Raw genomic sequence first — 109,326 nt, 5'->3', positions numbered from 1 at the left:
TGCAGTTTTGTAGTGTTTTTGCAATTAAATAACAATCAATCCAACTGTTCAAGCCTTACAGTGGCAGCTTGAGAATTTGAATGCAGCTTATCAAAAATCTCTAAACAAAGAGCTGCTATCAGTCATGTCTATTGGACTGTTGTAAAATTCTACCAATCGACAACCAAAAGAAAATGTACAATTTTTACCAAGCCTGGCCCCTGTGTTTTCTCCGGTCTTACAGCACTTTGCTTGACCCTTATGTGCTCTCTGCAGTGGCCAGCAAGCCATGCAGTTGTAATAAACCTCAGGTAACTGTAGGGTGTGATTCCTGCCAACGAGTAGAATCGGGGCTCATAAGTAATGCCTTGGGCACTTCTCTACAACATGGAACTAGAAGACCTGTAAAACCATCTGTCAGGTGAACAGTTTGGCGTCACTGGGTCTCTTATCTACTCCTGTTTCAGGCAATCCAGAGAAGATTCTAAAGTCAGGCATGGAGGAGCTGTTTTACTTGAAGAAACGTCACATAGATTGTGCCTGTACTTTATGAAATATAGAAGAATGAGAGTCAACCTTACTGAGCATAAAGGATGATTACAGGACTTGACAGAGTAGATACAGAAAGATTACTTCCCCTTGTGGTAGATTCCAGAACCACGTGTAATCTCAGAATGAGGGGTTGCATATTTAAGACAGAGATGAGGAGAAAATTTGTCTCAGATGGCTGTGAGCCAGAAATCTGTTGAGGTTAGGTCATTAAGTAAATTCAAGGCTGGGATAGACAGATTTTTAATCAGGCAGGGAATGAAGGGTAATAGGGAAAAGCAAGAAAGTAGAAGTGAAGATTATCAGATAAGTCATAATTTTATTGAATTTTGGAGCAGATTTATATGGGCTGAATGGCCTACTTCTGCTCCTATGTAGTATGGTTTTAAATGAGTTTATCTGATTTAAGTGCAAAAGTATAGAAAATAACTGACCTTTGATTTCAGGAGTTTACAAGTAGATGTAATTGTACCCACATCACTTTCTCAGGAAGTCAATTCTACATGCAAATTACTCTCTGTGTAAAAGATTTGCCTCTTATGTCTTTTTTAAATCTGTCTCCCCTCACCTTAAAAATGTTTGCAAGTCTTGAAATTCCCCACCCTGGGGTTTATTTCTTACAGCAAAATTTTTCTTCAGCCTTGCCTTTCCAGAGAAAGGTGCAGCCACCACCTTGCTCTCTGAGCAGACCTTCACCTGCTTGCTGGGTTTCCCTCGGATGGTGATGTCTATATCATAGAGGCTGAGTTCCCAAGGAATGATGGCAATGGCGGCATTGCCGTCTGTCACTAGTGGGACTGTCCGTATGGGCCCTGATGTCTGAGGTCCCGAACTTCATCCTGAGGGCTGTGATGGTGCCTGCTCGAGAATTCCTTTAACACGGAGAAACTATTGCACATTGGTCACCACACGGGCTTAGTAGTGCAAGGCCTTGTTCCAGTGGCAAGGGAGGTCCAATACAACTGGAGACCAGGAACTGCTGTCTGGCCTCAGATTGCTTGTGGAGTGCAGACAAACAGCTCAGCGCTGGGCAGCACCTCACACTGGGTTAGTGTGAGGTGAGCAAATGGGATGAAAGAGAGGAAACTAGAAGGACAGCGCAGCCTGTGCTGGTCATTCTCAGTTTGTGATTGTGATATCACTGGGCTGTGGGTGGGGGTTTGCAAGATCACTGGGGTGAAGTGTTGTAAAAATCATTGGGCTGGGATTCAGGGGAGTTTATATTAAAACAACATTAAATTGGGTTGGGGTATTTATAACATCACTGAAATGGTGGCCGAGTAGTTAATAAAATCACTGGGCTGGTAGGAGTTTAGATCAGCACTGATCTGGCAGGTTGTTATAAGATTATAGGGCCCGGGGCATTTATAAAAGCACAGACTGTGTGGGGGTGTTTTATAAAACACTGGGTTCTCAGGTATTGTTATTAAAAAAGGATCACTGGGCTGGGAGGTGTTATAAAGATGACAGAGGGGGTTTAAAAAATCACTGGACTGGGAGAGTCATATGAATGTTGGGCTGGGAGGGTGTTATGATTTTGCTGAAATGTGGGCTGTTATAAAATAACTGGTGGGGGGTTTATAAAAATTGCTGGGGGTTGTTATAAAATTACTGGGGGGGGGGGTTACAGAAGCATTGGGCTGGTGGGGTTTTTATAAAATTATTGGGGGTTATGAAGAAAACTCTGGGAAGATTTTTCCAAAAATTATTGGGGGCTATATAAATACTGGGCTGGGGAGAGGGGGGTAAGTGTTTCAAAAAATATGTTGCAGCAGCAGCAGCAGGAGCTCTGGCCAGCAGGTGGGCTGTTTGTAGGCTGTGCAACCGCTGCTAGGCCCCAGTACAGAGGCAGTAGAAAACAGGAGGAGTGTGCTCAGGTCTCAGTGCCTGGAACAGTATGAGCAGGAGAGGTCGAGTGAGGTATGAGAAGGTAAAATGAGGTCAGTGGGGAGGTGTGAGGGAGGGAGGAGAGGTAGGGAGTCACATGCTCAGGCAGTTGTGGGCCAGATTACTGCCACCATCTTGAAGATCAAAAACCAAAGTGGCTCCAAGCAGTCTCATCGGACTGCAGTAAACAGGCGACACTTATACAATCTTACAGGATGTACTCCTGACTATCGTCAACCCCTTTACAGACAAATATGAGAGCATGGGTCAAATTCTGAATGTCTGCAAGATGAAGATCTTCCATCAACCTAGCCTAGCATTGTGGAGCAAAACCCCGATCATCAAGGTCCATGGGGAGGCCTTAGAGAAAGTGAACCACTTCCAATACCTTGACCAAAGCAGCTATTGATGAAGAGATCCAGCATCGTTTCCAGAGTGCCAGCGCAGCCTTTGGCTGCCTGACGAAAAGGGTGTTCAGGAACAACATCAGATCCGCCACTGAGATCATGGTGGTTCCTGCCCTCCTATATGGCTCCAAGAGGTGGACTGTCTGGAGGAGACACCCAAGGTACTGGAGCAGTACTACTGATGCTGCCTGAACAAGATCCTGCAAATCCACTGGGAAGAAAGACGTACCAACACCAGAGTCTTTGATCAGCCCCAACATCCCCAGTATCGAGGGTGGGTAACCATGACGGGCTGGGTACGTCATCCACATGCCCGACGCGAGACTCCCCGGGTAGGTGCTCTACTCCCAGCTCCGAAATGGCAGGCAAGCTCCAAGTGGACATGGGAAGTACTTCAGTGACAGCCTCAAGGCCTCGCTGGTGAAGTGCGACATTACCACAGACACCTGGGAATCACTGGCCCAAGACCTGCCAAAGTAGAGGAGGAGCCATCGAGTACCTCAAGACTTGCCATTACGAAAAGTTTAAGCCAGGTGAAAATAGCCATGGGAGCACAGAGCCACACCAATGCTCCATGATCACCACCTGCTCCAGATTGTTCAGCCACCTACGGACTCATAGAAAGAGTGGAAGAGAGTTCTCCTTATCTGTGAGGGACCACCGATAATAATCATGATGATGCTGATGAGATTTGAAATGGCAACATTCTGCTGTCCATGGAAGAACATTTAGCACGAGATTATATGACGGCACAACTTATTTTCAAACCATAAGTGTCACCTAAACTAGGTCCTGTAGGTCCTTCAGATGATATCTGTCATTTCTTTTTAAAAAATAAATCTAATTTCCCTCTTTCTTTCAAAGTCAATAAAATTACTAAATCGTGAATAAGTTAGAAGCGTCATATCTAAGTGATCAGTTGCCTTCAGCTTTGACTGAGCTGCTTCTGAAGAGTGACCAGAAATGAGCTCCTAACCACACATCAATGCCGCTATTAAGATTTCCTATTTCCACTGCTACTTATATTGGACCATACTGCTGCTTCCTCAGGTCAGTACTGACAAGACCGTTTTATTATTTCTAGACTTGACAGTTTCGATGCATTGCTACCCACTGTAAACTTGAGACAATCCTACAGCCTACTGCACATTTCCTATCTCTTATCCAGGTATTTTTTGTTCACTTATCACTCTTTGCTAACTGACAAGCATTAATTAGCATAGAGTCATATAGCATGGAAACAGACTCTACAGCCCAATTCATCCATGCCAACCAGGTTTCCTAAACTAAACTAGTCCTATTCGCTGACATTTGGCCCATAACCCTCTAAACCTTGCCTGCAAATGTCTTTAAAATGTCATAACTGTATCTGTAGCCACCACTTCCTCTTGCTGCTGATTCCACATACCAACTAGCTCTGCATAGAAAGGTTGCCCCTTAGGTGCTGTTTAAATCTTTTTCCTCTCACCTTCAAGAAAACACGCCAATGCCTCTACTTCTTCAGAAGGCTAAGGTATTTCGGCATATTCACAATGACCCTTACCGGCTTTTATAGATGCACCATAGAAAGCATCCTATCTGGATGCATCACAGCTTGGTATGGCAACTGCTGTGCCCTACATCGCAAGAAATTACAGAGAGTTGTGTATGCAGCCCAGTCCATTACGCAAACCAAGCAACCTTCCAATGACTCCGTCTACTTCGCACTGCCTCGGGATAGCAGCCACCCTAATAAAAGACACCTCCCACCTTGGTTATAGACTTTTCCACTTTCTTCCATTGGGCAGAGGATACAAAAGTTTGAAAAAATGCATAAACAGATTTAAGAACGTTTTTTCCCTCACTGTTATCAGACTTATGAATGGACCTCTCATATTGTACAGCTGATCTTTCTCTGCACCTTCTCCATAGCTGTAACACTATATTTTGCATTCTGTTCTATTACGCTGCTGTACTTATGTAAAGCATGATTTGTCTGGTTTTCACACAAAATGACACATTTCACTGTATCTTGGTACATGTGACAATAATAAATCAAATCAAATCATTATGCCCTCTTGATTTGAACTCCCTTACTCTATGGAAAAGACTTTTGCTATTCATCTTATCTATGCGTGATTTTATAAATCGCTTTAAGGCAACACTTCAGCCTCCTCTGCTCCAGGGAAAATGATCCCAGCCTATCTAGTCTTACCTCATAACTTAAATTCACCAATCCCGGTAACATTGTGTAATTTTTTTCTGTACCCTCTCCAATTTAATAATATCCTTCCTATCGCAGGGTGACCAAAGCTGTACACAGTACTCTAAAAGTGGGCTCAGCAATGTTCTGTACAGCCACATTATGTTCTAACTCCTATTCTCAATGCTCTGGTCAATGAAGACAAGTGTGTTAAATAACTTTTTCATTATTCTGTCTACCTGTGACACCACTTTCAGGGAATTACATGTCTGAAACCTGAGGTATTGCTGTTCGACAACACTCTACAGGGCCCTACTATCAACTGTGCAAGTCCCACCCTTGTTCATCATACCAAAATGCACTAATTCACGTTTAACTAAATTAAGCTCAGTCTGCTACTCCTCACCCCACTGGCCTAGCTGATTAAGATCACATTGTATTCTTAGATAACCTTCTTCACTGTCCACTATACCACCAGTTTTGGTGTCATTGCAAATTTACTATCCATGCCTCCTATATTCTCATCCAATCATTTAGATAAATGAGAAACAACAGTGGACCCAACACTGATCCCGTCAGCAAACCACTGGTCACAGGTCTCCAGTTTGAAAAATGACTTTCCACCACCACCCTCTGCCTCCCACCATCAAGACAATTATGTATCCAGTTGACAAGCTCTCCCTGGATCCCACATGACCTAACTTTGCTAACCAGTCTACCATGCAGAGCCTTGTCAAAGGCCTTGCTCAAATCCATGCAGACAATGTTCTACAGCACTGCCCTCATCTATCTTCTTGGTCACATCCTCAGAAAAATCAATCAAGTTTGAGAGACACGACTTCCCATGCACAAAACCTTGCTGACTACCCCTAATCATTCTGCTCCTCTCCAAATGCACGTGAATCCAGTTTCTCAAAATCTCCCCGCCCAACACCTACCACCACTGATGTCAGACTCACCTGTCTATAGTTCCCAGGGTTCACCTTGCAGCCTTCCTTAAATAAAGGCACAGCATTAGTCACCCGCCTGTCTTCTGGCTACTGAAGATACAAATATATCTGCTGGGGTTCCACAATTTTTCCCTAACTTCCTATAATGTCCTGGGATATACTTGTTCAGGTCCTGGAGATTGATCCTCCTTTATGCTTTTTAAGACCTCAAGCACTTCCTCGTCTGTCATGTGGACTGCCTTCAAGATATCAGTATTTTGTTCCCTGAGTGCCCTAGCTTCCATTTCTTTCTCCACAGTAAAAAAATGACTCAAAATATTCATTTAGTACCTTTCCCATCTCCTGTGGTTACACATATAGATGATCTCGTTGACCTTTAAAGGACCCTATTCTCTGTGTAGTTGTGCTTTTGCTCTTAATGTACTTGTAGAATCTCTTTGAATTGTCCTTAATCTTATCTGCCAAGGCAATCTCATATCTCCTGTTACATAGCATTCAGAGTTACGCAAGAGTATGATTATTGAACTTCTCATTATATTTTTCTGCATGCTCTCTTACATTTCTCAATCACATGTTTTTTCTTAGTTTGCAAGGCAGATAGCTCCATCAGCAATGATTTTACAATTATTGGACAAGTTGATTTAATGTTTAGAGATTCAAAGTGTCAACTGAATTTTTTTGTCTGCTGGCTGCAGACTGCCTTGCCTACCTAGGTCAGTGACTGGTCCCATGCAAGAGGAAGCCTCACCTAAGCTACCTGTGAAGTAACACAGTTATTTGCTGTATCATAGAAACATAGAAAGTAGAAGCAGGAACAGGGTTTTTGGCCTTTCGAGCATACTGAACCTTTATTATGATCATGGCTGATCATCTAACTCAACAAATTGTTCCTGTTTTTCCGCTATATCTTTTGATCCATTTAGCCCTATACGAGATCCAAATCCTTCTTGAAATTGTGTGGTGTTATGACCTCAACTGCTTTCTATGGTAGAAACATTCTACACGCTAATCATTCTTTGGGTGAAGCAATTTCTCCCCATCTCAGTCTAAATGAATTATCCTATTTCGTTAGACAGTGACCCTTGGTTCTGGACTCTCCCATCACTGGGAATATCCTTAATACATCTACCTTGTTTGGTGCTATTAGAATTTTATAGGTTTCACTGAGATGCCCTCCTCATCCTTCTGAACACCAGCAAGTATAATCCTGACGGATTAACCTCTCCTCAAACAACAGTTCTGCCATCCCAGGAATCAATCTATTAAACATTTGCTGCATTCCTTCTATAGCAAAATCATCTTACTTCAGATAAAATGACCAAAACTGCCTTACAATACTTTAGATATGGTCTCACCGAGGCCCTCTCGAATTCCAATGAGATATCCCTGCTTTTGTACTCAAATTCTATCATTATGAAGGCTGACATACCATTTATCTTCTTGACCACCGTGCTTAGCTTCAGTGACTGGCATACAAGAACACCTAGGTCCCATTGCAAAATCCCCTCTCTCAATTTATATCATTCAGACAATAATCCGTCTTCCTGTTTTTGTCACACTGAAGCATCTCTGCATCCTCATGACAGCATACCCTCTCATCAAACTTTGCATCATTTGCAAATTTAGTTTACATTTAGTTCCATCATCTAAATCATGACAGATATTAGGAATAGCTAGGGTCCCAGTAGTGATTTGCCTTTCCAAAATGCAGTGCCTCACATTTATTTAAATTAAACTTCATCTGCTACTCCTCATCCCATTGGCCCATCTGGTCAAGATCCTGTTGTGCTCTGAAGTAACCTTCTTCGCTGTCCACTACACCTCCAATTTCGGTGTCATCTGCAAACTTACTAACCATACCTCCTATGTTCACATGCAAACAATTTATTATAACTGATGAAAAGCAGTGGACCCAAACCGTACCTTGTGGCACAGCACTGGTCACAGGCCTCCAGAATGAAAATTAACTCTCCAACATCATTGACAGGCCGACGAGGGGAGAGGCCATTCTAGGCTTGGTGCTCGGAAACAAGCCGGGGCAGGTATCAGATCTTGTGGTGGGAGAGCATTTTGGTGATAGTGACCATAACTGCCTCACATTCTACATAGCTATGGAGAAAGAGAGGATTAGGCAAAATGGGAGGATATTTAATTGGGGAAGAGGAAACTATGATGCGATTAGACATGAGTTAGGAACATGGACTGGGAGCAATTGTTCCATTGTAAGGTCACTATAGACATGTGGAGACTGTTTAAGGAACAGTTGTTGCGAGTGATGAGTAAATATGTCCCTCTGAGACAGGCAAGAAGGGGTAAGATAAAGGAACCTTGGATGACGAGAGCAGTGGAGCTTCTTGTGAAAAGGAAGAAGGTAGCTTACATAAGGTGGAGGAAGCTAGGGTCAAGTTCAGCTAGAGAGGATTACACGCAGGCAAGGAAGGAGCTCAAAAATGGTCTGAGGAGAGCCAGGAGGGGGCACGAGAAAGGCTTGGTAGAACGAATTAGGGAAAACACAAAGGCATTTTACACTTATGTGAGGAATAAGAGAATGGTCAAACAAAGAGTAGGGCCGATCAGGGATAGCATAGGGAACTTGTGTGTGGAGTCTGAGGAGGTAGGGGAAGCCCTAAATGTGTTTTTTGCTTCTGTCTTTACGAAAGAAACGAACTTTGTAGTGAATGAAACCTTTGAAGAGCAGGTGTGCATGCTGGAATGGATAGAGATAGAGGAAGCTGATGTGCTGAAAATTTTGTCAAACATTAAGATTGACAAGTCCCCAGGCCCGGGCTAGATTTGTCCTCGGCTGCTTTGGGAAGCGAGAAATGCAATTGCTTCGCCACTTGCGAGGATCTTTGCATCCTCGCTCTCCACTGGAGTCGTACCTGAGGACTGGAGAGAGGCAAATGTAATTCCTCTCTTCAAGAAAGGAAATAGGGAAATCCCCGGCAATTACAGACCAGTGAGTCTCACGTCTATCGTCTGCAAGGTGTTAGAAAGGATTCTGAGGGATAGGATTTATGGCCATCTGGAAGAGCATGGCTTGATCAAATGCAGTCAACATGGCTTTGTGAGGGGCAGGTCATGCCTCACAAACCATATCGAGTTCTTTGAGGATGTGACTAGAAAAGTTGATGAGGGTCGAGCTGTGGATGTGGTGTATATGGACTTCAGTAAGGCATTTGATAAGGTTCCCCATGGTAGGCTCATTCAGAATGTCAGGAGGAATGGGATACAGGGGAACTTAGCTGACTGGGTACAGAATTGGCTGGCCAACAGAAGGCAGTGAGTGGTAGTAGAAGGAAAATATTCTGCCTGGAAGTCAGTGGTGAGTGGTGTTCCACAGGGCTCTGTCCTTGGGCCTCTACTGTTTGTAATTTTTATTAATGACTTGGATGAGGGGATTGAAGGATGGGTCAGCAAGTTTGCAGACGACACAAAGGTTGGAGGTGTCATTGACAGTATAGAGGGCTGTTGTGGGCTGCTGCGGGACATTGACAGGATGCAGAGATGGGCTGAGAGGTGGCAGATGGAGTTCAACCTAGATAAATGCGAGGTGATGCATTTTGGAAGGTCGAATTTGAAAGCTGAGTACAGGATTAAGGATAGGACTCTTGGCAGTGTGGAGGAACAGAGGGAACTTGGTGTGCAGATACATAGATCCCTTAAAATGGCCACCCAAGTGGACAGGGTTGTTAAGAAAACATATGGTGTTTTGGCTTTCATTAAAAGGGGGATTGAGTTTAAGAATTGTGAGATCTTGTTGCAGCTCTATAAAACTTTGGTTAACCGCACTTGGAATATTGCGTCCAGTTCTGGGCGCCCTATTATAGGAAAGATGTGGATGCTTTGGAGAGGGTTCAGAGGAGGTTTACCAGGATGCTGCCTGGACTGGAGGACTTATCTTATGAAGAGAGGTTGACTGAGCTCGGACTTTTTTCGTTGGAGAATAGGAGGAGGAGAGGGGACCTAATTGAGGTATACAAAATAATGAGAGACATAGATAGAGTTGATAGCCAGAGAATATTTCCCAGGGCAGAAAAGGCTAATGAGGGGTCATAGTTTTAAGCTGGTTGGAGGAAAGTATAGAGGGGATGTCAGAGGCGGGTTCTTTACACAGAGAGTTGTGAGACCATGGAATGCGTTGCCAGCAGCAATTGTGGAAGCAAGGTCATTGGGGTCATTTAAGTGACTGCTGGACATGCATATGGTCACAGAAATTTGAGGGTGCATACATGAGGATCAATGGTCGGCTCAACATTGTGGGCTGAAGGGCCTGTTCTGTGCTGTACTGTTCTATATTCTATGTTCTATGTTCTATCATCCTCTGTTTTCTACCTTTGAGCCAGTTCTTTATCTAAATAGTTAGTTCTCTGTGTATTCCACGTGATCTAACCTTGATAACAGCCTACCAAGAGGAAACTTGTTGAACACCTTACTGAAGTCCATATAGATCACATCCACTGCTCTGCCTTCATCAATCCTCTTTGTTACTTCTTCAAAAAACTCAAGCTTGTGAGACACAATTTCCCACATACAAAGGCTTGTTGATTATCCCTAATCAGCCCTTGCCTTTCCAAATACTTGTTAACCCTCTCCCTCAGGATTCTGTCCAACAACTTGCCCAGCACTGATGTCAGCCTAAGATAACAAAGTATGGAGCTGGATGAACACAGCAGGCCAAGCAGCATCTTAGGAGCACAAAAGCTGACAATTCAGGCCTAGACCCTTCATCAGAAAAAAGCTTTTTTCTAAGGAAGGGTCTAGGCCCAAAACGTCAGCTCTTGTGCTCCTGAGATGCTGCTTGACCCGCTGTGTTCATCCAGCCCCACACTTTATTATCTCGGATTCTCCAGCATCTGCAGTTCCCATTATCTCTTATCACTGATATCAGGTTCACTGGCCTATAGTTCCCTGGCTTTTCATTACCACCTTTCTTAAATAGTGGCATCATGTTAGCCATCCTCCAGTCTTCCAGCTCCTATTGATGATACAAATTTATCAGTGAGGGGCCCAACAATCTCTTTGCTAGCTTCCCACAGAGTGCATCTGATCAGATTCCAGGAATTTATCCACCTTTATGCACTTTAAACCGTCCAACAGCTCCTCCGCTGCAATTATGGACATTTTGCAAGACGTCGCTAGTTGTTTCCCCATGTTCTATATCTTCCATATCCTTCACCACAATAAACACTGTTGCAAAATAGTGATTTAGTATCTCCCTCATCTCCTCTGGTTTCACACATAGGTTGCCTTGCTGATCTTTAACGGGCCTTAGTCTCTTCCCTAGACTCGACACCAGGTTATAATCCATCAGGTTTATTTGAAAACACAAGCTTTGAGAGCCTCAGTCCATACCTGAAGAAGGACTGAGGTACTGAAAGCTTGTGTTTTCAAATAAACCTGTTTGACTATAACCTGGTGTTGTGTGACTTCTGACCTTGTCCAACCCAGTCCAACACAGGCACCTCCACATCCTCGTTGAGGCTGTTAGTGAAGTCGGTGAGGGGATCCAGAGACAGATGCATAGGAGCTTTAGCAATTATTCCACAGATTTGAGGCTCTTCCAGCTTTAGGTTAAAGGCTGCAGGATTGATCAGCTAACCAGCCATGGCACCGTGGTAAAGGAAGCCATTCAACATGGGGCAGCCAGAAGGAAAGTAATTGTAGTAAAGAACTTGAGTTCAGCCAATTATGCTGTAGGCTCAGTACCAGGGCTTAGGATATCTGGTCTCATCTGGGGCAGAGAAGAACATGCAGTTGGGAGGGAAGGATCAAGTGGACATGGTCCATGTCTGTGCCAAAGATCTAGGTGGATCTAGGAAAAAGTTCATGAAGAAATATGATAAATTAGATGCTAATTTCAGAAGCAGAATATCTAAGGTTTGTACAAGGAACATGGACAAGAGGGCAAAGATGCAAAAGAAGCAAGGGTGATGTGAGCAACACTTTTTCACACTGTGAATAGTTAGGGTATGAAATGCACTGTCTGGAAATGTAGTGCAGGCAGGTTGAAGTGAGGTATTCAACAGAGCATCGGATGATTATTTGGAAAGAAATAGTGTGCAATGGTATGGGGAGAAAGCAGGAGCATCTCTGGGTAATGATGCTGGTTTGAAGAGCTGGTGCAGACACAATCACCTGAGTGGTCTCCTTCTGCACGGCAATAATTTTGTGATTTTGTGATTCATTCTGTAGTAATGAATCATTTTTATAATGAATTATCTGGTTTATGGTCTCAGCCATGTGTAAATTGGCGTAGGAAGAATAAGATTTCTGAGGTTAAAGTGTGGCTCAAAAAAACAGGTGTGGAAGAAGTTGATGCTGATTTGTGGCACTGGCATAAATATCGGAGAAAGTGAGATCTGTACTATTGGGATGACCTACACCTGAACAATGCTGGGACTAGTGTTCCTGCAAGCTGCACAACCAGAGAAGTAGGGATAACATGAATGGCCAAGATCTTTTTGTCAGGTATAGCGATCCAAAATTATAGGATGTAGGCTTAAGGTGAGAGGGGAAAGAGTGAATAGGGATCTGCCAGAGGAAGTGCTACAGGCAAATACAATTACAATATTAAAAGGCATTTGGACAGGTGCATGAATAGGAGAGGTTTAGAGGGATATGAGCTCAATGCAGGCAAATGGAATTAGTTTAGTTTAGAAAACCTAGTTGGCATGGATGAGTTGGGCTGAAGGGTCTGCCCAAAGAGCCTCTTTCCACTCTTATGAAGCTATGACTCTTTGTGAGACCGCATATCACTCAGCTGGAGGAAATGGCATTGAAGACGATAGACTCTGGGCTTCCTGTACATCTTGCAGATCTTGAGAGCTCTTCTGCTAACACCTCTTCACATGGGTGCTGTTTAGCACTTGCTGAAAGTTGCTGTTGGTCCTTGGCTCACTGACACACTTGTTGATCCTTAATTTGCACCTTTGTTGCACCACAGCAACAGTGACGATTATTCCTGCTGTACATAGATACGTTCTCCACGCTTCCAATATCTTATGTTAGGAAATATAAGAAACAACAGGTTTTTATTAATATAAGCAGTCAGCATTCACATCACTCATAAATGATGATACAGCGTAGTCCTCTATTAAATGGGATAGTGAAGTGCAATAAAATGCCCCAATATGGACCCAACATTATTCCAATGAATATAGTAGGTGATTGTATATGCTGAATGATGACTGGTAATGTTCCACATCACTCAAGAAAGGCAACATTACAAATAAAAGCACGTTTGAGAAAACTTGTGGTTCAAGATGACAGGAAATTAGTTCCGTTAGTGTCATGTAGCATATGAATCCCGTTATTGTGAATTGTGGCCCAAAGGTGAGACTTCTGAGGTCGGCCCACAATCACTTCTATTTCTCAGAGATGACTATCTTCAATCTGTAATGGTCAAGGTTACTAATAACCAGGATTTGTATTCCAAAACAGTTGGATATTGCACGCATTTCACATGGAGGATGATAATGATTACAGGTGGTTTTAAACTGAAATGTGAAAGGGCCCGATTAATGCAATAGCCCCTTGAAGGACCTCACTGCACTTACAATTATTGCTCTTAGACAGAAAGTAAAACTTACTCCATCCATTTGGTGACAGTGCAGCCACAGTTATTTTCCATTTCCAGTGCACATTTACAAGTTACATAAGAAGGGAAGGCAACACAGATCATGTTTGGCATGATCAGTTGTAGACTTGCCTTGGTCGTCGAGCTCCCATGCCGCAAACCTCCATTTTCCTTTCTTTCTGGCATAGCCTTTTGAATCCATCAGGACAGAGTTTTCAGATTTTACGCTCCCCACTCTAAATTAAGACTTAATCTCTCAGCATTACCTCCTGAGTCCGGTCCTACAGCATTGTCAAGCTGACCAATGTCAAAATCAATGTGGTCTTGACCATTGATGAATTCCCAATGCCACAGTAAGCCACTTCCTCCAATGCACTATTGTTTGTCCCTATGATATGTCTCCCTTCCTCACAAAGATTGCTCCCTCTGCATTCCAACATAATGCATCCAAAGATCAGAACTGGGAACCTCCACTTCCCTACCACAGCAGTGACCCCTGAATACCCCTTTTGATGTTTATTAAGCTGACTCTCAGGATTGACTGTGGCACATTTTCACTGACCAACTTTGACAGACAGCTCAAACATATTGTTTACTGGACCCAACTGATCTGTGTTCATCTGACTGAATTAACATAATCACTTGGACTGGGTGAATTGAGCCAATAAGACTGACACTGGCCCACATACTGCACTGTATTGATATGGACCCCCTGATCCTGACATCCCAAGTGTTTGACTGTTTCTATGCCTCTGACCCTATGGAGAATGCTGACTTATTGTGCCAGTAGCCTGAGATGTATCGTAGTGTAATCCATGAGTGAGGCAAAGTTCCTGAGAGCAGTGTTCCAATGAAAAGTGCTAGGGTGCTCCAAATTGCAGCTTTGAGATGCAGCACTGTATTGTAAGTAGATTGGAGATGTTGTTTGAGTATTCAGTGAGGTGAGTCCATTGCCAATAAATGGGGATGGAAAGTTGCAGGTGGTCACTGAGAGTGCCATGAGATGGTCGTGACTACCAACCAAGACAAAGGGTTAGTGGAACAAACAGTGAGTTGGAGATGCGAGATAACTCGTCCAACCTCCGTACCAGGAATTGGTACTGTCTAATTTCTATCCAGAAGTTGGCAGAATGGATGACTGCATTTAAAAGAGAGATTAATTTATAATGATACGTTAATTCATGCAAATGAAGGCAAATAGACATCTCACCACTTACAAGCAAGATTCTATCTTGCTGTTCAGTTATTTTAACAAGGCATTTGTTAAGGTTCCCCTTAGTAGGCTCATTCAGAAAGTAAGGAGGCATAGGATCCAGGGAAATATGGCTGTCTGGATGCAGAATTGGCTGCCCAATCGAAGACAGAAGGCGGTAGTAGATGGAAAGTATTCAGCTTGGAGCTCAGTGACTAGTACTGTTCCACAGGGGTGTGTTCTGTGACCTCAGCTCTTTATGATCTTTATAAATGGCTTGGATGAGGAAGTGGAAGGGCTAGTAATTCTGCCAATGACATGAAGGTTGGTGGAGTTGTGGATAGTGTGGAGGGCTCTTGTAGGTTGCAGCGGGACTTTGACAGGATGCAGAGCTGGGCCAAAAAGTGGTAGATGGAATTCAAAATGGAAAAGTGTGATGTAATTCATTTTGGAACGTCAAAATTGACTGCAGAATACAGGGTTAATGGCAGAATTCTTGGCATGGTGGAGGAACAGAGGGATTCTGGGGTCCACGTCCGTAGATCCCTCAAAGGTTGCCACCCAAGTTGATACGGTTGTAAAGAAGGCGTATGGTGTGTTGACTTTCATTGATGGGTTGATTGAGTTTAAGAGCCACGAGGTTATGCTGCAGCTCTATAAAACCCTGGTTAGACCATGCTTGGAATACGGTGTTCAGTTCTGGTTGCCTCATTATAGGAAGGATGTGGAAGCTTTAGAGAGGGTGCAGAGGGTATTTACCAGGATGCTACCTGGACTGGAGGACAGGTCTTATGAGGAAAGTTTGAGGGAGCTAGGGCTTTTCTAATTGGAGCGAGAAAGGATGAGAGGTGACTTGATAGAGGTGTACAAGATGATAACAGGCATAGATATAGTGGATAGCCAGAGACTTTTTCTCAGGGCAGAAATGACTATCACAAGGGTGCATAATTTTAAGGTGATTGGAGAAAGGTACAGGGGAGCTGTCAGATGTAGGTTCTTTACACAGAGAGTGGTGAGTTTGTGGAATGCCCTGCCGGCAGTGATGGTGGAGTCAGATACATTAGGGACATTTAAGCGACTCTTGGATAGACACATGGATGATAGTGCATGAAAGGTATCAAACATAGAAGATAGAACAGTACAGCACAGTATAGGGCCTTCAGCCCATGCTGTTGTACTGACCTATCATTCTAGTAAGATCAAATTACCCTGCATACCCTACATTGCAGGTTAGTTTAAACTTAGAGGAGGATAATAGGTCAGAGCAACATCATGGGCTGAAGGTCTTGTACTGTGCTGTACTGTTCTATGTTCTATGTTCTTAAACAATTTTCCCAAATGACTCACCAATGCACATGCAATTCAGGGGCTGGACAGATTCCACCCTTCAACACTCCACCAATGTTGCTTGTCCACTGAATGTTTATAGCACTTATTTTTGTTTTTATTTCAGTGTTCTATGATTTTCCGTACTTTCTTTGCCAAAATCAATCTGCCTTGTCTACAAAATCCATTCACGTATCTGAATTATACATATCAATTTTAATGTAATAGTTTTGAGAGCATGAATACAGAATACAGCATGTTATGAACTAATCATTGTTCTGTTATTCGTGCAGTACTTTCTGAGTTCACTATCTAGGGTGGATTAAAGATCACAGAGCACTGAAGAAAGCAAAATATAAAAAGCGCCCACACACACCTGTAACACACACACACCATCTAATCAAAGATTAGCCTTCAACTGTTTGAAGTTACAGCTCTGACTCATACATTGTGGTAGTGGAAAAAAGTTACTGAACGTTTTATGGTAATTTTTGTCATAGAGAGAAACTATGCTACAAATACATTTGCATGCATGCCCATCCAATATTAACAGTCAAGAAAATAACACGTTAGTAAACATCACACTACCAATAAGTAACTCTAAAAAGGTGGATTTTCTATTTTGAACAAGGAATTGAGAATCTGGGTATTTCCCACCTTGGTGTCCTTAACTTCTGAAATTCGGCCAATTTGCCTGGAATTTCCACCTTCAGATGTTAGTCAGGCTCAGTCAAACTGAGCACTCCCCTGTACTTCTCCAAGGTGAGGACAGAGACAGGCAAGCACTTTGGTTGGTAGGTTAGAAGGCTCACCTCCATTTACTAGGAAATCAGCCCATATTCTACATGATTGTTAGGCCCACTAGCACATGTCTGTCTAAATCCCACATATCCCTCATGCCTCCTCCATTCGCCTTCCATGCCACTTGCATGCCCTCATGCATCCTTGATGAGTTATATGATGACATGGGGAAATTTTTGAAACGCTAAGTTTTTTTAAACCAGCCAAACTCCCATTGAAAAAAAAGTCCCTCTAAGAAGCTGTACCTAGAAACTCATAAAATAATCAACCAAACAGTTATTGAAACTTGTGATCAGAGATAATGAGAACTGCAGATGCAGGAGAATCCAAGATAACAAAGTGTGGAGCTGGATGAACACAGCAGGCCAAGCAGCATCTTAGGAGCACAAAAGCTGACGTTTCGGGCCTAGACCCTTCATCAGAAAAGGGGGACAGGGAGATGATTCTGAAGTAAATAGGGAGAGAGGGGGAGGCGGACTGAAGATGTATAGAGGAGAAGATAGGTGGAGAGGAACATAGAACAGTACAGCACAGTACAGGCCCTTCGGTGCTTGATGTTGTGCCGACCTGTCATACCAATCTGAAGCCCATCTAACCTATACTATTCCATGTACATTCATATGCTTGTCCAATGATGACTTAAATGTACTTAAATTTGGCGAATCTACTACCGTTGCAGCCAAAGTGTTCCATTCCCTTACTACTCTCTGTATGTGTGGGGAGGTAGGGAGGGCATAGGTCAGTCCAGGGAGGATGGACAGGTCAATGGGGCGGGATGAGGTTAGTAGGTAGGAAATGGAGGTGCAGCTTGAGGTGGGAGGAGTGGATAGGTGAGAGGAAGAACATGTTAGGCAGGCGGGGATGAGCTGGGCTGGTTTTGGGATGCAGTGGGGGGAGGGGAGATTTTGAAACTTGTGAAATCCACATTGATACCATTGGGCTGCAGGGTTCCCAAGCGGAATATGAGTAGCTGTTCCTGCAACCTACGGGTGGCATCATTATGGCACTGCAGGAGGCCCAGGACGGACATGTCATCTAAGGAATGGGAGGGGGGATTGAAATGGATTGCAACTAGGAGGTGCAGTTGTTTACTGCAAAGTGAATGTAGGTGTTCTGTAAAGTGGTCCCCAAGCCTTCACTTGGTTTCCCCAATGTAGAGGAAGCCAACCCAGGTACCGTGGATACAGTATACCACATTGGCGGATCTGCAGGTGAACATTTGCTTGATGTGGAAAGTCATCTTGGGGCCTGGGATAGGGGTGAGGGAGGAGGTGTGAGGGCAGGTGTAGCACTTCCTGTGGTTACAGGGAAAGTGCCGGGTGTGGTGGGGTTGGAGGGGAGCGTGGAGCGGACAAGGTAGTCGCGGAGACAGTGGTCTCTCCGGAAGGCAGACAAGGGTGAGGTTGGAAAAATGTCTTTAGTGGTGGGGTCGGATTGTAGATGGCGGAAGTGTCGGAGGATGATGTGTTGTATCCAGAGGTTGATGGGGTGGTATGTGAGGATGAGGGGGATTCTCTTTGGGCGGTTATTGCGGGGGCGGGTTGTGAGGGATGAGGTGCGGGAAATACGGGAGACACGGTTGAGGACGTTCTCGACCACTGCGGGGGGTATGTTACGGACCTTGAAGAACGAGGACATTTGGGATGTTGGGGAGTGGAATGCCTCAGCCTGGGAGCAGATGCGGCAGAGGCAAAGGAGTTGGGAATAGGGGATGGAATTTTTGCAGGAAAGTGGGTGGGAGGAGGTGTATTCCAGGTAGGTGTGGGAGTCGGTGGGCTTGAAATGGATATCGGTTTGTAGGTGGTTGCCTGAGATGGAGACAGTGAGATCTAGGAAGGTGAGGGATGTTTTGGAGGTGGTCGAGGTGAACTGAAGGTTGGGGTGGAAGGTGTTCGTGAAATGGATGAACTGTTCAAGCTCCTCTTGGGAGCATGAGGCAGCGCCGATCAGCCATCAATGTTACGGAGAAAGAGATGGGGTTTAGGGCCAGTGTAGGTGCGAAAGAGGGACTGTTCCACATAACCTACAAAGAGGCAGGCATTGCTTGGGCCCATGCGGGTACCCATGGCCACCCCCATTGTCTGTTGGAAGTGGGAGGAATCGAAAGAGAAGTTGTTGAGGGTGAGGACGAGTTCAGCTAGGCGGATGAAGGTGTCGGTGGAGGGGGACTGGTCGTGTCTGCGGGACAGGAAGAAGCGGAGGGCCTGTAGGCCATCTGCATGGGGAATGCAGGTGTACAGGGACTGGACGTCCATGTTGAAAATGAGGTGTGGGTACCGGGGAATTGGAAGTTCTGGAGGAGGTGGAGGGCATGGGCGGTGTCACGGATGTAGGTAAGGAGTTCCTGGACCAAGGGGGAGAAACTCCATGTACCTGTCCAAATATATCTTAAAAGACGCTAACATATCTTCGTCTACGACCTCCGCTGGCAACGTGTTCCAGGCACCCACCACCCTCTGTGTAAAGAGCTTTCCATACATATCTCCCTTAAACTTTCCTCCTCTCACTTTGAACTCATGACCCCTAGTAATTGAGTCCCCCACTCCGGGAAAAAGCTTCTTGCTATCCACCCTGTCTATACCCCTCATGATTTTGTAGACCTCAATCAGGTCCTCCCTCAATCTCTGTCCTTCTAATGAAAATAATTTTAATCTACTCAACCCTTCTTCATAGCGAGCACCCTCCATACCAGGCAACATCCTGGTGAACCTCCTCTCCACCATCTCAAAAGCGTCCACATCCTTTTGCTAATGTGGCGACCAGAACTGCACACAGTACTCCAAATGTGGTTGAACCAAAGTCCTATACAACTGCAACATGACCTACCAACTCTTGTACTCAATACCCCGCCCAATGAAGGAAAGCATGCCATATGCCTTCTTGACCACCCTATTGACCTGCGTTGTCACCTTCAGGGAACAATGGACCTGAACACCCAGATCTCTCTGTTCATCAATTTTCCCTAGGACTTTTCCATTTACTGTACAGTTCGCCCTTGAATTTGATCTTACAAAATGCATCACCTCACATTTGCCCGGATTGAACTCCATCTGCCATTTATCTGCCCAACTCTCCAGGCTATCTATATTCTGCTGTAATCTCTGACAGTCCCCTTCACTATCTGCTACTCCACTAATCTTCGTGTCATCTGCAAACTTGCTGATCAGACCACCTATACCTTCCTCCAAATCATTTACGTTTATCACAGACAACAGTGGTCCCAGCACAGATCCCTGTCGAACACCACTAGTCACATGTCTCCAATTTGAGAAACTCCCTTCTACTACTACTCTCTGTCTCCTGTTGCTTAGCCAGTGTTTTTATCCATCTAGCTAGCACCCTGGACCCCATGTGACTTCACTTTCTCCATTGGCCTGACTTGGATTTTGGGAGGAGAGCGAGAGAGAGACAAAGAGTACCAGGTGGCTGCTGGGAAGGTAAGGTTTTTCCCACTCTAAAAAGCTTACTTCGAGCGGGAGCGGTCTTCATTTATTTGGGCAGCGGGGGAGGGTTTAAACTAATGTGGCAGGTGGATGGGAACCAAATATTGGACAGAAAAGAGGTAGTAACGAAAGCCTGTAGGGAACTAGATAATGGAGTCAGTGTGACTAAAGGGAATAGCAGTTGGGAAGCAGATGATGAACACAAAGGGACAGGTGGTCTGAGGTGCATTTGTTTAATGTGAGAAGTATAGTAGATAAGGCAGATGAGCTTAGGGCTTGGATCATTACCTGGAAGTATGATGTTATTGCTATTATTGAGAATTGGTTGAGGGAAGGGCATGATTGGCAGCTAGTTGTCCCAGGATATCGATGCTTCAGGCGGGATAGAGAGGGAGGTAAAAGGGGTGGAGGAGTTGCAGTACTGGTCAAAGACGATATCACAGCTATACTGAAGGAGGGTGCTATGGAGGACTCAAGCAGTGAGGCAATATGGGTAGAACTCAGAAATAGGAAGGATGCAGTAACAATGTTGGGGCTGTACTAAAGGCCTCCCAACAGTGAGCGTGAGATAGAGGTACAAATATGTAAACAGATAATGGAAAGGTGTAGGAGAAACAGGGTGGTGGTGATGGGAGATTTTAATTTTCCCAACATTGACTGGGATTCACTCAGTGTTAGGGGTCAAGACGGAGAAGAATTTGTAAGGTGTGTCCAGGAGGGTTTTCGAGAGCAGTATGTATGTAGTCCAACTCGGGAAAGGGCCATTCTGGACCTGGTGCTGGGGAATGAACCCGGCCAGGTGGTTGAAATTACAGTAATGGACTACTTTGGAAATAGCGACCACAATTCCATAAGTTTTACAATACTGATAGACAAGGATGGGAGTGGTCCTAAGGGAAGAGTTCTAAACTGGGGGAAGGCCAACTGTACCAAGATTCGGCAGGATCTGGGGAATGTAGATTGGGAGAAACTGTTTGAAGGTAAATCCACATTTAGTATGTGGGAGGCTTTTAAGGAGAGGTTCATTAACGTGCAGGAGAGACATGTTCCTGTGAAAATGAGGAATAGAAAAGGTAAGATTAGGGAACCCTGGATGACAGGTGAAATTGTGAGACTAGCCAAGAGGAAAAAGGAAGCATACATGAGGTCTAGGCAACTGAAGAGAGACAAAGCCTTGGAAGAATATGGGGAATGTAGACCAAATCTGAAACGAGGGATTAAGAGGGCTAAGAGAGGACATAAGATATTGCTGGCAAACATGGTTAAGGAAAATCTCAAAGCCTTTTATTCATATATAAAGAGCAAGAGGGTAACTAGAGAAAGGATTGGCCCACTTTAGGGCAAAGAAGGAAAGTTATGTGCTGAGTCAGAGAAAATGGGTGACATTCTTAACAAGTACTTTGCATCAGTATTCACCAAGGAGAGGGACATGACAGATATTGAGGTTAGGGATTGATGTTTGCTTAGTCTAGGTCAAGTTGACATAAGGAAGGAGGAAGTGTTGGATATCCTAAAAGACATTAAAGTGGACAAGTCCCCTGGTCCGGATGGGATCTATCCCAGGTTATTGAGGGAAGCAAGAGAGGAAATAGACGGGACCTTAACAGATATCTTTGCAGCATCCTTAGACACGGGTGAGGTCCCAGAGGACTGGAGACTTGCTAATGTTGTCCCCTTGTTTAAGAAGGATAGCAAGAATAATCCAGGTAATTATTGACCGGTGAGCCTGACGTCAGTGGTAGGGAAGCTACTGGAGAAGATACTGAGGGATAGGATCTATTCCCATTTGGAAGAAAATGGGCTTATCAACGATAGGCAGCATGGTTTGGTACAGGGAAGGTCATGTCTTACCAACTTAATAGAATTCTTTGAGGATGTGACAAAGTTGATTGATGAGGGAAAGGCTATAGACGTCATATACATGGACTTCGGTAAGGCGTTTGATGTGGCCTTGGTTGAAAATGGTCTTGGATTTAGAAGATGCTTCTTAGGATCTGTGGAGAATTTCTGCAGAGCACCTTGTAGAATGTACATGCTGTTGCTACTAACTGTCAGTGGTGGGGGGGAGTGGATGTTTGTGGTTGTGGTACCAATTCAGAAAGCTGCTTTGTCCTGGATGGTGTCAAGCATCTTGAGTGTTATTGGGCCTGTACTTATCTAGGCAAGTGGGAGTATTCCATCACTCTTGACTTCTGCCTTCCAGATGATGGGCAGGCTTTGGGAGGTTAGGAAGTGAGTTACTCAGTATAGTATTTATAGCCTCTGATCTGCTGTTGTCTTTATATGGTGAGCCCAGTTGAGTTTCTGGTCAATGATAACACTCCTAGATATTGGCTACACTATTGAATGTCAAGGAATGGTCGTTATATTGCCTCTTATTGGACATAGATCATTGCCCAATTTTTGCATGGTATAAATACTACTTGCCTTTTGTCAGCTCAAGCCTTGGTGGTGTCTAGGTCTTGCTACAGGATGGCTTCAGTATGATCATCGATGAAGGGAGCTGCAGATGGTTGGGTCCCTGAGGAACTCATGTAGTAATATCCTGGGGCTGAGAAGGTTGACCTCCAACAACTGCAATCATCTTACTTTATGCTATCTCTGACTCCAAGGGGCAGAAATTTATTCTCGATTCCCACTGACTCCAGATTTTCTTGTTCTCCTTGGGGCCTTAGTCAAATGCTGCCTTGATTTCAAAGGCAGTCACTTTCACATCACCACTGGAGTACAGTATTTTTATCCCTATCTGGACCAAGCTTTAATGAGGTGAAGAGCTAAGTAACTCTGGAAGAACCCAGAGCGCCAATGAGCAAATTATTCCTTCGCACATGCTGCTTGATTGACAGCACTGTTGACAACACCTTAAATTACTTTTCTGATGATGAAGAGTAGACTCATGGGTAGTAACTGGATGTGTTGGATTTATTTTGCTTTTTGTATACTGAACATACTGGTACAATTTTCCATTTTGTCATGCAGGAGCCAGTGTTATAACTGTATTGGAGGAGCTAAACTAAAGGTATGTCTAGTTCTGGAGCACAAGTCTTCCATTCTAATTTTAGAATGTTATTGGTGCCCATAGCCTTTGCAGCATTCAGTGTATTCAGTCGTTTCTTGCTATTACATAGAGTGAATGGAATTGATTGAAGACTAGCATTTGTGATGGTTGGGGCCTCAGGAGTCAGATGTTATCATTTACTCTGTACTTCAAATTGAAGATTAATGCAAAGGGCAAGTCTGAAACATTTGCAATCATGTGTTGAGCTTATTACATCAGTTGCCTGACTGTCAAATTCACAGCATTTGCAGCACCAATTTTAGTTGTCTGTTTTTGTCCAGCTTTTAAAATCCTGAATGGAAGTTCATAAGCTATTCGGTTAATGGTAAGATCTTGGGAACGTTGCTGAACAAAGAGATCCATGAGTGAAGGTTCACAGTTCCTTGAAAGTGAAGTTGTGGGTAGATAGAATAGTGAAGAAGCTATTTGATATGCTTCAGAGATAATGGGAACTGCAGTTGCTGGAGAATCCAAGATAATAAAATGTGAGGATGGATGAACACAGCAGGCCAAGCAGCATCTCAGGAGCACAAAAGCTGACGTTTCGGGCCTAGACCCTTCATCAGAGAGGGGAATGGGGAGAGGGAGCTGGAATAATAGGGAGAGAGGGGGAGGCAGACCGAAGATGGAGAGAAAAGAAGATAGGTGGAGAGGGTGTAGGTGGGGAGGTAGGGAGGGGATAGGTCAGTCCAGGGAAGACGGACAGGTCAAGGAGGTGGGATGAGGTTAGTAGGTAGGAGATGGAGGTGCGGCTTGGGGTGGGAGGAAGGGATGGCTGAGAGGAAGAACAGGTTAGGGAGGCAGAGACAGGTTGGACTGGTTTTGGGATGCAGTGGGTGGAGGGGAAGAGCTGGGCTGGTTGTGTGGTGCAGTGGGGGGAGGGGACAAACTGGGCTGGTTTTGGGATGTGGTGGGGGAAGGGGAGATTTTGAAGCTGGTGAAATCCACATTGATACCATTGGGCTGCAGGGTTCCCAAGCGGAATATGAGTTGCTGTTCCTGCAACCTTCGGGTGGCATCATTGTGGCACTGCAGGAGGCCCATGATGGACATGTCATCTAAAGAATGGGAGGGGGAGTGGAAATGGTTTGCGACTGGGAGGGGCAGTTGTTTATTGCGAACCGACCGGAGGTGTTCTGCAAAGTGGTCCCCAAGCCTCCGCTTGGTTTCCCCAATGTAGAGGAAGCCACACCGGATACAGTGGATACAGTATACCACATTGGCAGATGTGCAGGTGAACCTCTGCTTAATGTGGAAAGTCATCTTGGGGCCTGGGATAGGGGTGAGGGAGGAAGTGTGGGGGCAAGTGTAGCATTTCCTGCAGTTGCAGGGGAAGGTGCCGGGTGTGGTGGGGTTGGAGGGCAGTGTGGAGTGAACAAGGGAGTCACGGAGAGAGTGGTCTCTCCAGAAAGCAGATAGAGGTGGGGATGGAAAAATGTCTTGGGTGGTGGGGTCGGATTGTAGATGGCGGAAGTGTTGGAGGATGATGCGTTGTATCCGGAGGTTGGTGGGATGGTGTGTGAGAACGAGGGGGATCCTCTTTGGGCGGTTGTGGCGGGGGCGGGGTGTGAGGGATGTGTTGCGGGAAATACGGGAGACGCGGTCAAGGGCGTTCTCGATCACTGTGGGGGGGAAAGTTGCGGTCCTTGAAGAACTTGGACATCTGGGATGTGCAGGAGTGGAATGCCTCATCGTGGGAGCAGATGCGGCGGAGGCGGAGGAATTGGGAATAGGGGATGGAATTTTTGCAGGAGGGTGGGTGGGAGGAGGTGTCTGTTGTTGTGTTTCCTCTGCTGGTCCTTCACAAAGATAGCTCCTCTCCTTTGCACTGCCTCCTCCCCGACCCCAACCCTGGTCCAGAGCCTCCGGTGCCTGTCAGAGACTCATGGAACTGTCAGCCACTTCGCTGGCATGGAGTTATAGAGCTGCACAGCACAGAAACAGGCCCTTGGGTCCCATGCATCCATGCTGACCAGGCATCCCAATCGGACCTAGTCCCATTTGCCAGCATTTGGCCCATGTCCCTCTAAACCCTTCCTATTCAAGTCTGCACCCAGATGCCCTTTAAATGTTGTAATTGTACCGCCCCAACCACTTCCTCTGGCAGCTCATCCATACGCATCCCCCCAATGAAAAAGTTACCCCCCAGGTCCCTTTTTAAGTCTTTACCCTGCGCATTAAAACTATGCACCTCTAATTTTGGACTCCCCTAACCTGGGAAAAAAAAACTTGACTATTCACCATATCCGTGCCCCTCGTGATTTTATAAACCTCTGTAAGGACACCCCTGAGCCTCCGACTCTCCAGGGACAATAGCCCCAGCTTATTCCGCCTCTCCCTATAACCTAAATTCCCCAATCCCGGCAATATCCTTGTAAATCGTTTCTGTATCATCTCAAAATTAACAGCTAAGAAGGATGACCAGAATTGTACACAGCGTTCTAAAGTCCCCACTGTCCTGCAAAGGTACAACATCACCTCCCAGCTCCTGTATGCAATATTCTGACTAATGTAGGCAAGTGTGTCAGATGCTTTCTCGCCCCCTGTCTAACTGTGACTCTACTTTCAGGGGACTATGAGCCTATACACCTAGGTCTCTTTATTCGGCAACATTCCCCAGGGCCCTACCATGAAGTGTACGAGCCCTGCCCTGGTTTGCCTTTCCAAAATGTATCTAAATTAAACTCCATCAGCCACTCCTCAGCTCATTGGCCCATTTGACCAAGGTCCCATTGGACTCTGAGATAACTTCCTTCACAGTTCACGACACTTCATATTTCAGTGTCATTTTCAAACTTACTAACCAGACCTTCTGTATTCACAGATAATGGGAACTGCAGATGCTGGAGAATCCAAGATAATAAAATGTGAGGCTGGATGAACACAGCAGGCCAAGCAGCATCTCAGGAGCACAAAAGCTGACGTTTCGGGCCCAAACCTTTCATCAGAGAGGGGGATGGGCTGAGGGTTCTGGAATAAATAGGGAGAGAGGGGGAGGCGGACCGAAGATGGAGAGAAAAGAAGATAGGTGGAGAGAGTATAGGTGGGGAGGTAGGGAGGGGATAGGTCAGTCCAGGGAAGACGGACAGGTCAAGGAGGTGGGATGAGGTTAGTAGCCCACCACACCCGGCACCTTCCCCTGCAACCGCAGGAAATACTACACTTGCCCCCACACCTCCTCCCTCACCCCTATCCCAGGCCCCAAGATGACTTTCCACATTAAGCAGAGGTTCACCTGCACATCTGCCAATGTGGTATACTGTATCCATTGTACCCGGTGTGGCTTCCTCTACATTGGGGAAACCAAGCGGAGGCTTGGGGACCACTTTGCAGAACACCTCTGCTCGGTTCACAATAAACAACTGCACCTCCCAGTCGCAAAACATTTCCACTCCCCCTCCCATTCTTGAGATGATATGTCCATCATGGGCCTCCTGCAGTGCCACAATGATGCCACCCGAAGGTTGCAGGAACAGCAACTCATATTCCGCTTGGGAACCCTGCAGCCCAATGGTATCAATGTGGACTTCACCAGCTTCAAAATCTCCCCTTCCCCCACCGCATCCCCAAACCAGCCCAGTTCGTCCCCTCCCCCCACTGCACCACACAACCAGCCCAGCTCTTCTCGTCCAGCCACTGCATCCCAAAACCAGTCCAACCTGTCTCTGATAATAAAATGTGAGGCTGGATGAACACAGCAGGCCAAGCAGCATCTCAGGAGCACAAAAGCTGATGTTTCGGGCCTAGACCCTTCATCAGAGAGCTTTCAACCTGTCTCTGCCTCCCTAACCTGTTCTTCCTCTCACCCATCCCTTCCTCCCACCCCAAGCCGCACCTCCATCTCCTACCTACTAAACTCATCCCACCTCCTTGACCTGTCCGTCTTCCCTGGACTGACCTATCCCCTCCCTACCTTCCCACCTATCTTCTTTTCTCTCCATCTTCGGTCCGCCTCCCCCTCGCTCCCTATTTATTCCAGAACGCTCACCCCATCCCCCTCTCTGATGAAGGGTCTAGGCCCGAAACGTCAGCTTTTGTGCTCCTGAGATGCTGCTTGGCCTGCTGTGTTCATCCAGCCTCACATTTTATTATATTTGATATGCTTGCCTTTATTGCTCAGCACATTGAGTATAGAGTTGGGAGGTCATGTTGCAGCTGCACAGGTCATTGGCTTGTTCACTTTCGGAATACAGCATTCAATTCTGGCTTCCTTCCTACAGCATGTGAAACTTGAATGGGTTCAGAAAAGCTTTCCAAGGATGTCGCTAGGGTTGGAGTGTTATGGAGAGGCTGAATATACTGGAGTTATTTTCCTGATGGGTGACCTTATAGAGGCTTATAAAATCCTGAGGGCTTTGGATAGGACAAATAGGCAAGGTCTTTTCCCCAAGATGGGGAGTCCAAAACTAAAGGGCATACGCTTGCGGTGACAGGAGAAAGATATAAACGGGACCGAAGAGCAACTTTTCCACGCAGGGTGGTATGTGGATCGAATGAGCTGCCAAAGTAATGACAGCTGTTACAACTACATTTAAAAGGCATCTGGGTGGGTATATTAAAAGGAAGGGCTTAAGAGAGATATGGGCCAAATGCTGGCAAATGGGGCTGTACTTACACAGGATATCCAGTTGGCATGGATCAAAGGGTCTGTATCCATACTGTATATCTCTATGACGCTAATACAATAATGATTTTAATAGGGCATGACAATTTTCAACAGAGCTCAAGCCCAAGGTAAAATAATGGTAGCTGGAGAATGGAAAAGAAAGACAAGTGACAAAGTTGAGAGTAATAACAAGCAGTTGTTTCTCACACTGGTGGAAAGTACATAGTGAAAATTATAATTCGCCATGTGTCAGTTCCAGAATGTTGTACCAAGTGTGCACTTTCAATTAATTTACAACACAAACTGGAGAAAGGTTATAAGTAGTTTATTTAATAACTTAAAAAAGAATTAAAGTACAAACATCAGAAGCTTGTAGGCTATCCATCACAATACAGGATGAAGAATATGGCTGTGTGAGTTTTCACTGTCTTCTCAGAGTCGCCAACTCACGGTCATCCTTGTATGTGTTAGTTCTAGGTTCTTGCTCCAAAATGACTTTCAGTTAGGGTTTAAATTTGGTTTGCAAGACTCATTTCCCTTTGTTTTGCTCATCATACTAGTGCTGCTCCAACCAACCTTAATGTATTACTATGTCAGTGGTCTCTGTGTTAGCACAGACCAATGTTCCATTTCTGCTTGGGTCACACTTATTCCACAGAAGTCATGTTTTGTTGCGGCTTCCACTATGAGCACAGCTTTCCTTTGTTGCTCAGCATGCAGAAATGGCTTAATAATAGCCTGTGAGAGTTCATAGTTCAGTTCTTACGTCCACAAGAACCACTACTTTTACAGGCACTGAGATATACAGCACAGAAACAGACCCTAGGTCCAACTTGTCCATGCTGACCAAAATATCCTAAATAAATCTAGGCACATTTGCTAGCATTTAGCCCATAGCCCTCCAAATCCTTATTATTGAAATAACCATCCAGATGCCTTTTAAATGTTGTTATTGTACCAGCCTCCATCACTTCCTCTGACAGCTTGTTCCAGACACACACCACCCTCTGCATAAAATGGTTGCCCTCAGGTCCCTCTTAAATCTTTCCCCCTCTCACCTTAAACTATACCATCCAGTTTTGGACTCCCCCCATCCCAGGGAAAGACCTTATCTATTTATCCTATCTGTGCCCTTCATGATTTTATAAGCTTCTATAAGATCACCCCTCAGCCTCCAATGCTCTAGGGAAAATAACTCCAGCCTATTTAGCCTCTCTCTATAGCTTAAACCCTCCAACCCTCGCAACTTCTTTGTAAATCTTTTCTGAACCCTTTCAAGTTTCACAACATCCGTCCCATAGCGGGTAGGCTAGAATTACACAGTATTCCAATAGTGGCCTAATCAACGTCCACAATATGACCTCCCAATTCCTATACTCATTGCCCTGGCCAATAAATGCAAGCATACCAAACACCTTCTTCACTATCCTATCTACCTAAAACTCCACTCTCTTGGAACAATGAACCTGTACTCCAAGCTCTCTCTGTTCAGGGACTAATTTGCCTTTCCAAAATGCAGCACCTCACATTTATCTAAATTAAATTCCATTTGCCACTTCTCACCAATTGGCCCATCAAGATCCCATTGTACTCGGAAGTAACTTTCGTCGCTGTCCACTACACCTCCAATCTTGGAGTCACCTGCTACGTTCACATTCAAATCAATTGCATAAATTTTTGATCAATGCCCTGGACTTGGGTGTACAGGAAAATTTCAAACTTTTCATATGACAAAACCTGGAAGTTTGTGAATTGTGAGGAGTATAATGGTTGGCATTGATTTAGAGGACATAGACAGGCTGATGAAATGTGTGGGCAGATGAAAGGTGAAACTTGACAATCTGAAATAGATGATATTGGTGTAAAACATACAAGGGATTGCAATATAAAAAAAGGATACAATTCTAAAGGAAGTGCAGAAGTAGTGGGACCTATGGATACATATGTAGACAAATCATCGAGGGATGGCGGTTCTGGTTTAAAAAACATGTAAGAAGGCATCCACGGCCTTTGTATTATAAAAAAAGCTGCAAATACAAAAATCAAGGAGACAATGGTGAACTTATATAAAACAATGGCTTAGTCTCAACTGGAGCAATGCTTGAGGAAGAATACAAAAGCATTATGAAACCACAGACAAGATTTACAGGAATTGTTCAGGGAATGAGGCACCTCAGATACAAATATAGATTAGTGATGCTGATACTGGTCTCCTTTTGACAAAATTGACAAATTTATCAAAGGTGTTCAAAATGAAAGGTCTGGATGGACTAGTTTAAGAGGAAAGATTGTTCCTTTTGGCAGAAGGCCTGAGAACCACAGTACAATGATATAAGGTGACATCAGCAAAAACATTTCTACCCAGCAAGTGATTAGGATCTGGAATACAATGTCTGAGAATGTGGTGGAGATAGATTTAATCATTGCAGGAGTGTCAGCATTGATTTTTATGCTTAAGCACTGGAGTGGGAACTCTCCAGAACGTTATGATTCAAGAGCAAGTGTGTACCCACTGAGCCACAGCTGACAGCAGAATGAATAACATCTGAAGATATTCTGTGATACAACATTACACTGTTCATGACAGTATAACAAATGGTGTATGAATTCACATTTTGGAATGTGTAAAGCGACATTGGTTTGTCTATGGTAATTTGAATAGGAAACACGCAACAACAGACCATATATACTTCAGAAACTGCTCCCTGGGGCCACCTAATGGTAGATCGATCCACAGCTATGTCATGATATTGTGATCACTGAAACCTCTCTACCAACAGAAATCATTTTGGGAACAGGCAGTATATATGGCATGAACATTCAGGGCAGAGTATTTTATTATGTACCTTTGTCCAAAAACCAAAACAGAAAAACATACCTTATAGCTTCAAAAATACAAGTTCATCTTAAAACTAAGTTAAGTAAGGTAAGAGCCATGCTGTTCTAAAGATACCTGCAGTCTTTTGTCAGTCTCAGTTTGAAATACATTTTTTTTCTTTATTCATTCATGGGATGAGGGTATTACTGGCTAGGGCAGCATTTAATGCCCATCCCTAATTGCTCGGAGGACAATTCAGAGTCAATCATATTGCTGTGACTCTGGAGTCATGTGTAGGCCAGATCAGGTAAGGATGTTTCCTTCCCTAAAGGGCATTGGTGAAATAGGTGGTTTTTGCAACTATCAATAATACATTCACGGTCATCATTAGATTCTTAATTTCAGATATTTTTATTGAATTCAAATTCCATCATCTTCAGTGGCAGGATTCAAACCCAGGCCCTCAGAACAATATCCGGGTCTCTGGATTAACAGTCCAGCAATAATACCACTGGGCCATCGTCTCCTCCATAGAACGATTTAGGTAGAAGCGGACGGGAGCGTGCGAATCAGTGTGGACTTATGCAGGAATCGTTTCAGCATGTCAATCCTTTCTACTCGTCCTGCAATTGCAAGGGCTCCGAGATAATTTTAACACTACCACACTGAATAAAGTAACCTAGCTTAAATTAACAATAAAGGGTGAAAATTTGAAAAATTGCAAAAGGATTTTTAACTTTCCAAAATAAGTGTGGCTTCATTTTAAAATTTTGCTTGAAGTATTGCCAAATTGAATTGGTGTTACAGACTTTACAGCAGAATATTTCAGAGCTACAACAGGAAGAGACTATTGAGACAATTAAGCTTATTTCACCATTCAATGAGATCATAGTTGTGAAATAACTCCAGATACCTACCGTTGTTACTTAATATCTTTGGCTAAGAAAAGAAAACAAGTTGAGATTTAAAATTAACAGTTAACCTACAAATTGCTATTTGCTGCAATAGTTCCAAACTTCTATTTTTAATGTGTAAAAACATTTCCCAATTCCAAACCTGAAAGGTATGGCTAACCCTAAGACTGCCTCTAGACCTAGACTCCTGGTTGAGCAAATCTGGGCAATGTAATGGTTTTCTTCAAAATTATTTCGGAAGAATTTGCACTGACCCTCATTATACATAATCTGCATTGTTAAAGTCAAAATGAACAAACTAACTCCCCTTGCATTACTGACCAGTTGTGGAAGTTGTGAACTGCCGCAGCTCAAGGCAAATGGCTGTCATCATCATCACCTTTACACAATGAGAAACCCAGCAGTATCAGCATTGTTTGCAAAAGTATTAAGAAAAAATGCAGCTGAAGAACTGGAGTTGGCACAATTTTGAATGAATTACAGGCAATTTTTAACATGTGTCAACACTGAGTGTGAAATAGGAAAGTAAACCATGGAAAAAAAAATCAGCCAGCTGCAGAAAAAGTTCATAAAAGGGGATGTGCAATTGACACAATGCATTAGAAAGGATCAGGTAAGTTTGAGAGAACTTAAATTTTGTATCTTGCATGGATGACACAATGTCATCCAAAACTCTAATACTGTCTATGCATTTGTATAGGAAAGATTTAAAGCTGGACATAAAATATTGACAATCCATATCTACAGTATAAAACCAAGAGTTGAGAAATATTTTTAAAAAGCTTTGGAGTTTATAAGCATTTCAAACAATTAAATTAATGAATTGGAGTCAACTCATGATAATCCATAAATACAGGCACTGTAGTGATCTGGAGATTTGAGTTTCGGGCAACACTGAATCAATGTTCCTGCTGCAAAAGTCATCAGTTCTAGAACGAGCTATTCCAAGTTGACAGGTTCCATTTTGAACAGAAACAGGGGATTAAGAAAGGGGAAAACAATTTCTCTCACTGGAAGTCGTCATTAGAGAATAATGTGGGGATTTACAATAAGCGAACACTTCAAGGGCATTTGTTGTGGCCTGAAGACATTTAGTTTAGATTCTATAACAATAAAAAATGTTGGGGTTACAGCAAAAACTTGGAAGAGTTCAGAAATGAAATCTTGACACCAGGTAGACAATTGGGATCTTATGATGAAGGATAATTTCTATTTTCATGCACGTTAGCATACAACAGAGATGTCAAGAATGCAAAACTTTGACCGACAGGTAGGGCAGGGGACCCGATTGGATAGCCATGTTTCTGGATGTTGCTGATCTTGGCGGCTGGCAAACCATTTTCCCATACAGGTTAGGCACCACATGGGGCGACAATAACATTGTTGACACTCGCCCTCATTTGGCTCTTGGCAGACTTTGATGAGTTTAATGTTAGCAGCTGTCTGCATGCAGCCAATGCACGGCTCCAGTTCCTGTTTGAAAGGAACATTTTAAAATTAAAAAATGTCAATCTCAAGAACACAGGAATGAAAGATTTAACAGGGATTGTGCATTTTTAAAGTTTCAATTAAAGCACACAAAAAAATTTCTACTATTCTTTCGGTAAGAAATGTGATTTTTGTAAGCATCTACTTGAAGTCAATCATTGCCATGTATATGACTTCAATTTGTATTTTACCCTCGGGCTAATTAAAAACAAAAAAAAGAGATGTCAAATTCTAGCAGTAAGAAAGACTTTTGTGATCCCTGGAGTCTCAATGAGCTTCGCAGTCAATGAATAAATGCTTTGATGTGTAGTCACTGTTGTAATTAGTGAGAAATATTTCAGTCAACTTGTTCACTGCAAAGCCTCAGAATCAGCGAGTTATTAGATAAACTACTTTCAGGTGTTTTCAAAGACAAGGATTAAGCAGACAGCAGGTAGAATTCTCCTAATCTTTATCGAATAGTTCCATAGGATTTTTTTTCACATTTACGCAAGAGACTTAATATCTCAACAGGAAAACCGATGTTAGTTTCAACAATTTCTCCTTAAGGCTCAGATTTCTTTTCCTACTGCTCCATGGCTTGTTACGTTAAGCTAGCATTGCAGGTCCCGTGACCGTTCTTCAGAACCAACCGTCGCTGGGATGAGACCAGCTTCGGGGTGTGTGTGTGTTGGTAGTAAATGATATCTAGAGATGCAGTCAGAGAGAAAGAAAAGCAGTTAGGCGGACAAAGGAATGGGTAAAGGTCAGCATGGGAGAATGGGGACATTTAGTGGCTGACAATGGGTTGTTTGATGTAGCAGCTTATGTGAAGACATGGGGTTGGGCTAAGGACAAGGGAGAAGTGAAGACTACAAGGTTCCGAAGTGGAAAATGAGGTGCTGTTCTTCCAGCTAGCATTGCGGCAAGACAGAAACACAGATGTTGGCCAGGCAACACAATGGTGTGTTGAAGCTGGCAACCAGAAGCTCAGGCTCATTAATTAGATTACCTTGTGGTTTAACTTTGCCCTGCTAAAACTACTGTATTATTAATAACAAAAACAAAGTTGCTGAAAAAGCTCAGCAGGTCTGGCAGCATCTGTGAAGGAGGAAACAGAGCTAACGTTTTGGGTCCAGTGACCCTTCCTCAGAATTCACTAATTATTGCATTATTAATAAATTGTCAAAGAGAGTCATACAGCTTGGAGACAGACCTTCGGTCCAACCAGTCCACAATGACCATGTTCGCAAATTAAACTAGTCCCACTTGCCTGTACTTGGTCCATATCCCTCCAAACCTTTCCTTTTATGAACTTATCCAAATGTCTTTTAAATGTTTTAACTTTACCCACGTCTACCACTGTCTCTGGCAGTTCATTCTACACACGATCCACTCTGTAAGAAAAGTTTCCCCATATCACCTTTTTCAATCTTTCTCCTCTCACCTTAAAGATACGCCCCCTAGTTTTGAACTCCCCCACCCAAGGGAAAAGACTTTTGTCATTCACCTTATCCGAACCTCTCATGATTTTATAAAATCTCAATAAGGTCATCCTTCAACCTCCAACACTCTAGTGGAAAAACGTCCCAGTCTTTCCAGTTTTTTAAAATCTCAAACCTCCATTTCCAGCAGCATCCTGGTAAATATTTTCTGAACCCTCTGCAGTTTAATGATATTCTTCCTATATCAGAGTGACCAGAACTGCACACAGTACTCCAGAATCTTTTGTTTAGGTTACAAATGTGATGTCAGATACGGATTGCTCACAAAGTCTGGACTGGTTTCCAAAATATCTGGTTGGGAACAATTGGGGTCAATTTTGAGGAACTTTGAGGGTTTTACCTTTACCTAATGGAATACTGTTTTAAAGCAAGTACAATCTCTCTTTGAAGACTTTGCAAGTTCTGGATGTCAGCCTTATCTTTACCTGAAAGTACAGGGCAAGGTTGATGACAGGGAAGATAAAAACAGCACATTTTACTCTGCCAAGGTTTAGTCCCACAAAGAAAATGTACAGGGCAAAGAATATAATAAACTGATCCATGTGCTGCCATTCCTCTTCCTTTAGTGCTTTTATTAAGAACTATATTCATATTGAATTTGTGTCTTGGTGCAAGAAATACAATTTGTTTTGATTTCCTTATATCAATATGCCACTAAAAAGCCCCCTTCTCCAGTTGCCAAGCACTTCAACAAGTGTATTAAAAGAACTTCATTAATACTCGGGGGGACCGAAAAGCCACTATTCGTCCATGGACGATAAAATAAATTTTGCTGTATTGAGTTTAATTGGCATCTAATGAACCAGCACACTTGATAAATCAGCACAAATTATATACCTGTAATATCGTAAGTTACTACGTTACTATATGTGCGATCTCCACAATGTTTCAAGTAGTCAGTTGAGGGCGAGAATGAAAAGGCTCTCTACCGGTAAGTTATTGTTTAAGTGATTTATGCTGTAAATAAAGTAAGCAGTGATGTGCATACACCCCATTACATTTCTACTATTTAACATTTGTTCTTATATTGCTTATATGGACGTCTTGCTTAACTGGAATATTTGATCAACTGGTACACTCTTGGTCCCGTAGGTGCCAGTTAGTAAAAACTTTACTTCACACAGACAAACTGTTGATGCTAAAGAAACATTTCAGGGTCTAGCTCTCTTGCAACTGGAAATAAGGACCAGGGTGTTGAAAATAAACAAGATTGATGGCATATGGAAGTGAATTGATGGAAAACATTTATTTTCACTAACTCTGACTTATATTTATGTGTTCAAAAGACTAATTTTGTGGTCAAATGAGTAGGAAGGATCAGTAATGGTGATAAGAGTCATGATGCTTTTTATCCATAGCAAGTTCCATATCGTGAGCACCTCAAATAGCCTCTCCTAATCAAGCTCCTGCTGCCTGGCTTTCTCTGCTGAGCCTCGCTAAGAACTGTAGGCAGAGGTGTGAAGATATGTGTTGAATAACTCTCGACCACACAGCTCAGGGGTGGTTGGAGTGGTCAGCCTTAATTGGCAGACCAGGTAGGAGAAGGCAACATTGATTCCAAACCCCCAGCTATCAGTTAATTAGCCAGGTAATCATGGCTGACAGCATGGAATATCACAAACAGCGTCAATGTACTGGGATGGTGATATTAAGGGTAGACGAAGTTCTCTAATCTGCACAACAGCTCATCAAAAAAACCCCTCCAAAATCAAGAAACATTTGAAACGTTACATCCTTTCAGTGCTATATTTGTGGCACACATCGCACCAAAGTAGTGTTAACTGCCTTGGATGCAGAAATGGGAGAGGGTCTGCACAAACTCCAATCACATAATATACTCGAAGTACAGGTTCTTCAGTAAATCATTGATCAAAGTACCATACTGAAAACCGTTTTTTTAGTTGAACGTACATAGATAAGCTGCACAGCTGGGCTGAGAAGTGGCAAATGGAGTTTAATGCAGACAAGTGTGAGGTGATGCACTTTGGTAGGAGTAACCGGAAGGCAAAGTACTGGGCTAATGGTAAGATTCTTAGTAGTGTAGATGAGCAGAGAGATCTCGGTGTCCATGTACACAGATCCTTGAAAGTTGCCACCCAGGTTGACAGGGCTGTGAAGAAGACATACAGTGTTTTAGCTTTTATTAATAGAGGGATCGAGTTCTGGAACCAAGAGGTTATGGTGAAGCTGTACAAAACTCTGGTGTGGCCGCACTTGGAGTATTGTGTACAGTTCTGGTCACCGCATTATAAGAAGGATGTGGAAGCTTTGGAAAGGGTGCAGAGGAGATTTACTAGGATGTTCCCTGGTATGGAGGGAAGGTCTTATGAGGAAAGTCTGAGGGACTTGATGCTGTTTTCATTAGGGAGAAGAAGATTGAGAGGTGACTTAATTGAAACATATAAAATAATCAGAGGGTTAGATAGGGTGGATAGGGAGAGCCTTTTTCCTAGGATGGTGATGGTGAGCACGAGGGGGCATAGCTTTAAATTGAGGGGTGAAAGATATAGGACAGATGTCAGAGGTGGTTTCTTTACTCAGAGTATTAAGGGAATGGAACACTTTGCCTGCAACGGTAGTAGATTCGCCGACTTTAGGTACATTTAAGTCGTCATTGGATAAGCATATGGACGTACATGGAATAGTGTAGGTTAGATGGGCTTGAGATCGGCATGACAGGTCGGCACAACATCGAGGGCTGAAGGGCCTGTGCTGTGCTGTAATGTTCTATATCAAAACAATGAATGAATACATCATCTCAATTTATACTTATTAAAATGCTTTATAAAGCCTCTTTGAAAATTATCCAAAGTTTGCGTTGAACTATAGATATTTGTGCAGATGACCACCAGCTCAGTCAAAGACAGATTTTAAAGAGCAGCTTGAAAGAAGGCAAGCAAAGTGGAGAGGTTTAGGGAGGGTCCTCCAGAGTTTGATGCCTAATTATGTTAAAGTCACAGCTATCAATAACAGAATGAAGAAAATCAGGGATACTCAAAAGCTCAGAATTAGAATGGCATATAACTCAGAAGGATACAAGATGGAAGGAGGCTACAGAGACAGGCTGAGGGCATAAGGCCATAGAGAGATTTGAAAATTAGAGAAATAATTTTAAATTTAGGCATTAACGGATATGGAGCAATACAGGTCAGTGAGTACTGGGGTGATGGAGCCTGACAACAATTAGGATATGAGTAACAAATTTTAGATGAGCTCACGCTCAGAGGATGTATTACTAAATGATATAATGATAATGGACTGATCCACAGATTCAGAGGATACACTTCATATCTCATTTTCAGGTAATGCATCTAAGCCAAGCATTAACTCCACATGGCTCAGCTGTTATACAATATTATACAGGTAAAAATAAAACTTGATTTTGAACACAGATACCTGATTACTAGGTAGATGAAACCGTTGGTTCAATTCCACCTGGATCTTGAATGTGTCAAGAAACATGTCACTAAGAGACTGATGGATGACTACATTATGAGCATTTCGAACTGTTGTGTGGAGTTTCTCACGTAGTTCACCATACTCTGTCGAATTCAGTCTATAAATAAACAAAGACAATACAAACTGTACTACTTCAATGCTTAATGTGTAACAACATTACTTAGCTTCTTTCTGAAAACCCCACCCAATCCAAAACAATCTCCTTCTCACTTGGTGCAATTCAGTTTAGGGCAGTGGGGGAAAAAAAAGAGTGCTATGGAAAGAGTAAGGGACATAATGTTTGTGTTAAGGGGAGGGAATCAGTGAACAGGCCTGGAAGGCAAGGTGGCATGGTTTCAAGTCTTAATCAGGAGAACTAAATCCAGTTGTGATTGGACTGTATTACCCACCTAATGTTGAATGGCTTGACGTTCGGATTGATGCTGCACACTTGAATTGTGAGGAATTGTACAGGAGTATTCAGGTCAGGACACAGCTCATGCTGTCTTGATTCAGTCAATGTGAGGTGAATGTCCTGCTGCTGCGCTATATGAACACGGTATGTAGTCACCTTCATCACCCAGGTATCAGTGACAATAACACGGGCTCCTGGCGCTCCAGAAGCAAATTTATCAATCCTTCGGAACTCAGTATTAACAGAAGATGCCACAGCTCTCCAACCAGACTGTGGAAGGGCATAATGTGCAAGGCCTCTGGCTATTGGATGGTTGCCCCACTTATTTAAGGACCAGTACAACACCATGAGGCTAGCAAAAGCAGGGATGAGCACAGCAGTCACTAAGTAAATCAACCAACCCTCGCTTACTAGAAAGTAGAACTGCTTTTCACCAGAAGATGCAACACACATTCCTGCATAATAACCTGCAAGAAACAAAAGTGGTGAGAAGTGAGAAAAGTATATGGCACACATTTCAATACAGGGTAATTTAATACCTGTTCATACACTTACAACAAATGAAGATACCCTCAATCTTTTTACCTCAACTACAGCTTGATCACCTACCCTTCTTTTATCTCTGATAAAACTTTTTATATTCATGTAGCATCTTACCCTTTTGTTTTTGAAGTGCAGTGGCCAAATTGTTAGCAAATATGACAACATTGCTGTGCATAAGATGCATAATCAGTCAACTTACTTTCAGGTAAGATTGGCTGAGGGGTAAATATTATCCAAATCAGGAGAGACAATTAGTGAATGCAATCAACATTTATGTGGTCTGAAGTTGTTGGCTTGCTCACCTGGCTGGCTTTTTCTCGTTCAGACATTTTGTCACCGTGCTAGGTGACATCTTCAGTGGATCCTCCAATAAAGCTATGTTATTCTATTCCACTTGGAATTTATACTGTCTGGTCTGTTATGGTGAGTAGTGTCATTTCCAGTTTTGATCTGTGTGGATTTGTATATGGGGTCCAATTCTGTACGTTTGATGATTGCATTACCGGTAAAGAACCAACGGTTCTCACTGTAACAGACCAGACAGTATAAATTCCAAGCGAAGTTGAATAACATTACTTCATTGGAGGCTCCACTGATGATGTCACTTAGCATGGAGATGAAATGTCTGAACGAGAACAAGGCAGCTCCGCGAGCAAGTCAACAAACTCAATCACAACCTGAGCTACAGCTGTTTGTCCAAAAATGTATGTGCACTACGAAAATAGGGAGTTCTATGGCTTAATGGTTCATTTGGCAGGGGCATTGCTTCTGGCAATGAAACACTCTCCAATTACTGCACCTAACGCAAAGGAATGACTCAGCTTGGGTTAAAATGCCATGGTTTATACCTTAGTTTCTGATTCTCTCTGAATTACAAAAATAATCTTAACAGAAACACAATGCAAGTTGGTCACATTTGTGGGTAGTGCTAATTGGAGTCTAATGAATGAATCAAAGTTCTACTTAAACAGTTACTTAAAATTTACAATCAGTCAGTGACACTAAATTCTAAGTCAGGACCTGCAAGATATTGTACATGAGAAACAATAACTTATTCAATGAGTTTTGGTGGGCTGCATAGAAGACTGAAAGTGACACAAGACTTAATAAGCATGGCCAGTCATCGCCAAGCATAACAATACAATCAAATGTTCATGGTATCAATGTGGACTTCACCAGTTTCAAAATCTCCCCTTCCCCCACTGCATCCCTAAACCAGCCCAGTTCATCCCCTCCCCCCACTGCACCACACAACCAGCCCAGCTCTTCCCCCCCACCCACTGCATCCCAAAACCAGTCCAACCTGTCTCTGCCTCCCTAACCGGTTCTTCCTCTCACCCATCCCTTCCTCCCACCCCCAGCCGCACCCCCAGCTACCTACTAACCTCATCCCACCTCCTTGACCTGTCCGTCTTCCCTGGACTGACCTATCCCCTCCCCACCTACACCCTCTCCACCTATCTTCTTTGCTCTCCATCTTCGGTCCGCCTCCCCCTCTCTCCCTATTTATTCCAGTTCCCTCCCCCCATCCCCCTCTCTGATGAAGGGTCTAGGCCCGAAACGTCAGCTTTTGTGCTCCTGAGATGCTGCTTGGCCTGCTGTGTTCATCCAGCCTCACATTTTATTATCTTGGAATCTCCAGCATCTGCAGTTCCCATTATCTCTGTTCAATATATAGTGGCCAGTACAATGCAAATCAGATCAAAGATTGGAAATCAGTTCTTAAAAGTCACCAATATAAAGGCAAGGCACAGGTGACAAAATGTCTTGAATGCTGTGCTTTTTTGCCCTTTGCATGTATTTTTAAACCTACTACGACCACCGAGGCAAGAATTAGCTAAATTAGCACATAAGCAAACTGTAAGCCAGGCAGAGTGCAAGTCCAAACGAAATATTAATCGGCAGCTTGCATTTTCGGCTCCGGTCAATTCATTTGAATTCATAAAAGCCTGCTCGCTTGATTATCAGCACCGTCACAACCTAATACCATCCTGAAAACTGCTGCCTACAGAACAGAGCTTAGACACAATCTGAAGTTTATAAAGTTTATGTTGACAGTATTTCCAATAATTACAAACATTCAGGACTGGTGAAATCCTACGCAACTCCGAGGCTCACAATACACGAACAAACCAGGTTTGGAGATGGTAACAACTGCAGATGCTGGAGTCAGAGATGACACTACAAAAGGGGCCCGACCCGAAAGGACAACCTTCCGACTCCTCTGATGTTGCCTGACCTGCTGTGTTGCTCCAGCTCCAAACTGTTATCTCAGAATAGGTTTGGTCCACTCCCCTATCCAAACCGCATCCCCCAGCCCCGGCCGCTCTGCCCTGCCCTGCCCTGCCCTGACCTAGTGGTAGCAGCGAATGTACAATGACGGTGGCCGCTGTCCTGCGGATATGATAATGGGTGAAGGCCAGATCCTCGCTACCCAGCTGCTCGGACAGCAGATCCTGCACCGTCACCCCCGCCGAACGGAACTCAGTCGGAGTTAAAACAAAACAGAAAGAAAGGACGATGTAAAAGAGGCTGAACACCGCTTCAGGGCTGTCCATTCTCGGCTGGGCCTAATTGTCGCCCCTGGAGACAAGGATATCCGGTTCAAACCTCACCACAAGCCCCGCCCCTATCGTGAGTCCCTCCCTCATCTCCCCACAGTTCAGGCATGGGAATACAGTATCCATTGCTGAGGATGCACTTCCATGTGTAGGGAGTGAACCAGCCAAGGTCAGGAACTTGAAAACAGAAAATATATATTGGAGAATTTCTGAAGAAGGGTCTAGGCCCGAAACATCAGCCTTCCTGCTCCTCTGATGCTGCTTGGCGTGCTGTGTTCATTCAGCTATACACCTTATCTTGGAGAATGATGGGTCAATCAAACTTCACTGAACGCTGTTGAAATACCAAGGTCTGTGTGGAGGGAGATTAACCACAGTATAAATCACAGAGAACTGAAAGAACTGTGGATGCTGTAAATCAGAAACAAAAACAGTAATAGCTGGAATTGCTCAGCAGGTCTAGCAGCATCTGGATCATAGAATCCCTACAGTGTGGAAGCAGGCCTTTCAGCCCAACAAGTCCACACTGACCCTCAGAGCATCCCACCTAAACACATCCCTGAACACCATGGGCAATTGAGCATGGCCAATCCACCCAGCTTGCACATCTTTAGACTGTGGGAGGAAACCCAAGCACCCAGAAGAAATCCATGCAAACATGGGAAGAATGTGCAAACTCCGCACATCAGAAAGTTTTCTGATGAAGGGTCTGGGCCTGAAACGTCAGCTTTTGTGCTCCGAAGATGCTGCTTGGCCTGCCGTGTTTATCCAGCTCCACACTTTGTTATCTTGGATTCTCCAGCATCTGCAGTTCCCATTATGTCTAAACCTAACTAACTATTTTGCTTAATTTATTGGAGATTTTTTTCAAGAAGTACTAAACAAGGTGGATAAAGTGGAAGCTAGTCCAGTTTGTCCAACCCTGTCAGAATTTTATACATTTCAGCAAGATCCCCTCCCATTCTTCTAAACACCAGTGGATACAGGCCCAATTGACCCAATCCCTTCTCATATGTAAAACCTGCCATCCTACAAATCAGTCTGGTGAACCTTTGGAATGCTCCTTGTATAAATTATATCCTACCTTACGTGAGGAGACAAAAACTCCAATGTGGACTCACCAAGGCACTGTACAACGGCACTAAGTTTTCTTTTCTCCTGTATGCAAACCCATTAGCTTTCCTAACTGCCTGCTGCAAATGCATGTTTACTTTTAATGACTGGCATGCTAGGATATTAGCATTACGTAGTGTGTCATTATTTAAATATTTCGCCACTCTGTTTTTCCACTGAATTGGACAACTTCATACTTATCCACATACTGCATTTGTCAGCAGTAGGTTAGCTTAGATGGCTAGACAGGTGGTTTGCAATGCAAACAGCATAGGTTCAATTTCTACATCAGCTTATGATGTGGAAGTGCCAGTGTTGGACAGTGTTAGCACATCTGACTTTGTGCACAAGCTTAGGTTACCGTGAAGGACTCTCCTTAATCTCACCTGAGGTGTGGTGACTGTCAGGTAAAGCCTCCACCAGTACTGCCTCTCAAGTCCAATTGGTTTATTTGAAAACACTGGCTTTTGGAGTTCTGCTCCTTCCTCAGGTGTAGTGTGGAACAGGAGTTATACAATACAGAATTGCAAATCCCAGAATTTCTTTCAAGCCATTGCCCTGAGAAAATTAAAGGTTTTATTGGTCTATACAAGAGGTGACATCTCAGGACAGGACAATGCATTTTAGATGTGCGGCCTTGTTTTTAATCTATCTGTGTTTTAACCTGGAGTCAGGCTGGTTTTATTTTGCTGAACAAAACAGAATGTATCTGCCAATACATAAACATCTTGGATGAAATAATTCACCCTATAGGTTTATAGAGGGTGTGTGTGTGAGTAAGTGACAGAGAGAGAGAGAAAGAGTGTATGTATATGCACGTATGTGCTTGAGAGGGAGTATGTGAGTGTGAGGAAGTGTATGTGTCTGTGTGAAAGAGTGTGTTTGAGAGTATATAGTGTGGTGGGGTCACCTGTTGTGCAACATGAATTCAAGATCATGGTTGAGGCCATCCACATGGGTATGGAACTTGGCCATCAGACTCTGCTCATCAATTTTGTGCTGTTGTGTATCTTGGAGGATGCTTATTCTAAGATCAGACGATGCCCGCTAAAGTACTCCCCCACTGGGAGGGACCACCTCTGTTTGGCAATTGCTACACAGTGTCCATTCATCTGCTGCCATTCCGTATGCATGATCTTGCCAGTATACCATGCCTTGGGGCATCCTTGCCCGCAGCGTATGAGATAGACAAGGTTTACTGAGTCACATAAGTATCTGCCATGTATGTGGTGTTCCATAAGACATAGGAGTGGAAGTAAGGCCATTCGGCCCATCAGGTCCACTCTGCCATTTAATCATGGCTGATGGGCATTTCAACTCCACTTGCCTGCACTCTCCCCATAGCCCTTAAATCCTTGCAAGATCAACAATTTATCAATCTCTGCCTTGAAGACATTTAACGTCCCGTCCTCCACTGCACTCCATGGCAATGAATTCCACAGGCCCGCTAATCTCTGGCTAAAGAAATGTCTCATTTGTTCTCAATTGACTCCCTCTAATTCTAACGACGTGCCCACGGGTCCTAGTCTCCCCGCCTATCAGAAACAACTTGCCAGCGTCCACCCTTTCTAAGCTATGCATTATCTTGTAAGTTCCTATTAGATCTCCCTTCAACCTTCTAAACTCAAATGAATACAATCCCAGGATCCTGAGCCCTTCATCGTATGTTGGGCCTACCATTCCAGGGATCATCCGTGTGAATCTCCGTTCCAGTGCCAGTATGTCCTTCCGGAGGTGTGGGGCCCAAAATTGGACACAGTATTTTAAAAGGGGCCTAACTACAGCTTTATAATGTCTCAGAAGCACATCGCTGCTTTCATATTCCAACCCTCTTCAGATAAATATATTATTAAGATGGTGGTATCCATGTCAATGATCTGATATGTCTTGCATAGCTCAGTTGTATTGTGGTCCATGTTGTCCTGAAGGCTGGGTAGTTTCAGTTTAAGGTTTGGCGAATCAGCTTTGATTATATTGAATGGTGGAGGAAAGACTCGAGGACCAGAACTACTTACTCCTTGTTTATATTTCTCATATTTTTATGAGCAACGCAGCTTCTGCTCTTCGTAGATACTTTTAATCAAACTGCCCTTGACATCAGGGTGATCCGAATACGGACCAAGCCTTCGCCTGGCGGACCCGACGTCGTGCGGAGAAAAAAAAAGCCGACACCAGCAGAACGCATGCGCCCGGCCCTCTTGTGTAAACGGGTGAACGAGCAAGGGAGAGGAGGGCGCTGATTGGTCCCTTTGAATCCAGCTGAACTCTGAACCGAAGGCACTGCCGCTTCGAATTGGCCGCGGGAATAAACGGCCGGATTTTAAAATTTGCGCGAGGAGGACAATTCGAGTTCGATTCGCGGAGTCGGGGAAAGAAGGTACCAGCTGGCAGAAGGTAAGACTGGCCTAGGATGCCTGCGCAGATATCACCTGCGGTCTGGGGAGCCTGTACAGATATTGCTATCAGGTATTTAGAAGGCGTAGGGAACTTAGGAAGGCTAGATCATTTGTCCGGTAACCCCCTGCGGCTCGTTGTCCGGGCTTTTCTCCAGAGCAGTTTTTTGTTTAAATTAAAAAAGTAATGCATCTATTTTAGGTTTCCAGCATTCTCTGTTTTGTTTTAATACTTGCGAGCAACATTCCTTTTTTTTTCTATTTGGGTTTATTCGCGCAATATTGGAGATAGTTTTGAAATGCATCTCTTTCTCCGACATAAATTTGGGTAGGGTATACGCTGTGTAGCCATGGTGGGCTGCTGATCTCCTCCTTGACCTCTTATACCCCTCGATATTGTTTAAATTCTGCATACGTTTCCGAACCTTTTGCAGTGATGTAATATCATAGCGTACGGTGTTCCCATCTTTTAAAAAACAAAGGCGGGTGTTGCTGGCTGGACCAGCAAGTATTCACTTGTGGCCCATCCCTTGAGAAGGTAGACGTGAGCTGCTGCCATGAATCACGACAATTTGTTTGGTGTCGGCACGCCCACAATGTTGCTAGGGAGGGGAATGCCAGGATTTAGGCCCAATGATGATGGAGGAATGGCAATCAAATATCTAGGTCAGGCTATTAAGAGGATCGGAGATGAGCTTGGTGATATTTCCATGTGTCTGCTCTTGTCTTTCTGGATGGAAGTGGTGATGTCAAAGGAGCCTTGCTGAATTTCTACAGTGTATCATATAAGATGTACGCACTGTTGCTACTGAGTGTCATTGGAACAAAGCAGAAGTTTGTAGCAGGTCTGGCAGCATCTGTGAAGGGAAAAAGTGTTTTGGGTCCAGTGACCCTTCCTCAGAAGTGACTGGGAAAAGTCCGTTTATATGCAGAGAAGAGGGCGATGGAGTAAGGAGTAAATGATAGGATAGAGTCTAAAGAGAGAAGAACAGTTAGGCTGACAGAGTTGATAATGATCAGGCTGGGAGGGTGAACAGCTGTTAATGGGGACTATTAATAACAGGTACATTTCAGCAAGGTGTTTGATGAGGTTCCCCACAGTAGGCTATTGTACAAAATTTGGAGGAATGGGATTGTGGGAGATATAGCAGTTTGGATTGAAAATTTTCTTACTGAAAGAAGACAGGGTGGTAGTTGATGGGAAATGTTCATCCTGGAGCCCAGTTACTAGGGGTGTACTGCAAGGGTCGGTGTTGGGTCCACTGCTGTTTGTCATGTTTATAAATGACCTGGATGAGGGCGTAGAAGGATGGGTTAGTAAATTTGCAGACAACACTAAGGTCAGTGGAGTTGTGGATAGTGACGAAAGATGCTGTAGATTGCAGAGAGACATAGATAAGCTGCAGAGCTGGGCTGAGAGGTGGCAAATGGAGTTTAATGCAGACAAGTGTGAGGTGATGCACTTTGGTAGGAGTAACCAGAAGGCAAAGTACAGGGCGAATGGTAAGATTCTTGGTAGCGTGGATGAGCAGAGAGATCTCGGTGTCCATATACACAGATCCTTGAAAATTGCCATCCGGGTTGACAGGGCTGTTAAGAAGGCATAGTGTTTAAGCTTTTATTAATAGAGGGATGGAGTTCCAGAACCAAGAGGTTATGCTGCAGCTGTATAAAACTCTGGTGCGGCCGCACCTGTGGTATTGTGTACAGTTCAGGTCACTGCATTATAAGAAGGATGTGGAAGCTTTGGAAAGGGTGCAGAGGAGATTTACTAGGATGTTGCCTGGTATGGAGGGAAGGTCTTATGAGGAAAGGCCGAGGGACTTGATGGTGTTTTCATTCGAGAGAAGAAGGTTGAGAGGTGACTTAATTGAAACACATAAAATAATCAGAGGGTTAGATAGGGTGGATAGAGAACCTTTTTCCTAGGATGGTGACAGCAAGCATGAGGGGGCATAGCATTAAATTGAGGGATGAAAAATATAGGACAGATGTCAGAGGTAGTTTCCTTACTCAGTAGTAAGGGAATGGAACGCTTTGCCTGCAACGGTAGTAGATTTGCCAACTTCCGGTACATTTAAGTTGTCATTGGATAAGCATATGGACGTACATGGAATAGTGTAGGTCAGATGGGCTTCAGATCGGTATGACGGGTCAGCGCAACATTGAGGGCCGAAGGGCCTGTTCTGTGCTGTAACGTTCTATGTTCTAGGTGGTGTGCCATGGCAGGCTCTGTGGTAACAGGGCCTGGTGTGTGGGGTTGGGGGGCTGGGACATGGGAGAGTTTAGGCCCTAAAATTATTGAGCTCAATATTGAGCCTGGAGGGCTGCAGGGTCCTCAAGCAGAACATGAGGCGTGGGCAAGTGGGGAGTCATCTGTCATACTCATGATGATCCCCTGAATATGGTGTTACAGACTTTAGGAAGTTGGTGTTGATTGCTGCAAGATTCCTACCCTCTAACCTGCTCTTCTAGTTACTGTACTTATGTGGTGAGTCTGGCTGAGTTTTTGGTCAATGATAACTCCCAGGATTTTGATGGTAGGGGATTCAGTGATGGTAAAACCGTTGAATGTCAGGGATAACAAGGTGCAAAGCGGGATGAACACAGCAGGCCCAGCAGCATCAGAGGAGCAGGAAGGCTGACGTTTCGGGCCTTGACCCTTGTCTTGGTGATGGTCATTGCCTGGCATTTGTGTAGCATGCATGCTTTTCCCTAGTTGTCAGCTCAAGCCTGGATGTTGTCCAGACCTTGGCTTTGTGTGTGGGCTGCTTCAGAATCTAAGCAGTTGTGAATGATGCTTAATATTGCATAGGGATGTTTACTGATGAATGTGTGAATTTTATGATGGTGTGTGGGAGGGAAGATCACTAGTGAGGCAGCTGAGGATGTAATGACTAAGGACATGCCCCTGCAGGAGTTCTGCAGGGTAGTCCTGGAGCTGAGATGACGGACCTCCAAAAACTGCAACCATCTTTTGTTCCAGTTGTGATTCTAACCAGCAATGTGTTCCTGAATCCCACGACCATCTCTGGAGCTCTTTGATGTCACACTCTAGCTAAGTGTGGCCATGATATCAAGAGCAGTCATTCTTGCCTCACCATTAGAATTCAGCTCTTGTGTCCATATTTGGACGAAGTCTGTAGTGCAGTCAGGGATAGTGTGACCTGATGAAATACAAACTGAGTGTCAGTGTGTAGGCTATTTATGTTAAATGAGTGCTGTTTACTAGAACTGATAAATCTGTCCATCACTTTACTGTTGATTTGAGTTGACTGATGGGCTGAGAATTGACGGGTTGGATTTGATCTGTTTTTTTTTGTAGAGTACAATCTTGGGCAATTTTTCAGCATTGGGTAAATGCTAGAGTTGTAGCTGCATGGTGGGGACATGGTGTTTGCTGCTACTGATGTTTCCCTGTTGAAACCAGCTGAACTTTGACCTGCATGCACAGCCACTTTGATTTGGCTGCAGCACTAAATAGCTAGATTTTAAAACTTGTGCATGAAGGACAATCTGAGCCCATCATGAGATGGGGAAGAGGGCAGCAATGACAACTAAGTGGCATGTCAGCAAAGTGAGCTGGCTCAACCAGATATTGGAAGGGTGAAGGGAGTAGCAGAAGGACAGATAGTTGTTTGGGAATCTGCTGAGGCTTGGTGTGTGGTTTTTATTCCAGTGCATCTCTTCGTTCTTAATTTTTATTTTGAATTTCCAACATTCTGATTTTGCTGGAACACAGTTCAAGGATATTGCTAGTTCAAGAGCATATCTTGATTGCCAGAATATGGTTAGGTCCCACAGCTTTGGCAGTATGCCATGCATCCAACTGTTCCTTTTGTCACTGAATCAAAATGATAGCCACTAGAAGTGGCTGAGATAGGCTGCCCCCTTGGCACTATAGGCTGAAGATTGTTGTGAATGCCTCAGCCTTGTTTTTAACACTGTATTGGGCTACCCCATTAAGGCAGGGATGTTTGTGGGGTTGAGATGGCAAGAACTGCAGATGCTGGAGTCAGATAGTGTGGAGCTGCAGGAACACAGGTGAAGAAGGGTCCCAATCCGAAACGTCAGCTTTCCACTTCTGCCTGGCCTGCTGTATTCCTCCAATTCCACGCTTTGTTTGTTATTTATGTTAGTAGGGTTGCAGCTTCCAACAAACTGTTGATTGTCCACTGCGTTTACAAGCAGTGACAGGACTGCAGAACTTGGGCCTGATCCTTTGGTTGTGGAATTGCTTAGCACTCTGTTTCTTGCTGCTTATGTTGTTTGGCACATGAGTATTTACTCTGGAGAAAGACATTGGAGCTGGGGAAATGAGATGATGTCTTAATGAGTCCACATTATAAAAGAGGTACTGGAGGTCTTCAACGCATAAAGGTAGACAAATCCCTGGGACCTGATCCAAGGCCATTGTGGGAAGCTCAGGAAAAAAGTTGTGGTGCCCCTAGCAGAGATGTTTTTACCATTGATAGCTATGGGTGAAGTGCTGGAAGACTGGAGGTTGGCTGGTCTGCCATTATTTGAGGTTGCCAGGAGATGCCAGGGAACTGCAGACAAGTGAGTCTGATGTCAGTGATGGGTAGACTGCAGGGAATTCTGATATAAGATCTGCATATGTTTAAAACAAGGACTGATTTAAGGATAGTCAGTGTGTTTTAAGTGAGAAATTATTTCTCAAATTGAGTCTTTTCAAAGAGGTAGCCAAGAAGATTAAATGCCAACTGGTAGAAATTATTGAAGGACTTGCTAATGTCCATGTGGACACATTTTCACATGGCAGACTGGTTAGCAAGGTGTGAAGCTAGACAAACAGCAGGCCAAGCAGCATCAGAGGAGCAGGTAAGTTTGATGTTTTGCGTCGAGATCTTTCTTCAGAAAAATTGGGTAGCTAGGTTAGTAAGGTTAGATCACTTGGGATCCAAGGAGAGCTAGCCAATTAGATACAAAATTGGTTTGACAGTCAGAGATCAATGGTGGTGAAAGGGTTGTTGTTCATTCTGAAGGCCTGTGACCGGCAACATGTCAAAAACTTTGAGCTTTGTAGAGTCAACGAGAGGGAGTCAGTTTATGTAGTATATTTGGGCTTTCAGAAAGCATTTGACAATGTCGCACAAGAGCTTAATGCAAAAGATTAAAGCGCATGGGATTGGGAGAAGTGTTTTGATGTATAGGAAACTGGTTGGCAGAGAAGAAAACAAGATTAGGAATTTCTGAAGAAGAGTCTAGGCCCGAGGCGTTGGCCTTCCTGCTCCTCTGCTGCTTGGCCTGCTGTTCGTCCAGCTCTGCACCTTGTCTTAGGAATTAGTCAGTGTTTTTCAAATTGGCAGGCAGTAGCTAGCGGCATGGCACAGGGATTGGTGCTGGGATCTTAGCTAATCACTATTTATTAAGGATTTGGGTGGAGGAACAAAAGTTTGCAGATGATACCAAGTTAGGTGAGATAGTGAACTATGACAAGGATGAAGAGATCCTTCAGGCTGATCTGAATAGGTTGGGTGAGTGGGCAAATTAATGGCAGATGCAACATAATTTGAATAAATGTGAGGTTAATTACTTTGGAAGCCAAAACAAGAAAGTAGATTCTTCCCTGAATGGTTGTAAATTGGGAGAGGGGAGAATGCAATGGGGTCTGGACATCCTTGTGCAACATTTGAAGATAACGATGCAGGTACAGCAAATGGTATGTCGGCCTTCGTTGCAAGAGGTTGAGTATAGGAGCAGCAATGTGTTGTTGCAGTTGTACAAGGCCTTGGGGAGACCATATCTGAATTATTGTGTGCATTTTTGATTTGATCTCCTTTTTCTTGGGAACGATTCTCTTGCTGTTGAGGGAGTACAGCGAAGGTTTACCAGGCTACCTCTGGGGATGGCAGGTCTAATGTTTGAGCAGAGATTGGCTTGGGTTGGAAGTGTTTTTGCTAGAGTTCAGATGAATTGGGTGGGGGTGCTGGGGAAGAATCTGAGACTTCGTAAAATTCCAACGGGATTGGACACGGTAAATGCAAGGCAGATGTTCCTGATGATGGGCGTGTCCAAAACCAGGGATCACGGTATGAAGATTTGGGGTAGACAATTTAAGATGGAGAAGCGGAGTCATTTCTTCATCCAAAGAGTGGTGAGCCTATGGAATTCATCTTCGTAAGAAGTAGTTGATGCCTAAACATTGGATGTATTTGAGATGCAACTAGATATAGCAGGTAGGGTGAATGGGACCAAACATTATGGGGAGAAAACAGGATTAGGCTATTCAGTTGGACAATTAGCCATGATCATGAAGAATGGTAGAACAGGCTCCAAGGGCTGAATGGCCTCCTCCCGTTCCTAGGCATTTAGAGTCTAAAAGAAATTAAATTAAATCTGATGGCTTTGACAACCTAGGACCAATCCTATTGTAAGAAATTGGTACATCATACAGGGTAGAAAAGAGGGTATTTTAAAATTGGTGTGAGAGCAACTAGTGTCTATTAAAGTTAATAGCCAACAACCCTAAAAAGAAAATCATCGGCTGTCAGAATTTTCTCTAAGCTCTCAGAAAACCATCACCAGACTGAGGTCACAGCAGCACTCTTGATTAATATTCCTGATACAAGAATGTGGTGGAGAAAGGTGTCCCTGGCTGAAGAACAGCAGAGATGGCACAAAACATTCTGGAAGATGTATCCTGGCTGTAATTTAGAGAGACTAAGTTTTAAGGTTTTTATTATTAATTTGGTTTATATAACTGGTATTTGTATTTATTGGAACAGTTAGTAGTTACATTAGATTAGATTACATTAGATTTCCTACAGTGTGGAAACAGGCCCTTCGGCCCAACAAGTCCACACCGCTCCTTGAAGCGTCCCATCCAGACACATCCCCTGAACACTACGGGCAAGTTAGCATGGCCGATCCACCTAGCCTGCACATCTTTGGACTGTGGGAGGAAACCAGAGCACCCGGAGGAAACCCATTTGAAGGGGAATTGTTCGGTTTGTTAGTAGTTCTGTTAATTTGTTCACTGTTGGAGTTAGATGAATAAGTTTAAAAACCAAAAGAACTGGGGATGCTGTAAATCAGGAGCTAGAAAAGCTCAGCAGGTCTAGCAGCATCTGTGGAGGAGAAAACAGTTAACGTTTTAGGTTCTGAGGAAGGGTCACTTGTCCCGAAACATTAACTCTGTTTTCTCCTCCACAGATGCTGCCAGACCTGAGCTTTTCCAGCAACTTTGTTTTTGTAGATGAATAAGTTGCTACTTGCTGATTACAGATTCACTGTTAGGAGTTCATTTCATTTCAGGGTGAGAGGCAGGTTATGCCACTTTTCATACTACTTTTAACAGATTATAAGGAGGTGCTCCTCTGTTTTTGGTTTTGATCAGAAGGGAGTCAACCTCTGCTTTCATAACAGTACACTACTTGTTACCTTGCTATAAAAGAATGTTATTAAACTGAAGTGTGCAAAAAAGGTTTACAAGGATTTTGCTGAGACTGGAGCTTTGAGTTATAAGCAGAGGCTTGATAGGCTGGGATTTTTTTCTGGCATGTAGGAGGTTGAGGGCTGAAATTAAATGCTTATAAAATCAGGAGGGGCTTGGATAAAAGTAGATAATTAAGATCTCTTTTCCTGGGTTGGGGAGTTCAAAATTAGAAAGCATAGGCTTAAGGTGAGAAGAGAAAGATTTAAAGGAACCTGAGGGGCAACTTTTTGATGCATAATGGTGCATATGTGGAATGAGCTCCACAGGAAGTGGTAAAGGTGAGAACAATAACAACACTCAAGACACTTAGACAGGCACGTGAGTAGGAAGTGTTTAGAGGGATGTGGGTCACGTGTAGGCAAGTGGGACTAGTTCAGTTTAGGACACCTGATTTGGCATGGGGAGGTTGGGCAGAACGTGTCTGTTGGCATGTAGAACATAGAAGTGCATAGAACAATACAGCACAGAACAGGCCCCTCGGCCCTTGATGTTGCGCCGACCTGTGAACTAATCTAAGCCCCTCCCCCTCATCATTATCCATATGCTTATCAAAGGACCGTTTAAATGCCCCTAATGTGGCTGAGTTAACTACATTGGCAGACAGCGCGTTCCACACCCTTACCACTCTCTGAGTAAAGAACCTGCCTCTGACTTCAGTCTTAAATCTATCACCCCTCAATTTGTAGCTATGCCCCCTTGTACAAGCTGAAGTCATCATCCTCGGAAAAAGACTCTCACTGTCCACCTTATCTAATCCTCTGATCATCTTGTATGTCTCTATTAAAACCCCTCTGAGCCTCCTCCTCTCCAATGAGAACAGACCCAAGTTGCTCAGCCTTTCTTCACAGGGCCTGCGCTCCAGACCAGGCAACATCCTGGTAAATCTCCTCTGCGCCTTTTCCAATGGTTCCACATCCTTCCTGTAATGGGGCGATCAGAACTGCATGCAATATTGCAAATGAGGCCCCACTAGCGTTTTGTACAGTTGCAACATGACATCACGGCTCCGGAACTCAATCCCTCTACCAATAAAACCTAAAACACCATTAGCCTTCTTGACAGCACTATCAACCTGGGTGGCAACTTTCAGGGATCTATGTACATGGACACCAAGATCCCTCTGTACATCTACACTAGCAAGAATCTTTCCACTGACCCGGTATTCTGCCTTCCTATTATTCCTCCCAAAGTGAATCACCTCACAGTTATCCGTATTAAACTCCATTTGCCACTTTTCGGCCCAATTCTGCAGCACTATGCTGCATATTTTTAGCTTTGTGTGTCTCTGCATTATTTATGACTCTAGTTGGAATGAAAGTTAAGATTGAATGATCAAAAACATTTAAGTTATTTGTAAATCCCCAATTAATGGGGACCAACTGCTTCTTTCCAACACAGTGCCAAAGCAACACCTTTCTGACCTGGTTGTTTCAGAAACTCCGCCACCATAGTTTCTAGGCAGGTTATGTCTCATCAAAGAGCCATATTTAAGATATGACCCAATTTCCACATTAATAAACTGATACAGTATAGATCAGTCAGCTATACTCCTATGGAAACTTGAGCACTCTCTTGAATTAACATGGAAATTTAGTAAATTCTGAATTGGAGAACTAAAGACTCAGTTACTTTACAGTTAAGATTTAGAATTTTATTTCAAACGTCAAAAATCTATAAATTGGAATGCAATCTATAGAAACTTAATTGTAGTCAATCAGATAATTAGGCTTAGGCTTTCTGACTAGGGGAAGATTGAAAGGTGTGAGGAAAGACAGCTGCAGCGGGGCAAGGTTCTTCCCAATCATGAGACCCTCCCACAACTCCAGCTGCAATCCTGGTCCTACAAGGAAATGGATTCCTGATTTAAGTTAGCAAGTTTAAGCTGAGTGAAAATTTGATACTTAGGACAGGAAACGTACTATATAAATGCATTTTTTCTCCTTTATTCTCACCATTCCAATAGTCCTAGACTCCACCGGGCACCATTTCTTTGGATTTATGCAAGGTTGCCTAGTAACAGCTCAATGCAGATGTTCAGAGCTTGCAAATCTCACTCATAATTTTACTTTAAGTGACATGTCCCAAATAAATTTCACCACAGCATTTTTCTTGCTCCTGCATCATGGTGTGGACAAGGTGCTACAGAACAGGGCTAATTTAAAAGTTAAAATGCAAGGTATTAATGGAAATGGATTTACCATATTTCCATTCCACTAATGTTAAAGTCCTGAAAAGGTCTGGTCTATTATTTTTTGTATGCTCTCTGATTTAAACAATTTAGTTTTAGCTGCTGAAGTCTTCCCTGTTCAGACAAGTATTCCCTTTCCCACACAGTAGGTCAACTATGACGGTATGATCCTAGTCCTGTGTTCAAGCTTCCTCGGGTTGACGACTCAATGTTGAGTATGCCTGTTGCCCCATGGAATGTCTTCCTGCACTCTTTCTTTGATTTAGCACTTTGAATAAAGTGGTGGGTTTTAAAAATCACTATTTTTATCTTTCTATGCATTTGGCTTTGATCCAGATCCTTGTGTGCATTTGCAAACAAAACATTCTGCAGAGTTTGTAAAGAAAAAGATTGGGAAATGGTAGAAATATTCAGTAAGTGAGCAGAGGCTGGAGGGAAACAGTCAAATTTCAAATGCAAGTATTTGTGGGAAATAATGAGTTCTTTTGTGTATAGACCTCAATGTGCAACATTCACTATCAAAACTAGAAATCAATGATAGCAAGCTAATTGGCTAACTGGGTGGCATGTGGCTCAATGGCTAGCGCTGCTGCCTCAGCAACCGGGACTAGGTTTAATTCCAGCCTCAAGCAAGTGTCTGTGGATTTTGCTTTCTCTCCCCATGTCTGTGTTTCCTACGCAGTCCAAAGATGTGCACGTTAAGTGGAATGGCCATGTTAAATTGCCTGTGGTGTCTAGGATGGGAAATGTAAGGATAGGGTAGCGGTGGATCTGGTTGGGATGCTGTTCGGGTCAGTGTAAACTTGAAGGGCCAAATGGCCTCCTTCCACACTGCGGGGATTCCAGGGGATCTCTAGGTAGTTGCACTGCTTAGAGGGAAGATTGCCTGTCGGTCATGTTTTCTTATCTTCTGGGTCATGTATTCAATTTTGTTCAATCATTAGGAGATTACAGATCCCAACAGTATTCCCACAGAAAATGCTAAACTATCTAAATGACTCTTTGGAAAGTTCTGCTTAACGTCTTAACTTCTGGAGGCTTCTTAAGGTTGGGAGAGTTGTCCTATGGACTACTGTATCAAGAGAAAATGGTGGGGAAACTGAAGGTCTAATAACATTTGTGGAGAGAGGAACTGAGTTAACACTTTGATTCCGATTTCTAACTTTTGCTGTTTATAACATCTTGAAATAACCCCAGTCACTGTTCTTCAGAAAATGAAGGGCCTAGGTCTGAAACATCAGCTTTCCCGCCCCTAAGATGCTGCTTGGCCTGCTGTGTTCGTCCAGCTCCACACCTTGTTGTCTATAATAAAAGACATATTTTTTGGCCTGCTTAAAACCAAAAAAGTAGAAGGAATCTGAAATATGGCCTCCTGTTTCTCTGCACAAGATTTCCTTGTTCAATTTTCTATCACTTGACAAGTTTAAGCATTTACGAAAAGTCCATTTGTTCTGCCACGCAGATGGTAGTCTGTCTTCACCCCTTGTTTTCCCCTATATTCTGGCATCAGTCATGCATTTCCAACAGTAGTTGATTTTTAGAGCCATACATCATGGAAACAGGCCCTTCAAACCAAGTCATATGCTGATTAGGCTTCCTAAAGTGAACCAGTCCTATTTGCCTGTGTTTGGCTATTATCCCTCTACCTTTCCTATTCATATACATGTCCAGATGCCTTTTTAAGTTATAACTGTACCTATGTCTACCACTACAGCAGCTGGTTCCAAATACACGCCACCCTCTGAAAATGTTTCAGCCTATCCAGCCTCTTCGTAAACTCATTGAAATGTTCAAGTCTAATTAACAACCTTGCAAATCTTTTTTGCATCCTTTCCAGTTTAATAACATCCTCCCTAAAGCAGGGTGACCAGAATTGTATACACTAATTCAAATGTCTTGCACAGCTGTAACGTGATATCCCAACTCCTGTAAGAAACAAGAATTTCTGGTGAGAGATGTTATGGCCTTGATGTCAAAAAAATTCTCAATTGTGAGAGGCATTGAGCTTGATGGTGAAGCTGCCTTAGGTGTTGCTCAATTTGTTTGTTAATGGAGGAGAAGCAGGAAATCTTAAGGATACCTTTGCCATCTCTGGTTCCTGGTAGATTTTGGTCATTATGGTTAACTAATATAACTTGCACCTGTAATGTATTTTAATAATCTTAGTTTGTGTAAGATGAGTGCCCTGTCTTAACATTTGAGTGGTTTATCCTTTCCACTGTTCGTTAGGCACCTGGAACTGCACAGAGCGCATCACTCCTGTAGAAGATGACTTTGATTTGATTTTGAGCCATTTGTTATCATATAGTAAGTTTCTTTATTTGATTCTTTGCTTTTTGTTACAGTCCCCCAATAGGGGCCTTTGAGACTAATTTATGTTTGAGTTGAATGCATGATATTGGTAGCGCTCCACCCAAATCAGAGTAGCCTACTCAGAAGTCTATGGGAGTTTTGACAAAACTCTTTACTGCTAAGTGGCAATAACTTGAGCTGTGTGGTACAAAATTCGCAGAAAACAGCATTGCCATTTCCAAATCCTTTGCTGTTGACCAGAAACTTCAATTGAGTACAAGAGCAAGTCAAAGATGAGTATACTGCAGTATATTCACCAGAATGTTGCCTGGTATGGAGGGTGTTAACTATGAAGTAAGATTGAGTAGATTAGGATTATTTTCATTAGAAAAATGGAGATTGAGGCGGGGACCTGATTTAAGGTCTACAAAATCATGAGGGGTATTGATAGGGTGGACAGCAAGAAGCTCTTTCCCAGAATGGGGGATTCGATTACTCGGGGTCATGAGTTCAAAGTGAGGAGAGGAAAGCTTAAGAGATATACGTGTAAAGTTCTCTACGCAGACGGTGGTGGGTGCCTGGAACGCGTTGCCAGCAGAGGTGGTAGACGCAGATGCGCTAGTGTCCTTTAAGATCCATCTGGACAGGTACATGGATGGGCAGGAAGCAAAGGGATACAGACCGTTCGAAAATAGATGATGGGCTTAGACAGAGGACCTTGATTTGGTGAAGGCTTGGAGGGCTGAAGGGCCTGTTCCTCTGCTGTTATTTTCTTTGTTCTTTTATATCTCTGCCAGATCGCCAAGTTGCCTCTCAACTTGTAAGTATGAGCATAATTCTAAAAGCAGCTTTACTGATCCAGGGCAACTAAACTATTTTAATTTAAATTGGTTGATGGGATGATCTGACTGCAATCTGTATCACCAACATGCTGAGCAATTTCTTAAACTTTCAGCAGCAACTCTTAACCTCACCATCCTCATGCCTAAAGACGAGTATGGCAGATGGAACACTATTTACCAGTCATTACCTCCCTAATCTGAAAGTGTATTGCTATCCTTTCATCTCTGGGTAAAAACTGTAGCCCCTAACTGCACAATGGGAGAATGGTAGGGATTTTAGGGGATGAGTGGGGGTGGGGGAAGGGGGGGGGGGGGTGTGAGGTTTACGGTTTTAGTTACCTGAATAAATTAGGATCTTTTTGTTTATTTTTTGAAAGTTGTCAGTCCTCCAAAATGAAGCTGCTAGACAGATTTTTGAAGAAAATTGTGGCACTGAGTGATAGACTTAGAATTTCATCTGATTTCAGAAATAGTGGAATTAGATTCTGTTTGGATTTCAGAAGAAAATCAACTTGCAGAGCTGAATGCTGAAAGACAGGCAGCCAGCTGATACGTTTATTAATGGTGCTGTTATAGTGAATTTTTTTCTCCATTCTTGATAACTATATTGTTCATTCTTCCTATGGTGTTCACAATTCTTTTGGCTGTTTTTGATGTGTATCTAACTGTTCTAGCAATTAAGTGCCTGATCTTTTAAACTCCTTGAATTGATACAATGAGAAAATAAATCTGGCATAGGAGCATGAGTACCTGGAGTGTGAATAGATAACTCAGCCCTTCAAGCCCACTCTGCCATTTTAACGTGCTCGTGCGTGATCTATCCTGATCTCAACTCCACTTCCTGCCTGCTCCCATGTCCCTCTATCCCACATTTCATAAGGAATCTTTTTTTATAATTCTGCACTCTGGGGTAGTGACTTCTATAGCCCCACAACACTCTGAAGTTTCTCTAACTTTTGGGCCAATCTCCTCTGTGTTTATCTATGATCTCTTGTTCTATGTTTTCTCACAAGGGCAAGCATCTTTGCAATGTCCACCTTTGTCAATCCCTCTTAGCATTTTGTGTACTTCAATCCAATACCCCTCGTTCTTCTGACCTCGAGGGACCAACGCAAGTTATTCAACCGCTCCTTGTGTGACAGCCCTTTGCTTCCAGGGATTAATCTGGTGAACTTTCTCTGAAATGCTTCCAGTGTCACCACAACTGTCATCAATATAGGAGACCAAAAATGGACACAGTTGTGTAATTGTAATAACATTACTTTTATAATCCAGTCATTTGGCAATAAATGCCAAAATTCCATTTGCCTTATATGTTGCACCTGCATACTGATTTCCTACAAATCATGCACAAGGACACACAGACCCTTCTGTACTGATGCACTTTGAAACTGCTTCCTATTTAAATAACAATTTGCCTTATTTCACTGGCTAAAATGGATAATTTCACACTTACCACCTTAAACTTCACTTGCCAGGATCTGATCCATTCTCTCAGCCTATCAATATCCATCTGCAAACTCTAATCTCCATCCTACTTGCCCACCTATTTTAGTATCATCTGTGAATTTTGCTATGTTACACTGTCCCTACTTGTAGATCATTTGTATCGATTGTGAGTAGTTGATGTCTGACAACTGAATTCTGCAGCACTATAGTTTGCCATTTGGAGAAGGACCTCATTATCCCAACCCTCTTTGACAGACAGCTAATCCTCTATCCGCTGTATCTCTTAATGAATCTCTACTCCCCCACATCAATCTTTTGTGACGCTTTGTCAAATTCCTTCTGAATGTCTAGGTATACTACATCCTTTGCATCCCTATTATTCACCTTGCTGGTTACATCCTCAAGAACTTCTTCAGGTTTGTCAAGCATGACTTGCCCCTCATTAAACTGTGCTCTAGTGATTTGCCATTTGTTTTTTTCCCCAAGTGTTCCGTGATCTCCTTTTCTGATTGACTTCAGCAATTCCTCTTCTGTACTGCCCCCACCCCACAACTACAGCGGTCAAATTAACTGCCTTTAAGCAAAAAGTGAAATTTTTTTAAATAATGGTGTCCCCATCATGTGTTTCTAATTCACTGGTACCTTTCCAGAATCCAGGGAATTCTGGAATATCATAACTAATGCATCTCCTACCTTTGCCACCTTGTTTGAATACATTAGTGTGCAGGGCTGTCGGGCCCCAAGGACTTGTGGTATCTTGTGTAGAAATAGTTCTACTTTTTAAAAATCAGCATTTGATGGGAATGTAGATGGCTTCTCCTAGTGAGCATTGACATTTTCTCTTCATTTATAGAATGAATTTGGGTGAAAACGCTGTCGTAATGAATGAGCAATGTGAGTCGCTAACAGTGGAGGCTACAGGGAAGCCATCAATTCTTCGAATATCACAGAAGGAGAATTTCCCTCCCAAAGGGTCAATGAAACTGTCAAAGGTGGGCTATTCATCTAATTTTGTTCATGGGATGTGGGTATCACTGGTTAGCCCAGCTTTTGGTGAGAAGGTGGCAGCCAAGTAGATTGCTCCTGCCAGAGCTCCCCTGCTCTGCCTGCTTTTTTCCTTTTTTCATTTTTTCCTTTTGCTCCTCTCATCACCCCTCAGCACCAGAGGCAAGTGCCAGCAGCACGTCCCTGCAGCAGTGAGTCCTGGAGTGCAAGCCTGGAAATGAACCAGAAACTCTTCATGAGGCTATGAGCCTTGGAGTGCTGTGACTTACCTTGTTGCTGGTGAGGAATGGACAGGAGGCTGCTATGATGTGGTCCAGTTGTTTGGACTTGACCCTGAGCTGAGCTGCTGCTGTTTAGTACTTTTAGTGGACTGTAATGTAAATCCTTACCTTTCAATGCTCTCAAAACATCTTTTTTACTTTACGATTTGTACCTAGGTACTTGTACTTATGATGGTGCCATTATAAGGCAACCATTGTAAAAACTTCCAACTACTCCTGTACTGAGTAGAAGTGACAACAAAGGATATTCTGTACCTTATTTATTCTTTGTCCATTCCAAAGTGCCCTTTTTAGGTGATGCCTTGAACCACTAAACTCCATTGTTTTTGGCACCTATTATGTAGTTTCGGGATTTTGATCCAGCAATGGGGAAGGACTGGCAATGTAGTTCCAAGTCAGGTGATGAGTGGCTTGGAGAGGAGTTTTCATGTGACAGTGCTCCATCATTCATCTACCCTTCTAGATTATAGACATCATGGTTTTGGAAGATACTATTAAAGGAACCTTGAGTTGCTGCAGTTAATCCTGTGGATGTTTGTATACTGCCACTAAATGTCAATCATGAAGTAAGTACATGTTGAAAGTAGAACTTGAGCTTCAAAGCAGCTTGCTTTGTAGCTCATGGATGATATTGAGCTTATCTAGTTTTGATGCTTTCATAAGCATTCCATCACACTTCTAGATTGTACTGTGAGCAGTCTTTTGGGAGTTAATTTTTTAAGCCTCTTGTGGGACTTGAGTGTTGGCTATCTGGGCTAACATTGCTCATTCCAAGTTGCCCTTTGAGTGGCGTTGATCCACCATAGTGAATCACTGCAGTCCATGTGCTGTAAGTAGATTCACAATATTATCAGGGCTGGAATTCCAGGATTTTGACCTAATGAAACGGGAGGATGGCATTATAAGTCAGTCTGGCAAGTGGTTTGGAGGTGAATTTTCAGCTGGAGTTCCTCGCCTCTGACCTCTTGTTAAAGATGCAGTACTTGTATAGCTTGTCCAGGTCAAAGGCAACCCCAAGGATGTTAATGGTGGGACATTTGCCAAAGAGTGAGGGGAAGTGGTTAAATTTCTCACTTATTAGAGCTGGCTGTCAGCCTGCACTTTAGTGAATGTTGCTTCAATTATTTGCTGAAGCCTTGGTGCTGTATATGGGCATGAATGGCTTTAGTATTTGAGCAGCCATACACTGTGCTAAACACTACATTTTTCTAACAATAATTATTAGGTTCTTCATCACTTTACTGAATTTTGTAATTGAATAGTTGGTCGGCAAACCATAAATTTAAGTTTTGTATTGGCTTTGTCTTTCACCATGCGTCCAGTGTATTCCAGATGTGCTCCAATGTAGCAACCTCTCTTTTTGGTATTGTTTTGTACTGAAGTTATAAGCTAAATCTAAGTTTGAAACGTTTCAACATTGTTTTTAACCTTGCCTCTTCTTGGACAGTATCTGCGTATCATTAATTCAGAAGCCTCACCCTTTGTAATCCGTCCTTGTGTATACACATGACCCTTTTCAGTGCAAAACTTGACACAGGAGGTTTGGATGACACCCCACATTGATTTGGACTTGTAGCAATTTCTTCACTCTAATGTACTAGCAGCCCAGAGATGGAATTAAAATTTCATGTAGAGGTATTGGGAGAGCTCAACTTTTATTCAAATTGTGTTCAGTTTCAATGTAATTGGCATATCTTTCTGGCTCCTAATTTGAGCTTCAGACCTTTTCATCTCAATTCCCCATTCAGTCGCATCTTGTATATTCAAATAATGTAGTGATGAAGATACAAGGGAAAGAATGCTAAGCACGGCTCTTGATGTTTTCCTGAAGTGCTGGTGCTCTTTTGTTTTTGTATTTTCAGATTTAACTGCAGCATATGAGGTCTAATTTAAACTAAATGCACTGGTCACAAATGCATGTTGTAATGTTATTGGTATATTTTTGACACAGTTTTTAAAGCTGTCTTTTTTGTTTTAGGTGTCTTTTCAGACTCCTGTAAGAGATCCTGTTACACGCAAAGTTCTTGGTGCACAGCTGACTAATAGATGTGATGGGATTAATTCATTTGAAGCTGAAATAAATGTGAGGAACACAGAGTGCCGAGGAAATCCTGATCTGACTGAGGCAAAAGAGTAAGAAATACTGGATTATGTTAAAACTGCATTTAAGTTGTGCATCAAGATGTGATGAATTTTTAGATGTTTTGTGCATTTTGGCTGCTTTGAGTTGACTGTAATACCATAATTATCTTTGGGGTGCTTTCCATTTTTCTCATTGTCCTGCAGGCAAGCTTGCCTCAAGTTCTTGAGGCAAAATGACTGGCCCTATCTTGTTATAATCTGCTTCAAAATTTTGGCTGAATTTTAGCTGACAGCAATTAGATTATTGAGGTTATATCAATCTTGTGTTTTTTTTATTTTGCATATAATATTTCTTCCTCTGAATGCAAAGCCCTTCTCTATCCTTGCTTTCATGTCACATCTTACCTGGCTCCTCATAGTCTTTCTTTTTGACTCTGCAATTGGCGCGTCAACTTAGACTTTTTTGCTCCAGCTGGTAGAAAGCCTCAATTACTTGCTGCACGCTATCAGGTTTACTTCCCAAGAAACAACCCATTCCAAATTGAAACATATCTTCATCCCTTCGATGTCAGCTAGCTAACCAACAGCATTTTGTACCTTCACCAAATGAATTGTTTCAGTTCATGGGGAACATGCACTGGAGTCCATGTGTAATGAAAAAGAATTGATATGCAATTGCACAGACAGTTAAAGGTCAACATGCAAAAAGGCAGAAACAGCAAACAAAACTGGTTAGATTTAGAGATAATAAAATGTGAGGCTGGATGAACACAGCAGGCCAAGCAGCATCTCAGGAGATGCTGCTTGGCCTGCTGTGTTCATCCAGCCTCACATTTTATTATCTTGGAATCTCCAGCATCTGCAGTTCCCATTATCTCTGGTTAGATTTAGTCCCCTTTGTAGCCCTGGAAAAACAAATGGTGTTTCACAAACCTCATGGAGTTTTGAGAAGGTGACCAAGCATGTGGATAAGTGTAGGGCAGTTGACGTGGTGTACATGGACTTCAGTAAAGCTTTTGATAAAGTTCCACGTGGTAGGCTATTGGAGAAAATACGGAGGCACTGGATTGAGGGAGATTTAGCAGTTTGCATCAGAAAATGGCTTTCTGTAAGAAGGCAACTAGTGGTGGTTGATGGAAAATATTCAGCCTGGAGTCTGGTTACTAGTGGTGTGCCTCAAGAATCTGTTTTGGACCACTGCTGTTTGTCATTTTTATAAATGACTTGGATGCAGGCATAGGTGGATGGGTTAGTAAGTTTGCAGATGACGCTAAGGTGGGTGGAGTGGTGGACAGTGTGGAAGAATGTTGCAGGGAGACTTGGATAAACTGCAGAATTGGGCTGAAAGGTGGCAAATGGAGTTTAATATGGATAAATGTGAGGTGATTCACTTTGGGAGGAATAATAGGAAGGCAGAATACTGGGTCAATGGAAAGATTCTTGGTAGTAGTGTGGATGTGCAGAAGGATCTTGGTGTCTATGTACATAGATCCCTGAAAGTTGTCACCCAGGTTGATAGTGCTGTTAAAAAGACTCTTAGGTTTTATAGGTAGAGGGATTGAGTTCTGGAGCCGTGATGTCATGCTGCACCTGTACAAAACACTAGTGTGGCCTCATTGGAATATTGCGTGCAGTTCTGGTCGCCCCATTACGGGAAGGATGTGGAAGCATTGGAAAAGGTGCAGAGGAGCTTTACCAGGATGTTGCCTGGTCTGGAGCAAAGGTCTTATGAAGAAAGGCTGAGGGACTCTGGTCTGCTCTCATGGGAGAGAAGAAGGCTAAGAGGGAATTTGATAGAGACATACAAGGTGATCAGAGGATTAGATAGGGTGGACAGTGAGTCTTTCTCTTTCTTAGGATGATGACATTGGCTTGTACGAGGGGGCATAGTGGCAATTTGAGGGGTGATAGATTTTGGACAGATGTCAGAGGCAGGTTCTTTACTCAGTGGTACGGGTGTGGAATGTCCTGTCTGCCAATGTAGTGAATTCAGCCACATTAGGGGCATTTAAACAGTCCTTGGATAAGCATATGGATGATGGGATATTGTAGGGAGATGGGCTTAGATTAGTTCACAGGTCAGCGCAGCATCGAGGGCCAAAGGGCCTGTTCTGTACTGTATTGCTCTATGTAAAGGAGGCAAGGGGAAATGCCTTCAGAGATTTAATTCTGCCTTGTGTGTATGTGCCCATGTATGTTTTGCAAGCCCATTTGGGAGCAATGCATCCACTGGAGTCCATGAAAAAGAAAAGTAAAGCTTGTCCATTCAATTCTCAAGTATATTTAGAAGGGAAGAGTGGCCGAAGTCAATGTTGGTGCCACTGGAGGATGACTGGAAGTTGTTAATGGGGAAAACAGAAATTGTCACTGAAAAAAAATCAATATTTTACTTAAGTTTTCTGTGTCAATTATTTGAGACACTAGTACCACCCCAATAGTAACCAGTAATGCAGAGGTTATGGAAAAGGAAGAATGTGCAATGATAGTAATTACTAGAGACAATTACTGAGGGAGATTTTGAGCGAAGGCAGACAAGTTCTCTGCCTCATGACCAACATCCTAGCATTTTAAGAAGTGGCAGCTGAGATAGTGGATCCATTGTTTTCTTTAAAATATTCCTAAATTCCCAAGATGTGTGAAAGGTTCCTATGGATTGGGAAAAATTCCAATATAACTAACTACAGGCAGGCAATAAAAATGCTGGCCAGGCAGCAATGCCTATGACCTAAAGAGTAAGCAAAAACACCTTCCTCAAAAAGAGGGATGCAGTAAGCAAGAGACTGCAGACCATTAGTTTAACACGTGATGTTGGGAAATTATTAGTATCCATTATTAAGGAAGTAATAACAGTATTTAGGGTCAAAATAATCCATCAGAATCATGGTTTTTTTAATGAAGGGTAAATCATACCTGATTGATTTTGCACCTTTTGTTTAGATGTAAATGCTTGACACATCAGTTTATTGTGGAGGGCTTCCTCAATTACAATGGAGGGTTGTTTGACAAATTATTTGAGCTTGGAAAACCACTGTGTATTGTGGACTTGTTCTAATGTAATTTTGAGTACAACGGTGAGGTTGTTTCAAATAAGTATTCTTCAAAAACCTTACTTTTCAATTATCTGAGAAGTTGGACTTGGAAATACCATAGGAGCAGAAGTAGGCCATTCAGCCCATTTTGAGTCTCCTCTCCTGTTCAATGAGATCATGGCTGATCTCAGTTCCACTTTCCTATTTTTTTAAAATTTTTTCCCCCCCATAACCCTTAATGAGTTGAAAAATCTTAGTTTGTGCTCTGGATATAATTTTTGACCCAGCCTGGACAGCCTTCTATAAAGAGTTCCAGAGGTACTGCCCTCTAAGGGAAATTACTTCTGTCTTGAATGTGTCACCTCTTCTAAGATTATGCCCTCTTGTCCTTCACTGTCCTCAAAGGGCAAAAACCTTTTACACATCTACCCAGTCTTGTTTGTTTTAATAAGGTTCTCTCTGACCCTGTTTTTTTTCTAACAAAAAACAATAGAACCTCCTCAACCTATCCTAAGACTGTCCACCTGTACCTGATATCAGTCTAGTGAATCTTCTCGACGCTGACTCTAATGCCAGTATCACTTTCAGTATTCCAGTTGTCTGACTAGTGCCTTGGTTACTAAAACTTACCCACTTTTACACTCTATTTCCTGTGAAATAAAGATCAGCCATTCCACTTACCTTTCCTATTGTCTGCTGAACTTGGAGGCTTTTTTGATTCAAGACTATGCAGTTTTTTTTCCTGAGATTCCCATAATGTCAGGTAATGATCAGGCCCTGGTGATTTGACTAGTTTTGTTTTAAGACCTCCACCACCACCTGTTTTGTAATGTGTACTCCTTTTCAGGACATTACAGTTTATTTCCCCAAGCTTCTGAGTTTCTGTCTGTCTTCATGGTAAATATGGGCACCTTAAATATTTGTTTAGCATCTGTCTCCTGTGGCTCCAAACAGAGGACAACTTTGTTGATCTGTGTGAGGCCCTAGTTGCTCTTTACCCTTAATATATTTGTAGAGCCCATTTGAACTCTCCTTGCCTTTTCTGCCAAAGCTATCTTGTGTCCACTTTTTACCCTTTGGATTTCCCTCTTAAGCGTACACCTATACCCGCTAAAGTCCTCAAGGGATTCACTTGACCCCAGCTGCCAATATGACACGTATGCCTCCTCCCCCCACGCCCCCCCGCCAGATTCTTAATGTCTCTAATCATCCAATGTTCTCTACTTATACTAGACTTGCCCTTCTCGCTGATAGGAATATGCTGGCCCTGAACTCTTGTCTCTCTTTTTTGAAAGCCTCCACCCCCACGCTAGGTGTCTCCTTACCTATGAACAGCCTCCCCCAAAGTTCCTGTCTAATTGTTAAAATTGGCCTTGCCCCAATTTAGAGCTTAATTTATGGACCAAACATATCCATTTCCATAACTGTTAGTTTTAAAACTAACCAAATTATGGTTGCCGATCCCAAAGTGCTCTCCCACAAACCCTTCAGTCACTTGTCCTGCCTTATTTCCCAAGATGACGTCAAGTTTTGCCCATTCTCCAGTCAGGCCATCCACAAATTGATTTGAATGAGTTTTTTTTCCCCCCCTGAACACTTAACTAATTCACCCCTATCCAAGCCCTTAACCCTCTGGCAGTCTAAGACTGTTTGGAAAGTCAATCCCCTATATTATGACCCTATTATTATCCTTACAGCTATCTGTGATCTCCCTGTCTATTTGCTCCTCTATTTCCTGCTAACTGTTGGAGAGCCGATTGAACAATCTCATCAGTGTTCATCCCCTTCTTGGTTCCACCCACATAGCTTTTGCTGGATGATCCCTCAGGAATATCCTCTAAGATCTGCTAAGATGTTTTCCCCAGTCAAAAACACCATGCCTCATCTCTCTCATCTTCCTCTCTATCCTTCCAACAGTATCTATACTGTACAGCATGGAGTTGCCAGTCCTGTTCCTCCCTCAACTATGTTTCTGCAACAGCAGAGATCCCAATCCTATGCTTATATCTCTGCCCTGAGTGCATCTGCCTTACCTGTCAGACCTCTTAATTTGAAATAAATGCAGTTCAATTCATCAGTCTTCCCTCATTCCCTGCTGCGTGCTTGCCTGATTGATTTAACTTGCCTTTTTGTTTAAAAAGCTACTGTACTAGCCTCCACCACCTTTTTTGCCTCCATATAGTCCACGGTCCCACCCCACTGCCAGACTAGTTTAAACCCTCCCAAGTAACTCCAGCAAATCTGTTAGGGTGTTGGGTCCAACACTACCAGCACATTCCAATATCTCTGAAGCTACTTTCCTTTGATACCAAAGGATGTATTCCATCGGATCTGGAAACTTTTTAGTGTTTAAACCATAAGATATGGGGCAGAGTTAGGCCATTTGGCCCACCAAGTCTGCTCTGCCATTCAATCATGGCTGTGTTTCTCAACCTCATTCTCCTGCCTTTTTGCTCCATTATCTTTTGGACTCCTTACTAAGTGGAACATTGATTGCTCATTAATATGCCAATGACGTGGCCTCTACAGCCGCCTTCAGCAATGATTTGCACAGATTCACCACCTGTGGCTGAAGAAGCTCTGCATCTCCATTCTATCAGATTGTCCCTTCTGAGGTGATGTCAAACGCAGTGTCTTGTATGAACGGAAGCATCTTTTCTATCTACTCTCCAGGCCTCCATTTATTCTACGTATTTTTGTAATCAGACATCCACACTCTTTCTTCTCCCCCCACCCCACCCCTGCCTAGAAAGACAAGGGCATCAGACATATCGGAGCACCACCACCAAGTTCCCCATTAAGCTACTCACTGTCCTGACTTGGAAATATATTGTCATTCCTTCACTGCTGGACAAAATCCCGGAATTCCCTCCCTAATAGCATTGAGAGTCAACCCACAGCAGGAGGACTGCAGGAGTTCAAGAAGGTAGCTTACCACCACCTTCTCAAAGGTAACTAAGGATGGACAACACCCACATCCCACAAATGAATTTTTTAAAAAAAAAGCCTTTGTGCCTCAGATTTCTGAAATTTTTAAAAAAAAAATTTTATTTTAAAATGTCAATGTCTGTTGTCTTGCTACTAATTTGCATAACCTTACTTTCCCAAACTGTATTCTGTCTGTAACTTCTTTGCCCATGAGCCTGGAACCGTTCAAGTCCTTTTGTAGACCCTCTGCTTCCTGAACACCATCTGTCCCTGCACGTGTCTTTGTCATCTGCAACCTTGGCAACAATGATCTCTGTTCTTTTTGTCCAAATTGATGTGAATAGTTGTGGTCCCAACACAGTCTCTTGCAGAACAGCGCTAGTCATTGGCTGCTGTCCTGGAAAAAACCCTTTATCCCCATGCACTGCATTCTGTCAGTCAACCAATCTTCAATCAATGCCAATATCTTGCCCCTAACATCGTGGGCTCTCATTCAACAGCCTCCTATGCAGCATCTTGTGAAAAGCCTTCTGGAAATCCAAGTAGATCTCCTCCACTGGCTTGCTTTTTTGTCATACTTGCTTGTTACTTCCTCAAAGAATTCTTCCAATGGATTTTTCAGGTCTGATCATCCCCTTGACAAAGCTGTACTGATTCAACCCAATTTTAGCATGCACTTCCAAGTGTTCTGCAATCATATCCTTAATGGACTCAATCTTACCAATAATAGAAGCCAGACTAACCAGCTAATAGTTACCTGTCTTCTGCCTCCGTCCCTTCATAAACCGGGGTTTTGCATTAGTGGCCCCCTTCGGCTCCAGTGATTGTTGAACGATCGTCCCCAATGCCTTCACAATCTTCTCCGCTATCTCCTTCAGAACTCTGGGGTGTAGTCTATCTGGTTTAGTTAATTTATCTATCGTCAGACCTTTTGGCTTCCCCAGCACCTGATTGGTGATGGCCAGTACAGTCATCTCTGTCCCGCAACTCGAGTTTCTGTTGGCTGCTGGTGTCTTCTGCGAAAACTGATGCAAAGTATCCATTCAGTTTACCTGCCATTTCTTTGCTCCCTATTACTTCTGAAATAGTAGTATTACTTTTAAAGCCTTACTTTGCAGTAGTCCAATGTCCTCACCTGCTTTTTTAAATTTTCATTTATCTAAAAATGCTCTTGCAATTTTCTCTTTAATCTAATTAATGTGGAGATGTAGGTGTTGACTGGGGTGGACAAAATCAGAAGTCTGGTTATAGTCCCACAGATTTATTTAAAATCGTAAGCTTTAGACTGCTACCCCTTCATCTGGTGAAGTCTAATCCAATTAGTTGCCCTAGCACATTTTTCTCTTGTGATTGTTATTTGTATTTGTTTCATGTCCTTTAGCCCGTTTGAATATAATACAATCTCAAAATTCCTGAATAATTACTTTGACTCCAGAAGTTCTGTGAAACATTCTCTTCCAATTGCAGACGCATAGATTCTGGACGTACATCTGACTGTCTAGGGTCTGATCTGCAAGCTGAAAATACAGGTAAGCATACTCATTGACGTTGGTTAAATGACAGTTAAATCTAAATGTCTACCTGCACTGTACACCAGTTCTAACATTTATTGTGTTCAAATTTTGCAAGGAAAAATGATACTTAAAATGGGGCATTTACAAAGTGGAAACTAACTTTTTTTTGCACAGCAATTACTGACATAGTTTTGGTTGGGTAGATGTTGAAAGAAACAAATCAGTAGTTGCTCATGCTTAATTTTGTTAGAGCTCTGTTGTTGTTATAACGCCACCATATTTCTGTAATCCTGTTAATTACTATGGAGTCCAGTGCACAATGAGAAGCAATATTGAACAGATTTCTGTAAGTTCATCAATCCTCTTGTACCACTCCTCCAATCTAAGGAGGGTTGGAAGTTTTATGGCCTGTTCCTCCACACTTGAGTCTCCTTTCTGTCATCTGTATGCATCCTGTCTGGTTTTGGAGTCATCAAGTATTTTGTAAATCAACCTGTTCAGAATTGCTATGACCCACCTCTAGAGTAGGTGGAACTTGAACATTGGTCTCTTGGTTCAGGGATCATGACACTACCAGTGCACAACAAGGTTTTCTTTAAGTATAATCAACTTTTCAAACCTGGTTTTACCAAAATAGATCTCCTTGTTTTTAATGCTTATCCCCTTTCTTTTCTTTTGCACCATTTTCTTCCGAGGTTAAAATTTACGCAATGCTCATTTAGTATCATTCCTATCACTTGTGTGCGTAGATCCCTGTCAGTGTCTCTAATCTGGCTTACTTTTTGATTATCCTTCTATTTTTGCGTATATGGAAGAACTTTGTCATGTTCATGCCTGTTGTCATTCACTGTTTGACCACCTTTGCTTTGCATGTTCACTTCAACCTTGTTTGTCTGTTGTCATAAACCTGTCTTTTTTCCTTTCTTGATCCTCTGAGGATCTTTAACTTTAGTTGCCTTTTCTTCCACAAGAATGTATTTTCTACAGTACCTGATCTATGTGACTTGCTCTTGCACCCATGCATGCTATTTTTCGTGCACATGAGCACGCTCTGTCTGTCTGTCTCTCTAAGGCATCCTTTTTATTTTTTGCTCTGAATCCATTTTCTTGGGTTGTTTTACCATTTCCTGCACTGAACAGTTTCCTTATTTAGAAACTGCCTTTATATATTTGGGTGTTTAAGCAGAAAAAATAGATTTTGGCATATGGTTTATTTTTAAGACTTCACTTCTAGGTTTTTAATGTGAAATTTGTATGCAGTGTCATGGTGCCTGATTTTTAAGAATTTTTTTTTGTTTGCTAGTGTCAGAAGCCAAACAGACAACTGCTGATGTTGGCCTTGGCAATGAGGAGCATATTTCATCCAAAGGAACGTACACACTTGATTTTGATCAGCTTGATGTGGTGAACCCTTTTCAGGGTGTGTCAAAAGTCTTGAACTCCCCAGCACAGAAAATGGCTGGCACAGAACTGGACTGTCTGGAACAACATACTAAAATTTCAACAACTAATGATCAGATTCTACCTAAGAAAACTGAACAACTGTCAAAAGCCACTCCCAGCAACGACAATGGTAGAAATGAATTGGCAGATATTTCTTTGCAGCTGGAAAGCCAAAGCAGCAGCACAGAACAAAGTTGTGGGATGGTCATATCCCAAACCTTGTGTAAGCTTGAGGAGAATGGTCTTGAGAAGATCAGTCCCAGCATAAGTCAGATAAAAGAGCAAGTTTCACAACTTCCCTTAAAAGAGTTTCTCAATCTTGATAATGCTGACCCTATCAATCCAATCCAAGTGGGAGATCCAACTCTACCAAATACATCACTTGGGCAGAATCTGCTTTCTCTAAATAGAGTTGATATTGACCTGGAGCAACCAGTGCAGTTGGAGATTGAAGGCCAGAAGCCGCCTCCAAAAAAGTTAGAGAGATCAGATACAGCTAAAAAGGAGAGTGTTTGTAGCAAAGTTGAGAAGCCGTCTAAGGAGGCGACAAAGCTGACTGAGAAAAATGACCCTGACGATACCTTTGTCCCAAAGGTGGAGTACAATATTGAATGGGATAAATTGGACGACCCAAATTTTAATCCCTTTGGTGGAGGTTCCAAAATTGGTAATTCTCCCAGTCTGACTAAAGTGCCACTAGCTCATTCTGATTTACACCATCAAAAAAATCCAGTGGAGAATGTTGAGTTCATTGCAAAGGAAACAAATGAGGTTCTGAGGCCAAATGAAAGTTCTCCTAATTCACCTAAACTACCATTAGACAAATCTGATGGACCATCTACACTGGAGGATACAATAGAAAATGTAGAGCCTCTTACAAAAGAAATGGTGGCACTGAGGGCAATAAGCTTTGCTCAGACAATCAACAGTAATGAAGTTACTACTCTGCCACTCAAGCAATTGTCTAAAAAGTGAGTAGCTCAAAATCATTGCAGGCATTTTTAAATGTGCTTTCTTTCATTTTTCATCCCTCCCTTAGGTCTTGGGTCACCTTTTCTTCTAGGATCCAATCTAACTGACCATATGTTTCTGCTCTTTTTCAATGCATCAACTTGATGGTAAAAATGCAGTGAACTTGCACGTCAGCATTGTGTACTTGATGTACTTCATTACTTTTTAATTAGTAAGGTACCCACTTCTTCCTATCTTTCTGAAAAATGCCCACTCTTGTGTATTCCTCCTCAGCCATTTGCACTTTTCAGCCACGTCTCTGTAATGGTCATTACACTCCACAGCAACTTGAGTAAATTGAGACACTCTCTGCCAGAACATCAGCTAATTTCTTCCCCTGAGGAACATCAGTGAGCCAAATGATGTTTTATTGCTCAGTCTATACTTTAATTCCCGTGTGTTGAGTGATTACATTTTGATTTGATAAAACATTGATCTGCACCACTTGTTCTAAAACACAACAAATCTGCTTGTATCTGTAGAGAGGAAAGAGTTAACATTTTGTCTAATGACTTCCAATTATTGAACTTGATATTACTGTTTTTGGAGATGGTGTTGCTGGCTCAGCCAACATTTATTAGAACAAAGAAAATTACAGCACAGGCCCTTTGGCCCTCTAAGCCTGCACCGATCTAGATCCTCTGTCTAACCTGTCATCTATTTTCTAAGGGTCTGTGTCCATTTGGTCCCCGCCCGTCCCTGTGTCCACTTGGTACCTGTCCAAATATATTTCAAAAGATGCTAATGTGTCTGCGTCTACCACCTCCACTGGCAACACGTTCCAGGCACCCACCACCCTCTGTAAAGAACTTTCCACGCATATCTCCTTAAACTTTCCTCCTCTCACTTTGAACTCAGACCCCTAGTAATTGAGTCCCCCGCTCTTGGTTTGAGGTGGCGGGGGGAGGTGGGTGTTGGAAAGCTGTCTATACTCGTCATGATTTTGTAGACCTCAATCAGGTCCCCCCTCAATCTCTGTCTTTCGAATGAAAATAATCCTAATCTACTCAATCTCTTGATTACCCATTCCTAATTGCCCAGAGGGCATTTAAGGCAACCATATTGCTGTGGTTCTAGTGTCACATGTAGGCTAGGCCACGTAAGAATGGCAGTTTCCTTCCCTAAAGGGGTTTTTCCCCAACAATAGATAATGGGTTCATGGTTATCATTAGTTTCTTAATTTGAGATATTTATTAAATTCAAGTTGTACCATCTACTGTGCTGGGCTTTGAGCTCAGATCCCCAGACCATCACCATGGTCTTTGGATTAACAGTTGAGCAATAATACCACTAGGTCACTGTCTCCCCATATCTCTATGCTTTAGTTGTGAATTTGACAATTCAAGTGCTTCAAAGATCTTTAGAGTATTGATCCTGTAATATTATGGCTGTACAATTATTTTACATCTATTTGTATGTGCTGAAGACACTACTTGTATAGAGGCTTGGTCTCTTTGCCTGAACCTACTCTTAACTTTGTCTCTTCTGTGATTTAAGAGAGTCTGTCCCTAGACTGCATTATATTTACATACCACTGGAATTTTCCAAGTTTTTTAAAAAGGCCTTTTGATTTGGAATATGAAGGTCAGACTTGCATAACGGTGCTGGTTTATGCCATGGGCCTAGTTTACCAAATTTGGCCAATTTTTGGCTGCTCTTGGAAGTAGGTGTTGAATATCTTGATTTTTAAGACGACAGCTTTGGGTTGTGTATGTGCAAGAACAAACTTGACACAGGATCAGCAATTTAGTCATTGGGGAAAAAAATTCCTGAAGCTAGCTATCCAACAACTGTACAATCATCAGATCAGAAAAGCTCAGAAGGCACCACCTCTAACTTTTTTATCTGCCCTTGAAAAGGGATTCCAAGATACCCAGAGCCTGAGAATAAACTCTTACAATAGATCTCTTCTATTTTAATTTAATTATTTTATTTAATAAGAGTAAGGAAGATTTCAAATGAGTTGCAGAAACGATTGTATATTCCAAAATTAGAAACCCTTCCTTATTGCTGATTTACCAAACTTGAATTTAGCCTAAGCAAATGCATGGCCAGTTTAAACTATGGGGAAAGAATCCATGATCCTGATTTTTAAGATGATCACCATTTTGAGTAGCATATGGCTTTTATACATATAACTGCTCTTGCTGTCACCCCTGTCTTTCTTACTACCTGTTTACATATGTGAATGTTTTTGCCTTTTCGTAGGAGGGTGGCTCTTTTTCCTTTGGCATTTCAGGATGGTTTTTCAGCTTTTTAAGAGTCCTATTCACTGTCCCTCAGTTAAGTCATCAGAAACCGTTCTGCATCAGTGTAGATTTACAAATGGCTGTTATAGCTGTAGCCATGCTTTATGGGAGTACTTTTTAAATAGGGGGCCTTGTGTGTTCCTACTATTTGTTGCTTATGATTCATTCATGTTTTTGTAGTGTGAACTTAAAAACTATTATTTCCTTCTCCATTCTTTTCACCCTAAATGTGGAAGTTTGTCCGTTTCAAATCCCCTTTTGCATTGTCTATTTTTTTAGACTTTATGGATCTAAAATAATTGTACTGATCTTAATATTCACAGAAACACTTGTAAAGTTAAACCAATGATGGAGGTCTCAGCAATTCCTTTTCAACAGGTAGGTCTGAATTTCCAGGTATTTACTAGTCCAGTGTGACACCCAAATGCTTGAAGTTGCAATGCTTGTAAACAATCTAGTTTTGTTGATGGGGTTGACTAAATGAAGTTGGAGTTCTGTAAAACAATGTATGCTGAATAGGCAAAATGGCAGAAACAATGGACTGATTAGCTTCTTGTACTGTAACATCTGATTAAATGAAGTGTAATAAGGCTGGCATGAAGAACAGCAAGCAGATTATGTAAATACACACACTCCAATAGACTATACTGCAGAGGGATAGAGTGTGAAGCTGGATGAACACAGGCCAAGCAGCATCTCAGGAGCACAAAAGCTGACATTTCGGGCCTAGACCCTTCTTCAGAGAGGGGGATGGGGGTGAGGGTTCTGGAATAAATAGGGAGAGAGGGGGAGGCGGACTGAAGATGGAGAGAAAAGAAGATAGGTGGGGAGGGGATAGGTCAGTCCAGGGAAGACAGACAGGTCAAGGAGATGGTTTGAGGTTAGTAGGTAGGAGATGGAGGTGCGGCTTGGGGTGGGAGGAAGGGATGGGTGAGAGGAAGAAGTAGTTAGGGAGGCAGAGACAGGCTGGACTGGCTTTGGGATGCAGTGGGTGGAGGGGAAGAGCTGGGCTGGTTGTGTGGTGCAGTGGGGGGAGGGGACGAACTGGGCTGGTTTTGGGATGTGGTGGGGGAAGGGGAGATCTTGAAGCTGGTGAAGTCCACATTGATACCATTGGGCTGCAGATTTCCCAAGCGGAATATGAGTTGCTGTCCCTGCAACCTTTGGGTGGCATCATTGTGGCACTGCAGGAGGCCTATGATGGACATGTCATCTAATGAATGGGAGGGGGAGTGGAAATGGTTTGCGACTGGGAGGTGCAGTTGTTTATTGTGAACCGAGCGGAGGTGTTCTGCGAAGTGGTCCCCAAGCCTCTGCTTGGTTTCCCCAATGTAGAGGAAGCCACACCTGGTACAATGGATGCAGTATACCACATTGGCAGATGTGCAGGTGAACCTCTGCTTAATATGGAAAGTCATCTTGGGGCCTGGGATAGGGGTGAGGGAGGAGGTGTGGGGGCAAGTGTAGCATTTCCTGCGGTTGCAGAGGGATCTAGTTGTCCTTGTGCATACAAGTCAGCATGTAGATACTGCAAGTATTTAAAAGACACATGGAATTTATGCCTCATTACAAGGGAGTTGGAGAAAATGAAGGACCATTACTCCTTAACATTTGATGATATTACACTTGCTGAATTCCCACTTGTAATATCTTGAAGATGGTTGGGTGTTTCCATTAACCAGAAACTGAATTAGACTAGCCATATATGCCATCTCTACAAAACCAGGTCATAGGCTTGCAATCTTGCAGCAAGTGACAGTCTCCAAAGCCTGTCCACCATGTGCATAACATGTCAGGTGTGATGGAATAATCCTACTACCCTGGATGAGTGCAGCTCAGATGACAAGCTTGACATCACTTAGGTCACAATTTGCATGATGCAACTGTTGTTCCCTCTACTGCCTCAGCAGTGTACAATCTAGAGCATGCATTGTAGTAACGGGCTCACTTTTTAACAGTGACTTCCCACTTGTGACCTCCAGATAGACAAAGTCAGCAGATGTTTTGGAAAGCCACCACTTGCATGATCCTCCTCTAATTTTCCCCTTTGTGTGGCTCTGAACTGTAGCACTTCCATTCACTGCTGAGTCAAAATCCTGGAACTTCATAACAGTTTCAGATGTCCTTACACCCCTAAAGACTTGGGCTTTTCAAGAGGACAACAATGCAACTACAGATGAATAATAAATTTTGGTTTAGTCAACCATGTCGTCTTTTGAATCCTTTTAAATGCAATTGAGTGAAGTTCACTATGCTGACTTCAACACAAATGCTATCCCCCTCATTGGCAAACCCAATAGTAGACTGTGGTATTAACTATTTCCTATGACTTTTACCCTCGAGATAGTTATGGTTAAGATCTCTTTTAAAAGCCTTGATCAGTTTAAATAGCTTGGTTCTTGAATTTGGAAGTCACTAGTTGGACTACTGCAATGACCAGTGCCATATAACGTTTTGATTTTATTGCCATGTGTATTTTACAGTAATATGATGAAATACAGTGAAAAGCTTTTGTTGCCTCAATGGCATCCTTTTGAATAGCCTATTAAGTTGGGGATGGAAAAAGACAAGGATATAGCTTGGTGCATCAGTGCATCAGAAGCTGCATGTGGCTTCTGAAGATTTCCAACCATGACCTGACAAATTTATTCACTCTCTTAGGATTCTCTCTCTTCACCTGAAGCTGAAAATATTGATATGAGGCTGACCCCCAATTTTGAACGAATAATTGCTGATGGCAGAGTACCATCAACAATGACTGATGCAGAAATACTGGATGGTATTGACTTTGGCTTCTCTGTGCCAGGATCCTCTGCGTTTCGTAATGATATTATTGAAAGTGAAACTGAAGAATTCAGGCCTGCTGACCAAAGTAAGATTGCTACGTTGTCAGTCACGGAATAAATCAATCCTAGTTTTTTAAAAATATAGGCCTGAGTTTTGACTCCTGCTTAATTCTCCTAACTTCAATAATTGGGCATGTTAAATCTACAATCCAGCTGTTTAGTATTTACTTGTATTTTCTGCTGTTCATATCAGACTTGATTTTGAGCTTGATCAGTGGAAGGTTATTCTGACCAGAGATAGGAGCTCTGATTTTGTGCATAAAATATTGTCGTTCATTTAGAAAATGAACTTGTAAAATAAGGGAATTTGAATTCTTTGACTTCAAATCCTATCGTGCATTGTCTTAGTTTAGACTTCTAATATTGCACAGTTGATAGTTTTTTGCTTAGTCACATAATACCCGACTGCAAAGAAATAACCTTCCTTGGTTAAATATGACTTATTTTGCTTTTCAACACCATGCACGTATTTGAGATTTTTTTGCAAAAGCTGCTTTTTTAACTTAATTAGTATTAGCTTTATTATCACATACTCACCAGTACAATGACAAGTTTACAATTCACTTTTGGCACCATCTGAGGTACAAATTCTTGAGGGAAGAGAAATGAGCAAAATAAAGAAATAAAAATTTCAGCAATAATGAGTTTTGAGAAGATTGTAGCTCAGCAATAAATTCGGAAAATAAACAAGAATGAGTCTGTCAAACCCTGGTTAGACCACACTTTGAATATTGTGTTCAGTTCTGGTCACCTCATTGGAAGGATGTGGAAGCTTTAGAGAGGGTGCATAGGAGATTTATCAGGATGCTGCCTGGATTGGAGGACAGGTCTTATGAGGAAAGGTTGAGGGAGCTAGGGCTCTTTCACTGGAGTGAAGAAGGATGAGAGGTGACCTGATAGAGGTGGTCAAGACGATGAGAGGCATTGAGTGGATAGCCAGAGACTTTTTCCCAGGGCAGAAATGACTATTACGAGTGGGCATAATTTTAAGGTGATTGGAGGAAAGTATAGGGGAGACGTCAGAGATAGGCTCTTCACCCTGGTGGGTGTGTGTGGAATGCGCTGCCAGTCATGGTAGTGGAGTCTGATATTTTGGAGACGTTTAAGCAACTCATGGATAAGCACATGGGAATAGTAAAATGCATGCAGGTTAGATTGATCTTGGTAGGATAATAGGTAAACACAACATCATGGGTCGAAGGGCCTGTACTGTGCTATATTGTATGTTGTATGTATGTTCTAAACCAAACTGCATTGGGCTTCACTTTGAAGCTAGGAGTCCTGTGCTGGGAATTCAAGTCTATGCTGTTTTTCACCCTGGACATTGCTGATGCTGGCCAAGAATCAGATGGGAGGAGGTGATAAAGTATTGGGGAAGTAATAGTTAGAAATTTTGCTGAAATAACGATGTACAATAAATTTTGGAATGTGTAACGGTGTTTCTAACAAACTGAAGGTTGCAGCTGTTCTAACAGTGGCTGCGGTTGCTACCTCTTATTCAATGGAACATGTTAAACTGCACTACCTATCTGCTTATGACTCATGTGAACAGTATGGGATGTGATAACAAGGGCTATAAACTGTACTGCTTTTATGCTATACACAGAGGTCCGACAAGAGTCCACCAAGTGAGAGCTTGACTGTTACTTTTGTGTTGACTCAGGACCTCTCGATGGCCAAGCTAAAATGAAAGAAGTTAATGAAATGTGTGGGGTCTCGAAATTTGAGTCAGAGGGGTGGAAGAAATGGATGGAGTGAACAAACTCCAGCTCAGGAGTTCTACTCCTCCACCTCAGTCTACTGCTGTTCTGTTCTTTTTCCTCTCCTGCACTCAACCAACTTGTGTTTGGAAATTACTGAACTTAGTTGGTAAAGTGTTGGGAAAGGTTATAAGGGATAGGATTTATAATCATCTAGAAAAGAATAAATTGATTAGGGATAGTCAGCACGGTTTTGTGAAGGGAAGGTCGTGCCTCTCAAACCCTAGAGTTCTTTTGAGAAGGTGACCAAACAGGTAGATGATAGTAAACCGGTTGTGGTGTATATGGATTTCAGCAAGGTGTTCGATAAGGTTCCCCACAATAGGCTATTGTACAAAATGCGGAGGAATGGAATTGTGGGAGATATAGCAGTTTGGATCTGAAATTGGCTTGCTGAAAGAAGACAGGGTGGTAGTTGATGGGAAATTTTCATCCTGGAGAACAGTTACTAGTGGTGTACCACAAGAGTCGGTGTTGGGTCCACTGCTGTTTGTCATGTTTATAAATGACCTGGATGAGGGCGTAGAAGGATGGATTAGTAAATTTGCAGACAACACTAAGGTTGGTGGAGTTGTGGATAGTGACAAAGGATGCTGTAGGTTGCAGAGAGACATAGATAAGCTGCAGAGCTCTGCTGAGAGGTGGCAAATGGAGTTTAATGCAGACAAGTATGAGGTGATGCATTTTGGTAGGAGTAACCAGAAGGCAAAGTACTGGGCTAATGGTAAGATTCTTAGCAGTGTAGATGAGCAGAGAGATCTGTGTCCATGTACACAGATCCTTGAAAGTTGCCACCCAGGTTGACAGGGCTGTTAAGGCGGCATACAGTGTTTTAGCTTTTATTAATAGAGGGATGGAGTTCCGGAACCAAGAGGTTATGATGAAGCTGTACAAAACTCTGGTGCGGCTGCACTTGGAGCATTGCGTGCAGTTCTGGTCACTGCATTATAAGAAGGATGTGGAAGCTTTGGAAAGGGTGCAGAGGAGATTTACTAGGATGTTGCCTGGTATGGAGGGAAGGTCTTACGAGGAAAGGCTGAGAGACTTGATGCTGTTTTCATTCGAGAGAAGAAGGTTGAGAGGTGACTTAATTGAAACATAAAAAATAATCAGAGGGTTAGATAGGGTGGATAGGGAGAGCCTTTTTCCTAGGATGGTGATGGCAAGCATGAGGGGGCATAGCTTTAAATTGAGAGGTGAAAGATATCGGACAGATGTCAGAGGTAGTTTCTTTACTCAGAAGTAAGGGAACGGAATGCTTTGCCTGCAATGGTAGTAGATTTGCCGACTTTAGGTACATTTAAGTCCTCATGGATAAGCATTTGGATGTATGTGGAATAGTGTAGGTTAGATGGGCTTCGGATCGGTATGACAGGTTGGCACAACATAGAGAGCCAAAGGGCCTGTTCTGTGCTGTAATGTTCTATGTTCTATAGTGGTGGGGTTTTTTAATTGAACAGGGATTTTTTTAAGCAGATGAGTATACTACTTAAAGTGTGAAGCTGGATGAACACAGCAGGCCAAGCAGCATCTCGGGAGCACAAGTGCTGACGTTTCGGGCCTAGACCCTTCATCAGAGAGTCTAGGCCCGAAACGTCAGCTCTTATGCCCCTGAGATGCTGCTTGGCCTGCTGTGTTCATCCAGCCTCACACTTTATCATCTTGGATTCTCCAACATCTGCAGTTCCCATTATCTCTGCTACTTAGTGCCCACTTTGCCCAACCCGATTGGTTTCCTGGGCAAGAATAGAATGCCTAGGAGCCCATTAGGCCCTGCCCATGAGGTTTATATGGATGACTAAATTGATCCATGCATTTGCTGGAACTTCATCCAAGCATTTCTGCCTCATGACCCACTGCTTAGAAAGTGGCACAGTAGTTCAGTGGTTAGCACTGCTGCCTTATGGTATCAGGGACCCAGGTTCAATTCCACCTTTTGTGTAAACCCCACACAAGTGCCATTCTCTCTGTCAGCATGGGTTTTTTCTGCATGTTCCAGTTTCCTCCACAATGCAAAGATGTGCAAAATAGATTTGCCATGCTAAATTGCACCATAGTGTTGAGAGGCTAGGTGGGATAGCCAAGGGAAATACAGGGTTACGAGGGTAGGTCTGGGTGGGATGCTCTGAGGGTCAGTGTACAGTTGATGGGCTGAATGGCCTGTTTCCACACTAAGGATTCTGTTCTTTTCTAAGTCACTTCAAACTTCTAACAGTACTGTTATATTGTGACATGACCTCTGGGTGACTATCAAAGATTACCTGCTCCTTATGCTCTCTCATGTCTTCTAGGGAAGGCCTTGTCTTGTTGCAAGTCCTGTCTCTCTCGACTAATGTACCAGCTGCCATCAGCATTATAACAAACAAAGTACTCTGGATGATTCTTTTTCTAAAATTTAACTGGACAGGTACCGAGTGACTTCCAAGATCTGGCAGCATCTATGGTGGGGTATTTTTCAGGTCTGTGTTTCTTCTGACTAATAATGCCATTTGCATTACTTTGTAGCTAAGTGGTCATTTTCTCTTCTGACTGAAGCAATTGTTTTTTCCATGTCTGGAGCTGTATTGTCAACCTACATGAAGTCTTTATCTTTGTTCAGGTGTGAAAAATGGCATTTAGGGATTTACTGAGCCAGGCAAATCTGTAACATAAAAACAAGTCACTTGGAGAATCTTGGCAAAGCTGACAGCGTCTGTGTATGTTGGCATTTAGGTCCAGTAGGATTCTTTTGGAGTCCCATTGGACTTCAGCCTTGATGAACTGTCATCAGACTCAAACATTAACTAGATAATAAACTGTGAGGCTGGATGAACACAGCAGGCCAAGCAGCATCTCAGGAGCACAAAAGCTGACGTTTCGGGCCTAGACCCTTCATCAGAGTCTCTGATGAAGGGTCTAGGCCCGAAACGTCAGCTTTTGTGATCCTGAGATGCTGCTTGGCCTGCTGTGTTCATCCAGCCTCACATTTTATTATCTTGGAATCTCCAGCATCTGCAGTTCCCATTATCTCAAACATTAACTATATGCTTTTTCCCCAAAAATGCCTCCAGGCCTGCTGATTTTTACCAGCAATGTTTGTTTTACTTGTTTTCTGTTCTCTTGAAGAGAATTTATTAGCAGCTTTAAGGAGTTGGCTGGAAATGACAGCAACTTCATCAAAAGAGAAGCATCTTCCACTGTGTTTTCAAGCCAAACCAAATAAAGATTGATATGAGCATCTTCATTGAGTAGAAAGCACAAGTAAATACTTGTAATTCAGGTTTAACATGCCCAATTTCTAAACTGAGAATTGAGTCAAGCATCAGACCTATTAAGAAGTGGTTAAGCTGGGACCATAGGCTTTTCTTTGAATCATTTTGAAATAGGATTTTCAAGCATTTGGCTCAAAGATCTTGCCACTTTAATTGTTTCTTTTCTTGTCTCTTACTAAATAGTTAACTTTTCTCTGTGCTAGTACTATCTACCTGTGCCCAGTTTGATTTTGTTCTCGAGCAAAAATCTCCAGCTGATTATGTTGGAAATGCAGATTTTCTGACTGAGTCCAAACCTGTAATGGTTTGTTCTTTGACATGAATGTCTGCCTTTCTCAAAGGCCATCCATTTTAGTTAACCTAATATTTCAATTCAAATTTAATAATGGCTTAGATTTGCTGAAGGGTTAACTAATGCTAATTGCTACCTAGATATTCAGATCACAAAGACATTCAATGCTTTTCGAATAAGGGGTAGAGAAGAGAAATTCCCTTAGGATGAAGATACAAAGTTCGATGACATACAAAAAGGGTTCATGCACACTCTATAAACTTATTGAAAGAAAACTCCAAATTTGTAGAATATGTCCACAAAAAAAAAGTCTGCAGCTTAGGTCTTATGTTAAAGAATTGAAAGTGAATGTGTTTTGAGAAGTGAAATTTTTTTTGGATGGGAAAGACTAATAGAACTTATCTACTCAAGGAAGTGGACTTGTGGAATCATCATAAATCTTTGCAGTTTGAATCGATTGGTCCAATTATACCTGAATTGGCTATTAAATAACCTGACACCAGGTTTCTTTACTGATATGTCTGAGGTACCACACACTGAACTTGGTATCATGCTTGTTCAGAATTTGATTCAATGTGTATTTTCAACTGTTTTTGTCTTTTTTGTGTTTAAACAGTTCCAGCTTTTAATGACCCTATAGAAATTGATTACTTGGAGCAGTTTGGTCATTCTTCAGTAAGTATGGAAGCTTGTTTAGGAATGTGACCTGTTTCAATTTTCATCAATTGCAAGTGATGGCATTCACTAATTACTGACATACTTGAGTAGTAAACCAACATAATCCAATACCTCATTTCCTGTTGGGTAATTGTTAACCAAAGATTTATCTGTACTATTGCTTGCTTTAAAAATAGTTTATATGCTGTATTACTGCAGTTTAAATTTTCATTCTGACAACTGAAGTGTAACCTTTGTTCTTGTTCAGTGAGCACTTATTTACTTTTTTCCTAATGTTTGCTTCAACTATTGATGCTCTACTACGGTTAAGCCTGTTTTGATTTTTTAAATTTTGTGTTCACACATGGGAAGAGGCATGGATGTGTGTAATTACTATTATGATTGGAAGCAGAGTCATTAGTGACATTTAAGTGACTGCTGGACATGGACAGCAGTGAATTGAGGGGAATGTAGGTTAGGTTATTTTACTTTTGGATTAGGATTATTCCATGGCATAACATCGTGGCCGAAGGGCCTGTACAGTGCTGTACTTTTCTATGTTCTATTGCTTATGCTCGAGTGATAACATTGGCAAGCCTCTCTCTAATTTTTATTTAACCCTAGGCTCCCTCTATAGACAAGTTGACATAATCTTGTTATTAAGTATTGTTTTCAAGATGCTACTGATGCAAATTGCAATCTTGGAATTTTAAGATAATTTCATCTATTCTTGTTTTCTTCCTACTTACCAATCATCTGTCCTCCTTAGTACACACAAATAAGATTGTAACTGGTTTTAACTGCTCACTTTTCTGTTATTGATCCACTCTAACTCTGTAGTAGAGTTGCACACTACTCTAGAATTGCAGCATAGTCCCAATGTCCTGTTATGTTTGAGGTCTTACCTTGCCATGCACTGACAGCATTTCTTTACTTCCACCCCTTTTTTATTTAAAAGAAAGTGTTTGGCGAGTGGGCAGTTAATACTTTGTATAACTGCAAAGATCTAGTTCCAAAGAAATTTTAAATACTGAACCTAATGTTGTTTTGTTACTTTCAGTTCCATGCCTCTGCTTTAAGAAAGCAATCTCTCTACCTAAAATTTGATCCTCTTTTAAGAGAGAGTCCTGTTCGACACATTGAGACTAATCCTGGTTTGGCTAATGGAACAACTAATGGGTAAATCAATTATTTAATTTTTGTATCTTTTTGTGGACCTGATGGACACCTGAAGTTACTTAAACTGACCAATAGAATTGTACTTCTATTATGGTGTGTTCTTATGTAATAGAATTTTGAATTCAGTAGGAATTAAGTCTAAAACTTAATGGCTTTGAATTCTGTTGAATCTTTGGGTGTTTGCTAGATTTCTTTTTCAGTTTAATTTTGATCCACCGTTTCTGTAGCATGCAGTATTTCTCATCCTAATAAAATTAGCCATACAGCACAAAAACAAACCCGTTTTCTTTTTGATTCGATTCATCCATGCTGACCCAAGTTTCCTCAAACAGAACCTAGTCTCACTTGCCTGTATTTTGCCCATATGCCTCTAAACTGTTTTTCCTATTCAATTACCTAGCCAAATGTCTTTTTAAAATGTTGTCACCATACCTGCATCTACCATTTCCTCGTGTAGTCCATTCCACATTGGAAACACCCTCTGTGAAAAGGTTGCCCCTCCAAGTTCTTTTTTAAAATTTTTTCTTCCCTCCCTCCCTCCCTCCCTCCCTCCCTCTCTCCCCTTACAAAACATGCCCTCCAGTTTTGAAATCCTATGACCTAGGGAAAAGATCTTTTGATGTTGTAAACCTCAGTCACCCCTCTGCCTCTTATACAGCCAGTGGGGAAGCCCCAGTCTATCCAACCTTTCCTTGAGAGCTCAAAGTGCTCCAGTCCCAGCCATAATCTTTTCTGTGCTTTCTCCAATTTAATAATCTCTTCTCATAGCTGGACACCCATAAATGTACTCCAAAAATGCCCTCAGCAACATTGTGTACTACCTCCAATGCCATGTCCCAACTCCATACTCTGTGGTCTGAGCAATGAAGGAAAGTGTGCTAAATGTCGCCTTAATCATCCTTTCTACCATGATGTAAATTTCAAAGAACTATGTACTTGAGCCCCCAGGCCTCTGTTTGACCACACTACCCAGGGCCTGATCGTTAAGCATGTAAGTCGTCCTAGTTTGTTTTGCCAAAGTGCACTATCTTGTATACATTCAAATTAAACTCCATTGCCACTCCTCAGCTCTTTGGCCCAATTGATCAAGAACCCTTTGTAATCTTAGGTAACCTTCAATGTCAACTGTACCACCAGTTTTGGTGTCAGCACAAATTACTAACCATGCTTCCTAAATTCTCATCCACATAGTGTCGTATAAATGACAAATAGTAGACCTGGAATTGATTCCTGCTGAATACAGCTGGTCACAGGCCTCCAGTCTGGAAAAACAACCCTTCACCACCACCACTACTACCTCCACACTCTATCTCCTATTGTCAAGCTAATTTTGTATCCCTAAATCCCAGGTAACTTAACTAACTTTACTGATCAGTTTACTATGCACAACCTCATCAAAGGCTTTGCTAAAGTCCATGCAGACAACTTCTTCTGCTCTGCCCTTGTCAATTTTGTTTTTCTTACATCCTCAAATTCCAAGTTTGAGAGACACTATTTCCCAGACAAAGCCATGCTGACTATTCCTAATTTGTCCTTACCTCTCCAAATTCATGTTAATCCTATCTCTCCAAATCCCCCTGACAAGTTGCCCACCAATGATGTCAGACTCACTGGTCTATAGTTTCCAGACTTCTTGTTGCAGCCTTAAAGGGACAACATCAGTCACCTTGTAGTCCTCTGGCACCCCCTCAAGTAGCCCAACTGGAGGTTTCCATTTCTTAACTAATTTCATTTCCATAAGAGAGCAGTCTAAAAATAGAAAAATTACTTGCTCCTTGCTTTTGCATTTTTTGGACTTGGAGGATCAGAGGCAATCCTAAATGCTAAGGGAGCACTGTGTGCTAGTGAGTACTCTGATCTGTTTTTGAGTTTGTACGAGTGCCTGATCATCTGCTAATGTACGATGCCTAGACATTTGAAGTTGCTTGTTCTTCTGATGTACCTGGTTCTGAATGTAGGATTTAGTGTAGGAATGAGATCCTCGCAGAAATGGAGTCAAAGTAAATGTGTTTGGCCACTTATTTTAAATCACTTTCTTTTAATCTACAGTTCAAGCACTTCTAACCCTGAAACCAGACCTAGTCGTCATTCTGAAAATGCAGAAGAAATGGTTGTAAGTGGTTTTATTGTAAGAAATATTTGTTAGTGAGATGTAATTTCAATCTCGCAGTTCCTTTATTTCATAACTGCAGATTTTGTTTGACTAGGAATCTCTCTACATAATTTTGGTTTTCTTTTAACATTTTGATCTATTGTTGAAGATGGCACCTGAAAGTTGTAAATTTTGTTTTTAAAACACTTAGGATATTACTACCTTGATCCCTGTGCCATCCGTTATCAATCCAGCAGTTGATTTCACATCAGTTAATGTTGCTACTGAGGATGCCATTATTGAAGTACTAAAATACAGCCAAAAGGACATGGATGCTGCAATTCTGGCTGTAAAGGAAGAAGTAAGTGTGAAATTTCAGGGCTTTTTGTTGAAGTTTAAGGTTTCGTTTGTTTATTTTTTTGCTGACTTTCATCTTAAATACAATTCTCTCAGTTGCTCGACAGTATAAATTTTGGTGAAAAGCAGTGAATTGCATCATTAGGACACAGCTTCAATGTAACTGCATCAATGCATAATATTTAAGTTACATAAGGAAAACATGTTGATTAGGCAGTAAATTGACTCTGGATTAAACTTGTTCCATGACACAATTAACATCATATAAAGATCATACTCAAAATATAAACGTATATTTTTTGCCTGTGTAAAAAGCCACATTATTACCTTGACTGATCTCCAGTTGGTGGTTAGTGTAGCTGTTGGAGCAGTCAAGATTCTTTTGCAACAGCCTGCCAGTTAGAATCAATCAATTTTTTTTATTAAATTGGACATTTCTCCTGATTTTATTTTTAGTTTTAATGACAAAGCTTGAAGATTTGTCCTTTTCAAATCCTTAAGCTTTTCTATTTCAAAACAAGTTGTAGCTCAAGCAAAACATCAATTTGGTGACACATCCATTATTCTCCATGAGTGCATTTCAGATGAGGATTAAGTAGTTTTGTGCAGAGATGTTTTTATACACTGGCGTTCCCTAGCTTTGATTTTTATGTATTATTGTCATGTGTACCCAGCTGTAGTGAAAAGCTTTTGTTTTGTGTGCAGTACAGACAGATCATAGCACAGACTTGTGTAATAGAACAGAGCGAGGAATACAATGTTACCGCAGCAGAGATGATGAATTGAGACTTGAGAACATTGTAAGAACTTGAACTCGGTTGATATACATCGATGTCATCTTGCCTACGTACTGTCTGTATATTGTGGGTGTATTGCAGTGTAATGAATAACTCCAGTTAGGCACAATCCAGAGTGGAGTTCAGATTGCTTCGTAGCCATTGGGAAATTAAAATTCAATTTTATATATTTCTAGATTGAAATGTTAGTTTTGAATTGAAATCGCTGGATAGTTTTTTCTTTCCTCTGTGGAAGAACTCTACCTTCAGTAATCTTTCCTTTTGGTAAGAACATCCCATTGTTGCCTTGTACGGCCTATGTGACATCAAGCCCATGATGTAATTGTTGAACCAAATGGCTTAACAAGCCACTCAGTTGTATCTTAAAAAGTTGATTTTCGAGCACTGCTGGGGTTCAAGAAGGTGCCACTTGTGTGAAATTTGGAATCTGCAATAAATGCTGGTCTTGATGACACTGTTTATTTTAACTACCATCCTCCCCAAACTTCCACACAATCTGTTATTTTGCGCCCCCTTTAATATTTCCGAATTGCATCTTTTTAAACTTTAGTTCTTTGTCCCAGTCATTGAGATGACATTGAGGCCACTGTATGCGTGACTACCTTTTCATCCCTCAGGAATGTTTTTAAACCAGGTGGATATTTGCAGCAGTCATGTCAGAGTAACCATAACTGACATTTGCTTTCAGTTTTTACTAATTAATTGCATCAATGCCATCAGCTGCTATGTTGAGATTTGGGCCCAGGCCACAATATTAACCTGGACCTCTGGATTAATAATCCAAAACTTTTGGTATTACTATCATGCCAGTGTTGGACACTGGAAATTGAGTCAACTCTTAACAGCTAAGTTAATGCTATAGTTGAACACCTAATTTCCAAAGTATGGCAGCTGACCAAATAGCCCCAACTTGGACTAGATGACCGTCTGATCTAGGGATTAGGCCAACTGAGCCCTCTGTCTAATCTAATACCTTAAATTTTTCCTTGATCTGCCTGTACGAACAATGCAGATGGAAGCTTCCTGCCACTGTCCTGTATCTAGGCTTGGCTGCCCTGAAATTTAGAAGGTTGAGTGGTGACTTAATTGCAGTTAGATATTGTGGGTGATGTGATAGATGGAGGCGAAATTACCCTGTTTTTTGCTTGTTTGGAGTCCAGAACTCTGGAGTATAGTCTAAAAATTAGAGCCCAAAGTTGTTTGAGAGATTAGAAAGCACTACTGATAGCAATTTGAAACTTGTCTGTAAATAACTCTTGATAATTGTTTCAAACCTTCAAATTTTTTGGAAACAGTGTTAGAGATATTTAGTGGCTTTGGCAGTATCGTATATAATTGGATTTTTCAAAGCTCCGATGCTTTCAGGCCTTTGAATTTTTCCAGTATGTTGCATTTGAGTATTTTTGCCATTGTACTGAGACTTTTGATTAACTGAAGTCATGAGTGTGGAATAAAATACGTTGTGCTATAGATCGGCCATGATCTCAATGTTGGAGCCACCTGGGGATGAGATGGCCCCAAGTGTGTTCCTAAAAACACAGAACTGCAGATACTGTAAATCAGGAACAAAAACACAAGTTTCTGGAAAAGCCTAGCGTGTATGGCAGCATCTGTGAAGAAAACATGGTTAACATTTCTGGTCCAGTTCTGAGGAGGTGTCACCAGACCCGAAACACTCAAGTCTGAATTTTTTTCCCCTTCACGGATGCTTCCAGACCTGCTGAGCTTTTCCAGCAACTTATATTTTTGTTCCAACTGTGTTTTTGCCTTGTTAGTGTTCACTGTCTTAAACTGCATCCTCTCCAGCACTCCTTTTTTGTGAAAAATGTAACCCCTTTTCTCCCCCCATTTTGGCATTCCTTTTTTGACTACTTGATAGACAACCTGAATTTTTTTGATTCACATTCACGTTCACTTGCTATAGCAGTCAATTTCTTGTGTTCATGTCCTTCATAAACAAACTTTGGGAACTTGGATTCATTTCTTGAAAACAAATCTTTTTTTTTTCCACAGGTTAGTCGGCAGGAAGCCATGACTTTAGAATGGAAACAGAAAGCTGAGGAAAGCTCTACACAGTGCGCAGAAATGAAGTAAGAACCTTTTATTATTTGTAAGGTTTGCTTGTAACAATTGGATTTCATTGATGTTTTACCTTTTGTTTTCATCTTTTAGAGGCTAACAATATCTTGTATGTTATCTCCTAGAAAAATTGTAAATGAATATTCTGAGGTGACCTTTCAAATGATGGGTGAGTTTGATTATCTTGGTCACTTGTTCAGACTCATTTTGCAATAAAGTTTGACTGACTGATGTGGCGCTTGGGAAGGTTAGTATTTGATGTACAGAATGGAGTTTCTAAATTGTGTGGAAATAACATTTGGTTTTTTCTTTCTAATTTTAGAGGAATCTGGCAAGAAAAGTGAATTGGCCAAGGCAGAGATGGAAAAACTAACAGAAGAAAAGCTACAAGCTTTGAAAGAACTAAACTCGGTTGAAAACTCATTTTCTGAGTTGTTTAAGCGATTTGAAAAACAAAAGGAAGCAATTGAGGGTTACAAAAAAGTAAGTGTACCTAAAAGTAACTTAATACACTATGCTGAATTACAATACTGCAACCTTCTGAATTGTGATCTGGATTGAGTGGATATTTAAGCAACAGAAGGCTGGTTAGGAAGAAACATCATCCTAAAGTATAAATACTTTAAAATGGATTATTGGATCAAAATTGACAGGCAAGAGTTTCCGGGTTGTTCAGGAGAATTTTCCAATATTTAGGCAGCACAGTGACTCAGTGGTTAGCACTGCAGCCAGGGACCCGGGTTTGATTCCAGCCTCGGTAACTGTCTGTGGAGTTTGCACGTTTTCTCCCCGTGTCTGCGTGGGTTTCCTCCTGGTGCTCAGGTTTCCTCCCACAGTCCAAAGATGTGCGGGCCAGGTGAATTGGCTATGCTAAATTGCCTATAGTGTTCATGGGTGTGTGGGTTATAGGGGGATGGGTCTGGGTGGGATGCTCCGAAGGGCAGTGTGGACTTGTTGGGCCGAAGGGCCTGTTTCCACACTAGGAATCTAATCTAACTTAATTGAGAAGGTTTTGTTGGATCTCTATCTTGGGATAGAGGTGGATCAATGGTCAGGTAGAGGAACGTTGTTGGAGGCCAGTTATTGTGTCCCAGTGTCTAGTTTGGCAATGGATGAAGATCACCAAAGTAGTATTAACTGCCAGAAAGCCAAATTCAATGAGTAAGGATGGATCTGAATCAAATTGGAATTGAAATTTGGCAGACAAAACATCAAATGAACAATGGGCTTCATTTGAAGATTGCGAGCGCAGACCAGCTATTTCCTTTATGAAAAGGAAAAGTGGAGGTGAAAAATTGAGCCCCCTTTGATAAAAGATTTTGAAGTAGGGAAAGTAATTGTGTGGTGGGTTATAAAGGAACAGGCTGGATAAAGAAGGAACCACGAACCTGGCTATTCCTGCGTATCTACCCAACAGTATCCAAAACTGTACTGGTTTTCAAGGGGAATAGCCACATGGGATTCTTGTACTCTCTCTACCTACTCCCTTTTGCCTTTTCCTGGTGGTCACCCAGCTACTCCCAGCCTGCATCTTAGGTGTGACCACCTCAGTAAAATTCCTATCAATGATGCGCTCAGCATATTGAATGATCCTGAGTACATCCGGATCCAGCTCCCTATTTAGGTCTCCCAGGAGTTGTAGCTGGGTGCACTTCACAAATGTAGCCATCAGGGATGATGGCAGTCTCAGTGATCTCTCATGTCCTGCAGGAGGAGCATACCACTGCCCTAACTACTATCTCAAGGCTCAAACTAAAGTGGAAGGCTAAAAGGACTTTAGTCTGAGCTTACCTGGACTTTTTGCAGAGCCGCTGCTCATCGAAGTGCCTCGAGCAAATACCTCCTCATTCTGCAACCAAAAATTTTCCAATAGCACATCTCTCTCCTTTTTTGGTTAGAACATGAGGGAGGGAAACACAGACAGTGATGTAATATTTGGGGCTAAAGCACTCCTTGATACCAGGCCCACCACAATCTGCTGTTTAGTGCGGTGACTGCTTCCAGGGTCACATGTATGTGTTGGTGATGCCTGCCTTCCTTTGCCCTCTGAATCAGTATCCTGGAAGTGTTGCTATAATGTTTTCACCTAAATTTTTAATGTTGGTGTTATTGTAACGCAGAAGATACCATTTTGATTCATGTTTGCTGTCTGCAGAGCAATCCTGTTAGCACCCACTCCCTTGTCTGCACCCTCAAAGCCCTGCAAGCTTGTCTCAAGTGCTCGTTCAGTTTTTAAGAAATATTGATCATCTGCATTTCTACTTGCACTAGATAAACAGCAGGTTCCAATTCATCACCATTTTGTTGCTTTTAAGTGTTGACAATCCCCAGTCCCACGTGTTGCCCAGCATTTAAATCTCTTTTCTACTGTTAAGTTGGTTGTCAAGTTGTGCACTGTATAACAGTGAACTACTCTACCTCTGGCCTAAAAGGCCTGGGATCCAAGTCTTACGGGCTCCTGAGGTGTTAATTAACATGCCCGACCAAGCTGATTTTAAATAAAAAGCCTACTTGTTTACTTTTCACCCAGTTAAAAATATTAGTAAGCAAACCTTATTCTGCAGAATGAAAAATCACCGACTAACTCAAGTGTGTGAACATGAAGGGGATTAAGTTCATTTCCATTCACCGAATGTGAATGTCACTGACAAGGCTCATATTCCAGTGGCTTGCTAGGCCATTTCTAAGAACAAGAGAGTCACTGTTGCTGTGGGTCTCATTTCACATATAAACTTCAGGTAAGGAGGGCAGGTTTCCTTCATTCCTGTTCATTAGTGAACGAAGTGGATATTTGCAACAATGCCAATAGTCGAATGACAATTAGTTACTAGCCCAGTGATATTACCGCTGTGTTCTGCTAAAGTTGCTTTGTTCTTTAAAAGTGCTTCATTGTGAATATCATATGAGGTCAACGTTCATTGTCTATCCTCAAGTACCGTTATGAATGACTGACTGCAGTTCATCTTCTGTAGGTAAACTACAGCTATTGGGGCAGGAGTTGCCCCTATTTTAAAACTTAAAAAGCCTGTTGTCATTGAAGTGATATCTATATAATTCCAAATCAGAATAGTGTGGGGTCTGAAGGTGAATGTGGTGACGATTCCATGTTAAATTTTCTTCTATTTCTGGTGGTGTTTGGAAGGTGCTATTAAAGGAGGCTTGGAGAGTTGCTACAGTACATCTTGTGTAGATGTACTACTGATGGTACTTGTGTGACTGTTAGTTTAAGGAGTGTATATTTAAGGTAAAAGGTATGGTATAAATTATGTGGGCGACTTGTTTGTCCAGGATAGTTTTCAGATTTTGCAGGAGCTGCAATGATCTAACCAAAGTGGTTGATTTTAACTTTCAGCATTGTAGTTAGAGGACAGATGCTATGATATTAGTTGCTACAGAATTCCTTTCTCTGACCTGATCTTTAGAACATAGAACATAAAACAGTACAGCACAGAACAGGCCCTTCAGCCCACAATGTTGTGCCGACCACTGATCCTCATGTATGCATCCTCAAATTTCTGTGACCATATGCATGTCCGGCAGTCTCTTAAATGACCCCAACGACCTTGCTTCCACAACTGCTGCTGGCAACGCATTCCATGCTCTCTCAACTCTGTAAAGAACCCGCCTCTGACATCCCCTCTATACTTTCCTCCAACCAGCTTAAAACTATGACCTCTCGTGCTAGCCATTTCTGCCCTGGGAAATAGTCTCTGGTTATCGACTCTATCTATGCCTCCCATTATCTTGTACACCTCAATTAGGTCCCCTCTCCTCTTCCTTTTCTCCAATGAAAAGAGACCAAGCTCAGTCAACCTCTCTTCATAAGATAAGTCCTCCAGTCCAGGCAGCATCCTGGTAAACCTCCTCTGAACCCTCTCCAAAGCATCCACATCTTTCCTATAATAGGGCGCCCAGAACTGGACGCAGTATTCCAAGTGCGGTCTAACCAAAGTTTTATAGAGCTGCAACAAGATCTCACAATTCTTAAACTCAATCCCCCTGTTAATGAAAGCCAAAACTCCATATGCTTTCTTAACAACCCTGTCCACTTGGGTGGCCATTTTCAGGGATCTATGTATCTGCACACCAAGATCCCTCTGTTCCTCCACACTGCCAAGAATCCTATCCTTAATCCTGTACTCGGCTTTCAAATTCGACCTTCCAAAATGCATCACTCACATTTATCCAGGTTGAACTCCATCTACCACCTCTCAGCCCATCTCTGCATCGTGTCAATGTCCCGCAGCAGCCCACAACAGCCCTCTATACTGTCAACGACACCTCCGACCTTTGTGTCGTCTGCAAACTTGCTGACCCATCCTTCAATTCCCTCGTCCAAGTCATTAATAAAAATTACAAACAGTAGAGGCCCAAGGACAGAGCCCTGTGGAACCCCACTCACCACTGACTTCCAGGCAGAATATTTTCCTTCTACTACCACTCGCTGTCTTCTGTTGGCCAGCCAATTCTGTATCCAAGCAGCTAAGTTCCCTTCTATCCCATTCCTCCTGACCTTCTGACTGAGCCTACCATGGGGAATCTTATCAAATGCTTTACTGAAGTCCATATACACCACATCCACAGCTCGACCCTCATCAACTTTTCTAGTCACATCCTCAAAGAACTCGATATGGTTTGTGAGGCATGACTTACCCCCCTCAAAGCCGTGTTGACTGTATTTGATCAAGCCATGCTCTTCCAGATGGTCATAAATCCTATCCCTCAGAATCCTTTCTAACACCTTGCAGACGACAGACGTGAGACTTACTGGTCTATAATTGCCGGGGATTTCCCTATTTCCTTTCTTGAGAGGAATTACATTTGCCTCTCTCCATTCCTCAGGTACGACTCCAGTGGAGAGCGAGGATGCAAAGATCTTCAAGTGGCGAAGCAATTGCATTTCTCGCTTCCCAAAGCAGCCGAGGACAAATCTGGTCCGGGCCTGGCGACTTGTCAATCTTAATGTTTGACAAAATTTTCAGCACATCAGCTTCCTCTATCTCTATCCATTCCAGCATGCACACCTGCTCTTCAAAGGTTTCATTCACTACAAAGTTCGTTTCTTTCGTAAAGACAGAAGCAAAAAACTCATTTAGGGCTTCCCCTACCACCTCAGACTCCACACACAAGTTCCCTATGCTATCCCTGATCGGCCCTACTCTTTGACCATTCTCTTATTCCTCACAAGTGTAAAATGCCTTTGTGTTTTCCCTGATTCCTTCTGCCAAGCCTTACTCGTGCCCCTTCCTGGCTCTCCTCAGACCATTTTTGAGCTCCTTCCTTGCCTGCGTGTAATCCTCTCTAGCTGAACTTGACCCTAGCTTCCTCCACCTTATGTAACTACCTTCTTCCTTTTCACAAGAAGCTCCACTGCTCTCGTCATCCAAGGTTCTTTTATCTTACCCCTTGCCTGTCTCAGAGGGACATATTTACTCATCACTCGCAACAACTGTTCCTTAAACAGTCTCCGCATGTCTATAGTTCCCTTACCATGGAACAATTGCTCCCAGTCCGTGCTTCCTAACTCATGTCTAATCGTCTTCCCCCAATTAAATATCCTCCCATTTTGCCTAATCCTCTCCTTCTCCATAGCTATGTAGACTGTGAGGCAGTTATGGTCACTATCACCAAAATGTTCTCCCACCACAAGATCTGATACCTGCCCCGGCTCGTTTCCGAGCACCAAGTCTAGAATGGCCTCTCCCCTCGTCGGCCTGTCAACGTACTGTGTTAGGAAACCCTCCTGAACACACCTTACAAAAACAGCTCCATTCAAATCTTCTGCTCGAAGGAGGTTCCAATCAATATTAGGAAAGTTAAAGTCGCCCATTACAACAACCCTACTGCGTCCACACTTTTCCAAAATCTGTCGACCTATGCTTTCTTCAATCTCCCTGCTGCTATTGGGGGGCCTATAGTAAACCCCTAACGACGTGACTGCTCCCTTGCTGTTCCTAATTTCCACCCATACTGACTCGGTAGGCAGATCTTCCTCGACAATGGAAGCTTCTGTAGCTGTGATACCCTCTGATTAGTAGTGCTACACCCCCTCCTCTTTTTCCCCCCTCCCTATTCTTTTTAAATGTTCTAAACCCTGGAACATCCAGCAACCATTCCTGCCCCTGAGAAACCCATGTCTCTGTTATGGCCACAACATCATAGCACCAGGTACTGATCCATGCTCTAAGTTCATCACTTTTATTCCTGATACTCCTTGCATTAAAGCAAACACACTTTAACCGATCCCTTGGTTCCTTCCCACTAGCTGGTCTACCTCTTGCTACTGCCTCACCTGCATCAACTCTCTCCTCTGGTATACAGCTCAGGTTCCCACCCCCCTGCCATACTAGTTTAAACCCTCTCGAACTACTCGAGCAAACCGTCCACCCAGGACATTGGTCCCCTTCCAGTTCAGATGCAACCCGTCCTTCTTGTACAGGTCCCACCTTCCCCAGAAGGCATCCCAATTATCTACATATCTGAAGCCCTCCCTCCTACACCATCTGCGTAGCCACGTGTTCAGCTGTGCCCGCTCCCTGTTCCTCGCCTCGCTATCTCGTGGCACTGGTAGTAAACCAGAGAACACTACTCTGTTCGTTCTGCTCTGCAGCTTCCATCCTAACTCCCTGAAATCACTTTTTATATCCTCAATCCTATTTCTGGCTATATCATTTGTGCCAATATGTAACACGATTTCTGGCTGTTCACCCTCCCCTTTTAGAACCTTATACACCTGATCGGAGACGTCCCGGACCCTGACACCAGGGAGGCAACATACCTTCCGGGAATCCCAATCCTGACCACAAAATCTCCATTCACAAAATCCCCAAAGTCTCTGTAGGTGCAGTCATAATGGCTAGTCTAGTTTCTGGTTAGTTGTAACATTTTTGGCATAGTTTGGAAATTCAGTGGCTGTGTGGGTTGGCAGCAAGAACCATTGCCAGGTACTTGTTGCTCAAAATGTTACATGCCTACCAATCAGCTCAATCCTTCATGTTGTCCAAATCTTGCTAATGTAAACATCTGATTTCAATAACAAATAATAAATGATAACTCTTCCCTCAACACGAGTGAACATGTTGCCTTCTGACCTCAACAGAAATTTTATGTATCAGGTCAGTACACTATCCTGAATTCTGCAAGAGGCCCTCGGACCCTTAACAAATGCCCTTCCACAATACTGAAACTGTTTTAACTGATCTCAATCAAAGGGAACTTTACAGTGCCTCATAAACCCAGAATTCCACTTGATGTCTTTTTATCATCCATAATCTCTATTTTGACCTAAAGATTTGGACCTAGTCACTTTCTAATCTGTTTCTCAAAATACGCTTTCTTTTTCTCTTCAGTAGCTCATTTGCCATATAATGCCTATCAGTCCCTTTTAAAAGTAGCTGTGCCCAAGTGTGAAGAAAAGTAACAAAAGTCAGATGTTGATGCATAATTTGGATTTTGCTGAAATTTTTAGAATGAAGAATCCTTAAAGAAATGTGCCCAGGATTATCTTGCAAGGATTAAGAAAGAAGAGCAAAGATACCAAGCTCTGAAAGTTCATGCTGAAGAAAAACTGAACCAGTGAGTATATCCATGGTTTCATTGTTTTAGTATTGAAATTTCACTGGACTGGAATTAGCAATTGGAATCACTTGTTATTGAGAATGACTGTCCACCTAGGAAATTCTGATACTGGCTGTGGGTTCTGTGGGGTTTTTAGTGGCTGCTGAGCCCAATCTTGGAGCTGCACCTCCAAACACATTTGGCAGGTGCTTCAGAGGTGGAATTTGTCCTTGGCCTTAAACATTGGCATTCCTTTCCTTTTCTCTGGGTTCCTTTCTGTGCTTCCTCTTGCCAGCAGGTCTTAAAATTGTGCCTGTTTGTACAAGAAATTCCACCAAGTTGCCACTTTGTTGTGGAAAGCCTTCAGGAAACCTTGAAACATTTCCTTTTTATTGATGTCCTGTTAGTGTCTTCCTTGAGCTGGGCAGAGATAGCTTTGGGAATTGGGTACTTGGCCACCCCAGTAATGGCTTCAGCTTATCATTGCTTTAATGCTGGTGCTATTATTGGCTTATTCAAGGACACTGTCTTCAGCCATTGTGGAGAATCGTGCTTCTCCAGGGCTTTCAGGTGGCATCCATACATCCTCCCAAGTTTTGGACCCATATAAAAGAATTGGAAGGACAAATATCTTGTACATGCTGATGTTGGTATCAGCACAAATGTCACTGTCCTTTTTGTCCTTGGGTGTTCAAATGTGGATGCAGTGTTGGATATATGTATTGATGTGAACCTTAAATGAGAAGTGCTTCCCAGGTAGGGTGCCATCTTCTGCTATTGATCTCCGCCAAAGAACACAATTTAAGGGAAACTGAGTCCACTACACTAAACAGGAGAGAGGCAGGACTGCAGATGCTGGAAGATAGTTAATAAAATGTGGAGCTGGAGGAGCACAGCAGGTCAGACAGCCTCCGAGGAGCAAGAAAGTTGCATTTCAGGCCTGGTCCCTGCGTCAGGACTGGGGAGGGGGTTGAAAGCTCAGATAAATAGATTCAAGAATGTAATCCCATACTCGCAATTCCTCTGCCTCTGTCACATCTGCTCCCAGGATGAAGCGTTCTACTCCTGGATATCTGATGTCGTCGTCCTGCTTCAAGGACCATAATTCTTCCCCCTTCTGTGATTCATAATGTCCTCAACCAGATCTCCTGCATTTCCTACACTTCTGTGCTCAAACCCCCCTAGCAACAAACAATAAGGTTAGAGTCCCCCAGTCCTCAGTACCACCCACTAACCTCCAAATCCAATGCATCATCCACCATTTTTGCCATCTGCAGTTAGGCCCCACCACCAAAATCTTATTTCCTTCTCCACCCTTCTGTGATTTCCATAGGGACCACTCAGTCTGTGACTCCATCAGCTCCACACAACCCACCACATCTGGCCTGTTTCCCTCCAACTGCAGGAATTGCCACACCTGTCCTTATACCTCCCCTCTCTCCTCTATCCAATGCCACAATCATTCCAAATCCAGCAGGGAATCACCTGTATGTCTTCTAACGTGGTCTATTCATCTATTGCTGCAGATTTGGTCTCCGTTAATATCAGAGACCAAGCTTAGGACAATTCGCAGAGCACCTATGCTCTGTATGCATCAATCAACACCTTTCGTGGCCAGCCAGTTCAAAAACCCCCAACTCCCAACTCCCTTGGTGACATGTCCATCCTGGGCTGCCTCCACTATCAAAAAGAGGTTGCACATAAACTGGAGGAACAACATCTTATACTGTGCCTCAGGAACTTGCAGCCCTATGGCCTCAATGTAGAATACATCACCTTCAAAATCTTCTCCATCTCCAGCCTTATCCCATGTCTATCCCTGCCTCCTCGACCTGACACAACCTATCCATCTTCACCTATCTTCCACCATTTCTACTGACTAATCTCTGCAAACCCTAACCTGTGTCCACCTATCAACATTCTACCTACCAGCCCCATCCCCACCCCACTACCTGTTTATTTGAGCTCCCATTTCCTTCCTCAGCCCTGAAGGGTCCAGACCCTTTCGTGTTCCTCAGATGCTGTCTGACCTGTGCTCCTGCAGCTCCACATTTTATCGACACTAAACACATCTTTATAATAAGGTTTGCTCCATTAAAACAAAACATTCATGTCACTAAAGAACAGAAATGGGGGTGGGGAGGGGGCTGGGAAATTAAGGAGGGATGGGGCTGGGGAAGGTGAGTGGGTTGGTGATAGGTGAGTGCAATAGGAGTAGTGGGGATTGGACTGTGGGAGGGAAGGTTCTGTCAGGTGAAGGAGATGAGGATGAGGGGGATGAGGCTGGGGTGGGGAGGGGATTCCTCTTTTGCCTTTTAAACACTCATTCAGTGCTCTTTTTTGATTTGGCTCCTGTTCTTGGCTTGAAGTGCTAAGCTTCACCATGTGGTAGAACACGGTGTAGGTTACGTCTGCATCAACCAGTTTCTGTTACTAGATTGAGTTGTCAAATGAATCATTTTATCCAGTACTGCACTACTGGTTTTATTATTGCTTTAAATTGTTAAATGTTATTTATAGGCTGTTGATAATTCCTCTAAATCAGTAGTAATCTAAATGAATGCACTGTAGCCAAGTTTGCAGACCCCACAATTAGTTGAAAGGCAGGTTGTGAGAGGGATATAAGCAGTTTAGAGATATTGATAGACTGAAAAAATGGTGCAGAAGTTGGAAAATGGGGTACAATGAGGGGAAAATGAGATCTTTTAGAAGCAAACAGTAGAAAGAACTGTATTTAAATGGATGGAAACTTGATGCTGGTGAGACCATCTGAAGTACTGAGCAATTTTTAATCTACTTATTTCAGGAATGATATCACTTTCATTTAGAGGTAATTCAGATCCGGCTTGCTACAATGAGGTCTGATGTTGAGGGATTGTCTTCGAAGCAAACATTAAACAAGTTGAGATTCTGTTCCTTTTTGAATTTAGAAGAATGTGGTGATTGATAGGCTATATATTGAGAGGGTGTGTTCCTACCCCCCCCCCCCCCCCCCCCCCCACGCCTCATGGCACAGCCTAAGATCAGAGGGCATACCCTCAGAATAAAGTAGCCCTATTTTAAGATGCAATTCCATCTGAGGTTTGAGAGTCTTTGGAAACACCAGACATTACTGAAACTTGGGTCTGGCAGCGTCTGTGGAGAGAAAGCAGTTAACATCTTGGGTCCGATGGCCTTTCTAAAGAACAGATAGGAGTAATATTCTCAAGTTGTGACGTTAAGTGAGGACTTGCACTACCACAACTGCACATTTCTCCTCCTACACGCCACCACCACGCCTACGAAAGCTGTCAATCAACATTTTGAATCCAATGGATCTGTCGTGGCTTTTACCCAAGCTTTATTACTCGCTCCAGTAGGCTGGCTGCTTTTAAAATGTATTCTTGGCAGACCTTCCAGAAAAATTACTCTTGCTTGATGGCAAGTCTTGTTTTCAATTTCAAAACAATACACACAATCTGATCAAGTTTTACCTATACTTATTTGTTGTTCTGAAACTCGTAACTGATGCTGTGTGAAATCGCATCAATAGAACTGCACTGTAGTTGATCAAGTAGCTGACTCATTGCCCACTGAAATGTCCTAGCAAGCCACCCAGTTGTATCAACTGCTGTTGAAACTAAGAAGAAAATGGATTGGAATTCTTTCAACAAACAGTATTGTGTGCCTATGAACTGCAGGTGTTCGGGCAGGCCATTTTGAGATCAATTCAGCGATACCAAACCCGTGAATGAATGCTCAAATTTCGATTTGGGCTGATGCTATCTAGTTCTCTGAATTATACAAAATATTGAAGGCACTGTTTAACAGTCTGCCATTTTGTGTATAATTATCCCATGGTAATATTGGTAAGTGTGCACTTGTTCTTTAGAAATATCACTGGGTTTTCATGTCACATTTTGTTTAGCAATCAGTAGGGTGGTACAGTGGTTAGCACTGCTACCTGAGAGTGCAAGGGATCTGGGTTCGATTCAACCCTCAGGCAACTGCCTGTGTGGAGTTGTGCATTCTCACCACTGTCTAGGTTTCCTCCCACAGTCTAAACATGTGCAAGCTAGGTAGATTAGCCATTGGAAATGTAGGGTCACAGAGATGGGGTGAGAGGTTGGTCAGTCTGGATGGTATGCTCTTCAGAGGGTCAGCATGGATTTTGTTGGGCCAAATGGCATGCTTTCATGCTGTAGAAATTCTATGATCAGCTTATCAATTTGGTCATAAGAAATTTCATAAATTCTCTAATTTCTCTTTCCCTCATCATTAATATCTAATTACAACTTTTGTTGCCTTTCTGAAAAGAGCAAATGAAGAGATAGCACAAGTGCGCAACAAGTCCAAGGCAGAGATTGCTGCTCTCCAGGCCCAATTGCGTAAAGAGCAAATGAAAACCAATTCTTTGGAGAGGAGCCTAGAAGAAAAGGCAAGTGGATTACAAACTTTAATGTAGATCATTTCACAGTAGATGTCTCTTCAGATACTCAGTTTTTCTGTGCAAGTTAAATATTTGAACTTTCCAAATGAAGACAGCAATATTGGCAAAAGCATTCTGTAATAAGTTAAAACTTGTACACCACCTGCATCTATGGGCTGATGGCCACTAAGGCTCCACATCACACTACAGAAATGAGCATTTCTGGGAGTCTAGTCAGTGGGTCTGGATTTTGCAATACACTAAATATGATAATTTTCTATATCTACAGACTAAAGAAAATGTGGAACTATCTAAAATTTGTGATGAACTTATTTCCAAGATGGAGAAGATCTGACTTTTTTCCTCATCTGACTTGTGAAATCTAACCTATTTTGTCCTGCTCCATTTTTGAACTAAACTATTTTTTGTATAACTGCATATATTGTATTTCTAGAAGCTAATAAAGTTTAAAATTAGAAATCTGTCACAAGTGTATGATTTCATGTCCTTTCTTTTAAATGTTAGCAATTAAGTAGCTTTTAAATGTTTTGCTCAGTGGAGGATACCTGGACTGTCTGTGATCAGCATTTTCAATAGTTGAAAACTTCCAGTATTTATGATAGTTTAACAATGAAATATTCATCTGAACTCCACTTGCAATAAAGTTATTAATAGGAATGTATTACTTGTCCCTTTTTTGTTTTGTTTTCTATTGCTTGGCAGTGTAGAACTTGAATATTAGTGGATATATTGCCAAAGCTTTAGTCTTGGACTTTGGACACATGAGTGCCAAGTATCAAGCTATTAAACAATTTTATACTATAGGAGAAAAGAGTATTGATAAGTTGGCAAGTCAGCTCCCTGGCCCAAGTGCTCCACAGATAAAGCAATGAGGAACTATAGGCTGAACGCTGATTCTAAGTACCTTTTAAAAGATAGCAAGAACTACCAATGCTGGAGGCAGAACAAAGAACATAGAACAGTAGTATGGTACAACACAGTACAGGCTATTTGGCTGACAATGTTGTGCTGTAAGAGAACACAGTATGGAGCTGGAAGAATACAGCAGGCCAGGCATGTCAGAGGAGCAGGTAAATTAACGTTTCAGGCTAGGCCCCTTCACATTAACCATTAAGCAAATAGTTCCTTTCCTGTTCCCAATAGCTGTAGCAGACTTAGTCACTCACCATGTAACTTGACCACAACAAAGCCATCCTGCAAGACTTTTGACAAAAAATTGATGTGAGCCAAGGCCATCCTTCTGTAACCGAAAAGTGTTTTGAGTTATTCGGGAAATGTCATGTATCTTGCATGTGATGAGGGAATGCCAGTCCTTGTTATGCTGCCATTACATGGTTACAATTTTTAGTATTTCCCACCAGTCCAAAGATGTTTTTCTTATGGCATTACAGTAACCATGAAATTGATACTTAATGGAGATAAGTCTTAATTCTTTGATCAAATAAAACAAAATATTTTGTCAGCTGTATTGTAATCATCCGAGTATAGAATATACCCAACCATCCTATTGTTTTAAAAACCCAACCTAAAACTGCTACTTTCGAATACCACGCTGCAATTTTGCAGTATTTGCTGAATAATTCTGTTTTGATTATCTTAAGTTGCTCATTAGTGTAGTAATTACTCAAGTTACTCGGTTGTTTGCTAGCTGGGAATCATTCTCTGCAAACAGAATTACTATGGTGAAGTCTTGCCCTCACTAACTATCCAGAAGCATGGAGAACCTGTAATTCCTAATTGCTTTGTTAGAGCCTCAGCCAATCCACATTGTTCCTAAAGTATAATTTTGTTTTCAGATGTTAACATTTTGTGCTAATAAGCGCAAGAGAAACATTCAGCAATTTTTTTTGTTCTGCAAAATCCTTAACACTGATCTTACTTACTTTTTTCAATTGTTACACCAACTAAAAGTAATGGCTGCACTTTTTAAAGTCTAATACTTTAGATAAGGCCAACATTTGTTTAACCTTTTTTATTCGATTTTAAAATATCACAAGCTACAAAAATCTGTACAAACCTAAACTTCTATTTAGTAGGCTTTTCACAATTTTAAAAACTACCTGCACTTTACAATGTGTCTGGGCTAGGTGGGACTTTAACTTGAACCTTTCAGACACTGCCACTGTGCCGTAAGTTCCGAATATCCTATCTTATTTCTCTTTTAATCTAATGTAGATGGCCATACATTTAGTAACACTAATTCTTTTGATGCAATTTTGAAGTCCTTTTCACTTAGATTATGCTTCCATCTTTAATTTTAGAAATTACACAAGCAGCTATTTGTCAAGGCCCAAAACTTGTAAATTGATCTTTCTGCTATCATCTAGGTAGTGAACAGTTAAGAACCCAAAACTAATCATTGCAGAAAAGTGCTTGTTACCTCTTGCCACCCAGAGTAGCTGCAATTATAGCCACTCCCCTGTATTTGACTAATTTTCTAACAAATATTGACATTTTTTTCAATCTCATTTTTTGAAAGAACAAACTTAGTTTCACCCTGATCTGATGTGGAGAGATTTTCCAGAAACTAGAGATCGGCCAGGCAGTTCTTCCAACTCTATTTTTAAGCAGATTTGGAGCTGTCGTGCCAGATTTTTAGCCTGGAAAGAGGTTCTTCAGCACAGAGCAAGTAGTCAAGCAACTAATGATTATTTATATAATTAAAATGTAACAGTCCCTGCCACTGTCACACTTTCAGGCATTGAGTTCCGGATGTCTGTGTTTTTACCCCCCCCCCCCCCACCCAAAAGAGGGGAGAAGAGTCTTCCTTAAATTCCCTCGTAGATCCATAGCCCCTGTTTATTGTTCCCTTGAAGGAGAAGAATGTCTTCCTATCTAAGCCTGATGTGGTTTTGTACATCTGTTAGACTTGTTTCTCCCCTCAGCCTTTACTGCTCCTGAGGAAAAACCAATTCTAACACACTTAGCCTGTCTTCATAAGTGAAATACGCCAGCCTAGGTAGTATTCTGGTGAATACCTTCTACACCCTCTGGTACAATTCCAGTTGTACAGCTACATCATAACTTCCCTGTTCTTTGTATTTTAATGTCTTGACTAATAAAGGAAAGTATCCCATGTGCTGCCCTAATCACCTGACCCACCTGGCATGTGTCTTCAGGGTCAGTGGAAACACATCAAGTTCATGCTGATCCTCTATTTCCTGTGGTGTTATCATTTTATAGTTAGTCTCCTTGCAAATTGGCACCTAGAACATTACAGTACAGTGCAGGCCCTTCAACCTTTGATGGTATGACGGGTTGGCACAACAATCTGAAGCCCATCTAACCTACAGTATTCCATGTACATCCATATGCTTGTCCAATGATGACTTAAATGTACCTAAAGTTGGCGAATCTACTACCATTGCAGGCAAAGTGTTCCATTCCCTTACTACTCTGAGTAAAGAAACCACCTCTGACATCTGTCCTATATCTTTCACCCCTCAATTTAAAGCTATGCCCCCTCGTGCTCGCTGTCACCATCCTAGGAAAAAGGCTCTCCCTATCCACCCTATCTAACTCTGATTATTTTATGTCTCAATTAAGTCACCTCTCAACCTTCTCTCTAATGAAAACAGCCTCAAGTCCCTCAGCCTTTCCTCGTAAGACCTTCCCTCCATACCAGGCAACATCCTAGTAAATCTCCTCTGCACCCTTTTGAAAGCTTCCACATCCTTATAATGCGGTGACCAGAACTGCACACAATACTCCAAGTGCGGCCGCACCAGAGTTTTGTACAGCTTCACCATAATCTCTTGGTTCTGGAACTCGACCCCTCTATTAATAAAAGCTAAAACACTGTATGCCTTCTTAACAAACAACTCTGTCAACCTGGGTGGCAACTTTCAGGAATCTGTGCACATGGACACTGAGATCTCTGCTCATCTACACTGCTAAGAATCTTGCCATTAGCCCAGTAACCCCAGTTACTCCTACCAAAGTGCATCACCTCACACTTGGCTGCATTAAACTCCATTTGCTACCTGTCAGTGCCCTGCAGCTTATCTGTGTCTCTCTGCAACCTACAACATCCTTCATCACTATCCACAACTTCACCGACCTTGGTGTCGTCTGCAAATTTATTAACCCATCCTTCTACGCCCTTGTCCAGGTCATTTATAAAAATGATGAAAAGCAGTGGACCCAACACCAACCCTTGCGGTACACCACTAGTAACTGATCTCCAGGATGAACATTTCCCATCAACCACCACCCTCTGCCTTCTTTCAGCAAGCCAGTTACTGATCCAAACTGCTATATCTCCCACAATCCCATTCCTCCGCATTTTGTACAATAACCTACTGTGGGGAACCTTATCAAACGCCTTGCTGAAGTCCATATACACCACATCAAGCGGTTTACTCTCATCTACCTGTTTGGTCACCTTCTCAAAGAACTCTATAAGGTTTGTGAGGCACGCCTACCCTTCACAAAACCGTGCTGACTATCCCTAATCCAATTATTCTTTCCTAGATGATTATAAATCCTATCTCTTATAACCTTTTCCAATACTTTACCAACAACTGAAGTAAGGCTCACTGGTCTATAATTACCAGGGTTGTCTCTACTCCCCTTCTTGAACAGGGGAACCACCTTTGCTATCCTCCAGTCGTCTGGCACTATACCTGTGACAAGGACGAGTTAAAGATCAATGCCAAAGGCTTGGCAATCTCCTCCCTGGCTTCCCAGAGGATCCTAGGATAAATCCCGTCCGGCCCAGGGGACTTATCTATCTTCACACTCTATAGGATTTCTAATACCTCTTCCTTGTGAACCTCAATCCCACCTAGTCTAGTAGCCTGTATCTCAGTATTCTCCTCGACAACATTTGTCGTTTTCTAGAGTGAATACTGTTGAAAAATATTCATTTAGTGCTTCCCCTATCTCCTCTGACTCCACACACAACTTCCCACTACTATCCTTGATTGGGCCTAATCTTACTTTTGTCATTCTTTTATTCCTTAAATACCTATAGAAAGCCTTAGGGTTTACCCTGATCCTATCTGCCAACAACTTCTCATGTCTCCTCCTGGCTCTTCTGAGCCCTCTCTTTAGGTCTTTCCTGGCTACCTCGTAACCCTCAAGCGCCCTAACAGCCTTCACATCTCATCCTAACATAAGCCGCCGCCTTCATCTTGACCAGAGATTCCACTTCCTTCGTAAACCATGGCTCCCGCGCTCTACAGCTTCCTCCCTGCCTGAAAGGTGCATACTTATCTTGGACACACAGGAGCTTTTCCTTGAATAAGCTCCACATTTCTAATGTGCCCATCCCCTGCCGTTTTCTTCCCCATCCTATGCTCCCTAAATCTTGCCTAATCTCATCGTAATTGCCTTTCTCCCAGCTATAACTCTTGCTCAGTGGTATACACCTATCCCTTTCCATTACTGAAGTAAACATAACAGAATTGTGATCGCTGTTACCAAAGTGCTCACCTACTTCCAAATCTAACACCTGGCCAGGCTCATTACCGAGTACCAAATCTAATGTGGCTTCGCCCCTTGTTGGCCTGTCTACATACAGTGTCAGGAAGCCCTCCTGTACACACTGGACAAAACTGACCCATCTATAGTACTCGAACTATAGTGTTCCCAGTCAATATTTGGAAAGTTGAAGTCCCCCATGACAACTACCCTGTCTCTCTCATTCCTATCGAGAATCATCTTTGCTATCCTTATATTCAAGGGCTAATGGGAACTGCAGATACTGGAGAATCCGAGATAACAAAGTGTGGAGCTGAATGAACACAGCAGGCCAAGCAGCATCTTAGGAGCACAAAACCTGGACCATCTCCAACACATCCCTCCCCTTCCTGGACCTCTTGTCTCCATCTCAGGCAACCACCTAGCAACCGATATCCATTTCAAGCCCACCTACTCCCACAGCTACCTGGAATACACCTCCTCCCATCCATCTTCCTGCAAAAATTTCATCCCCTATTCCCAATTCCTTCACCCCTGCCGCATCTGCTCCCAGGATGAGGCATTCCACTCCCGTACATCTCAGATGTCCTCGCTCTTCAAGGCCCGCAACTCCACCCCCCGCAGTGGTCGAGAATGCCCTTGACCGTGTCTCTCGCATTTCCCGTAACTCATCCCTCATACCCTGTCCCCGCAATAGCAACCAAAAGAGAATCCCCTCCCCCTCATCCTCACATACCACCCCACCAACCTCTGGATACAATGCATCATCCTCCGACACTTCCGCCAACTACAATACAACCCCATCACCAAAGAATTTTTTCCATCTCCACCTTTGTCTGCCTTCCGGAAAGACCACTCTCTCTGGGACTCCCTTGTCCGCTCCACACTCCCATCCAACCCCACCACACCCGGCACCTTCCCCTGCCACCTCAGGAAGTGCTACACTTGCCCCCACACCCCCTCCCTCACCCACATCCAATGCCCCAAGAAGACTTTCCACATCAAGCAGATGTTCACCTGCACGTCTGGCAATGTGGTATATTGCATCTGCTGTACTCATTGTGGCTTCCTCTACATTGGGGAAACCAAGCAGAGGCTTGGGGACCGCTTTGCAGAACACCTCCGCTTGGTTTGCAACAAACAACTGCACCTCCCAGTCGCGAACCATTTCAATGCACCCCCCTCTCATTCCTTAGACAACATGTCCATTCTGGACCTCCTGCAGTGCCCCGATGATGCCACCCCAAAGGTTGCAGGAACAGCAACTCATATTCCGCTTAGGAACCCTGCAGCCCAATGGCATCAATGTGGATTTCACAAGCTTCAAAATCTCCCCTCCCCCCACTGCTTCCTAAAACCAGCCCAGCTCGTCCCCCCCTCCCTAACTTGTTCTTCCTTTCACCTATCCCCTCCTCCCACCTTGAGTCGCTCCTCCATTCCCTACCTCCTAACCTCATCCCGCCCCCTTGACCTGTCCGTCCTTCCCGGCCTGACCAATCCCCTCCCTACCTCCCCACCTATACTCACCTCTACAGGCTCCATGCCCGCCCCTTTAATTTGTCTGTCTCCTCTCCACCGACCTTCTCCTCTATCCACCTTCAATCCGCCTCCCCTTCTCTCCCTCTAGATATATTCAACATGTTTCTCTCTATTAGCCTCTTACACCTTGTCTATCCAAGTTAATATTAGGAAAAGTTGAAATCCCTTA

General features: G+C 42.6%; 2 protein-coding genes across 6 annotated transcripts; one reads left to right on the top strand and one right to left on the bottom strand.

Moving 5' to 3' along the window:
- Nucleotides 1–28,267: 28,267 nt before the first annotated feature.
- Nucleotides 28,268–41,676, bottom strand: tmem129 (transmembrane protein 129, E3 ubiquitin protein ligase). Of its 3 annotated transcripts, none has more exons than XM_059649980.1 (4): nucleotides 41,413–41,676; nucleotides 38,512–38,983; nucleotides 38,060–38,219; nucleotides 28,268–33,164 (listed from the first exon to the last, which is right to left on the bottom strand). In XM_059649980.1, exons 1-4 carry the CDS (start codon nucleotides 41,615–41,617, stop codon nucleotides 32,916–32,918), a joined length of 1,086 nt encoding a protein of 361 aa, XP_059505963.1. In that variant the 5' UTR covers nucleotides 41,618–41,676; the 3' UTR covers nucleotides 28,268–32,915. The 3 variants fall into 3 exon arrangements, with proteins under 3 accessions (XP_059505963.1, XP_059505965.1, XP_059505964.1); XM_059649982.1 differs by having other exon boundaries at nucleotides 28,268–31,400; XM_059649981.1 differs by lacking the exon at nucleotides 28,268–33,164 and adding an exon at nucleotides 33,208–33,866.
- A 30-nt stretch (nucleotides 41,677–41,706) lies between these two features.
- Nucleotides 41,707–102,657, top strand: LOC125454020 (transforming acidic coiled-coil-containing protein 3-like). Of its 3 annotated transcripts, XM_059649977.1 has the most exons (19): nucleotides 41,707–41,970; nucleotides 44,835–45,127; nucleotides 57,003–57,080; nucleotides 60,210–60,348; nucleotides 62,621–62,775; nucleotides 70,149–70,210; nucleotides 71,499–72,609; nucleotides 75,222–75,276; nucleotides 77,560–77,770; nucleotides 83,664–83,722; nucleotides 84,765–84,883; nucleotides 86,933–86,996; nucleotides 87,187–87,336; nucleotides 90,143–90,219; nucleotides 90,334–90,377; nucleotides 90,531–90,691; nucleotides 97,677–97,783; nucleotides 102,062–102,182; nucleotides 102,463–102,657. In XM_059649977.1, the coding sequence occupies exons 4-19, from the start codon at nucleotides 60,211–60,213 to the stop codon at nucleotides 102,526–102,528; spliced, it is 2,700 nt and encodes an 899-aa protein (XP_059505960.1). In that variant the 5' UTR covers nucleotides 41,707–41,970; nucleotides 44,835–45,127; nucleotides 57,003–57,080; nucleotide 60,210; the 3' UTR covers nucleotides 102,529–102,657. The 3 variants fall into 3 exon arrangements, with proteins under 3 accessions (XP_059505960.1, XP_059505962.1, XP_059505961.1); XM_059649979.1 differs by lacking the exon at nucleotides 57,003–57,080; XM_059649978.1 differs by lacking the exon at nucleotides 41,707–41,970 and having other exon boundaries at nucleotides 44,823–45,127.
- Nucleotides 102,658–109,326: the final 6,669 nt, after the last annotated feature.

Source organism: Stegostoma tigrinum, chromosome 1 (assembly GCF_030684315.1).
Source record: "Stegostoma tigrinum isolate sSteTig4 chromosome 1, sSteTig4.hap1, whole genome shotgun sequence".
In the NCBI taxonomy this organism is placed as follows: domain Eukaryota; kingdom Metazoa; phylum Chordata; class Chondrichthyes; order Orectolobiformes; family Stegostomatidae; genus Stegostoma; species Stegostoma tigrinum.
Note: the sequence above shows the minus strand (reverse complement) of the source record. Positions and strands in the feature narration are given on the sequence as shown.

What these genes read in the sequence shown, in the direction of transcription:
- tmem129 (XM_059649980.1), bottom strand. Translation starts at nt 41,617, where the DNA reads ATGGACAGCCCTGAAGCGGTGTTCAGCCTCTTTTACATCGTCCTTTCT. An exon ending in ACATTCGCTGCTACCACTAG is followed by an intron (nt 38,984 to 41,412) that starts GTCAGGGCAGGG and finishes TGTTTCTTGCAG; the next exon opens with GTTATTATGCAGGAATGTGT. An exon ending in GTCAAGCCATTCAACATTAG is followed by an intron (nt 38,220 to 38,511) that starts GTGGGTAATACA and finishes GTTTATTTATAG; the next exon opens with ACTGAATTCGACAGAGTATG.
- LOC125454020 (XM_059649979.1), top strand. Translation starts at nt 60,211, where the DNA reads ATGAATTTGGGTGAAAACGCTGTCGTAATGAATGAGCAATGTGAGTCG. An exon ending in CAGCAATTCCTTTTCAACAG is followed by an intron (nt 75,277 to 77,559) that starts GTAGGTCTGAAT and finishes TCACTCTCTTAG; the next exon opens with GATTCTCTCTCTTCACCTGA. An exon ending in AGAGGAGCCTAGAAGAAAAG is followed by an intron (nt 102,183 to 102,462) that starts GCAAGTGGATTA and finishes CTATATCTACAG; the next exon opens with ACTAAAGAAAATGTGGAACT.